The sequence below is a fragment of the Lycium barbarum genome, chromosome 10 (assembly GCF_019175385.1).
Source record: "Lycium barbarum isolate Lr01 chromosome 10, ASM1917538v2, whole genome shotgun sequence".
Classification (NCBI taxonomy): Eukaryota; Viridiplantae; Streptophyta; class Magnoliopsida; order Solanales; family Solanaceae; genus Lycium; species Lycium barbarum.
The window spans coordinates 121,760,513-121,891,925 of NC_083346.1; the positions used below are offsets into that span (position 1 = coordinate 121,760,513).

The 131,413-nt window shown below is 35.3% G+C and overlaps 2 protein-coding genes, 4 long non-coding RNA genes and 1 pseudogene across 11 annotated transcripts; 3 read left to right on the forward strand and 4 right to left on the reverse strand.

The window, feature by feature from the left end:
• Positions 1 to 37,618: 37,618 nt before the first annotated feature.
• Positions 37,619 to 42,714, reverse strand: LOC132614680 (uncharacterized). Its single transcript, XR_009572404.1, has 3 exons — positions 42,533 to 42,714; positions 41,588 to 41,638; positions 37,619 to 40,378 (listed from the first exon to the last, which is right to left on the reverse strand). It is a non-coding gene; the product is annotated as an uncharacterized LOC132614680 (long non-coding RNA).
• An 11,834-nt stretch (positions 42,715 to 54,548) lies between these two features.
• Positions 54,549 to 58,213, reverse strand: LOC132614004 (disease resistance protein RPP13-like). The gene is made up of 2 exons (XM_060328335.1): positions 55,443 to 58,213; positions 54,549 to 54,734 (listed from the first exon to the last, which is right to left on the reverse strand). The coding sequence occupies exon 1, from the start codon at positions 57,989 to 57,991 to the stop codon at positions 55,451 to 55,453; it is 2,541 nt and encodes an 846-aa protein (XP_060184318.1). The 5' UTR covers positions 57,992 to 58,213; the 3' UTR covers positions 54,549 to 54,734; positions 55,443 to 55,450.
• Positions 55,499 to 64,464, forward strand: LOC132614005 (uncharacterized). Of its 6 annotated transcripts, none has more exons than XR_009572149.1 (8): positions 55,500 to 55,637; positions 59,385 to 59,449; positions 59,577 to 59,641; positions 60,878 to 60,987; positions 61,116 to 61,214; positions 61,628 to 62,075; positions 62,189 to 62,406; positions 64,047 to 64,464. It is a non-coding gene; the product is annotated as an uncharacterized LOC132614005 (long non-coding RNA). The 6 variants fall into 6 exon arrangements; XR_009572150.1 differs by having other exon boundaries at positions 59,577 to 59,632; XR_009572148.1 differs by lacking the exons at positions 59,385 to 59,449; positions 59,577 to 59,641 and having other exon boundaries at positions 55,499 to 55,637.
• On the forward strand, positions 62,491 to 62,623 carry LOC132616268 (U2 spliceosomal RNA; annotated as a pseudogene).
• Positions 64,465 to 68,352: 3,888 nt separating the features above from the next.
• LOC132615954 (uncharacterized) lies at positions 68,353 to 69,986 on the reverse strand. Its single transcript, XR_009572910.1, has 2 exons — positions 69,291 to 69,986; positions 68,353 to 68,793 (listed from the first exon to the last, which is right to left on the reverse strand). It is a non-coding gene; the product is annotated as an uncharacterized LOC132615954 (long non-coding RNA).
• Positions 69,987 to 86,172: 16,186 nt separating this feature from the next.
• LOC132613914 (putative disease resistance RPP13-like protein 3) lies at positions 86,173 to 89,564 on the reverse strand. The gene is made up of 2 exons (XM_060328210.1): positions 86,959 to 89,564; positions 86,173 to 86,429 (listed from the first exon to the last, which is right to left on the reverse strand). The coding sequence occupies exon 1, from the start codon at positions 89,559 to 89,561 to the stop codon at positions 87,012 to 87,014; it is 2,550 nt and encodes an 849-aa protein (XP_060184193.1). The 5' UTR covers positions 89,562 to 89,564; the 3' UTR covers positions 86,173 to 86,429; positions 86,959 to 87,011.
• A 1,018-nt stretch (positions 89,565 to 90,582) lies between these two features.
• On the forward strand, positions 90,583 to 94,525 carry LOC132613915 (uncharacterized). Its single transcript, XR_009572130.1, has 3 exons — positions 90,583 to 91,525; positions 91,756 to 94,168; positions 94,317 to 94,525. It is a non-coding gene; the product is annotated as an uncharacterized LOC132613915 (long non-coding RNA).
• Positions 94,526 to 131,413: the final 36,888 nt, after the last annotated feature.

The window sequence follows — 131,413 nt, forward strand, 5'->3', positions numbered from 1 at the left end:
TAAAATTCGTTTCAGTTCAGGATTTACTCCCATTTATACGGACCGTATATTCATATATGGACCGTACTTCTGGCTGTATAATGAAATACGAACCGAAAATCTTGTTGGGAAAAATCTTAGTTTCTGTAATTTGCCAATTGAAATACGGTTAGGTTATACGAACCGTACATTAAAGTACGGATCGTATTTGTGACCATATAATCAAGTACGGACCGTATTTGGTGCCCGTACAACGACCCACGCGGAAACAGTATAAATAAGCATTTTCAGTCTTTTGTTCCATTTTTCATCGTTTCAAGCCCTAGCACAAAGGTTCTTTCCTCCTACCATTCTAATACACCAAGGTAAGCCTTTTCCAACCATTCCAAGTGAATTCCAACATGTATCCATGATTTCTAAATAAAAATTCATTATTCTTAACCTAGGATTTTCAAGAAAACCCACCTAAAGGATTCAAGATTAAGGTTTTTGGGATTCTTCTCAAGTTCAGACCATTAGTTACAAGTTTTGGAGCATTAACAGGTATGTAGGGTTGCTATCTACATGTGGGAACATTATTGTTCTTCCCCACGCCACGTTCTTTCATGATTATACGAAAGTTCACCAAAACTAGTGTTCTAAGCATTTTGCTAATAACCCTAAGTACATGTACCATGATATATTATGTTTGCTTTAATAGTTCGTTATTGTGTTCTTAATATTCCCTTTTGGCTATTGAGAATCTATTTGTAACCCGTGAAAACCTATACTTTGCATTTCATGGGTTCTTAAGTGCAAGATATGAACTTTTATGTTTGTTTTCATGAACCTCTACATGCTTTCATATTTTCATACAAGTTATGATTTATATCTATCTTCATGATATAATACAAACATGAATCATGTTTACATTCATGTTTATATAATTCATGGTCTATTAAGCCAATTATATCCATGTTCATGTTTTGGGAGTTGCACAAACTACTGAGAAGGCTCAGACAACCTAAAACTATGTATGCCAGCGTAGGATAAGGATCCCTCCGCCCAGTTAGGACGATACCTTCGTGTTTACCCATTGCGAGTTATTGGATCCATTCATGTTCATGTTCATGTCTTGTACCTCGACAAAGTACAAGATGACTTAGTTGGTCGGGCAGAGATCAGACACCACGTACTTACGAGGTGGTTACATGTCGGTTATACTAAGGCTCTCCCACTTAATATATTTTACTCATGTTGCACATATATATTCATGTCAGTGATACTCATGTTCATGTTCAGCTAACAAATACAATTTCAGTTTCAATTTTATTATTTCATGTGTAATGCTTATTTTATTCAGTTGATTTACATACCAGTACAATTCGAATGTATTGACGTCCCCTTTTATTTGTCTGGGGGCATGCATTTCATATGCATTTTTACAGGACGACGGATCAGCTCGTTAGGACCTTGCATGTATCAGCTATTGGTGAGCCCCATCTCATTCGGGGTTTTATCTTTATTTATTTATTGTTAGTCATGCAATTAAGGTATGTTGGGGGCCTTGTCCCGGTAAACAGTTTAACAATCAGACTTATGTCAGAAGTTTCATAGACTAGAGTAGTCAGTTATGTTATGTCAGATGTTTAGAGTCATATAGCCAGTGTTAGCTCATTACTTATTATATATTCAGATTAATTATGCATTCATGATATATTGTTATTTTCTGACTTATGATTATTGGATGCGATGTTTACACCAGCCATACATGTTTATATGATATTCCGCATCAGCTCATGCCCCATGTTGATTCAGCAAGACATGTGGTTCACGCGGCCACATGCAGCAAAGCACCGAGTGCCGTGTTACGCCCAGGCCATGGTTTGGGGCGTGACAAGAAAATTGGGAAAAAGGCCAAAAATAGCCATAAATTATTAGAAATGGGTCAAATATACCCTTCGTTACATTTTTGCTTAAAAAATGTCTTCGTCGACTCGTTATGTTTTTGGTTCAAAATTGCCATCTAACTAACCAAATAGCTCAAAAATACATTTCATACGGTACTACAAAACAAGAAAAAATAGATCAATGTTTCCCTTGAATATATGAAATAGGGCAGTTTTGCCTTCTATCTAAATGTAGGGACAAGTGCTCTTAATTGTAAATACTTAAGTAAAAACTTATATTGGTGATTATGAGATTACTATGGCATATGTTGAAGCTGTCGTTGAAGTCATTGTTATTGTTGTTGTCTCGAGAATCCATTGTGTTGGAGAAAGAAAGAGATGATGTAGTTGACTCTAGGAGAGTTTAGCTAGTGTTTGACCATATATTTTGGATCAAGTTTGAAGATTTATCTTCAAATATTTATTTGGCCATAGATTTTGGATCACATTTTGAAAATTTGTCTTTAAAAAAAAAATTCAAGTTCCAAAAACCCAAATCAGTTTTTGAGTTTTTGGGACTTCCACTTAGAAAATTCAAATTTTTGTCCAAGTAAAATACATGTCCAAACACAACTTCAAGTTTCAAAAATTACAACTTCAAAAATTCAAGTTGTAAGCGGGAGCTTGGAAATTTTTAAGAGCTTACCAAAGAATGGACGAGAAAACGACAAAAATGATCCTTTGTGTTTCAATTAGGTGTAAAATAGTCTTCTTAATTCTTAAGTAATACTTTTAAGTGATTTGGGTCCTTTCAAAATAAAATAAAAAGTAAGTAATTTTAATCTCCGTTAAATACTTAACGTTGATGGTTAGATTTGATGTGAACTGCAAAAGAAAAAAGATTCAACAGAATTCACATTTAGAGATTAGGGATGTAGCTTTTAGGGGTCGTTTGGTTGGAAACATGTTATCCAGGGATTAGTTATTCCACCCTCCCACAGGGATAAAACAACACTACAATCCCGGGATTAGTTATACCACCATTTTATCTCAAATAAACGTGGGATAAATTCATCTCAAATATAATCCCGGGATTATTTATCCTTATCCCTTGTACCAAAGGAGCCCTTATAATTTTTGTTAATATTTGATCTATTTCTGATGTCTAGTGCAGATTTCTAGGTGTAATTTATGTTGTTTTTAGTTTTTGTCTGGTGAATGGTGCAATTTTTGATATTGTAATTTCAAAGATTTGATGGACTTCTCTATAAATTTTGGGTAAACTGATTTTGGGACGACTTTTCTATTTTTCCCTTCGTGGCTCGGAATCCTAATTTTAGGGCTTAATTTGGGTTTGGATTAAAGAATGTCATTATGGGTATCAATGGATTCGTATGACTTTCTAGAATACTAATTAGACCATTGAAACTGTTTTCCAATAAAATTATGAAATTGACCTTTGGGGTTTGGAACGGGATCTATGGGTTGACTTTTTGGACTCAAATCTTCGATAAGGTAATATGGGCGTCGTTTGTCTCGTATTCTTACGCTTAATCTGTATTTGAGCAGATTAGATCGTTCAGAAGGGCAAGGCTCTGCTGTGATTTGGCTGGACCTCTTACCAGGCATGTTGAGACTGTCACTCTAACTTAAGCGTTATGGTTGATAAATTGGACTAAATAAGAGGGTGTAATAGAGATAATAAGGGGGTCCCGATACTCATGAGGTGAAGAGCGCTTATATCGGGTACCGGTGAAATGTTATGGAACTTGTGCAATTTAAAATGTATAGTTGGTCTAAATGCCATGTTTTGGGCACTAGCTGGTAGATAGTATGATCCTATGGATCAGTGAGTGGGGTATGAAGCCCGTATTTTCTATCTCTTTGATTGTGTGTCTGTCTTGTTTGTTATGTGTGATACTCATCACTCTTAAATGCTCGTCGAAAAGTGGAAAAAAAGCTAAGATAATGGCTTCATTGCATAATCAGCTAAAGATAGGCCTTTAAAGCTTATAATGAATAAAGATGAAATCTTTTACTATATTTATTGGCTTCTTGTTATTGTGCATCTTATAATCATGCTTCATTTGGTATCTCATGCTTTGTATATATTTGAGTATACATATGGGGGTCTGAGGGGAAATGTTTCCGGACGAAGTGATGATGTTATCTTAAGACAAAACTTTATTATGTATAAGAAGCTAAAGGTGAAACTTTTGTGATTGTGAGAACTTGAAAAAGGGAATCTTGTGTGTATTCCTGCTTCTTATTGTGATGCATGTCATATTCATGCTTATCATATACCTCTTGCATACTTATCATAACCAAAGGTAAGGTCCTTTACTGTATGCACTGATTTCTTGTTGCTGAGCATGTCACATTCATATTTATCATCGTATCTCATATGCATTGATGGGACTAATGAAAGATCCGAATGGAAATGTTTTCGAATGAAGTGATTGTGATTATGAGCCAATGGGCTAGTTGACAAGCATATGAGCCAAAGGGGCTGAGACGTGAATTATATGAGCCCAAAGGGCTGAGATATGATATGTGGAGACCATGATCTGAGGATTTTTCGGAGCGGTGGTATATGGACCTCGCTAGTCCCCCATGGGTCACTATTCATTGACATTCGAACGTGTGTATATCGGGTGATGGAAAGGCCTTGCATTGCATTGCATTGCATGGCATTACACGCATTTGCACTTTATATCATATCATTCATCCTATCCCCTTTGTTATATAGTGGTTTGAACAAGTTGATTATATATTATGCCTTGATTGTGGTTTAGATTGCCTTTTTTGGCTTTGGATGATTGACGGATTAAGAACTTGGGTGCTTATTTGATTCTTGATAAACCAAGGACTTAGTTGCTTATTCGATACCTGATGTACTTATGGATTAGAAGCTTGACATAGGATTGAACTAAGATTATCACAGCTTGATATATTATTATTAATGTGAACTAATGATGGTTAAGTGTGAAGTAGTAATCATAGGCCAGCCCTCGTCTCCGTTTTTGTTAGGGTCAATCGACGATGCTGCTGAATATAAGTTATTCCCCATACTCACACTACACTTGATGCACTCTTTTCGTGTGCAGATTCTATTCTTGGTAAAAGTGGAGTTCGAGATGCTGTCGATCATTGTGATGATCATCTGGACGATTCGGGGTGAGCCATCAGTTGATTCATGGCACCGGATTTTCTTCAGTTATCTTTATTATTGTCTTTTATTTCGGACAACTTATATACTTTCCGGATGTATGCCTAGATTTATACTTCATTTAGTCATTCTTGTACTAGTGACACTAGATTCGGGAATGGTTGTACTTCTATTTTTCGTGTTTTGTGACGATAAGGATTACTAATACTTGAATGATTTATTTTATGCTTTAATTCCTTTACTAAATTGTTCTGGTGGATTGTGGATAGCTTACTAACCTGGTGGGAGTTAGTACCTTCATGACTTATGAAATTGGGTCGAGACACAAAATCTGCTACATTCTTTTTCATATCATTCCACCAATAATTTCCTTAAGGTCGTGATACATCTTCGTGGAACCTAGATGAATGGAATACCTAAAATTGTGAGCTTCAAACATAATTCGCTTTCTAATCTCGTCAACATGTGGAATATATAATCTGCCTTAGGACCTAAAAGTACCATCATCTGCCCATTGTTCGAAAGTCGTCGTCTTATGCTTGTGAATCCCCTCTTTTAGCTGCAATAAATAGGGATCACTAAACTGTTTCTCCTTCACTTCGGCCGCTAAGGAGGAATAAGCTTTGTTCTGAACAACAACTTCACCATCTTCGAAGTTCGAGAGTCGAACTCCCAGGTTAGCTAAGCGATGAACTTCCTTGGTCATAATTCTCTTATCTTCTTCAAGGTGAGTTAAACTTCCCATGGAACGCCGACTAAGAGCATCGGCTACAACATTCGCCTTCCCTGGATGATAGAGAATATCTACATCATAATCCTTAAGAAATTCAAGCCATCTTCTCTATTTAAGATTCAACTCTTTCTGCTTGAAAATATACTGCAGACTTTTGTGATCGATGAAAATATCAACATGCACTCCATACAAATAATGACGCCATATTTAAAGTGCAAAAACCACGACTGCCAATTCTAACTCATAAGTCAGATAATTCTTTTCATGAGCTTTAAGCTGTCGAGATGCATAAGCTACAACCTTGCCATGCTGCATTAAGACACATCCGAGACCAATTCCCTAAGCATCACAGTAAACTACAAACCCTTTGGTTCTCTCTAGTAGCGTCAAAACTAGAGCAGAAGTCAACCTCTTCTTCAACTCTTCAAAACTTTGCTCACATGCATCTGACCATTGAAATTTGACTTCTTTTGAGTTAACTTAGTCAATGGAGCTGAGATAGAGGAAAAACCCTCTAGAAAACGCCTATAATAGCCTGCCAGACCCAAGAAACTTCTTATATCGGATACAGAGGTGGGTTTGGGCTAATTTCTTGTGACATCTATTTTCTGAGAATCAACTTTCACACCTTCCCCTGAAATCACGTGGCCGAGAAACGCCACTGACTTAAGCCAAAATTCACACTTTGAAAATTTACATAAAGCTCGCTATCCTGAAGTGTCTGCAATACTATTTTGAGATGTTCTGCATGTTCAGTCTCACTACGGGAATACACCAAAATATTATCAACAAACACAATGATGAATAAACAAGATAAGGCTTGAATACCTTGTCATAAGGTCCATGAAAGCAGCTGATGCATTTGTCAACCCAAATGACATGACGAGAAATCTGAAATGACCTTAACGGGTTCTGAAAGTGGTATTCAGAATATCAACTTCCTTAGCCTTTAACTGATGGTATCCTGATTTGAGGTCAATCTTGGAATAACACTGGGCACCCTGAAGTTGGTCAAATAAATCATCTATTCTGGGAAGAGGATATTTGTTCTTAATGGTGACTTTGTTCAACTGAAGGTAATCAATGCACATGCGTGAAGAAACATCTTTCTTCCGGACAAACAAAACTGGCGCGCTCCAATGTGAGACTCTTGGCCTAATAAATCCCTTGTCAAGACGAATTTTCAACTGGGCTTTTAACTCTTTTAACTCTGCTTGATCCATTCTGTATGGCGGAATAGATATCTCCTCAATGCCGGGAAGTAGATCAATTCCAAAGTCTATCTCTCCGTCGGGAGGAACTCCGGGAAGATCTTTTAGAAAGACTTCTAGAAACTCATTAATGACTGGTATGGACTAGAGAGTTAGGATCTGGGTATCTGTATCCCTAAATCGAACTAAGTGATAGATATACCCCTTGGAAATCATCTTTCTGGCTTTAAGATAGGAAATAAATCTACCCCTGGGTACGACTGAATTACCTTCCATTCTGTGACTGGTTCGTTAGGAAATACAAATCTTACTATCTTGGTTCTACAACCCATTGTGGCATAACATGAAGCTAATCAATCCATACCCATGATTACATCAAAGTCTACTATTTCTAATTCTGCTAAATAGGCTATGGTTCTGCGATGATAGACTAAAACTGGGCAATAGACTAAAACTGAGCAACCCCTATAAATACGTCTAGCTATGACTGACTCTCCAACTGGAGTGGACACTTCAAAGGGTTCATGCAACTTTTCTGGTTCTATTGCAAATTTCTGAGCAATGAATGGGATTACATACGATATGGTGGATCCTGGGTCAATAAGGGCATAAGTGTCAAAGGTGAAAACTGTTAATGTATATGTGACAACATTTGCACGTGCCTCTGTATCTTGATGACCTGCTAAAGCATATAAGTGCTTTTGTCCTCCGCCTGCATTACCAGACTTAGCTGTATCATGCCCTAACTGGGCTTGAGAATTATGATGAACAACTGAATTTATGGACTGAGCCATCTTACCTACGGTAATCTGTCTCGCTGATGGACAGTCCCTCTAAAAATGGCCCTGCTGGCCACATCCATAGCATATATCGATACTTATACGACACTCCCTTGGGTGCCTCTTACCACACTTATTGCAAATCAGATTATCATAAGTCTGCTGACCCACACTAGCCTGAGAATAAGAGTATGTTGGCCTAAATTTCTGTCTCTTCTGATTATTTCTAAACTTTGGGGCTGGGGCACTGGCTGCAGATGGAACGAGTCCTGATGACCTGTTCTTGAAGAATTTTCTGCCTCCACCTCCCTCATGACTGAAGTTACCTGCAGATTTAGATCTTTTATTAAACTCTCTGTCTTTCTCTTTCTGAAAAGCTTCTTCCTCCTTCATTCTGTCCTCAATACCCTGAACAAAAGCAACCATCTTGGTAATGGTCTTCGTCCCATTCTGAGCAGCATATCCACATCACCATGTAAGTCATGTGTAAGGCCCAACATAAATCTCCTAACTAATTAAGGCCCTCATATGCAGAACCATATACTAAGCATACTTAGCCAAGGAAACAAGCTTCAGATAATACTCATTCATACTCATCCCATTTTGTCTGAGTCTCTCAAATTCGTAGGCCTTCGCTTCTCTGATCTCAATCGGCTGGAAGTGGGCAATGAAAGCATATACAAACTCATCCCAAGTTGTTGGACATGCATCTTCCCTGCGAGACTGTTCCTACATCTCATATCAAATATGAGCAACATCCTGTTACTGATAAGCTCGCAACTCTGCTGCCTCTATCTTAGTAGCATGTATAACTCAAAAGACTTTTGAAAGCCCATCGATGAAGTTTTGCGGGTCCTCCGCCTTAAGAGACCCTGTGAACACTGGAGGCTTCATATTTAGGAATTCCTTGGTCCTAGAACTGTTCGGCCCTCCATTAGAACCTGTGCTAGGAGCCGTCTCCTAACGTTGAGCTTGGTTAGCAATAATTTGGGTGAGAAGCTATCCAGCTTCCCTAACATCCATGTCAGTAACACTGGAATGCGGAGTAACTGTAGGATGGACCTCTGCAAGCCTTTCTGTATCTGGGGTTTCAGTCGGGGCATTGCATCCGATGCAAGCCCCTAAACTTCGGCGTGAACTTCCTGAGTCTGAGAGTTCTCAGCAATAGCCCTTTGGCTAGTGGTCGATGTCCTCTTGGTTTACTTTATTTTCGGAGGCATTGTCTGAAATATGTAATACGCACGAGTTAGAAGAGTTGTTGAAAGCATAGTTCTAACTGCACGATCTAGAATATGAAAGAAGTGAGATAATCCTATATGTATTGGTGGTCAACTGTTTTTATGTGTGGCACACACACATATATAAAAGTAATCCCACTGGACACGGTTTCATAGACTCCCTAAGACACTTGAACCTAGGCTCTGATACCAAGCTTTGTCATGCTCTAAACCATGGCCTGGGCGTAACATGGCACTCTGTGTCTTGCTGCATGTGACCGAGCGAACTACATGGCTTGCTGAATCGACATGGGGCCTGAGTTGATGCGGAATATAATATAAATAAGCATGGCTTGTGTAAACATAGCACCCAATAATCATAAGTCTGAAAATATTAACATATCATGAATGCGAAATTAGTTTGAAAATATAATAAGTAATGAGCCAACACTGCCTATACGACTCTGAACATCTGACATAGCATAATTGACTAGACTAGTCTATAAAACTTCTGACATGAGTCTGACTGCTAAAATGTTTACCAGGACAAGGCCTCAGGTATACCTTAACTGCATAACTGACATGAAATAAATAACGATAACACCCCGAATAGAATGGGGCTCACCAATAGCTAATACGAGCAAGTCCTAACTAGCTGATCCGTCATCTAGTAAATCTACATCGTGAGACGTAGGCCCCCAGAAAATAAAAGGGGACTTCAGTACATTCGATTGTACTGGTATGTAGAGCAACTGAATGAAATAAGCATGACATATAAAATAATAGAACTAAAACTGAAATTGTATCTATAAGTTGAACATGAACATGAGTATCATCTGACATGAATATATATGTGCAACATGAGTAAAATATTTTAAGTGGGAGAACCTTGGTATAGCGGACATGTAACCACCACGTAAGTACGTGGCGTCTGGTTTTTGCCCGACCAGCTAAGCCATTTGTACCTTCCCGGGGTACAAGACATGAAGATGAACATGAATGGATCCAATAACCCGCAATGGGTAAACATGAAGGTATCGTCCTAACTGGGCGGAGCGATCCTCATCCTACGTTGGCATACGTAGTTTCAAGCTATCCGAGCCTTCTCAATAATCTGTGCAACTCCTAAAACATGAACATGGATATAATTAGCTTAATAGCCCATGAATTAAATAAACATGATTGTAAACGTGATTGGTGTTTGTATTATAACATGAAGATAGATATAAAGTATAACTGGTATGAAAACATGAAAGCATGTAGAAGTTCATGAAAATAAACATAGAAGTTCATATCTTGCATTTAAGAACCAATGGAATGCAAAGTATGAGTTTTCATGGATTTTAGACAGATTCTCAATAACTGAAATGGACTATCAAGAACACAATAACGAATTAATAATATAACATGGTATATCATGGTACATGTACTTAGGGTTATCATGAACACTAAACATGGCTAGAAACTTTAGTTTTGGTGAAATTTCATATAATTATGAAAGAACGTGGCGTGGGGAAGAACAATGATGTTCCCACACGTAGATAAAACCTTACATACCTGTAACACTTCAAAACTTGTAACAATTATTTGAACTTGGAGAAGAAATCCAAAAGCCTTAATCTTGATATCTCTAGGTGGGTTTTCCTGAAAACCTTAGGTTAGGAACAATGAATTCTTATTTAGAAATCATGAATATATGTTAGAATTCACTTGGAAGGGTTGGAATAGGCTTACCTTGGTGTATGATATGGATGGGAGGAGAAAACCTTCGTGCTAGGGCTTGAAAAGATGGAAAAATAGAATTAAAACTGAACCCGTATATTTATACTAGTGCTGCGTCAGGAAAATATACGGACCAAAAATACGGTCCATATTTATGGATACGATCCGTCTTTACGAACCGTATTCCTCTTGGCACAAAACAAAAACCCAATATTTTTCAAGACTTGTTACAGACCAAAAGTACGGTCCGTACTTTATTATACGGTTCGTATCTCCTTCTGTAATTCCTAAATTGTGAGTTGGATTTTCTTGGGGAAATGTACGGGCAATTGTACGGCCGTAAAACCTTATACGGTCCGTATAATCCTGGTCTTAAAAATGATGATCCACTTAACTGAAATGAATTTAATTATAACACTCCCTGTCTGGTTTCCTAAGTCCTGAATCATGAATATAGCTTAGTTAGGAGATACAAGATATTACAAAAAATTTGGCTTTGATAGAGTAATTTCTGTCCTTAAGGAATTTAAGCCTCCCACTTCGTTGTTGCAGGGATGGTGACAGAATTCTTCTAGGATTTACAAGCCAATAAACATTCGAAAATCAACAATTAATATGAAATTCCCACAAGAACAATTTTTGTTGTAGAAAGCAATAGAGAGAAAAAGAGAGAGTCGTAATTGTAACTACTTTATTTTAAAGCAGTACCAGGTATTTATAATACCTTAGGAGCCTGTTCATAGCAGACATATCTTTTTAGAAATGCCCCTTTTTTTTTTTTACAAGAGTGACTTTATTTTTTCCCCTCAAAAAAGTAACTTTCTTATCTCAGAGCTAACCTATCAACACTAACTAATATAACATTAACTTCATCTTGCCATGCCTAGAGAGAAGGGTCCAATGTTTTAAGAGGCGATGGCGTGAAGCGTGAGGCGAGACATTTTACGTAGCACGAGGCGAAGCGTCAGCCCCGAGGCACGGGGCATAAGTCCCATGGATCTACGGGGCGTATATCTCATGTATCTTCAATTTTACAATTTTATTACTAAAAAATAAGCAAATTCATTAAAATTCTCCAAATAAATTCAAATAAATCACCAATATTATAAAATAAATTATTATAAATATTATTTGAGAAAGGTAACAACACAAAAAATGATAATAGCCTAATCTTTTAAATGACATATTCATTCACTTCATCATCAATCTCCAGATCTATTAGTCCTTTTTCAGCCTCAACTAGTATTTGCACTGATTTTATTTATATACTCAAAGAAGGAGAAGGGAAAAAAGTGTAAGAGCAATGACAAAAAATAGATAAAATTGATTCAGGAACATAGTGCTATGAAATTTCTATCACATCAATTCCAAGCATAATCATCTTAAAAAAACTATTTATGGCAGTGTTATTTTCTATGAGAGTTGCTTTCTTTATTTATATATTGTAGGAAAAATCACTACAACATGAAAACATGATAACATAAAATATAAATATCATTATACCAATAATAAAAATCCTAATTTATAAGAAAAAAAAAAATACTTTTACAACAATAAAAATCAAATTTAGCGCCTAGGGTGTACACTTTTACGCCCCAAATTTGAAGGCGTACGCCTATGGATCTACGCCTTTCATTTGCGTTCCGGAGCGTTGTTGGTACGCCTTGCCCCTGGATTCACCCCTAAAACGCCTCTGAAAACACTAGGGGGGTCTTCCATATTGCACCAGAGAAGTAACATTGGAAGAAGAGATGGTGCATTAGTTCATTTACTTGATTACACAATGCATATAGAGGATTGGTATCCACTCCCCACCTTGTAAGTCTGTCTTTAGTAGCTAATATCTCAAGTGTTGCCAGCCTTAGTATAAATGTCCATTTAGGACAACCGTTCGGGTGGAAAATCTGTCAAGCAATTGCACCTCTTGTTCGCTATAACCTGCAACAACCATGAAATATTTGGTTTTGTACATTTTCACCCCTGAAGCATTCCTTGACTTGGTCTCCCAAACATTGTTTGCCTTTATATAGAAACGACACAAAGTTACTTGAAAATAAGTAAAACTTTATGTAAAAAGGCATCAAATGTGTCGTATTTCTGTTATAAACCTGTATTCAATAATGAAGATAAACAGAAATAGAATCTGGAATATTTTTTAGAAATTAGTATCTATAAACTGTGTAAGAATTAAATCGAGCTCACAGAATTCAAAGTATGTCCTTGAGCAAATTATTCCCCTCAATGTAACCGAGGTGTTGGAATATATCTTCCCAGGATAGAACGATTTACTTACCGTTGTTGCGGTACAGCAAACTCTAGTGATAGTGAACTCACTTAACTGCTGTAAATCACACGAAAATTTTATGAGGTGCAAGAAGAAGAGAAGAGAAGTTCAGAAAATTCGTCAGGAATCTGAAGATCAACAGGTTATATATAGCCATGGAAGCGTTGGTTCTGAAAGGTTTATACCCTTTCAGAAAAGTTGTGTTTTAACGGATGGCGGGAACATTTAATTTGATCCCAAAAAAAGGGGTCAGAAACGGATTTGGGTCAAAATCTGGATTCTAATTAATCCGAAAACCTAGGTCATGATTTGGATAATTAATTAATAATTAAAATTAATTAAATTTGGTCCAAAAAGATTATCAATCAATCAAATAAAAAAAAATCAATCAGATCATTTGACCAAAACCAAAGCCGAAGGCAAGCCGAGCGACGATGACAGTGCGAGGGGAGGTCCTCTTCTCAACTATTTATGAGCAGAAGAACTTTCCTTTCCACAACTAATGTGGGAGAAATGCTTCATCCAAAAAAAAAAGGAACAATTCAAAAAATTTATTTTCTCTCCATTTCTCATTCATCTAACACTTAAAACCCAACAATTTCTACGGCATATCAGAAGCTTCACCAAAATATCTGTTTTGAACCTTGCTAGCAAAAACATTTTCAAGGACAAATCCTGTGAGTTTAAGTAAAATTAATTATACTGCTCAAACATGACAATGCATTGATAAGAAATACTTATTGGAGAAGTAGAAGCTATTACTAGTACAGAACCCCAAATTTTATGCCAAATGCTTGAAATGCCATGGTCTAGTTGTCATAAGCAAGAGAACCAGCAGATTAACATGAGTATTAAGTTAATTTTTAAAGAGTTAAAGGTCAAAAACACACCGAAACTATCATTTCTTTGCAAGTTGCACATCACAACTATCAGTTGTTCCTTTTTCCTACTTGAACTATTACCATGTGTATATATATATATATATATATTTTTTTTTTGACTAATAAACAGAAGTCTTTGGGTTCACTACCCCTCTGTTTGGATGGTTGTTTCCCGTGGTTCATTAATGTACAGTATAGTGTTGTATTATGTTGTACTGTATTAATGAACACAATGTTTGGATAGACTGTATCGGTTGTCGTGATTTAATAACATTTGTATTGTGTGGTTTGACTGTATGGTATTATATAATAACTTGTAAGTTTACTAAAATACCCTTAACTCTTAATTAGAAATTAATTTATATATATTAATAAAACTCAGGTAAAAAATAAAATAGGAACTTTAAAAAATAAGTAGGTAGCGGGTGGGGGTGGTGGAGGGGTGAGTGGTGTGACATGGGCGGTTGTGGGTTGAGAGTGGGGGTAGTTGGTGGTAGGGGTGGGGTTGGGTGGTGGTGAGGGGTAGTGGAGGGGTGGGGTGGTATGAGGTGGGGGTGAGTTGTTATGGGGGTGGGGTTAGGCGGTGGTGAGGGGTAGTGGGTGGTGGTTGGGGTGGGTGGCAGAGGAGTGGGGTAGTTAGGGGTAAAAGTGGGTGGTAGGGTGGGGGTGAGTGGTGGGGGTGAGGGTGAGTGGTAGGGTGGGGCAGGGTTGGGGGTGGGGGTGAGTGGTATAGTAGGGATGGGGTGGGGAGGATGGTGGAGGGTGGGATATAATGGAGAAATGAAATACATAACCACGGAAAAACCACCAAATCGATGGTTTAAAAAATTAGGATTTTTCATGGTTATATAACCATGGAATGAATCACGGGTTTACAATACCATACCACATAATTTTATGAACAATGGAAACAAACACAGTTTCATAGAAAACCATACATTAATGAACCACGGGAAACCATCATCCAAACAGGGAGTACAAGTTGCAAAATCTTGCTTTTGGACTTTCAAGATCTTATCCTTATTTATTATACTAGATGATGAAAGCCCGTGCTAGTACGGGCCCAACACAAAAAATAGGATCATATTTTTTTTTTAGTATGTCTAAAAAAGAATGATATATATTTATGTTTAGAAATCATTTAACTTGAAACTTTCCCTTTTACCTTTAATGAAATGATTTAAATCCACACAAATATTTATTACTTATTTTAGACCACAAGTTTAAAAAAAAAATCCTTTCTTTTTTAAACTTCGTGCCTAGTCAAACTATGTCACATAAATTATGACAGAGAGAGTACCTTTTAGTAATATAATTATAGATTTTTTATTATAGAAAGTACTATAATTAAATTAATTGAAAATATCAATAAATTATTTTACTTAGTCCGCTTCTCCCATATATGACTTTCCTGGTTTGGTTCTTCAATTGAAAGATTTGAAATACACCTTCTCCTATCGAGTTTCATGCCATCATCTCTTTCTACTCAACAACAATGAAAAGCGCTTTCATGTATTAGCATCTGTTGTAGTCTTAAATTTTTAAGTATATGTGTATACGTTTCTTGACAGTTTATATTTCGTCTTCTTGATGTTATTCCTCATTATTTGTGTGAGACATATGTGTCTAAAATTAGTGAATTTTTATCCTACCCAAAGGTATAAGTTTTAAATCTTTTGGTTTTATGACTTCTTTAGCGGTTTTTGTGTTCAATTTAAATCATCGTTATTTCTTTTTTCCTGAATTTCTCTTCTTTAAATTTTTTCTAAGTGTACCTTTACCATTTCCTGAACTTATTATCATTATTTAAATGTCCCTTTTTTTTTGCAATTGTCTCCTACTTCTTCACGTGGACCCAACCTTATTTTTTAATTTTTTTTTTTGCAGTTGTCTCCTACTTATTCACATGGACCCCACCTTTTTTTTTTTTAAACTATTAACTATTATAGAAAAGTGGGTTGACGACCAAACTTAGTCTTCTATAATAGTAATAATAGTAGAAATACTCCATAACTCCTTTTTTTTTCAACTACTCTATAACTGTTCTTACTAAGGACCTGTTTGACCATGAGAATTTGTCACTTTATTTCGAAATCAACATTTGGCTTTGAAAAATACCTAAAACCTTATTTTTACTTTTTTTTTTCCAGTTTCAATACACTCAAAACAATAGTCTTTGCAAGAACTATAACCAAACACAATTTCATCTGCAACTTCAAAATTCCAAATAAAGTGAAAATATTTGGATTTCATGTCAAACGCCTACTAATAAAGAAGACTTTTGGAAGTTAAAACTCAAAAGGGTTTTGAATGCCAAAATTGAATGCATGATTTTTTTTTCCCATTCGACGTTCGATATTTATTTTAGGTTTCGACTAGAATGTATTTACATCGTGTTAGGTCCATTAAAGCGAGAAATGCTTTTTACCATAATTTTTTTCATTTGTTCTAGAATTCGAATTGGTGACCTCTTTAAGGGCAAGGATCATATCCATCTCATCGCTGCCCTCAATGATAATGCATGAATCTTGATGCTCTTCTGACACTTAAAACTATGCAATTGATTGAGTGAGCTATACTAAGCATGTGTTTGGACATGATTTGGTAGAGATTTGAAAGCAAATAGTAATTGAGTTAAATTGAAAAAAGATATTTGAAAGTTGAAACTATATAAGTTTAGATATGGAAATAGAGTTAAGTTTTGTGAGCTAACATTTTTTTTAAAAAAAACTTGTGAACTGGGTTTTTCAAGCTTCAAATTCTATATTTCAAGTTTGAAGTTAAAATAATGAACCGATTTGACAAACCAAACACTTGTTATTTGGAATAATCTCCTAATATTATTTCAAACAACTGACATCTTATTCCTTGTCAAACAACTGCTAATCATTTTATATTGCTAATTTGAGGAATCAGAAAGGTTTTTTTTCGAGTAAAATATTCTTTTAAACTAATACATGTTGTTATGAATTATTTTATTTTTATGTAATTCCAAATGTGTAATTTTATTTCTTGAAGAGTATATGTTCTAGTTCACACACACATACAAAAAAAAAAAAAAAAAAAAAAAAAACTTAAATAGTTTAACCTGCTACTCCAAATTCCGCCACGTAAAATGGAAGGACGAGAATGGTAAATACTTTGACTTCTTCTATAACAAGTACTCTAACAACTAACCTGTAATTAATATCATAGTATTACAATGCTCCAGCAACTAAGAATATCTCTTGTGCTATTTACTCCTTACCCGAAAGTCCCGAAAGTCAATTTGGGCAGTAGTTGCTCCAAGTACTGCTCACCGACGTTTTGCATGGATATGGGACCGGCTTGTCCAATCTACCAAATAATGTTGATAGAAGTGAATATATAATTTTAAATTTATGAGTTTTAAGTTTTAGCAAAAAATAATTTATTAATATTATAAATAATTTATTTTTATACATTAAGTGAATTTCTTAATATAAATATAAAATTTTGATCAAAATTATTAAACTCTACTGAATTTGTAACTAGAACTCTAACTCCACCTAATGTTAATTTGGATAGCTACAAAACGACGTTTGCAAGGAGATGTGGATGACGTGCGCATTTGCTTATCAATTGTTATTTGTTGGTACTAATTTGGATTTGGTGTCAAGTTGTATGATTTGATACTTCACACTGATTAATTAAAAGCGACTTCTGCTCACCCGCTTCCAAATTGGCAAAATATTGTAACCACACCTATAAATTACTAATATTTATACGTTTCATATATTTTAAACAAAGAAAACTGGGCGATTAACTAAATATCTTCATTGTCACCCTATATTATAATGTAAAAGGTAATAAAACAAACAAATTTTGCGATAATATTGTAGCTCAAACGCATCTTCATCTTAATAACTTTTAACAAAAGATGGGCATGAAAAGCTAGCGACTTTAATTGTTTGATTAGTTTTAACTTTAAGCTAATGGGTAATGACAAGTGACATTTCTTTTATAATTGCAAGCTTTAGAGTACTTGATTATCTTTACTTATAATAATAATAAGAAACTCACTGTCTTGTATTACTGACCGCTGAGTTTGTGGTGTGAATGTTATAGTGGCGTATTCATGTTGGGTTTGCTAATTATTTTTTGTTTGTTTGTATGTATTATATACGTATCGATCTATTTTAACTTTAATCGTGACAGTTGGTGTACAAGTTTGCCAATATCTTCCTTTTTTATTTTTTTTTATATATGCTTTTTAACTTTTATAGACAAAATATTTATTTGCCAAAATTAATCTTGAATTGTAACGATCCGTTAGGCCATTTTGGTAATTTTATCTATTTTGCCCCGAAAGACTCTTCACTTAGCCTTCATTTGGTATTTTTGATGTGTGGGGATGAGTGGCACGGTTATCGAGGCAATCGGTTTAGAATTGGAGTGAGAAACCTAAGTTTTATTTTTGGGTAGAAGTTTGACCGATAGTTGACTTTTGAGTAAACTTGTCCAGAATCAAATTCTGATAGTTCCATTAGGTCCGGAACATGATTTTTGAATTGGTAGGATAGTTGGTTCGAGTCCCGAGGCGTTTGGGTGTGATTTGGGTCATTGGTTGGAAAGTTAGGATTTTGATGTTTTGGAGTTGACCATATTCATCCCCGAGTCAAGTGCGCGAGCGAGTTCGTAACGTGTTTTATGATTAAAAGACAAATTTGGTTTGTGTCCATGGGATTCCGAACGAGGTTTGAGTGTTGGATCGGGACTTAGTGAAAACCAGATTTTTCTGGTGTCCTTACTCGCGATCTCGCCAAGTGGCTCGTGATCGCGAGGGAACGCGTGCGGGGTAGGGACGAGTTGCGGTTCATCACAATCGCGAGTCATGGTCTCGCAGTGGGGATTAGCTAGGGAATGTCTCGCGATCACGATGATGGGCCTCGTGATCGCAAATGCCAATTCGTAGCTGGGAAGATTTAAACCCCAAATTCGAGTTTCATTTTTCATACACCATTTTAGAAGCTATAGACCTCGGTTTAAGGTCAAATCAAGTGTTATTTGCAGGTTTTCATTGGGGTAAGTCCCTGAACTTTATCTAAGTGATTAATTTCTCCCATTTATTTATGATTCTAATCATGATTCCTAAGTAGAAAATTGAGGGTTTTACCCGAGATTGGAATTGGAGATTTTGATAAATCGGAGGGCAATCCATGATGAGTTTACATAATTTTCTAGGTTTAGCTTGTTTAGTCTATGGGTAAGCCGAATTTAAGTTCAATTTCCATTTTTTCCCTTAGGACTGGGGTTTGGTTATTTTGGGTTCCAGACTAAAGCGTAGCAATATTTGTGTTGTCAGACTCGTGTGACCTCGTAGAATACTGATTTGACGGTGTTGAACTCGGATTCTTGATAAATTACCATTTTGATCCTCGGGGTTTGGGGATGGGATTTTGAGTTGACTTTTCGACCTGAATTTTTTATATGACAATATGGGTATCCTTAGAATCGTGTTTTAATTTAAAATTCGTATCTTGATAGATTTTGCTCGTTCGGAGGCGCTCCAAAAAGTGAAGACTCAAGTATAGAGTGTTGGTGGCACCCGCTCGGCCTTGAAGCAGGTTACATGGTACTCTTTTACACTTCGATTGGAAGGCGTACATAGCCTTTAAATGTTGATGGGGTATTGGGCGTGTGAAGGGGGTCCCACCTCAATAGTTGTGATGAACATTTAGGTGGATACCTGTGTATCTGTTTGGGAAATTGTTGCATGATTAGGATGTTGTGTCGGGGAATGCATGTTAGGCCTTGGGGCATTGGTTGTGATGATAAATCCACTTGGGTTGGTAAGGTTGTTGTTTATTTGGGCTATGATAGCCATGTTTGACTGATTCGTGGGAGATTGTCGACTTGTTTTGCATTCTTCACACCATATCTTGTTTGTAGTATGAAAGTGACTTCAATCTTGATCTCAAGGTGATATTATGTGATCTGTGATGTGTACATATTCATCCCCTACTTCATGCATTTGTTGACACTTGTTATTGTGCATTTCGTACTTATCCATGCATGCATACATTTATACACTTATTGTGATGAGGCATTTTATATTACTACTCTATATAAGGGAGAATACCAATTTTTTATAGTCCTTTCATGAATTTTTTTGTCTCTTTTTAGCCCTAATTAAAGTTTTTATTACTTTGTGAAATCTTACAAATTTTGGTAAATTTTGAGAACCTTAAGGGCTTTTTTTATGTCACTAAATATGATGATGTCATGGAAAAGATTAGTGGTCCCCACAAAACATATTTGAGTCTTTTATGAGAAATGTTAAATTTGTTTAAAATTATATTTGTCCTTAAGAATTTATTATAGACACTTAAAGAATATAATTATCATGACAATCAAATTCTATAATACAGGCTTAATTATTGAATTAAAATATTATTTTTATAATACTATTTATTATTTGTTGATTTTAATTACCAATTATCATTTGCTATTGAAAAAATCTATTCGTCCTTTTATAAATAAGTAATTAACAAAGATTTCACTTAGGGTAAGATTAGATTTTAAATCAAAAGAATAATTACAAATAGACTATCATGGTTTTAAATCAAAAGAATAATTACAAATAGACTAGCACTGTTAAATATACATAAAAATGAATCAAAATTGTAAATTATAGTCTGAAGTACGTTAGTTAATTAATCAAATTTACGTGCACATGCTTTCAAATGTACTTTGTCAACTGCTTTTTGTGAATAACTGATGTGTGCCATTGTCATTCAGTTTTGTTACTCTAGTGGTATTTGGTGTTGCTTATGTCATTGATGCAATCTTGTTCTTAATAACTAGCATGAAATGAATGTGACGCTACATTTAAGTAGACGAAAGAGGGATCGAAGAGGGCGCCATCTGATAAGCTTAAAGCAGGCCCTATATCGAATTTGTTATCAGTCAATACTATGGCAAGATAAGTATATGTTCAAATAGCTATTTAGTAGTCAAGAGGACCTTTTCTGCTTGTTATGATCTCATCACTCTTTATAATTTACTAAACGAGGTATGGTCATTTTTGCTTTTGCACTACAAGTAAATCAGTTAATGTTAAGCCAAGTTGCGAGTGATACTGGGTTCATAGTAGTTATTGCTAATAGTTAGAAGAAATTCTCATTCTTCTTAACAAATTATAGTTGAACATATCTCTTTATAAGCCTATTAATGAGTCAACAAACCTACTTGACATAGATTGTAGGAATACGATGAGGTTTTAAATTTTTGTGATTAGGGATTAGTTGGATCATATAAAAATAAATATAAGAAATTGAAGAAAAAGAACAAAGTAATAGCTAGGGGCTTCTAGAAACTGCTACATATTTTAGCTGGAGTAAACTTTTAGGACAAAGTTACTTGATGGAAATGGATTATTAGCTCATAACTATGTTTTCTGATAAAATGAGATGATGATGGCAGAAAACAATCATTGCTCGCTGAAATGATAACTGTATTGTCACGACCCAAACCCGTAGGCCGCGACTAGTGTCCGTGCTGGACACCCAAACGTACCCGATACCTCAAACCAGCATATTATCAAAATATATTAATATTAAAGTTAGTTGGCGCTACTAAATATCACAGATGAACAGATTTTGCACGTGGAGGCCGATAAGGCCATCACCGATCATAACAACCCAAAACGTATACAGAACCCACACAAGTATGTGTTGACACCTAATTTTGGCTCGACGTGCTTAAAATTATCGTTTGGGGGGGGGGGGGGGGGCCCTGATTCGTTAAAAAGCACGAAATACATTTTTTTACACATTTTTACATTTTTTCAACAATTTATTGATGATTATCCTTATTTTAGGAATTTTCTCAATTTATTGTCATTTTTTCAAGAATCATTATTTTGCATATGTACAACGTGATACTACAATTTTTTTGTGTAATTAATAATTGTTTCTTAATTTTATAGCAATACATTTTCATATCATAGACATTAATGTTTATATTTTATACTTGCGTTATTATTTATACATGTATTAATTAACTATATTTTAGTACAGTCTGGCAGTGCAGAGAAAATCGGAGTAATTAATTTTTAAACGCAGAGTAAAATCCGATCAAGTCAAGGTTTCATCACTTTTTTTTTAAAGGGATTAAAATAAGCATTGAGGGGACAAAGGGGTGCATTCTTTTATTTTTTGGACAAAAGAGGGTGTTCATTGATATTATAAGAAAGGGTGGGGTTAAATTTTATTTTTTCATCCTTTGTCTTCATTCTATACACAAACACACACTTACACAGACAACACATCTCATTTTCCAGATTTTATTCCTTTCCCTTTTTCTCTGCAGGCCCCACATGTTTTCTACTTTTTGAATTTTCTTCCATTTCTTTCCCCCTAAAAACTCTCTCCCTTCACTTTTTCTATTCCCTTCCTCCCTCACACACGCTATCACACACAGACACTAATTTTTCAGATTTTGCTTCTCTCTCTCTTCTAAAAAACACACCAAACATTTTCTTTCTCCCCCACTTTTCTCTTAGCTGCCGCCGCCAGCCCTCCACGCCGGAGCTCCGAGCTCCGGCGAACACGAACCAACGACTGCTCCATCTCCCCAACACCAACGAACAACCAATCCACACCCTTCGTCCCTTTCGCTGCTCCGGCGAGGAGCATATAGCTCCGGTGACCCGGAGCAGCCCACGGCTTCCCCTTCACCACCACGAAACCAGCCCACACACCACCATACCGCTGCTATCTTCCTCCCCCTACTAACGATTTTTTTTTTGTTTTGTGCGTGTATGTTTTTTGTTTTTTTTTTAGATCTGGTCGGAGTCTTCGAGCTCCGGCGAATGGGTTTTCTCCGACGACCATGGCTGCCTTGTTTATTTTTTTTCTTACTACGTTTGCCATCACAACTGTTGTTACATTCAACCATTGCTATGTTTATTATTGTCTTTAATAATTTTGTGTTGCCTTAACTGTTTTGGAAAATTAGCTGCTATCTTACTGTCTAAAGTTAGCTGCTGTCCAATGTTTGTCATATCCTATTGCTAACTTAAGCTACTATTTCATTTAGAGTTATTAGCATGTTTTGGTTCACTGGTGCTATTTTTCTACCGCACCTTTGGCCAATTTTGTTGCCATATCTTGATGTGTTTTATGCTGTGCTTGATAAGAAAATACTCCCTCAAAGTTTTGCATTCTTGAAGCTGGCAGATTCCTATATTTTTAGGGAAAAGTACTGCTAACCACTTCACTTGCTACTGTTTACACATTTTTTTACTCTTTGCACTACTTTACATGATCTTTTATATTAAATAATGTTGGTTTTTGTGTCCCACTCCCGCTGCTATCCGCATTGTGCTTAAACCTTTCTCAACTATGATATATTGCCTAAAATTGTTGTGGACACTTTCTCCCTTTTATTGTTTAACTAAACTGCTTTGGGAAAATACTATTCCAAGTGGCCGATGAAGAAATTTCCGTCGATTTTCAAGGCCTTCCATGTACAAAGACGGGTTTTTATTTTAAGTTTATTCATTATTTCTTTAATTCATCCGATAGTTATTTATTCTCTTACTAACATTTTTATTAAGTCTCATGCAGGTATTCGGAGTTACTTTTTGAAGATGACACTCAAAAGAAGTTCAAATAGCTTCTTAAATTCTCTGTTTATATATATATTTTTTTTACAGTCTTAAATTATACAAGCATAAAATATAGTGAAACTTTACTTTTTAGGGTGCAGGTTGGTGGTATTTATTTATGATCTGCTTAGGTGATTTAAATTTTATGTGTTTTAGACAAATTAATATTAGGCAGTTATCATTTTTGTAGCTAATATTCTTATAGTTATCATGTTTCGCTCGAGTTTTAATTCAATAGCTTAGCACACTTAAGTGAACAAATAGGGTGATTTGCCTCAATATTAGGTTTTAGAATGTACTCTCTTAATTAATTGATTAGGCGTACATACTTAGCTAGTTAAATTAGTTAACTCACCTTGAGTAATTTCATGTCCATTCTTTATACCCTTTTCACATACCCAAGCTTCTAAGTTGCACATAACTTTTTTTTAATAATTATTATATCACATATGTATAAAATACGTATTGCATGATTATTTATGTGAATAGTCATGTTAGTTATTCTTTAGTCTAAATTCTATTAATTTTTGTAAATAATAATTAAGCCTTTTTACACATCCCTCGTATAGTTAAATTGGTCCAGCCGGGAACCACATTTGTGGATTCTGAAGGATGCCTAACACCTTCCCTTCGGAATAATTTGAACCCTTACCTAGAATCTCACTTATTTTCGTAGATCATGTTAAGCTGCATATATTAATAATTTATAGGTACCCTAGTATACCTTAAATGCTAGGTGGCGACTCTGTACATAATTAATTATTTCAGAGCTCCATAAGTTGTGCTTTGTTTAGCCTTTGGTAAAAATAGGGTGCAACAACATGGCGACTCTGCTGGGGAGCACTTAGGTTCTAACCATATGGACTCAATTTGTTATTCGAGGTATGTTATCTTTATTTGAATTTTTCCTTTATTTTACTTGCATGTATTTATTCGTCATGTATATACTTTCCCTTGTTCCCTTATTTGTTTACGTACATATCTGCGTTTAATTTCATACACTGTATTATTGCCTTTTTTTACTAGCAAGTTTTATTTACAATACTCATTTTTTAATTTATTGTAAAATATGCATATTGCTTTTACTGTTTCTCTTTAATTGCTATCTTTTTGTGGTTTTATATTAATATTCATATGTGTTATCGGTTTATATAAAATGACATGCCGTTCATATTTCCTCCACTTCTGGAAAACTCACACTATCACACGTACACGCGAGGTGTGTTTTGCGCACCCGCGAATTGTTTTTCGTAGAATCCAAATTTTAGAAGAGTTGACGTATGCGCGGGGTGCCCGAGTAACGGGGACCGCGTAGCCTTCTCACTCGAGTAGTACGCTCGGGAGCCTTGTGTCATAGGAAAACAAACTCTTAGAATTCCTAGATTACTGTACATTCCATTTTGCAGTTGTTTTTAGCTAGGTTGAATTTTATCCTTTATTTCGAACATTCTTTTCATTTTTCACATACTCTTTATTTGTTACATGTTTTGTTTCTAAATAAATATTGTGTTATTTGCTTTGCACTGCCTTAGCACTTTATCTAATTATTTTTAGCTGACTCGTGTTGAACCCTGCATTTTGTAAAAAAAAAAAAAAAAAAAAAAAAAAAAATCAATCATGCATTTTATACCCTATCAGCAAGAACTACGCACACCTGATTCTCTTCTTTGATGAGATACGTAGGCAGCCCTTTTGGGTTCGGTATTCATTATTCATAAAAAAAAATCCTTTATTTTGAAAAAAAAAAATCACAAAAATATTTTATTTCTTTCTATCCTATTTGCAAGAACTACGCACACCTGATTCTCTTCTTTGATGAGATACGTAGGCAGCCCTTTTGGGTTCGGTATTCATTATTCAAAATTCACAAAAAAAAATCCTTTATTTTGAAAAATCACAAAAATATTTTATTTCTTTCTATCTTATCTGCAACGAACTACGCGCACCTGATTCTCATCAAAGATGAGATACGTAGGCAACCCTTTTCGGGTTCGGTACCCCTATTCAAAAATACAAAAATGTTTTTTTTTAAATTCATATCTTTGACTTGGTTGGTACCAACACAGTTAGGAATGTGCATAGGAAAGAAACAAGTAACAATCAATATAATGGGGAGGACTGACTTCGTGGTAAACTATAGATTCTTTTGGTACCTCTCATTCACACTTTAAGTGACACTTGAAAAATTCTCTTGCATGCTTGTAAGACAAGAACAAAACCAATCTCATTGTTTCATGTGCATTGTGTGGTGAGCTTTAGACAACGTTCAATTGCATTGCATTGTAATCTAGAACTTGGCCTGAATGTCTGTTGAGGCGAAATTATGAGTAACACTCAGCATAGAAAAGGATCGTAGGCCTTCTTTGACCCGTTTGAGCCTTTCTAGCCTACCAAATGACGTTATCCCTAGCATTCCCCCTTTGAGCCTAAAGCCTTTTCTTTGACAACCACATCATAAGCCTATACCATTTCTGAGTGCTTACATGCACTATCTCTCTCTTGGCCCAACCTCCCTGAGCGCACTAAAAACGTGCAACCGCGGATAGAGATCTGAGCTGAAGCTTCCAAAAAAAAGGGATTCGACCGTCCCAGAAAAACAAAGGCTAAGAACGACCTCCAAAGCAAGAAGGAGCCCACACAAAAAAAAACACAAAAAAAAAAAAAAAAAACCTCAGTCATTCGAGATCTCGGACATACAACCCGTTATTCCTTTTTATTTTTCACACTCAGGCATACAACTCGGAATTAGTATCAAGACCTCGGGCATACAACCCAGGTCAATTCTCTTAATCCCCACAGAGTCTCGGACATGCAACCCTAAACTCAAAAAAAAAAAAAAAAAAAAAGGGCTTTAAACTTGCAAAAGAGGTCGCACAAGTACAAAAGAAAGGGACAATAAAACAAAGTAGATCAGCGTCAGAGCACACAAATACTAAGCACAGACATAGTGCAACGCTTAGGGAAGGATTAGTCACTCCTTACCCAAATAATATCCTACCCTTTTCCCAAGCCTACATTACAACACCATAACAAGCCCTACATGATCCTATGCTAAGGTTTCTCTCATTAGTGGATACTTACATGACGGCCAAGCTTATGGTATCACAATTGCAAGCATTGAACATCTTTCTCAGTTTGAGTGTACTTCTCTAGACGTCCCAAAGTTCAAAAATACTGAATACGTGTGAAAAAGGACTTTCTTTCTGGTGAGGGCACTTGAAACATGAAAATAGGTATAGTGCAGAGTCTTTGTTTGAAACAAAATGAACCGATCTTATCGATCCTTAGGTATGTCTGAGGTACCACTTGAAGCTGTAGGAATTATCAATAAGTCGATCTTGGTTTGTTGGACGATAAACAATGGTGAATTCTTATGCACAATACTAATTGTTGGTACCAACTGAAGTCGGGGCATGTTATATCAATTATTGTTATTATTAAAAAAAAAAAAACAATTTTGCTGGATTTTGCTTTCGTGATTTTGTTATTTTTTTTTCTTAATTTTGTTTTTTATCGTTGCACAGTAAATATAGTTCAATGTTGTTGTGTTGTTACTAACTCTACGAGGTATCGACATCTGGTCTTACCATGAAAGATCCTCGTATTTCTCCGCTGAAGCATGAAATTGGGAGAACATTTTTTAGTAGCTTAAAAAATAAAATAATAATAATAAAAAAAAACAAGTGCACATCACTTTCCGCTGGAAGTATGCGAATTTTTGTTTGTTTAAACTGGGACAGAATTTTTGAGGGGGCCCTCAAAAATTCCACCAATGGCACATTTTGAGAGAAAAGGCACGGGCTCATCCGGCCCCACAGTAGGACACTGCATTGGCTCGTCCAGCCCCACAACAGGACATCGAGGGCGTCATAGTCTAAAGGCAACATTCTCATCGCCTAAAGGCACCCTTTCATGGCCCAAGGACCTTACCTTCTGCACTTCATTCGCACCGAAGCATAGGCGTCACCCTCCACACCAGCATTGCTTTATTATTTTCAAATGCCTCTGCGTATGCTCGCAGCCGCATTGCATTGCTCACCGCTTTTTATTACTGCCTGGGCCATGCACCGCATTTCACATGATGCATGGGCTGCGCACCGCCCTTTGCATTGCTTTCATATATTACATGGGCCATGCACCGCCCTTTGTAATTTCTGCATAAGGCTGAGCACCGCCTTTCATATATTACATGGGCCATGCACCGCCCTTTGTAATTTCTGCATAAGGCTGAGCATCGCCTTTCATGTTGTATGGGCTGGGCACCGCCCATTTAAATTTCTGCATAAGGTTGCTCACCGCCTTTCATATGTTACATGGGCCATGCACCGCCCTTTGTAATTTCTGCATAAGGCTGAGCACCGCCTTTCATATGATGCATGGGATGCGTACCGCCCTTTGCATTGCTTTCATATATTACATGGGCCATGCACCGCCCTTTGTAATTTCTACATAAGGCTGAGCACCGCCTTTCATATATTACATGGGCCATGCACCGCCCTTTGTAATTTCTACATAAGGCTGAGCATCGCCTTTCATGTTGTATGGGCTGCGCACCGCCCATTTAAATTTCTGCATAAGGTTGCTCACCGCCTTTCATATGTTACATGGGCCATGCATCGCCCTTTGTAATTTCTGCATAAGGCTGAGCACCGCCCTTTGCATCGCTTTCATATATTACATGGGCCATGCACCGCCCTTTGTAATTTCTGCATAAGGCTGAGCACCGCCTTTCATGTTGTATGGGCTGCGCACCGCCCATTTAAATTTCTGCATAAGGTTGCTCATCGCCTTTCATATGTTACATGGGCCATGCACCGCCCTTTGTAATTTCTGCATAAGGCTGAGCACCGCCTTTCATACGATGCACGGGCTGCGCACCGCCCTTCGCATCGCTTTCATATGTTACATGGGTCATGCACCGCCCTTTGTAATTTCTGCATAAGGCTGAGCACCGCCTTTCATACGATGCACGGGCTGCGCACCGCCCTTCGCATCGCTTTCATATGTTACATTGGCCATGCACCGCCCTTTGTAATTTCTGCATAAGGCTGAGCACCGCCTTTCATATGATGCACGGGCTGCGCACCGCCCTTCGCATCGCTTTCATATGTTACATGGGCCATGCACCGCCCTTTGTAATTTCTGCATAAGGCTGAGCACCGCCTTTCATATGATGCACGGGCTGCGCACCGCCCTTCGCATCGCTTTCATATGTTACATAGGACATGCACCGCCCTTTGTAATTTGCACCGCCTTTCATATGATGCACGGGCTGCGCACCGCCCTTCGCATCGCTTTCATATGTTACATGGGCCATGCACCGCCCTTTGTAATTTTTGCATGGGCTGTGCACCGCCCTTTGTTTTATTGTTTTCAAATGCCCCTGCGTATGCTCGCAGACGCATTACACCGTACCTGCATTTGTTTGTTTAAATGCCCTGCGTATGCTCGCAGACGCACTGCACATACATTGCATCATTGCTTTGTGAATGCTCGCAAACACTGCACATGCATTGCATTATCACTTTCAGATACCCTTCAAACGCATTGCATCATGCCGACTTAAAAAAAAAAAAAAAAAAAAAAAAAGGGCGTTACATAACACGACCGTTCTTCATCCTACACTTGCTAGGACCATTCTAACAACACTGGGGCAAAATTTTGATTGGACGATCAAAATTTGCCACAACATCCATTAGTTATCACCTTTCGAACTACATTGACCTGATTCTCGTGATTGACGAGATATGAAGGAAGCTCTATGCAGAGTTCGGTCACATCGGGACGAGAATCATTCTTTCCCCAGCAAGTATACAATCCTTCCCTTTTTATCATTTTCTTTTTATCGCAACCTTGCCGACGGACTAAGAGTATTGTCAAAGCTCTACCAACGTCTGGCCTCTTTCTCCGTACATATCCTTTTAGCAATTCTTTGTCGAGCCAAAATAGGCTAAATGTCAACGTCTTCGTCCGAAAACTCTTTCATCGTCTCCGGTCAAAGAGGGACAAGTTGTTGACACCTAATTTTGGCTCGACGTGCTTAAAATTATCGTTTGGGGGGGGGGGGGCCCTGATTCGTTAAAAAGCACGAAATACATTTTTTTTACACATTTTTACATTTTTTCAACAATTTATTGATGATTATCCTTATTTTAGGAATTTTCTCAATTTATTGTCATTTTTTCAAGAATCATTATTTTGCATATGTACAACGTGATACTACAATTTTTTTGTGTAATTAATAATTGTTTCTTAATTTTATAGCAATACATTTTCATATCATAGACATTAATGTTTATATTTTATACTTGCGTTATTATTTATACATGTATTAATTAACTATATTTTAGTACAGTCTGGCAGTGCAGAGAAAATCGGAGTAATTAATTTTTAAACGCAGAGTAAAATCCGATCAAGTCAAGGTTTCATCACTTTTTTTTTAAAGGGATTAAAATAAGCATTGAGGGGACAAAGGGGTGCATTCTTTTATTTTTTGGACAAAAGAGGGTGTTCATTGATATTATAAGAAAGGGTGGGGTTAAATTTTATTTTTTCATCCTTTGTCTTCATTCTATACACAAACACACACTTACACAGACAACACATCTCATTTTCCAGATTTTATTCCTTTCCCCTTTTCTCTGCAGGCCCCACATGTTTTCTACTTTTTGAATTTTCTTCCATTTCTTTCCCCCTAAAAACTCTCTCCCTTCACTTTTTCTATTCCCTTCCTCCCTCACACACGCTATCACACACAGACACTAATTTTTCAGATTTTGCTTCTCTCTCTCTTCTAAAAAACACACCAAACATTTTCTTTCTCCCCCACTTTTCTCTTAGCTGCCGCCGCCAGCCCTCCACGCCGGAGCTCCGAGCTCCGGCGAACACGAACCAACGACTGCTCCATCTCCCCAACACCAACGAACAACCAATCCACACCCTTCGTCCCTTTCGCTGCTCCGGCGAGGAGCATATAGCTCCGGTGACCCGGAGCAGCCCACGGCTTCCCCTTCACCACCACGAAACCAGCCCACACACCACCATACCGCTGCTATCTTCCTCCCCCTACTAACGATTTTTTTTTTTGTTTTGTGCGTGTATGTTTTTTGTTTTTTTTTTAGATCTGGTCGGAGTCTTCGAGCTCCGGCGAATGGGTTTTCTCCGACGACCATGGCTGCCTTGTTTATTTTTTTTCTTACTACGTTTGCCATCACAACTGTTGTTACATTCAACCATTGCTATGTTTATTATTGTCTTTAATAATTTTGTGTTGCCTTAACTGTTTTGGAAAATTAGCTGCTATCTTACTGTCTAAAGTTAGCTGCTGTCCAATGTTTGTCATATCCTATTGCTAACTTAAGCTACTATTTCATTTAGAGTTATTAGCATGTTTTGGTTCACTGGTGCTATTTTTCTACCGCACCTTTGGCCAATTTTGTTGCCATATCTTGATGTGTTTTATGCTGTGCTTGATAAGAAAATACTCCCTCAAAGTTTTGCATTCTTGAAGCTGGCAGATTCCTATATTTTTAGGGAAAAGTACTGCTAACCACTTCACTTGCTACTGTTTACACATTTTTTTACTCTTTGCACTACTTTACATGATCTTTTATATTAAATAATGTTGGTTTTTGTGTCCCACTCCCGCTGCTATCCGCATTGTGCTTAAACCTTTCTCAACTATGATATATTGCCTAAAATTGTTGTGGACACTTTCTCCCTTTTATTGTTTAACTAAACTGCTTTGGGAAAATACTATTCCAAGTGGCCGATGAAGAAATTTCCGTCGATTTTCAAGGCCTTCCATGTACAAAGACGGGTTTTTATTTTAAGTTTATTCATTATTTCTTTAATTCATCCGATAGTTATTTATTCTCTTACTAACATTTTTATTAAGTCTCATGCAGGTATTCGGAGTTACTTTTTGAAGATGACACTCAAAAGAAGTTCAAATAGCTTCTTAAATTCTCTGTTTATATATATATTTTTTTTACAGTCTTAAATTATACAAGCATAAAATATAGTGAAACTTTACTTTTTAGGGTGCAGGTTGGTGGTATTTATTTATGATCTGCTTAGGTGATTTAAATTTTATGTGTTTTAGACAAATTAATATTAGGCAGTTATCATTTTTGTAGCTAATATTCTTATAGTTATCATGTTTCGCTCGAGTTTTAATTCAATAGCTTAGCACACTTAAGTGAACAAATAGGGTGATTTGCCTCAATATTAGGTTTTAGAATGTACTCTCTTAATTAATTGATTAGGCGTACATACTTAGCTAGTTAAATTAGTTAACTCACCTTGAGTAATTTCATGTCCATTCTTTATACCCTTTTCACATACCCAAGCTTCTAAGTTGCACATAACTTTTTTTTAATAATTATTATATCACATATGTATAAAATACGTATTGCATGATTATTTATGTGAATAGTCATGTTAGTTATTCTTTAGTCTAAATTCTATTAATTTTTGTAAATAATAATTAAGCCTTTTTACACATCCCTCGTATAGTTAAATTGGTCCAGCCGGGAACCACATTTGTGGATTCTGAAGGATGCCTAACACCTTCCCTTCGGAATAATTTGAACCCTTACCTAGAATCTCACTTATTTTCGTAGATCATGTTAAGCTGCATATATTAATAATTTATAGGTACCCTAGTATACCTTAAATGCTAGGTGGCGACTCTGTACATAATTAATTATTTCAGAGCTCCATAAGTTGTGCTTTGTTTAGCCTTTGGTAAAAATAGGGTGCAACAACATGGCGACTCTGCTGGGGAGCACTTAGGTTCTAACCATATGGACTCAATTTGTTATTCGAGGTATGTTATCTTTATTTGAATTTTTCCTTTATTTTACTTGCATGTATTTATTCGTCATGTATATACTTTCCCTTGTTCCCTTATTTGTTTACGTACATATCTGCGTTTAATTTCATACACTGTATTATTGCCTTTTTTTACTAGCAAGTTTTATTTACAATACTCATTTTTTAATTTATTGTAAAATATGCATATTGCTTTTACTGTTTCTCTTTAATTGCTATCTTTTTGTGGTTTTATATTAATATTCATATGTGTTATCGGTTTATATAAAATGACATGCCGTTCATATTTCCTCCACTTCTGGAAAACTCACACTATCACACGTACACGCGAGGTGTGTTTTGCGCACCCGCGAATTGTTTTTCGTAGAATCCAAATTTTAGAAGAGTTGACGTATGCGCGGGGTGCCCGAGTAACGGGGACCGCGTAGCCTTCTCACTCGAGTAGTACGCTCGGGAGCCTTGTGTCATAGGAAAACAAACTCTTAGAATTCCTAGATTACTGTACATTCCATTTTGCAGTTGTTTTTAGCTAGGTTGAATTTTATCCTTTATTTCGAACATTCTTTTCATTTTTCACATACTCTTTATTTGTTACATGTTTTGTTTCTAAATAAATATTGTGTTATTTGCTTTGCACTGCCTTAGCACTTTATCTAATTATTTTTAGCTGACTCGTGTTGAACCCTGCATTTTGTAAAAAAAAAAAAAAAAAAAAAAAAAAAATCAATCATGCATTTTATACCCTATCAGCAAGAACTACGCACACCTGATTCTCTTCTTTGATGAGATACGTAGGCAGCCCTTTTGGGTTCGGTATTCATTATTCATAAAAAAAAATCCTTTATTTTGAAAAAAAAAATCACAAAAATATTTTATTTCTTTCTATCCTATTTGCAAGAACTACGCACACCGGATTCTCTTCTTTGATGAGATACGTAGGCAGCCCTTTTGGGTTCGGTATTCATTATTCAAAATTCACAAAAAAAAATCCTTTATTTTGAAAAATCACAAAAATATTTTATTTCTTTCTATCTTATCTGCAACGAACTACGCGCACCTGATTCTCATCAAAGATGAGATACGTAGGCAACCCTTTTCGGGTTCGGTACCCCTATTCAAAAATACAAAAATGTTTTTTTTTAAATTCATATCTTTGACTTGGTTGGTACCAACACAGTTAGGAATGTGCATAGGAAAGAAACAAGTAACAATCAATATAATGGGGAGGACTGACTTCGTGGTAAACTATAGATTCTTTTGGTACCTCTCATTCACACTTTAAGTGACACTTGAAAAATTCTCTTGCATGCTTGTAAGACAAGAACAAAACCAATCTCATTGTTTCATGTGCATTGTGTGGTGAGCTTTAGACAACGTTCAATTGCATTGCATTGTAATCTAGAACTTGGCCTGAATGTCTGTTGAGGCGAAATTATGAGTAACACTCAGCATAGAAAAGGATCGTAGGCCTTCTTTGACCCGTTTGAGCCTTTCTAGCCTACCAAATGACGTTATCCCTAGCATTCCCCCTTTGAGCCTAAAGCCTTTTCTTTGACAACCACATCATAAGCCTATACCATTTCTGAGTGCTTACATGCACTATCTCTCTCTTGGCCCAACCTCCCTGAGCGCACTAAAAACGTGCAACCGCGGATAGAGATCTGAGCTGAAGCTTCCAAAAAAAAGGGATTCGACCGTCCCAGAAAAACAAAGGCTAAGAACGACCTCCAAAGCAAGAAGGAGCCCACACAAAAAAAACACAAAAAAAAAAAAAAACCTCAGTCATTCGAGATCTCGGACATACAACCCGTTATTCCTTTTTATTTTTCACACTCAGGCATACAACTCGGAATTAGTATCAAGACCTCGGGCATACAACCCAGGTCAATTCTCTTAATCCCCACAGAGTCTCGGACATGCAACCCTAAACTCAAAAAAAAAAAAAAGAAAAAAAAAAGGGCTTTAAACTTGCAAAAGAGGTCGCACAAGTACAAAAGAAAGGGACAATAAAACAAAGTAGATCAGCGTCAGAGCACACAAATACTAAGCACAGACATAGTGCAACGCTTAGGGAAGGATTAGTCACTCCTTACCCAAATAATATCCTACCCTTTTCCCAAGCCTACATTACAACACCATAACAAGCCCTACATGATCCTATGCTAAGGTTTCTCTCATTAGTGGATACTTACATGACGGCCAAGCTTATGGTATCACAATTGCAAGCATTGAACATCTTTCTCAGTTTGAGTGTACTTCTCTAGACGTCCCAAAGTTCAAAAATACTGAATACGTGTGAAAAAGGACTTTCTTTCTGGTAAGGGCACTTGAAACATGAAAATAGGTATAGTGCAGAGTCTTTGTTTGAAACAAAATGAACCGATCTTATCGATCCTTAGGTATGTCTGAGGTACCACTTGAAGCTGTAGGAATTATCAATAAGTCGATCTTGGTTTGTTGGACGATAAACAATGGTGAATTCTTATGCACAATACTAATTGTTGGTACCAACTGAAGTCGGGGCATGTTATATCAATTATTGTTATTATTAAAAAAAAAAAAACAATTTTGCTGGATTTTGCTTTCGTGATTTTGTTATTTTTTTTTCTTAATTTTGTTTTTTATCGTTGCACAGTAAATATAGTTCAATGTTGTTGTGTTGTTACTAACTCTACGAGGTATCGACATCTGGTCTTACCATGAAAGATCCTCGTATTTCTCCGCTGAAGCATGAAATTGGGAGAACATTTTTTAGTAGCTTAAAAAATAAAATAATAATAATAAAAAAAAACAAGTGCACATCACTTTCCGCTGGAAGTATGCGAATTTTTGTTTGTTTAAACTGGGACAGAATTTTTGAGGGGGCCCTCAAAAATTCCACCAATGGCACATTTTGAGAGAAAAGGCACGGGCTCATCCGGCCCCACAGTAGGACACTGCATTGGCTCGTCCAGCCCCACAACAGGACATCGAGGGCGTCATAGTCTAAAGGCAACATTCTCATCGCCTAAAGGCACCATTTCATGGCCCAAGGACCTTACCTTCTGCACTTCATTCGCACCGAAGCATAGGCGTCACCCTCCACACCAGCATTGCTTTATTATTTTCAAATGCCTCTGCGTATGCTCGCAGCCGCATTGCATTGCTCACCGCTTTTTATTACTGCCTGGGCCATGCACCGCATTTCACATGATGCATGGGCTGCGCACCGCCCTTTGCATTGCTTTCATATATTACATGGGCCATGCACCGCCCTTTGTAATTTCTGCATAAGGCTGAGCACCGCCTTTCATATATTACATGGGCCATGCACCGCCCTTTGTAATTTCTGCATAAGGCTGAGCATCGCCTTTCATGTTGTATGGGCTGGGCACCGCCCATTTAAATTTCTGCATAAGGTTGCTCACCGCCTTTCATATGTTACATGGGCCATGCACCGCCCTTTGTAATTTCTGCATAAGGCTGAGCACCGCCTTTCATATGATGCATGGGATGCGTACCGCCCTTTGCATTGCTTTCATATATTACATGGGCCATGCACCGCCCTTTGTAATTTCTACATAAGGCTGAGCACCGCCTTTCATATATTACATGGGCCATGCACCGCCCTTTGTAATTTCTACATAAGGCTGAGCATCGCCTTTCATGTTGTATGGGCTGCGCACCGCCCATTTAAATTTCTGCATAAGGTTGCTCACCGCCTTTCATATGTTACATGGGCCATGCATCGCCCTTTGTAATTTCTGCATAAGGCTGAGCACCGCCCTTTGCATCGCTTTCATATATTACATGGGCCATGCACCGCCCTTTGTAATTTCTGCATAAGGCTGAGCACCGCCTTTCATGTTGTATGGGCTGCGCACCGCCCATTTAAATTTCTGCATAAGGTTGCTCATCGCCTTTCATATGTTACATGGGCCATGCACCGCCCTTTGTAATTTCTGCATAAGGCTGAGCACCGCCTTTCATACGATGCACGGGCTGCGCACCGCCCTTCGCATCGCTTTCATATGTTACATGGGCCATGCACCGCCCTTTGTAATTTCTGCATAAGGCTGAGCACCGCCTTTCATACGATGCACGGGCTGCGCACCGCCCTTCGCATCGCTTTCATATGTTACATTGGCCATGCACCGCCCTTTGTAATTTCTGCATAAGGCTGAGCACCGCCTTTCATATGATGCACGGGCTGCGCACCGCCCTTCGCATCGCTTTCATATGTTACATGGGCCATGCACCGCCCTTTGTAATTTCTGCATAAGGCTGAGCACCGCCTTTCATATGATGCACGGGCTGCGCACCGCCCTTCGCATCGCTTTCATATGTTACATAGGACATGCACCGCCCTTTGTAATTTGCACCGCCTTTCATATGATGCACGGGCTGCGCACCGCCCTTCGCATCGCTTTCATATGTTACATGGGCCATGCACCGCCCTTTGTAATTTTTGCATGGGCTGCGCACCGCCCTTTGTTTTATTGTTTTCAAATGCCCCTGCGTATGCTCGCAGACGCATTACACCGTACCTGCATTTGTTTGTTTAAATGCCCTGCGTATGCTCGCAGACGCACTGCACATACATTGCATCATTGCTTTGTGAATGCTCGCAAACACTGCACATGCATTGCATTATCACTTTCAGATACCCTTCAAACGCATTGCATCATGCCGACTTAAAAAAAAAAAAAAAAAAAAAAAGGGCGTTACATAACACGACCGTTCTTCATCCTACACTTGCTAGGACCATTCTAACAACACTGGGGCAAAATTTTGATTGGACGATCAAAATTTGCCACAACATCCATTAGTTATCACCTTTCGAACTACATTGACCTGATTCTCGTGATTGACGAGATATGAAGGAAGCTCTATGCAGAGTTCGGTCACATCGGGACGAGAATCATTCTTTCCCCAGCAAGTATACAATCCTTCCCTTTTTATCATTTTCTTTTTATCGCAACCTTGCCGACGGACTAAGAGTATTGTCAAAGCTCTACCAACGTCTGGCCTCTTTCTCCGTACATATCCTTTTAGCAATTCTTTGTCGAGCCAAAATAGGCTAAATGTCAACGTCTTCGTCCGAAAACTCTTTCATCGTCTCCGGTCAAAGAGGGACAAGTTGTTGACACCTAATTTTGGCTCGACGTGCTTAAAATTATCGTTTGGGGGGGGGGGGGGGGGGCCTGATTCGTTAAAAAGCACGAAATACATTTTTTTACACATTTTTACATTTTTTCAACAATTTATTGATGATTATCCTTATTTTAGGAATTTTCTCAATTTATTGTCATTTTTTCAAGAATCATTATTTTGCATATGTACAACGTGATACTACAATTTTTTTGTGTAATTAATAATTGTTTCTTAATTTTATAGCAATACATTTTCATATCATAGACATTAATGTTTATATTTTATACTTGCGTTATTATTTATACATGTATTAATTAACTATATTTTAGTACAGTCTGGCAGTGCAGAGAAAATCGGAGTAATTAATTTTTAAACGCAGAGTAAAATCCGATCAAGTCAAGGTTTCATCACTTTTTTTTTAAAGGGATTAAAATAAGCATTGAGGGGACAAAGGGGTGCATTCTTTTATTTTTTGGACAAAAGAGGGTGTTCATTGATATTATAAGAAAGGGTGGGGTTAAATTTTATTTTTTCATCCTTTGTCTTCATTCTATACACAAACACACACTTACACAGACAACACATCTCATTTTCCAGATTTTATTCCTTTCCCCTTTTCTCTGCAGGCCCCACATGTTTTCTACTTTTTGAATTTTCTTCCATTTCTTTCCCCCTAAAAACTCTCTCCCTTCACTTTTTCTATTCCCTTCCTCCCTCACACACGCTATCACACACAGACACTAATTTTTCAGATTTTGCTTCTCTCTCTCTTCTAAAAAACACACCAAACATTTTCTTTCTCCCCCACTTTTCTCTTAGCTGCCGCCGCCAGCCCTCCACGCCGGAGCTCCGAGCTCCGGCGAACACGAACCAACGACTGCTCCATCTCCCCAACACCAACGAACAACCAATCCACACCCTTCGTCCCTTTCGCTGCTCCGGCGAGGAGCATATAGCTCCGGTGACCCGGAGCAGCCCACGGCTTCCCCTTCACCACCACGAAACCAGCCCACACACCACCATACCGCTGCTATCTTCCTCCCCCTACTAACGATTTTTTTTTTGTTTTGTGCGTGTATGTTTTTTGTTTTTTTTTTAGATCTGGTCGGAGTCTTCGAGCTCCGGCGAATGGGTTTTCTCCGACGACCATGGCTGCCTTGTTTATTTTTTTTCTTACTACGTTTGCCATCACAACTGTTGTTACATTCAACCATTGCTATGTTTATTATTGTCTTTAATAATTTTGTGTTGCCTTAACTGTTTTGGAAAATTAGCTGCTATCTTACTGTCTAAAGTTAGCTGCTGTCCAATGTTTGTCATATCCTATTGCTAACTTAAGCTACTATTTCATTTAGAGTTATTAGCATGTTTTGGTTCACTGGTGCTATTTTTCTACCGCACCTTTGGCCAATTTTGTTGCCATATCTTGATGTGTTTTATGCTGTGCTTGATAAGAAAATACTCCCTCAAAGTTTTGCATTCTTGAAGCTGGCAGATTCCTATATTTTTAGGGAAAAGTACTGCTAACCACTTCACTTGCTACTGTTTACACATTTTTTTACTCTTTGCACTACTTTACATGATCTTTTATATTAAATAATGTTGGTTTTTGTGTCCCACTCCCGCTGCTATCCGCATTGTGCTTAAACCTTTCTCAACTATGATATATTGCCTAAAATTGTTGTGGACACTTTCTCCCTTTTATTGTTTAACTAAACTGCTTTGGGAAAATACTATTCCAAGTGGCCGATGAAGAAATTTCCGTCGATTTTCAAGGCCTTCCATGTACAAAGACGGGTTTTTATTTTAAGTTTATTCATTATTTCTTTAATTCATCCGATAGTTATTTATTCTCTTACTAACATTTTTATTAAGTCTCATGCAGGTATTCGGAGTTACTTTTTGAAGATGACACTCAAAAGAAGTTCAAATAGCTTCTTAAATTCTCTGTTTATATATATATTTTTTTTACAGTCTTAAATTATACAAGCATAAAATATAGTGAAACTTTACTTTTTAGGGTGCAGGTTGGTGGTATTTATTTATGATCTGCTTAGGTGATTTAAATTTTATGTGTTTTAGACAAATTAATATTAGGCAGTTATCATTTTTGTAGCTAATATTCTTATAGTTATCATGTTTCGCTCGAGTTTTAATTCAATAGCTTAGCACACTTAAGTGAACAAATAGGGTGATTTGCCTCAATATTAGGTTTTAGAATGTACTCTCTTAATTAATTGATTAGGCGTACATACTTAGCTAGTTAAATTAGTTAACTCACCTTGAGTAATTTCATGTCCATTCTTTATACCCTTTTCACATACCCAAGCTTCTAAGTTGCACATAACTTTTTTTTAATAATTATTATATCACATATGTATAAAATACGTATTGCATGATTATTTATGTGAATAGTCATGTTAGTTATTCTTTAGTCTAAATTCTATTAATTTTTGTAAATAATAATTAAGCCTTTTTACACATCCCTCGTATAGTTAAATTGGTCCAGCCGGGAACCACATTTGTGGATTCTGAAGGATGCCTAACACCTTCCCTTCGGAATAATTTGAACCCTTACCTAGAATCTCACTTATTTTCGTAGATCATGTTAAGCTGCATATATTAATAATTTATAGGTACCCTAGTATACCTTAAATGCTAGGTGGCGACTCTGTACATAATTAATTATTTCAGAGCTCCATAAGTTGTGCTTTGTTTAGCCTTTGGTAAAAATAGGGTGCAACAGTATGTCTACAGACCTCTACAGAATATAACAGAATCATAAGACGGGACAGGGCCCCGTCATACCCCTGAATAACATACATATATACAATAGCAGCAGACTGTACCAACATATAGGCTCTGGACGAAAGAGCGCTCCAAAATAGCAGAATAGATGTCCTAGGCAGGCGGGTCAGCAAATCTGTCGTCAGTTCCTGCGCGGCATGAAAACGTAGCCCCCGAAGAAAGGGGGTCAGTACGAAATATGTACTGAGTAGGTAAAGCACGGAACGTAGTAAACAAAGTCATAATCGAAGTAGAAGTTACAGAAAATGAATGGAATATCCAGATTAGCAAAATGCTGATCATAAAGCATAAATAGTACTTGCAGAAAACGTATGTCATACCTGGTCCCATTACGGGACAAAATCATAACCGGAACAGAACGTACAGGAAAGTGAGTGTGATATCCAGAGTATCAAATGCATACTTTCAAAACATAAAGAATGTGTACAGAAACATATGCCATATCATATCCGGCTCCTGCCAAGGGACTCGGCAGACAGAACGTGGTCACCCCCCCGACACTGGTGCCACAACACATAAGGATCGGAAAAGGGGAATAACCCCGTAACATAACATATCATATCAGATGGCCATATCAGATCATATCATATCATATCAGAATAGTGTACATGGCACAGCATACTCCACAACCCATGTACATGTATACCTGCCCCCTCACATCGAGGCACGGCGAACAATGCAGTGGAAGACGCTTGAGAACATATCCTGGCCCGGGCTCAGTGTGGGAAACATTGAGGCATCCACGAATGGAGTAGTGAGAAACTAAATGCAATAAAAATACCATATATATTTCCAGAGACTCAATGAGGTATATCGAATGACAAATCGAAATGATGAAACCGGACATAATCATAGTAAGTGAATTTCGAATGTCATAATGGCTTACGGAAGCATAATCTTTCTGAGATCGTTTCCAAGTTCCAAAACAATTCATAAGGCTTAATGAAATATTTAAAACAATTTTTATTTAGTAGCAAAAGGGTAGTTAGAATGTTTCTTTAAAAAAAATGCTCGAAGACAAGTCATAAACATGTAAAGGGTAAAATCGAAAATAGTGAGCCCACCTCGGGACAAGCAAAGCGGTGGGCGCAAATTATGCATATTAAACTTATGGGGTCACCTACAAAGGTCCTAGGGACATTCCATAACTTTCTAAGCAGTTTGGGGAAGTTTCCATAATTTTTCAACAAAGCATACCTAAAGGGTTCAATCCTATTGAATGAAAAAGTGACAATCTCAAACGCGAATTCCGATGAGCAGAATATTTTCCGAGGTTCGAATCCGATCCTAGTACACCTAGGACATGCCAAAAGAAGAATCGGGTTAGCTTTACATACCTTATATGCTCTTTACGCCTTTCCAAATTCAATTCCCGTTTCGCCCAAAATCTACAAATGGTTACATTTACCAAATATTAGCCATAAGACTTTAGGACCTAAATCTTAAATCAACACTTTTCTATAAAAATTTGGGCAGCATCTCCCCTATACATATAGCATCCCCAAGAATTCAACTCGTCCAAAACAATCAACAACAACCCAACAACAACAATCACTACATAACACAATATAACACAACTAGTCCTCTTTCCGACATAATGCAATAACCTTCGTTTCAACCTCAAATTTCCAAACCAATCTCAATGGTTTCACACTCATCATTAATCAAGATCATCACACTATAATTTGGAAGCATTTCATATCATTTCTACAAGATATTCACAAGATATACAAAATATACAAACTTTCCACCAAAGTCATAATTCACCCAAAACTTCCAACCTTTAGCATACTTGTTCATAACATGTTTCCATCTTCCAAGTTCATCAACAATCGTCATAATTTGCACCTTAACAACTTCATTTCCATAATGTCATAAAATCATACTAAAATGACATAAGCTTCTACATTCCATTTCAATGCAAACTTACATCATTTTACCTTCATTTACATTACAAGGATCACAACAACACAACTAACACATTAAACAAAATTGATTCATTCCCATTATAATTTCCATATACCACCCGGCCAATACCCATATTTCCAACTTCAACCAAATTCATTGAACTTTCATTCTCAATATGAATTCCATCATACCCACAACTAGAATATAACATAAATTCAACTCACCATATATATACAACACATATACACACACGGCCACATACTATATTTTGTACCCACTTTGCAAACTTCCATTTTTCCATACTTTCAACTCATTTCTACATACCACAACACAAACAAACCTTCATAACATAATAAAAAGGGATGAATTCTTACCTTTTTATCCAATCTTCCACTTGCCAACACAAGCACTTTCTTGCCTTAAAAATTATACCATGTTGAAGAGCATCCTTGAGTTAGTAATATTGCTAGAAAATTATGATTTTTGAATCAATATTCATGGACTTGGAAATTCTTTTTTTCTCTTGGAGGGGGCCGAACCCCTCTCCCTTGTTCTTGCTCTATTTCTTTTTGTCTTGTTTTCACTTTCTTGAAGTTTCTAATGGATGACCACTTGTATAATTACTCTCTCCTTTTAATCACATGGAATTAATTCATACTTGGGCTTGGGCCAAGGCCTCTTGGCCGGCCACCCCTTCCTCTTGGGCCTCAATTTTCCTTACATTATTTTGAGCCCAATAATTTATGGATCTTATTTGTAATTTCCGAAACTAACTTTTAAAATTCCAATTTTGCCCTTGACCTTTCTCCGTATTTCCGTATCAATATTTTTCATGAATATCACGCATGTGAAATAAAATAAATCCATAGCCCTCATTTCCTATAAAGCAAGACTATTCCAAATTTTCCAAATGCACAAAAACGCGGGATATAACATGTATATCCAGAATAGGATTTTAGATGGATGTTAGAAATGTATGATCCTCTTATTTTAAGAGCTGAATGTCTATAATTGATGTAAAACTGAGTTGGATAGCTAAAGATGGTTCGTGTTTTCTTAATATTTTTACCATATTAGCAATATATATACCAGAGACCTGCACATTTTCTGAAAGTTCCCTATTTCAGTTATCTATTTATGTGTCAAAAGAAAGGTCATTGCATCTTGTATTTACAAATATTTGTAGGAATAGATACTTGGATGCATTCATTGGAATTGGTAATCAGACAATATCGGATAAGAGGTATTGTACTTGAAATAACCAAACAGATGAAAAGAGGCGAAATATTATTTGTGATGCTCATTTAGTATCTCTGATTTTTATATGGAGAGTGTATGTTGCTTACAAAATATGGATTGAATGAGATTGCATGTGTTCTGGTGGCAGCTTGCTTGCAGCTACTTTTGAGGTAACTTCCAAATTTAATGAATTATTCCAATATATTAAAGCTCTTCTTCCATTCGGATGGTAAGTATAGATTAGCTTCTACAGGGCATGCTTCATTTTTTATTGTATTGTTTTCATACGCAAACATTTATGGAGGAGTACATGAAATCAAACATAGTTGTAACTCTGTTGGGAAGGTTAGGTGTGTGTAGTGAAGTCGCAGAAACAACATTGCTTTCCATCCGTGGGATTATGTGAGGCTCGAAAGAAAAGAGTAAGAGTGTGGCAGAAACTAAACTTTTAGATGTTGCATAGCTTTTATCTTTGAATCTTTGAATTAAAGGCTTTTAGAAAGAACTTTTTGTTCTTCTTCATTAATGCAACATAAATTATGTAGTATTTTTTAGATCTTGTTGAGTGTTGAAAGTATTATAAATTAGGTCGGTGCAAACCGACTCTAAACCAATATAAAAAGGGGGTTTACCCCTTATTTTCATCCAACTACCCCTCAAAAACATCCCAAACTCTCTGGAATCTTTTCCCAATTTCCACCCATAAAATTTTAGCCCAAACCAAGTGAAATCTCAGGATTTAGGATCGGATAGCGTACAATTGTGATTATAGTATCGCATTGCGGTGAATCTTAGCTTGAAATCAAGATGAATACTGAAGATGTTGCGGTTATAGTGGGAACAAGGTATGAAACTCTCCTTATTGATATTTATTTAGGTTTATTTACGGAGGATAGAGCTATTAAATGATCGTATAATGAATTTGTTGGTTGAGAAATCGGATAGATATCGTGTGAGATGTTTTATAGAATATTTTGGTATTGATGATGATGTTGTTGATGTTAGTGTTGTTGTTGTTGTTGTTGTTGTCGGTTGTTGGTATTGTGATTTCGGGCTAGAGATATAAACAGGGGAGATGCTGCCCAAATTTCGGCAGATTTTAAAAAGGGTTTAATTTGAAGGCTTAAGATAAGCATATGACGATAAGCCTAACTATAGTATGAATTCTCTTGAATGTAGATTTACGAGCTTGGGAGGATAAGCGTTAAGTAGTTAAGGAGACCCATAATGTATGTTAAGGTTGTTCCCTTTCTTTCTAAAGGCATGATTCTTTTCTTATGAACCCATACATGTTTCCATAACATCCTTATTCCCAAAAAGCTAAAAGTTCATGATTCTCAGAGTTCTTATGATGCTAAAGATAGATTTTATGATGATAACGATGATGATGATTCCATTATGGAGATTCTAAAACTTATGAATTTGATGCTATTATGAGATTATTGAGCTTATTTCATGATTTTCTTGATTTCATTCATGTTGTTGATCTCACCTTATGATAATTGTCCCTTCAAGGTGAGCTATAGCGATGATGTTTGTTCCATAATATAAATCGGAGGCTACCGACCTTACGTTACTCTGATAGAGTAGAAATGTTTCATTGGGCTCTCATGCATGCTATATGTTTTTATATATGTAATTTTTATAACACCGTGCCTACATGGCCGGGCAGTATAACACCGCGCCACCTTATAAGCGGGCAGACACACCGTTGCAGTGGGCAGCTTATGATATCACCCCGGACGCGGGCTAATGATGATAATACCGTGCCTATATGGACGGGCAGCATAACACCGTACCTATATGGTCGGGCAGTTTTGTTACACCTCGAAAAATTTTCCGTTCATGCACAGTGAATTGACTGAAGAAGGGCATGATGCATATGATGTTTTGATAAGTAAGAAATAATATTTAATGATTCTAAATGAGATTTCAAAGACATTAGAGGTAGGAGACGAAAGTTGTTAAGGAAAGCAAGGTATATGTTGTGTATCGGGAAAGAATTTCGAGTATCGAATTAATGATGGCTTAATGACATTTTGGAGAAGAGTTATAATGTCCCTTATATTGGTAATGAAGTGCTAAGTAAGTGTCAAGAAGGACCCATAAGCCAAATATGGGCATAAGCCATCCAAAAGGGCGAGTTAAGGAAAACATTTTCGGATGATCTGGTTTGGAGGGGCCAAAACGCTATTATAAAGTTGAAATTTGGGAAAAACACCACAGGATGAAAGTTGTAGATAATTGAAAGAGCTTTCTAACCATAGGTCGTGGGACCTCACAGCATATCGGGATAAAAAGTTATGGGCATTCTACGACAGACTGTCTGAGCAGAGAAGTTCTACGGACCATTTGACGGTCCGTAGAAATTTTTGACGAACCGTAAAACATTTTTACGGTCCGTAAAATGGACCCAGACCAGCGTAAAACGGTCACAGAAACTCATATTTTGCTGGGCAATTTTACGGTCCATTTTGACGGTCCGTAAAAATGGGCGTAGAGTTGCCCGAAGGATCAGATTTCAAGCCATTAAAAAGAGGACCCAAGTTCATAAATTCATTTCATTTTCCACACTTCTCTCTAAGAACCCTATAGAAACCACTCCAATATTCATCCACAAGAAAAAGCAAAGGGAAATCAAGATCAACAACACAATTCATGGAACAAGGTGTATAAAACTTGATTGAAAGTTCATCTCTGTCAAGAAATCCCAAGAAAGGTGAAGAAGGGTTTTGGTGCAAAAGGAGGAATTCTACTCCAAGCTTGTTCCACTATCATTTGAGGTAAATTTCATGACTTTCCCATATTATTTAAGGTATTGGAAAGCTAGTATACTTGAATTGTAGAAAAGCATGGGAAGTGGGTCTTGAATGGATGAGATTACATGAAAATCCAGAAAATGGATATGTTGAGATTACAAACACGTTATAAATGATATTTAGACCACGAAATAAGTATTAGATATGCGAAAACGCGATAATGAGCCATAATCATAAATATGAAGAAATTGGAGAAAATGTTAGATTTTGCCAAATGTAGATGGATGAATATTATTGATACGATATTGTGAGTGTCATTATGAATGTGGGGAGTTGATATGGAACGTGGCGGAAAGTAGTATAAACGAAGGAAATGCTGCCCAATTTTCCCTAAAAATAGCAGTCCGTTCTTATAATTGCTTAGCTAACGACGACATGAATTCTCTTGAAGGTATACATGAGTGCATCATAGGGGAAGCAAGCAAGCGATAAGAATAGTAAACGTAAAAGGTATGTGAGGCTAGTCCCTTATTTCTAATGGCATAAATCTCATAGCATAATTTTCCTTCCTCCTCATGAGATCCTATATTCCAGAAAGCTAAGAGCCTATGTCTATGAATAGCTATATAAGATAGAAGATATGACATGATGATTCTATAACGTTAAAGATGTTATTTATTGCTGACACTCACCTTATATGCTAATCCCTTCAAGGTGAGGCAGAATGTCAATGATTACTCCATAATGAAATCGGGGGATTACGACCTTACGTCACCCCGGTCGAGTAAAGTTGTCCATAAGCCTCATGCATGTATTACGATGAGTATATAATGATGAGCATATTATGATGATGATATTACACCGCTCCTATATGGACGGGCAGACATACACACCACTATAGTGGGCAGCTTATACCCCGGACGCGGGAGGCCTGGACGCAGGCTATGATTATCACACCGCTCCTACATGGACGGGAAGCTTATACATTATCACACCGTACCTATATGGACGGGCAGCCTATACATTATTGCATACATGAGATGATGATGATTATGAGTAAGTCAGCATGTGTTATTTCTTCTATAAGTTACAGTCATATACAATTGCGTCCTTATTGATGCTTCATTCATCTCATTGACGTATTTTCATTGTTATGCCTCTCATACTCAGTACAATGTTCGTACTGACGTCCGTTTCTTTGGACGTTGTGTTCATGCCCACAGGTAGACAGGAAGGTGAGCTTGATCCAGACTCATAGAAGCTAGCAGCTGATTTGAGAGCACTCCATTGTTCGGAGGTGCTTATGATTATCTTTTGTATATATGTATTTTGGGCATGACGGGGTCTTGTCCCGTCCTTATGTTTAGCACTCCAGTAGAGGCTCGTAGATACGCAGTGTGGGTTAGATGGTCTCACGAGATGCTATTTAGTATGAATGTTATTTTGATGGCCAAGAGGCATATATATAAGTATTTATGTTTTATATGGAATGTGATTTTCCTACGATTTGAGTATAAAAGTGATAAAAGAGCATTAAATGAGTATAATGAGACATAGAACGATTGGTGCTCGGTAGTTAGCCCCGGGTACCCGTCGCGGCCCCTAGTTGGGTCGTGACAAGTTTACTCATATATATATATATATATATATTTATGATGTTGTTTTAAAAATAAAAGTTAGCATGCATGGTATCTGCCTTAAGAGGCAATCCGATATATAGGTTATCTCTTTATCTCATGTTTCCTTATCTCTTGATTATGTTGTTAGTCATGCCTTACATACTCAGTACATTGTTCGTACTGACGTCCTTTCTTGTGGACGCTGCGTTCATGCCCCAGGTAGACAGGTAGACGGATCTGATCCTTAGGAGCTTCATCAGCGGAGTTTCAGAACGCTCCAGTTGCTTCGGAGCTGCAGTTTATTGGAACTACTCTTTTGTATATATACTTGGGCATGGCGGAGTCCTGCCTCGTCTTTATGGATTCCTGTATTCTATATAGAGGGTCGTAGACAAATGTGTGTAGCCAGAAGTCCCGTATCGTTATCAGTTTATATTGTTGTATAATATTTTGGCAGCCTTGTTGACTTATGTTTATGGGCATAGTTGTTGATGATTATATAGAGATGTGTCATTATCTTGTGATATATTCTCTTACAGAGTATGATACCCATGAGCTATCTTTGTGGTCCACCTAAAAATGATTATGAGATGTATAATCAGAGGTGCTCGGTAGGTTAGCACCGGGTGCCCGTCATGGCCCTTCGGTTGGGTCGTGGCAGAAAGTTTTGCGGCGTCTGGCGTAACTTGTGGGATGTTATGATGCATATGCCGAGGGAAATGTAAACTTTGCCGAAAGAACTCTAAACTTATGCCTTTTTTCAGATTATGTTGAGTTTTGAAAGTTTGGTCATGTCTGACATAACTTGTGGAATGTTATGATACATATTTCAAGCTAAAGGTAAACTTTGTCGAGCGACATCTAAAATATACCCCGCCAAAAGTCCTGAAAGGCAAAAATTAAAGAGAAAGGAAAAAATTAGAGACCACCCCGAAATATAGGCATTTGCGCGAATGACCCGCTTTTAAAAGTAAACGTTTATAATTACATGCTGTTATAAACTTTTAAATATACATAATTTTACAAAGATCCACTAGCCCAATAAATCAACAATAGTAGTAACTAGCTATTCTTTAATATAATTCTCCCACATGATACGAACAATCTTTCACATCGAGCATGGGTCGTTTCTTACAAAATTTAAAATGATGGGTCTTTGTTTGCAAAATATAAACCTATGAGTCAAAATATATATTATAAAAAATTCAAATTACAACTTGAAACTTACTAAATATATAAGTAGCGTTTTTTTGAAACAGACAAAAATAATAATCAAGACAAGTAAACTATAAAAAGAATGAGTAGTAGTTTCAATTCTTCTACCCAAATTTCATATTTATTCAAAATACTTTGGGATTGAAGGAGCAGAGAACATTGAACTGGTAGAATTTTTTGAGCCTCCATTACTCTACTAGTTTGTATAGGAGTTGTAAGAATAGAAGGTCACATGTTCCCATACTCCGTGGATTTCACCTATTTGAGGTAAGAATCGAACTCTAACTGTGAATTTAGTTTTTAATCTTATGTGTATCATTATTATGAAGTACAATTAAGTTAAGAGATTGAATTGTGATATAACAACTTGGAAATTGTGGGGTTTCAGGCATATGTAATTGTATTTTGGTGTCTAATTTATCATGGTGACATTAATCTAGTCACTATGAAAAACATAGTTGAGGTAACCTGCATTGTGATTAATTTTCTGGCACTTCAATTGATTAAATTATGAAGTGGATATGGGTAACTCTAAACTATGCGTTGCTTTAGGGATTCATTTGACAAATTGAGTAATTTGACCGGGAATTGAGTTAGTTGGCATCTGTACTTGAATTGTGACTATTTTTTTCTTCATAAAAAAACACGATTTGGAAGTTTTATTGTGAACTGTGAGCATCTACGTTGGATGGATTTTGATATTGGAGAAATTGCACGTTTTGTCCTTCAAATGGGCTGGTCTTTAATTTTGCCTTTAGCAATTGACCTTATGCCTAGCGGGGCATAAGTTCTTTAAGGGTGCGGGACATAACTTATGAGATATTATGATGTGAAAATATAAATTTATGGACCGCGAAAAAGTTGTTTGCCTTGAGGGGCAAAAATTAAAGACCAGCATAGGACAGGGACAAAAGTGTAAATGACCCATTTTAATTTCTTTTCTCATCCCAAAGAAACCAAAACAAGACATAAGAAAAAGAGAGCAAAACAATAGAAAACACTTCAACCAGCTCATGCTAACATTGAACAACAATGTGATCCTGAATCTCTATTAGCACCAGCATGTACTTTGTCAACTGTTTTTTTGTGAAAAACGGATGTGTGTTATTGTCTTTTGGTTTTGTTACTCTGTAGTGGTATTTGGCGTTGCTTCTGTCATTGATGCAATCTTGATCTTAATAACTAGCATGAAATGAATGTGACTACCATTTAAGTAGACAGAAGAGGGATCGAAGAGGGTGCCATCTGGTAAGCTTAAAGCAGGTCCTCTATCGAATTTTTTTAAACAGTTATGCTCTTTAGTGTGTTCATCGGAAGTGGGAGTTGTCCATGATATTTTCAACGCAAAATGACTTCCGTCATATCAAAGACACATCATTTCTTAATGACACTCAAATTTAGGTCCTTTTAAGGATAGATCGCGTCCATATCAAGCAAATTAAATGTCTTAAGTTAATCAAATTAGTTCTCTGGGGAGATAATCAGATTAATCAGTACTAACATAGTATTACATAAAGCATTGTCTTAAATGTGGATAAGCAAGATAACATACAGTAGAACAATTAATTAAAACATCACAAAATCATTTTTGCATAGAATCCCAAAAATAACTTCATTGATGAATTGAGTGACTTTTTGTAGAAGACCCTATGCTGTATTTATACACAAGGAAAGGATCCTTGTACGATGGTGAAGATGAAATCATATAATTAATTCCCTAACAAATTACTATTAAAAATAAATGTAAACTAATTTATTTACAGTTTTGCCCTTATTGTTGCTATAGATGTACAATTTATTGTTGCTGCATATGCTGGTGGGCACGTGTTTAGCACTTGGGTCCACATGAATCTTCTTCTTCTTCTTTGCTTTGTGAAACCTAAAATCAGAGGGCTCTGTACTTAACATCTATTAAATCAAATCTCTTCAACCTCTCCACGTCTTTCATTCTCTGAGGAATCAAGAAGAGAATTGACCGTTTCTTACTGTATTTTTGTCTCTGTGCATCAAGAAGAGAAAGAAATTTAATGTAATCCCCTAGAATAAAATTGACCATTTCTTACTGTCATCCAAGTGATTAGTGATTTCACTTGTGTGCAATTTTTTCTTTAGCGCGTTTGAGATACATTTTCCTAAGAAGTAGAATAATCGCAGCCTCATAATATTCTATTTTAGATAAATTTCAAGTGACACTTCTTTCTATAATTGAACAAATAAGAAGTCTAGACCACTTTGCTACCCCTATAGAATTTTGACACTTTGTCCATTGACAATTTAGAATTTTAGAATGACTAAAAAAGGGCATATTAGAAAAGAAAAAAAAAAGTAAAAGTCTATCAAAGTACAACACCTCTTGCAGCTATTTGATGGTTAAAAATGAATGAAAGGACATCTCTTTTATTTTAGGATACAACTTCTAGTTTAAAACTTTAATTACTAATTAATATTTTAATATCTACAAAACATAAATCCAGTTGTGAAATTTGTTGTTATAAAACAAAGTTTGTTATTATCCATATATTGAGAAAGTTAAAATGATGGGAGAGTTTAAGCTTGTGAATAACCTTTATTAAAAAAAAAAATATGTACATTAATTGAAAACTCAACGTAGAGAATAAATTTCTTACCATCAAATAATGCAGTAAAAAACAGGGTATCTTAAGGTAATATGTCAAATTCCCAAAAAATAATTACAGAAATTCAAGAACACAATTGATATTAGAGGCTATAATACCTTGATAAATTTACTTTCGGTTTAAGAAAATCCATTCCTATTAGAGATCAAAATAAAAAGTTCCACTTCCAGTCCCAGGTTCTAAAATAGAATGAAACAAAACAGAAGAGAATAAGATCAATTGATAATCATAATTACATGTTGATGAATCAACAAAAATCAAAATAAAGTAAATAAAATAATTACACCTCCCAAATAAGATCAGATATAGAAAAAAACAAACTGCGTCTAAAGATAATTATTATCAGAAAAAATATCATATATTTGAATTACCCCAAAAAGGATATTAGAGCAAATAAGATTACGTCAAAGTAATGATATTCCAAACCAAAAAGTTACAAAAAGATAAAAGGATAATATTCCAAACCTGGGATAAGAAATACTATTTTGTCTCTAAATAACTTTTCACCTTACTATCAGGGGCGGATCCACCCTATAGGTTGGGGGTGGCATGACACCCCCTCGATAAATAATTTTTTATATACTTATGTTGTAATCTGCTTAAATTAGGTTAAAGTCTTGATCCTGCCACCCCTAGTCATAAATTAGACAAAGGTGTCACGACTGGTAGACAAGTTTGAATCTATCTTGAACATTTTTTTACTCTCATTTTTCTTTGCGCTTTTTACTTCCTTTGTACCATTTTCGGCCCTCCCAATTTTCTAGTTATCTCTTTATTATTTATATTTCCTTTCCTCTTTTCTATTATTTTATCTGTGATCTCTAGAGAGAACACACAAATAGAAACTTCAAAATCCCTTAAATTAAGCATTTCTCTTAATCTCAAATCTGTGAGTATTTAAATCGAAAAACTTGGGTCTCAATGAGAATTTTAGATTGAGATCAAAATTCAAATTTTTATTTATTTATAATTTCTTTTGTTTATTACTCTCTCCGTCCATGTTTACTAGTCTATATTTGACTTGGGACACTCTTAATAAGCAATAAATAAAATGAGAAATGAATTGTTTAAAATAGGTATAAAATGATAAATTATGTCTTGATTTTTCAAACTATATAGCTTACAAGTAAAAGTGGACATATATTTTTAGTATAATGGACAAATAAAAATGGACGGAGGGAGTGTATTATAAAAATTTATGCTATTCTATAATTGTTAAATTCAATCTAAATCACTTTACTACTTAAATTGTGATGGAAATTTCGTAAGTACTGCTTAGAAAAAAACATGAAATTTATGATTTATTTTTGAGAACTTGTAGTTTATCTAATTCTACATTTACTTATTGGGAGTATTTACCTATTGAAGAGTTTTTCTATTATTTTTCTTATTTTGATTGATGTAATTCCCTTATTGAAGATGTTGTTTTTACTTGTGCAAATTCATTTTTTAATATACATAAGAGAGGCAAGTCCCTTGGTGAAAATGTTGATTTTACTTCCGTTGTTAATGGGTGTTAATGAGTGTGATTCCTTGTTTAAGACGCTAAATATGTTCGTTTTTTAATTTTTGAGGTGTAATTTTCATATTTGTAAATAAATAAAAAGCCTATTAAGTTGACCCGAATAAACTAAAAAGAGATGAACCCGACCTGGATACACGTTCCTAACAAGATGTCTGTTGAAGAAAATTGTGGCACCCGCTACTTTCAAATCCTAGATCCGCCTCTGCTTACTATCATAGTACTATGAAAATGAGTTAGCAACAAAAAGATTTCTACCAAAAAAAAAAAATGACTGGCGATTTCTAAAGCTTTACCTGTTATAAGGTCCTTCATCGGATGTATTTGCAGTTTTGCTCATTACTGCCAGATTGATCATATGTTGTGCCTTCAAATTGTGAGGAATGGATTGGTAATATATTGCCTTTGTAGTGATTAAATATAATATGTATAATAATGATAGGTACTAAATAGGGTAGTAAATATTGATCACTAACTGCTAAATATGGGTTACGTGCATGTATTGAGGAATTGTAAGAGTCAATATTGGACAAGGCATATTAAACATAATTAAGAGAGTTTAATGAATGATTTATTAAGTTTTTTTACATGACACATAAATGGAAAAAAATAAGTAAAAAGCTAAAAAAAAGAGAAAAAAGATAAATAACAATGGAGACCATAGAGAGTTGTCACATCACTTTGTCTATGCCTAGCTTTATAGTATATATAGGGATAGATTTTCAACAATGAAATTTATTTTACATAGAAAATCTAAGTCTAGGCTAAAAGTTACGAGCTCATTTGAACCCATAGCTATTACTCCATCCGTTTCAATGTATGTGAACCTTTTCGGATTACGAGGGTCAAACTTTATAACTTTGACCGTAAATTTTGACATAGATTTTTTGAGTTTGTAAAAATAATATTTATATATTTAGAAACTACATAAAAAGTATTATAAGTTATGATAATTTATAGTTCAAATAATTTAGAAAAAATATAAGAAAAACATGGTCAAAAACCACCTCGTAGACGCCCCAAATAAATTGAAACGAAGGCAGACAGTGGCAGTGACCATCATCCAACTATCCAGAGATAGAGCGAACCCATAGAATACATCATAATTAACTTCATTAGCCAATCGATAACTAAATAACAACGGAAATTTAATAAATCTCAACATAGTAGTCACATGGATAACAATATCTGAATCATCTTCCCATATTGAGTCATAATCCTCAACAAATACATAACCCGTAATGGAAACTTCTAAGAATCTCTACCAAACAGACCCCGCATGATAAGTAAAGTCTAAGAAGTAAAAAGCATAAGCTAGATGAAGGATCTACATTTAAGCGATAAAAGAGAGTAAAGGAAACCATTTTTGCAGAACAAATAATTAAAACATCACAAAATCATTCTTACATAGAATCCCATAAACAATTCTATTCAAACCAATTCCACACACTCAATAAAACCCAAAACAAAAGAAAATTAAACACTCAAAAACCAAAGCAAAATATTCAAGTTTGAGATAAGCTCTCATTGACAGCCCTGAAATGTGATTAATGCTTCTACAATGTGAATGTCTTCAAGTGGTTCTCCTGTTTCACCCAAATTATAAGACATAAAAAATAATTAGTATTCAATAAAAGACAACAAATTTATCAATTGCCTAAATTAAAGAGTAATTATAATGTTTACTTAATCGTGAGAGTCATTTTTTATAGAATTATATTCAGTGGCGGATCCAAGATTTTGAGTTCGGAGGTGCTTGATAATAATAGAGAAGTGAAATTATCACTTCATGGGTGCTCTATTAACTATTTATATCTGTTTCTTTATATTTTCTATACAGCTTATACACTCCGTGACTGAGTTCAATGGATGCTGGAGCACCCAAAATTTGCTAGTGGGTCCACCCCTGATTATATTTAACTTTATATTAGTTGCTCCAACCAATTCTGAAACAGTTTTAATAATCAAATTTTCATCAAGAAACTCTCCAATGTGCTATTAGTATTATTATTAATTTGTAATTGAAGGATATATATTTTGGAAGTTATTTTCATTGACCGAATAAACACCAACAAACAATTTTTAGGAAAGTATACGCATGAAAATCAAAATAATTACTTTTGTCACACGAGACAAAATCTCAGCCATGATAAATTTACGTATAGCCAATTATTTGTAATTGACTTTTATTAGTAAGTTTGTGATGTACCAAAAAAAAAAAACTAATACTAACAGATCAGCGGCAGAATGAGTAAAAGCAAAAGAAATGGTGATTAGGGATTGGGATTTGTTACCTCTGCTATTACCCAAGTAGCTTCAACCTCTCCACGTCTTTCATTCTCTCGGGAATCTCGTTTAGCTTTGGACATTCATGGATACCAAGACCTTTAATCAGAGGCATTGCACTTGTGGCTAAATTCCATCTTTTTAGGTTATCAAGAAATTCAAGATGAAGGAACTCCAGTTGACTGAAGCTGTTATCACTGCAGGTAATTTCTTTTCCTGAATAAGCTCCTCTTCTTAATTGGAGATCCCTTAGGTTTGGCAACATTCCCAGAATAGGCATCGGATCTTCCATGAGTTTTGACAACTCAAGGATCATCATTGTGATTGAATTTGGAAATGGGGGTAGTTTCTCTATTCTCCCTCTTAACCACAATTTCTGGAGCTTTTGACAACAACTAAGAAATTCTAGGGCTGGGAATGATTGAGTAGGACACCACAATCGGAGAGTGCTAAGGCTTTTAAAGCTGCTAATGTTGTTTAGGGAGTAAGATTCCTTAATCATACCCATGGTTAATTCTCGAACATTGACTAAATCAACAGGGTTAACATCTCGCCACTGATCACAACTAACGCCTCTAAGAACTTGAAGACTTGTGAGTTTGTTTATATGTACCAGAGGTTCTGAATATTCAACGAATAAGTGTCTTAGATTTACTAGATTGGCTGTCTCAGGAGGTAGTTGGCATGGGTTTGCGTAGTTTTGGACATCAAGTGTCTGTAAATTCTTGAGGTTGCCAATGGAGGAGGGAAGATCAGGGGTATCTCCCAATCTTAATAACTTAAGGTGGTACAAACTTCCTATGGCATCAGGTACTGCAGAACTATCCTCCAAGTACAATACATGTATATGTTGGAAACCACTACGGAAGTTTATAACATCCAACTTCTCAAAGAACATAACTGACCTTAACTTCAAGTTAGAAAGATCAAGTGAGAGGTACCTTTGTGCTTGACCATGAACGACATGTCTGAGACATAAGGGGGATATGGAGTGCTTTCTTGGATCATAAATGTCAAAGAAGTTTACCTCCAATGCCTTTTTTACGGCAAGATCCCGAAGTAGATCATGAATCCTGCATCTCGTAACTTTTTCCCAATATGTACCTGCCACTTGAACCAAACTTCGTCTTATCAGCCCATTCAAGAATCCTTCAACGACATCCTCCATTCTTTCTTCTCCATTTGGTATGAAACCTTCGGCGGTCCACAGCCGCGTTATGTTGTCAGCATCGATCACACTATCTTCTGGAAAAATACCGAAGTAAAGAAAACACTGTTTGAGCACAGTTGGCAAATCATTGTAGCTCAATGATAGTATGTAGGAGATTTCAACAGAGTCATCTTTAATATTCTGCCAAAGGTGGTCCTTCACCTTTTGCCATTGTTCTGTCCCCCTTTTATGCGAAAGTAGTCCACTTAATACAACAATCGCAAGAGGTAAGCCTCCACACTTGTCCACCATATCCTTAGCTAGCCTTTCCACTGTTGGGACCATTACCTGAACATCGAGTAGTTTCTTGCAAAAGAGGTCCCAACTCTCTTCTTGGTTAAGGTAACAGAGTTTATGGACAAAACCTTTGTTATCTGCTCTTTCGGCAACATCCTCCTTCCGCGTGGTAATGATAACTCTGCTGCCATTCTTGCTATCCGGGAATGCTCTTTTCAGACTTTCCCAAGCTTCTCTATGCCATACATCATCGACCACCACAAGGTATTTTTTCTCTTTCAGTAGATTCCGAAGGTGTCTTTCTAGATCTGTCACGTCCGTCATCTTTTCCAACAGATCTAGAGTTTCCCTGTCACATCCTTCGATGGATTTGATGATACTCTTTAGGAGATCCATGGTGTTATACTCTTGAGAAACACAAATCCAAATGCGTGTTGGGAATCTAGAGACTATATTAGGACTATTGTAGAGGTTTCTCGCAAGAGTGGTCTTGCCTAGTCCGCCCATACCATAAATGGAGATGGCGCTTCGATGAGGCTCTGCTTTGAGAAGTTCGGCTAGAAATCTTTCTACAACATCCTGAAAGCCAACAAAAATCTGATCTTGATCGTCCACATAGGAGGTAGTTCTCCTCAGTGTTGTAAATATGGCAGACCGATTGTTTGGCCGATTACTTGGCCCTTCTCCTGCAATATTATCGATATTTCTAATACCATAAGTATCTCGTTTGCGAGAGATATCCATGACTCGCTGCTTGAGGGATTGGATCTCCTTGCTGACATCATAGAATTTGGCCTCCTTACTACAGATGCAAGTGCAAGCCTTGAGACGACTAGCAAATCCATCGTCATCGCGTTTACCAGCCTCAAAGCTGTAAGTCTCTAGTATAGCGACAGCATCATTAGCAACAGAGTTGATATCAAACACCCATTGTTGAACTCTATGATCTCCAACTTGCTTTTCTTCTGCATCTTTGAGGAAAGACTGCATGAAGAGAAGCTCATTTCGAAGCCACTGCACTTCCTCTCTCAGACTTAAACGCAGGTTAACTTCCTGTATGAGGAAATTCCCCAGGCTTTCAACTGCAAATGACACAAAAGCATCAACCATTTTCAAGAGTCTTGATATTTAGTATACTCAGAGCTGGAAAAAAAGGGGTTGTATGGAAAATATTGGAAGAAAGCTGGAGAAAGAGAAACAGTAGAGATAAAACTAAGATCAAGTTGAAGAAACTGAAGTCGTTGATTTTGAGTTTGATAAGAGATGAATACTGTTTTTGTGTTAATGAATTGAGTGTTTAAGATGGTCCATTAATAAATTGATTAAAGCATAAAAAATCCGACAGATGAAGTTATGTGGGGCTTGTGGAAAAATATGTGGGGAAAAGTTAAAAGTAAGAATAATATGTGCTGTACAGTGGTCCGCCACCTAATAATTCTGTTTGGACAATAATGGGCAAAATGATACAAAGTATATTTTAAATCAAGTCGGCTGCAACTGCTGCCGGAAAGAAGTTGATACAAAGTTAGTATATTTTAATAGGGAAAAGGACCTGATTTATCCCTCTACTTAAAAAAAAAAAGTTTATATTTACCCCTCGTTATACTATCAGGTCATTTATACCCCTACCGTTACAATAGTTGAAATATTTGCCCCTATTTTTAACAGAGGGGTAAATATGAACCTTTTCCAAAGTAGAGGGGTAAATCAGGCCCTAAAAAATAAAACACCCTAAAGTTTCCAAACAAAACTTACTTCGGGTACCTTTTCAACCCCTAAAATGACTATCCGAACGTCTACATATCCTTGATGTATTGAGCCTACATTATTGTACGTAGAAAAAATATCAGGTTCTATATAAAATATTGACGTTTCGGAGTCTTGACCCACCACTAATCATTGGTCAAAGTATGAAAAAAAAAAACTAAATTTTTTCAACCAAAACTTACTTCGGGTACCTTTTCAACCCCTAAAATGACGATCCGAACGTCTACGAATCCTTGATGTATTGAGCCTACATTATTGTACGTAGAAAAAAATATCAGGTTCTATATAAAATATTGACGTTTCGAAATCTTGACACACGACTAATCATTGGTCAAAGTATGAAAAATAACACTAAGTGTGGCAAAAAATAAAGTTGGCCAATTTTTGTTTACTGTTTATATAACGCAGTAAAATTCTGTGTTATAGGAGCACCAAATGTTTTTTTCTATAACGCAGTAAAATACTGCGTTATAGCACTTAACGGGTCCGTCTCCGTTAGTGCTATAGCGCAGTAAAATACTGCGCTATAGGTACTTTAGTAACTTTTTTTTTTGTTGGGGTATTTTGGTTCAAACTGTTTTTTTAGGCATTTTGGTTCCGGACTCTCACCAGTTTCGTTTGAAAAAACTTAGTGTTATTTTTCATACTTTGACCAAGGATTAGTCGTGTTTCAAGATTCTGAAACGTCAATATTTTATATAGAACCTGATATTTTTTTCTGCGTACAATAATGTAGGCTCAATACATCAAGGATTCGTAGACGTTCGGATCGTCATTTTAGCGGTTGAAAAGGTGCCCGAAGTAAGTTTTGTTTGAATAAATTTAGTTTTTTATTCATACTTTGACCAATGATTAGTGGTGTGTCAAGACTCCGAAACGTCAATATTTTATATAGAACCTGATATTTTTTCTACGTACAATAATGTAGGCTCAATACATCAAGGATATCTAGACGTTCGGATAGTCATTTTAGGGGTTGAAAAGGTACCCGAAGTAAGTTTTGTTTGGAAACTTTATGGTGTTTTATTTTTTAGGGCCTGATTTACCCCTCTACTTTGGAAAAGGTTCATATTTACCCCTCTGTTAAAAATAGAGGCAAATATTTCAACTATTGTAACAGTAGGGGTATAAATGACCTGATAGTATAACGAGGGGTAATATGAATTTTTTTTTAAAGTAGAGGGGTAAATCAGACCCTTCTCCCTATTTTAATATGTTGTTAGAAGTATATTTTAATATGTTGCTAGTTGTCATTTAACTACTCTTATATTTGAATTGTTTCAAGTTTGACCAGCCACTTCAATCCACGCTCAATAATTGATGTTTGTTGGATACGAATGTTACTTTTGATCGTAATCATTCTACATAAAACAATAATTTCCAATTTGGATTAATATTAGCTGGATTTGTATTCATTGTTTGTACGCATCCCCCAGAAATTAATTTAACTCCATGTTATTGTCCATCACTATATATTGAGTATTAAATAGTAATAGTAGTATAATTGGTTTGTTTGGAGTGGGAGACCTGAAAAGCCTCTTTCTAGACAATCATTTGATTTTATAGGAGAAATTCAAATCAAGGTTGGCATAAGTTTGATGCATAGTTTGTTATGAATGGGCCTGAACCAGTATTTATAAATGGGCCAGTGGAATGGGATCCAGGGTGATAAATAGTGCCTAGCAATTGGGATTATGAGGACTTCTTATCTCCTTTCTTCGAGTCTGAGCTTGTCATCCCCATTCTTTGTTTACTGTTTCATTTCTTAGTTTTCCGATTGTAATTTCCTATTTCAGTATGTTAAATACAATCATCTACGCTCTTGTTGAGTATTTGTAGTAGTGTTTACTACGGAGTTAAGTATATTTTAGTTTAGTTTCTTCTTTTTTGATTAAGTAAAACAATAACATCAAATGGCGATTGACATTAGCAACTACAGTATTATTCATTGTTCGTACATATTCCCCAGAAAATTTAAAATTAATTTGGACGGCCAAGGAACTCCCCATGTTATGGCCCCGTCGAGTATTAAATAGGAGTAGTAAAATTGATGTTTAGTTGGTATAAGTCTCCTGTTAAGCTGCAAGTTTATTTTCTAAATGAAAGGTTTTCAGCCTCATTGCTCTGTTTTATGGATGATAGATACTACTGCTTTGCTGTGCATGTAATTTCCTCTTTTGTTTTCCCATGTCTAATCTTTGTGAATTTTTCCTGGCCTCTATCATTCAGGCAAAACTAATCCATATGTTATTCTAAAACTTGGAGATAAGGTAATACAGAGCAAAAGAAACAGTCAAACTACTGTTATTGGACCTCCTGGAGAGCCTATATGGAATCAGGTGATTTAAATATAAATCTGTTGACCTAATATGCTGATAGGATTTATTTGGTGGTGGCTTGCTTTATCTTCTGCTGTAAGCCTGTAACTTATACATCTTTTTCCCATGTTTCTTTTCCTTTTTTATAGGATTTTCACATGTTTGTCATAAACCCCACGAGACAATAGCTATACATAGATGCAAAGGATTCCCTTGGATTTATAGACTTGAGTATCGGCTCAAGAGAGGTACATGAAAATATTATCTATTGTATTTGTTTCTGAAAGGCAATCCATCTAAGTTTGTTGGTTTTGTAATGTGCCTTACACAAAATGGAAAATGGAAATGAATAAAGGGCTTATACAGTGCGCAAAGTACTCCCAACTAGTGCAGGGGTGGAGGAGACTGGTTATACTGTACGTATCCTGTCACTTTCTTTTCTGCAAAGAGGTTGTCTCCATGCCTCAAGCCAGCGATCTAGTGTCACAAAGAGCAACTCTACCGTAGTGACAAGGCTAGGCCTCTAATAATGCAAATGATTACACTTGGAAAAGGATACTTTTGGCGTTTTATTTTTTTTCTATGAGGCACATTATTATTAATGATGATCAGGGTAGATATTTGTATAAAAAGGTATCCTGCTAATGAATATTGCTTCTAGGTCGATCTTGGATCTCTCGAAGATACTGTACCAACCGACGTAATTGTGGTCCTCAAAGGCTGGGGACTACTGGGACCAAGGCCTGTAGGAGAGATTATACTGCTACTGACATATAAAGCTTATGTCGAAGATGAGGAGGATGAAAAGATTGAAGCAAGATCCATGGATTTGGATGCTTCAGATGATGAATTGTCCAACTTCGATGAACGAGATACTGCTGTCTATGAGCAGCTTGGGAAGAGTATGTCAAGTGGAACAGATAAAGAATCATTTATGGATTTATTAGCAGCATTAATTGTCAGCGAGGAATTCCAAGGGATTGTGGCATCTGAAACAGGCAATGGTAAATCTGTAGATGAGTTTAAAACTGGAGTGTCAACATCAAGACAACATACTCCTGCTAGATCTGTAGAGCAAAAGTCTGATACTTTTCCTGAAAATTTTGGAGGTAAAGTACATTGAATTGTTCTAGATAGTTCAAATCCCAGTTTCTTTGTTTTGCAGGAAATGCGTAGAGTTCTTCTCATTTCTTGCATCTCTAAATAACATTCTTATTTGCAGAATCAGCCCTGTTTTGGCTAGCGATTATTACAAGTGTATCAGTTCTAATTGCTCTCAATGTCAGTGGTTCTAGCATTTTCAATCCATGAATAACGAAACAAAATAAAACTGATAGCCCCTGTAACGAATACAATATAGAGCTTCTGCGGGAATGATTCTGCCTAACCACACAGTTGTCACCACTCTGGGATTGCCCGAACAGAAACCTTATATTCAAGGTGTGTTTTTCTTCTGATCCTATACCTTAACTCACTTTTCCTCATGCATTTGTCATTTAAACTTATTTCTCTAACTCTTGTTGGATACCTTTGTCGGCCTTTTGGCTAAGATCAACTGTAGTATCTGTTCTTATCAGTTCCCCCGCCTCTTGCTGTTGTTTGCTTTTCATTCCTTAAGGGCATGGCTGTACATTCTTCAAATATGCAAACAACTTTTTTGTTTTTTGGGCTTTTCCTCTCCTCAAGCAATTTTTTTTGACGATTCAATTGTGTTCTGCAATGCTGATTTTTTTACCTACTGACAGATAAAACAATTGAGTGATCCATATCAAGGAGAAGAGAAATAAACGTTTTAACCTAAAAACGGAAACAATAACACATAAGCAGCCCTCTATTCCCAAATTAGATATGAGGCAGAAGGGAGCCCGTCCATATTTTATTCTGATAAACTCTTCTGCAATGCTGATTTTTTTACCTACTGACAGATAAAACAATTGAGTGATCCATATCAAGGAGAAGAGAAATAAACGTTTTAACCTAAAAACGGAAACAATAACACATAAGCAGCCCTCTATTCCCAAATTAGATATGAGGCAGAAGGGAGCCCATCCATATTTTATTCTAATCAACTTTACCCAGTATGGAAAAAATAGCCTCTGTAGCTGGCATGATGCTATGCACGCCGAGTAAAGAAACCAACAATAAAAAATCAGTTCATCTTGAACAACAACAAAAAGTAAAAAAGAACTTTTTTCTTTTGGGGTTTCCTGCTGTACCATTTTCTTAAATACATTCCATATTTTATTATGCTTTTAGTGGAAAACAACAGTAGTTCTTAATAGGAGCATCTGTAATTTACAAAAAGTTTGGAGTAAGTGATTTATATGCAACTAAATTTAGCAACCAATGACAAAGCTTCCATATAGCTTGCATATAGGAAATTGGGATGGTTTTATGTAGTGTAACTTATATGCAACTAATTATAGCAACCAGTGACAAAGCTAGCAGAAGGTGATGTGAAATTATAGCGGGTGGTTTATGTTTGTGAACTTACTAAAGTTAAGATAAGACTTGTCTTTACTAAAGTTCTTTTCTCATGAAAGTGATGCTCAATTATGTAAGTTTGGAGTTTTCTTTATGCTTCTTGTGAAATGTGGAAGAATTTGATTTCTTTTTATGGTTTAAGGTGAAGAATGTCATGATGTGCTTGAAGTTAATTCCAAGGTTAATTTAATGGTAACCATACAAAGGGTTGCTAATAATTTCATAATGAGGCATAACATATTAGGTGGCCGTATAAAGGGCTCCGAGTAACCGTACAAAGGGTTAACATTTTTTTTTTAATAATGAGGTGCAACATGAATGGTAACCGCATAAAGGGTTACGAGCATCCATATAAAGGGTTGCTAATATTTTCATAATGATGTAAATGATTTGATAGCCATATAAAGGACTACGAGTAACCGTATAAAGAGTTACTAAGTGTCGTTCGGTCGACTAGAAAACTTTAAAGAAAGTGAAAGAAGGACCTAATGAATCAAGTTATAAGTCTCAAGTGATTATGTTTCTGCTTCAGTGTTGTATGATTCTTTATGATAAATTATGACTTATTTCCTCTCTTACGTCTTCATTATCTACAGATTTTGATCCTAGATTTTATTCGGACTTTAGTGAGGAGAATCTTGAGACTCACTGAGTACGGTGGATTGTACTAACGTTCTCTTTTGGGAACCTATGTTGGTCTGCGGTACAACGTAGGTGCAAGTTTTGCAGACAAATAGGCTTCAAGCTAGAGATCATCGCTCTCCGTGCTTTTGGTAGCTCCACTTCTTGCTTTCCGTGGGGACTCGTATATGTTTATTCATTTATTCCTTTACTTGGCATTTGTTTTGGGATTAGCCAGAAACCCTATGTCCTGTGCATTTCCTTTAGTACTTCAGTAGAGGCTTCATAGACGTGTTTTAGTGGATAACAGTACTTGGCATCATTTTTAGTACGTTTCAGTATTTATGGATTTCGAGATTCATTTGGATTATTTTAAGGATTGTTTGCATTAGAGTTTTTAGAGTTAAGTTATTTATTTAAATGCACGTGGGTTATGTGTTGTGAAAAAGTACAGGTTAGAATAGTGAAGCTGGTTCGCTCGGTCAAGGCACTGATTGCCAGTCATGGCTTGTTTAGAAAACGGGTCGTGACAAATTAGTATTCAATAAAAGATAACAAATTTATCAATTACCTAAATTAATGATTATTATTATCGGGGCAATATCAGGTGGAAACCAAATAATAGTCTTTCAATAGTAATAGTCTTCCAATAAAACTCAATTTGTTTTTGGTATGAAGAACGTCATTTTCGAGGAAAAGCTTTGACACTAGGAAGTCATCTTCCATCAAAATAGGGAAAATGACTTCCTCACTTAAGGGTGAGTCATTGTCCATAGAACTATATTTAACTTCATATTAGTTGCTCCAATCAACACAGACATTTTTACTAATCATTTTTGTCCTGTGTTTTGATTATTCTATGTTATCTGTGTAGTTTGCGTTACTTCATTTCCATATTGATTTGAATCTCTTAGCCTTATCTGACCTCTTTTTTATGTCTTTATTGAGCCGAGGGTCTTTCGGAAACAACCGTCCTACCTTGGTAGGAGTAAAGTCTGCGTACACTCTACCCTTTCCAGACCCCACGTTGTGGGATTTCACTGGATTGTTGTTGTTGTTGTTATTAGTATTAAAAATTTCATCAAGAAACTCTCTGATGTGCTAATATTATTATTAATTTGTAATATGTATTTTTCATTCACCGACTAAACACGGATTAACAGTTTTTAGGAAAATATTTCTCGTGAAAATCAAAATCAATCACATCTGTCATACAAGACAAAATCTCAGACATAATTTATTTACTTATAGACAATTACTCCCTCCGTCTCGAAATATTTATCACGGTTACTAAAAATAGTTATCTCAAATTATTTGTCGTTTTAGAAGTTCAATGCACAATTAATTATTTTTCTCTATTTTACCCGTAGTAGAATTTTGTCATTAATGGAGATAACACATAAATAGAGTAAACATTTTAATGGAGAGAGATTATAACTTAGACATAAATAAGGGTGAATTTAGAAAATACCCCTCCTGCCTCCTAATTAATATTTCTTAAGGGGCGTCTAAAAAAAGGTCAAATAATTTGACGTGGTGGGAGTATTTATAGTTGACTTATTTTAGTAAGTTGATAATATATTATCTTGATGGTATAAAAATTAAACTAATACTAACAATCTGCGGCAGAGTAAGTAAAAGCAATTAAAGAATCATTAGGGGATTGAGATTTGTAACCTCTACGATTGTGAAATAGGACTCACCCAATTTTGACCCACCACATTTTGAATTAATTAGTCGAGCTTCTTGAATTTCAAACAAAATAAAATAGGTATTCAGAAAAGTCAAAAATATATATTTTTTTAAACTAGTTTTGGTGTTATTTTGCCATTTCACTTGGCAAAATATCCTAATATATGTTATGTATATTTTACGTAAATTTTAAGTATTAATTATGTTCAAAATAAATGTTTAACTTAGTACTTATTTAAAATTGTCAAAATCAAAGTCACTTACGATTTAATTGCGATAATTAGTCCGTATTTGTGTAAAATAAGTACTTTACTTTGTTCAAATCAAAAAGCTTAATTAACTAATTGAGTGATTATTTCGTCTCATTTTGTCTCAAATTGGCCTAATCTCTTACAATTGAAATACAAAAGGTCACCTTTTAAAGTAATTTTTAGCCACTTTTTAATTCTCAAAGCAGCCTCTCCTTCAGCCCAATTAACAATTCCCCAACCCAAAATTTACGCAGACTCAACCCATTACCTTTATTTTTTGGGCAAAAAACATATATATACATCATAAGAGGGTATATTTACAGAACATGACGATACTTTTTAATTTACAAAACATAACATTAGAATAGTTACAAAATCTATGCAAATCCAGTAAAAAAATGAAAATATGGTTAAAAAAAAAATAAAAAAAAATCACGCAAGTAACGGCTTCTACTGATCTTCTTCCAAAAATTTCTCACTTATGATATTCTCTCACTTCTTCCTAATCTCTCCATGATTTTGTACTGAATAAATACGCTGGCGAATCAAAGTCGATACACAAGCAATTTCTACATACTCTGATTCTCAAACAAGCAGATTTCAAATTCAAAAGAGATACACAATTATTCATTGTGGGGTAAAAAATGAGCATAGTAGGCTATTTAATCCCCCCTTTTGGACTTTTTTGTCGAGGAACTGAATGTGATTGAAGAATCGCAGATTCAAAATCGATGCACAATAGAAGCTTCAATTTTACGTCATTGACATCATTCAATTTTGTCTTCAAAATAGAACGGATTAAAGCTTTCATCGTTCAACAATGGCAGATACCATATTTCAGTCAATTTTGATTCAACACTATGGAAGATGAGACTAATTAACAGGTAAATATATGTGAATTCAGATTTTATACACAATCTTGTACGCCATTGAAATCATTCAATTTCAACTTCAAAATCATCCACTGTATGAAATTTCAAAATTTATACATATCTACTTCAAAATAGTACGGATTGAAGCTTTCATCAAGTAACAATGGTGGATAGCATTTTCCATTCAATTTTTATATATACAACAACGGGGGAGATGGGACTTAACATGTAAATATATGTGAATTGTGAATATATTATGTATACAATCTGTTAAAAACACATGATTTGGTTCAAGAAAAAATCTGTATATATATTGTATAAAAGTTGTATGCTTTTTATTACATGAATAATTTGTGTTTATTTGATTCTAGAAAAATGTGTATAAAACATGTATGATTTATGTATAACATATGTGTATATAGTTGTAGGAAAAGGTTTATGTGTATTTGGTTCAGAAAATAGGTTTCTGTAAACACATATATGAATTATGTATAAAATATGTATATAAATTATACATATTGTAAATTGTATAAAAACTGTATAATATATGTATATTTGTTGTATGTTATGTGTATAATTTCTGAATTACTGATCAAATGTGTTGTTGATTGCAGTTAATAACTTCCTCTGAATTCATATATATATATAGTGACTGATGGTGTTAAGAGGTTCATATTGTGCCTTCGAACTAGAAAGAGTACTTCATTCTTTGGTTACTATCGAGTGCCAACACCAACATGTAGAGGACTACTACCTTGCCTACTATATCAATTAAAAAAAAAAAAATCGATACGTATGCAATACCGGTTGAACCTCTTTCATGTGTAAGTACATGGTATATATCATTGCATATGTTTGGAAAATTGTGTTGCCCCAGATTTTGAAAGACTGCAGAAAGGCAAAAAAGTAAGAGAATGAAATAATTTCATGATGTGAAATTGAAGAGGTCAAAGGTGACATGCATCCGATATGGTATAGTGAGGCACAACAGGATGACTTGTAGCAATGTTCCACAGAAAAAATAAAATTTCGTGATGCTAGCTTTTTTGAGATTTTTTTTTCTTTAGTGAGAGTGAAAACATGTTACTTGAGTACAATTTTAATACAAATAAAGTTACAATTTGATATTCTTGATATCAGTATGAATTTGGTTATCAACGATATGTGTTTGGTTTCGGCTAGATATAATAAAATCTGCTTTTTGTATGGATTTTGTATGTTTAATGTATGAATATTGTATCCATATGTAACAGACCCATGCATATTTTAAGTATTAACATGCATATTTCATACATATGCTATACATACTATACACCACTACTGCATTGCTTTTATACACATTTAAAATTAAAAAAATCTGTTAAACATGCTTGAAATAAATACATGTGGAATATCTAAATAAATCTATGATACCAAATTGTATGTAAAATGTATCAGTAGTGAAGTAATAAAGTAGAATCTGAAAATGGTAAGAACATAATATTATATTTAGATATATTCATAGCAAAATGAATTACAATATTTGCATAACAAAACAAGCAAAAAACTAAGATGGGTCCAAAGAAAACATAAGAAGTCACCAACAAACCATCTTTTTACATCAAACACAAACCAGCTAGTTACTCTAATAACTATTTTTGCACTTTTCGGTTGGGTCGCGACATCCTCAATCTAAGATTTATCTTGAAAGACCCTAACCAATTGCTTTTTTGGTACTTTGGCTTGATCAAAAAAGTGGAAATTCATCGATGTCATGCCTCGGAGTTTGCGACGAAATCGTTGTCTATGCCGCCTTTCAAACTGTGTCACAATGACAAATTCTCTAATACCAAAATAAAGCTTTTTCCCATTCAACTTAACAATGAAAATATCGTCCCATTCAAGTTGCGAATGAGCTATGTCTGAACCTTCAATCAAGAAATAATCAAACAGTGAAATCCATGAACTTAAGACGCGCCTTAATTTCATCGATAACATCCACGTTAGTCTAATAACACTAGCTGAGCCTATTTATTTCTTTCCTGAATAAATAGTAAGTAACAGATTGTACATATTTCATTCAAACATAAACAAAACACATTTTTATTCTGATGCACACCAGTTTATATACAAAATATATATATATTTCATACAATCAGTAACCATACACATCTCAAAAGGTGGTACAACCCATTTTTATTCAAAAAATAGTAATCAAAATAGATTGCTCATATTAAGGTATACAGAAATTATACACATTTCATACACACAAATAAAAACACCTTAAAAAACTACAACACTTTATATACACTATCCACACAACCAACTCTGAAAATATTCTAGAACTAAAATATATAAATTATATACACAATACATACAATCGAACTGTAAAAATAAATAAAATAAATCTCAATTTTTTTTATACCTTTCGGCTTGACTTTCTTCTTCATCGTCTTCTTTAATGTTTCGTGTTTGGTTCTGGCCATATCTTAGGACTCGTTGAATTCACAATTCTAGGATTTTTACGGGGAGGAACATCATTGAAACTTTTTACTCATTATTTCGCAAAAACAAATGAACACGAAATACACATAAACTCTAACAGTATAGGATCAATAACACTGTTAATACACAAAAATAACGATGAACAGTAAGAATGGTGAAAGAGTGGTTGAAGAAGGCAAAATCGTGATTTGAAGTGGAGGAAACTGTAGTTTGAAATTGAGAGAAAATCACACTAGGAATATTTCTGTAGAAAGAGAAATATTTTGAAATGATGGAATTAAATGGGTAACTGCCCAGAGTTCAACCCAAAATCGGATCCCTAAATTTTAGCACAAAATCGTGGATCTGTGCATAACCCAAATCTTGTATGTTTTGTAAACTTGTTATGTTTCATAAATAAGAAAAAGTATTCTTATGTTTTGTAATATAGATTTTAACTAGTATTATTAGGTCATTTTTTCTTATTTGGTCTCTCAACCCCAATCAGTTCCTCATTTCTCCACTAGCATAAAAAACCAAACGAAACCATAACTCAGCCCAATAGAAAAAACCCGATCCAGCCCACTCCTCTTTAATTTCCCAAAATACCAAATTCTACCCCTGAATTTTTTTCCTCACACAGCAACCAAACGAAACCCTAGCAGCCTCAAACACAGCCTATTTGTTCAAACCCTATAAATTGGGGTTCATTTCCTCATTTTCCAGGGACAGTTGTGTTTTGGATTTACTTTGAAGACAAATCACTTCCCCTTTCATTTTTGTGTTCTGTTTTCATTTGGATATGAGCCGAGAGTCTTTCGGAAACAACCGCCCTACCTTTCAAGGTGGGGATTAGGTCTGCGTACACTCTATCCTTCTCAGACCCCACATGGTGGGATTATACTGGGCTTGTTGTTGTTGTTGTTGTTTTCATTTGGATATGTTGTTATGTTTGCCAGAGTTATTTTTAGTTTCAGTTTTTTCCTTCCAGGTTCTTGTTTCCTGCCAATGAGTGTGTGTTTAAATGTTGTTCTCTTTAGTTAAAATGTTTTCCCTAGCTAAAAATGAGTTATTTTCAAGTGCTTTTGCTGCTCTTATTTATAACCATGTATTAATCAAAGGAACAAGTTTTGGACAGGGAAAGAATGTTACTGTTTAAATTTCAATCCATCCCAAAGTAATCTGTTGATCCTCTCCTTGCGATTCTAGAGTGATCCAAGATTCCTACTCCTTTACCGGACCTAGAAAAATCATTGTTACAAGGTTCTGAATAGCTTTCTGTAGCTATCCGGAGTTTAAATTTTAGTATTTTCACTAAGTTATTCCCTTTAATACATTTGAAGAAGTTGAGATAGTCCATTCCTTGTTTGAGGTATTTTTGACTGATAGTTTAAATTAGAACTTGAGCCCTCGTTTTATAGTATAGCTTAAAGCTCATGAATACAACGTCAGTTTACTGGTGTTTATCTAGTATAGTGTGGCAAAGTAGTTGTTGCTCTTTTCAGTTGGTGCATGGCTGAAAATTAACTCTCTAAATCTTGTTTGAATTCAAAAGTTGATCCTGGGACGATGCCTTGCCTTACCTTTTTCACTTAAGCAAATTGATGAATGATTGTAACAACTTATTCACCCCTCTGGTGAACTTGAATTCCCACGTTTAGAATTAGTATTCTTATTTGCTGAAGTTCTTTAAGACTATTCGTATTTCATGTTTTGTTTGAACCTTGTTAAGAGAAATCCCGAAAACGTGTTAGAGGCTGCTATTTGTCTTGCCTATATTCTCCAGTAAAGTATCTCATTTAATCTTGTTTGATTCCCTATTTAAGAGTGTATCAATGAATGTGCTTATAAGTTATTTTGAGGCTGTCTTACTAGATCATTAATCTTGTACTTTCATTTTTTCTATGCATAAACCTCGACGAGTCAATGGACTCCTCCGTCATTGTGTGTATTTTCATCGAGTCAACCCCGTAGCATAATATATTTTCATCGAGTCAACATAATATGTTTCTTTTCCTAAACCTCAGATGACTCCCAGGCAGAACGTGATTCTTAGTTGCTAAATTGAGTACTTTTCTCATGATAAATTTTGTCAAATGGTTTTTTTTTCTTTTTCCGAAAATGGATTAAAGATCAAATGAGATTAAGTGTTAAGCACTAAAATGGAGTACGTTCTTTTGAACTGTTTACTCATAATATTATTTCAAAATGTTGGCTTGAGTTCGAGAGATTTTTTTTTCAAAGTTAATAATGGCAGATTCTGTCCTTTTGAGCTGCGTGCGAATTTAAGAGAAATGAAGTCTTAAATTTAATGTCCACACATATCTTCCCAAAAACAAAAAATATAAATTGGAAGGTAAGGCTAAAGTATCAACAAGACTAAATCCAAGTAACCATTTTTTTCAAAATTGAAATGTTGCACGAGCTGGACTTTGTCAAAGCCCAAACTTATTAAACTCGAGAACTTGTTGAAATAACTTAAAGATCTCTCGTATTTTTGAGTAATAAACAAGTGAATTCATTAACGGATTAAGAAGTTGGATTATATATATAATTCAAAATCTCAATAAGTCGTGCACATTTGAAGGAATTAAACCCTTCATAATTAGCTAAATTATGAGTTAATTCACTCGTTGAGTTAATGACATAATTGAAACACTAAAAAAATGATTTTCAAAATTAAAACACCTCATAAAGCTCATTTTTTAAATAAAATATACTTCTTCTTCTTCTTCTTCTTCTTCTTAGCCATGAATATGCCACTTTTAAACCATATACATATGAGTCTTAAACACATTTTACAAACTGAGTTATACAAATTTTAGCCATAAAATGCTAGATCCGTAGGTAAACCGCATTGGGCGGATTGTTAATACCGAGGTGCTTAAAACCTTCCTTGGGCAATCACCAGAATCCTTACCCGTTCTCTAAATTTTATTTAAAGGTTTTCAATAATTAATCTTCAAATTTGGTTTCCTAATTCCCATTCAATAAATTAGGTGGTGACTCTGTTTGATTCACGACAAAGAGCCAAAGTTATGCGAACCTTTTATGCGTGAGCGTAAAAGCGGACCGTAACAAGGACATCAAATATGCTTGAAAATGGGAGAAAAATGTATAACTCAGAAGCAGTAGACATAAAATTGAGAACAAACAGCGTGTTGAAAGGGTCCAGTTATGCAATTAAAGTTTAGAAAATCGAAGCGTGAACATGTGGTTTGTGGAAAAGAAGAAAATGAAAGGTCACATTTTCAAAATGGACAAAGGTGCAAGCTAAGCGAAAGGTACATTTTTTAAAATATCCATATTTCCAATTATGTGATTAGAGTTTAGAAAATCAAAACATGAACATGTGGTTTGTGGAAAAAAAGAAAATGAAAGGTCACATTTTCAAATGGGACAAAGATACAAGCTAAGAGAAAGGCGCATTTTTGAAAATATCCAAATTTCTAGTGGCCCTTGGCTAGGCCTTCAAAAAGAGTGGCTGAATATGCCCTTTTTTTAACTTTTCTTTTGATATAGTGGAAAAAACAAACTAAATAAGTAGGCGTTTGGCCATGAAAACCAAATTTTTTTCACTTTATTTGGAATTTTGAAGCTGGAGTTGCGTTTGGTTATAGTTTTTTGCAAAGAATATTTGGTCATTTGAATTTACTGAAAGTGAAAAAAGTAAAAACTTCAAGTTATATTTGGAATTTTCATGTCCAAATGCTCAGTTTCAAATAAAGTGAAAAAAAAATCCGAAAAAAAGTGAAAATTTCTCATCAAGCGGGTCCTTAAAGATCTTAAAATCTTAAACATACTCGAATGTTCCGAGTTACTCTTGTGAAACAACCCCAGCAGATCCCTTGTTTCTTCTAAACTTGAATGATTTCTTTTTAAAACGGGTTCTACGCCGTGCAAATCTGGATTAATCGAACAGAACTATTTGCTTGTTGTCAATTTTTTTTGGTTAACTGTTTAGGACCTTGCCCTCCTTTTATTTTCTTAGCATCTCATGAACCTTTTAAACCACAGTCTAAAAATTCCTTTTGAGAAAACATTAGATCACAATCTAGTGTTTTAGGCTCAACAACTTATGAGCAAATATCAGACTCAAGTCTAATGCCTTGAATGGCAATTTTTCAAGGGCTATATTTACATAACTTTTCAAAAGAGTGACAATTTAAGTGATGACTCAACAAGTGCTTAAAAAAAAGGCACCCCGGTGCACTAAGCTCCCGCTATTTGCGGGGTCCTAAATGGTAATTTTTTCAAGGGTTAGATTGTACGCAATCTTACCTTGCATTTCTCTAAGAGGTTGTTCCCATGGCTTGAACCTATGATCTCCTGCACCATGGCAACAATTTTACCTGTTACGTCAAGGGCTATTTCCACTCAGACCTCAAGAAGGGCTATTTGCATAAACCAACCTTAATGTTTAAGTGGATATCCACCTGATATCAGATGATTATACTAAAAAAAAAACTAAAAGAATGACACCATTTATGTAACGATTCAGCCTGGAATCCTCCGTAGTCTTGGTTAAGATCAAGTTGAGGAAACTGCAGCAGCTGATTGTGAATTTGGTTGCATAATTACAGAGAGTCCCATTCATTATGTGATTAAAACTTAACTAGAAAATCTGACACATGAACATGGGGCTTGTGGAAAAATATACACTATGTGGGATCAAGAGATATGTTGTACAATGGTCCACAACCAAAATTTGTTTGGACGTCTTGATATTTTCGTCCACATTTTTATATTGAATTTAAAATTATACGAACCAATAATGAAAGTAAATATTTATCCGACTAGAAGTAAATCATACTAACTTGGCTCTTAAAAAAAAAGGAAAAAAAATACTATCTTGGCTCTTTCGTTCTTCTTTTTATTTTTTCCTTTTAATAAAAGTATTTTCTTGTTCTAATCAATCAATGTTTTATAAGTTTCTACACCAATTGATATTGTTATAGACATTTCTCTCTCCGCGGACAATTGAAATTAATAAATGTCTATGTTTTTTTTTTGGTTCATTATCATAGGCAATGACAAAGATTAAAGCTAAGGGAAAGGTACATTAGACCTGCTCGATAGAAGGGGAGGTGGCCTGGTGCGGAGGGATTATATAAAGATGACGTTGATGATGGAGTTGAGGCTCAACGTGAAGACCATCAGGAAATCATCGATATGTTGGCGTTGATCTAGTGATTTGTTGAGGATATAACTAAGTAAATAAAAATGTATTTTCCTTGATGGTTTAAGGTTTTAGATTAGCGAGTCACGTACTTTTTATGATATTCCCTCGGTCCAAATTTATGTGGCAATTTTCGCTTTTCGAAATTTAATTTGACTAAATTTTGAAGCTAAATTGGATTAGATTAACTCAATATTTTAACATTAAAATTTATATATTTGAAAACTACATGAAAAGTAATATAGTTGCAACTTTTCTCGTATCAATTTGATGAAAATATACATCTTAAAATGTTGGTCAAATTTCATGCGGTTTGAATCTCAAGAAGCGAAAAGTGCCACATAAATTGGAACAGAGGGAGTATTAGAGTAGGCAAAAGTCGTGAATTCGAGCCTCATCACCACATATGAAATTCACGTGCTTCACCCATGAAAAAAAAAACATGCCCATGCATGAGAAAGCGTGTTGAGAGTATAATTAAGTAAATAAAAGTGTGTTATCTGCAACAACGTAAACTTTTAAATGAGACTGTTACAATTCTACATTGTCTTGGTAGCCCTAGTTCATGTACGTTGAGTCCCGTTTCATCAGTCTCCTACCTCCGGCACTTATATGTTATGATTTAACTCGGAACTTTTACTGGCCTTAATACTTACTTATAACAAATAACATAACAAACAACTAGAGGTGGAAAAATAGCTTCATCTATTTTTCTAATTAAGTTAGTTGTTCTGCTTTCTTGTTTCAATATGTTACTCCCTCTATTCTAAATTTATGTGATATTTTTCGCTTATCGAGATTGAAAGTTCTTGATTATGACCTGGAATTTGGACATAGAATCTTTAAGTTGTTTTAAAATAAAATTACATATTTGAAAACTACGTAGAAAGTACTATAAGTCACAATAATTAACAATTTAAAACATTTAAAATGAATATGAATGGTGGTGAAAGAAGATTTTGTTTGACTCTCAAAAACCAAACACCGCCACATAAGTTGGGACGGAGAGAGTATGTTTTTTTAAAGTGAAACAAAACTCTCCAAATCCAAAGTAGCAACTTATGGGCAGAAATTATTTTTGCAAACTTATCTTAACTTTTAACTTTATGTTAGTTGCTCCAATCAACGGTTAGACATTTTCATTAATCATTATCACTTAAATTTTTTTCTTCAAGAAACACACTTTGATTTGATAACATTATTAATTTTGATATATATTTTTCAAAAAATTATTTTCAATTAATTATCCAAAAGCCTGTCCTGATGAAAACAAATTTGATGGAATTGAGGGATCGTCTCTAGCAATGGACATAAAATTGAGAACAAATAGCGTGTTGAAAGGGTCCAGTTATGCTATTAAAGTTTAGAAAATCGAAACACGAACATGTGGTTTGTGGACAAAAAGAGAATGAAAGGTCACATTTTCAAAATGGACAAAGATATATCCAAATTTCCAATTATGTGATTAAAGTTTAGAAAATCGAAAGACGAACATGTGGTTTGTGGAAAGAAAAGAAAATGAAAGGTCACATTTTCAAAGGGACAAATATGCAAGCTAAGAGAAAGGTACATTTTAAAAATATCCAAATTTTCAGTGGTCCTTGGCTAGGCCTTCGAAAAGAGTGGCTGAATATGCCTTTTTTTTAACTTTTCTTTTGATATAGTGGAAAAAACAAACTAAATAAGTAGGCGTTTGGCCATGAAAACCAAATAGTTTTCACTTTATTTGAAATTTTGAAGCTGGAGTTGTGTTTGGTTATAGTTTTTGCAAAGAATATTTGGTCATTTGAATTTATTGAAAGTGAAAAAAGTAAAAACTTCAAGTTATAATTGGAATTTTCATGTCCAAATGCTGAGTTTAAAATAAAATGAAAAAAAATCCGGAAAAAAGTGAAAATTTCTCATCAAATGGGTCCTTAAAGATCTTAAAATCTTAAACATACTCGTATGTTCCGAGTTACTCTTGTGAAACAACCCCAGCAGATTCTTTGTTTCTTCTAAACTTGAATGATTTCTTTTTAAAACAGGTTCTACGCAGTGCAAATCTGGATTAATCGAACAGAACTATTTGGTTGTTGTCACTTTTTTTTGGTTAACTGTTTAGGACCTTGCCCTTCTTTTATTTTCTTAGCATCTCATGAACCTTTTAAACCACAGTCTAAAAATTCCTTTTGAGAAAACGTTAGATCACAATCTAATGTTTTAGGTTCAACAACTTATGAGCAAATATCAGACTCAAGTCTAATGCCTTGAATGACAATTTTTCGAGGGCTATATTTACATAACTTTTCAAAAGAGTGACAATTTAAGTGATGACTAAACAAGGGCTTAAAAAAAAGGCACCCCGGTACACTAAGCTCCCGCTATTTGAGGGGTCCTGAATGGTATTTTTTTCAAGGGTCAGATTGTACGCAATCTTACCTTGCATTTCTCTAAGAGGTTGTTCCCATGGCTTGAACCTATGATCTCCTGCACCATGGCAACAATTTTACCTATTACGTCAAGGGCTATTTCCACTCAGACCTCAAAAAGGGCTATTTGCATAAACCAACCTTAATGTTTAAGTGGATATCCACCTGATATCAGATGATTATACTAAAAAAAAAAACTAAAAGAATGACACCATTTATGTAACGATTCAGCCTGGAATCCTCCGTAGTCTTGGTTTTCACTTCAATCAAAGCTGGAAAAAATCTAGGAAAAGAGAGAAAGAGATAATATTAAGATCAAGTTGAGGAAACTGCAGCAGCTGATTGTGAATTTGGTTGCATAATTACAGAGAGTCCCATTCATTATGTGATTAAAACTTAACTAGAAAATCTGACACATGAACATGGGGCTTGTGGAACTTTTACCGGCCTTAATACTTACTTATAGCAAATAACATAACAAACAACTAGAGGTGGGCAAATAGCTTCATCTATTTTTCTAATTAAGTTAATTGTTCTGCTTTCTTGTTTCAATATGTTACTCCCTATATTCTAAATTTATGTGATATTTTTCGCTTATCGAGATTGAAAGTTCTTGATTATGACTTGGAATTTGGACATAGAATCTTTAAGTTGTTTTAAAATAAAATTACATATTTGAAAACTACGTAGAAAGTACTATAAGTCACAATAATTAACAATTTAAAACATTTAAAATGAATATGAATGGTGGTGAAAGAAGATTTAGTTTGACTCTCAAAAACCAAACACCTCCACTTAAGTTGGGACGGAGAGAGTATGTTTTTTTAAAATGAAAACAAAACTCTCAAAATACAAAATAGCAACTTATGGGCAGAAATTATTTTTGCAAACTTATCTTAACTTTTAACTTCATGTTAGTTGCTCCAATCAACGGCTAGACATTTTCATTAATCATTATCACTTAAATTTTTTTCGTCAAGAAACACACTTTGATTTGATAATATTATTAATTTTGATATATATTTTTTCAAAAAATTATTTTCACTTAATTATCCAAAAGTCTAGCCTGATGAAAACATATTTGATGGAATTGAGGGATCGTCTCTAGCAATGGAAGGTCTTAACTTATATATTCATTCAATGATTAGACAACAACAACAACAACATATCCAGTGAATCACACAATGTGGGGGTCTGTCATTCAATGATTAGAGAATTCAATATTATTAAAAATATTATTATAATTTAACTTTTATACTGGCTAAATATCCTTGCATTTATCATGGTACACATGTGAAGCTCAAGAGGAAACAATTTTTGTTTAAATAAAGAAAAAAGAGAAGACCATAAAAGTTGACTATCATGTGGTCTACTTCACTCATCGGCACCATCTTTATCTATTTTTTTGTTGAAAAAATTTAACTGAAAGAAAAAACACAAGATATTATCAACAAAAGTAGAATCTACCGCCAATTGTTGGTCTTTAGCTATGTACTTACACAATTAAAGTGATTAATATAGACAACTCATCATACACTTAAGTCATAGAATTTCGAAAGTTATTGTTCTGTAAATAATTGGACAAACTTTAAACTTACATAAAGGAAAAGCAACAACCTAAAAATTATACCTGATACTAACAAATCTGCGGTAGAGTAAGTAAAAGCAATTAAAGAATCATTAGGGGATTGAGATTTGTAACCTCTACGATTGTGAAGTAGGACATCATATATGCTTGAAAACAGGAGAAAGATGTATAACTCAGGAGCAGTAGACATAAAATTGAAACAAATAGCGTGTTGAAAGGTCCAGTTATGCTATTAAAGTTTAGAAAATTGAAACACGAACATGTGATTTGTGGAAAAAAAGAGAATGAAAGGTCACATTTTCAAAATGGACAAAGATATATCCAAATTTCCAGTTTTGTGATTAAAGTTTAGAAAATCGATAAATTTAGAAAATCGAAACATGAACATGTGGTTTGTGGAAAAAAAAGAAAATGAAAGGTCACATTTTCAAAGGGACAAATATGCAAGCTAAGCGAAAGGTACATTTTTGAAAATATTCAAATTTCCAGTGGTCCTTGGCTAGGCCTTCAAAAAGAGTTGCTGAATATGCTCTTTTTTTAAACTTTTCTTTTGATATAGTGGAAAAAACAAACTAAATAAATAGGCGTTTGGCCATGAAAACCAATTATTTTTCATTTTATTTGGGATTTTGAAGTTGCAGTCGTGTTTGGTTATAGTTTTGTAAAGAATATTTGGTCTTTTGAATATACTGAAAGTGAAAAAAGTAAAAACTTCAAGTTCTATTTGGAATTTTCATGGCCAAATGCTGATTTTCAAATAAAGTGAAAAACAAAATACGAAAAAAAGTGAAAATCTCTCATGGCCAAACAGGTCCTTAAGGATCTTAAAATATTAACCATACTCAAATATTCCGAGTTACTCTTTCGAAACAACCCTAGCAGATTCCTTGTTTCTTCTAAACTTGAATAATTTCTTTTTAACAAGAGTATTTGTTTATGAAATCTGCACAAACTTTTCACTTCAATTTCATATCATGATTGAAATTCTAAATTTTCCAAAAAGTAGGATTTCAAATTTTTTTAAATGTTAAACTTGACCCATAAGTTTATAATTTGCCAACAAAAACCCATAATTTTAAATTTTGCAAAAATATACAGCCCAACATAGTTGAGGTAACATACATTGTGATTACTTTTCTATTACTTGAATTGATTAAATTAATTATGAAGTTGTAGGGGTAACTCTAAACTATGTGTTGCTTTATGGATTCATTTGACGAATTTGAGTAACTTGACCTGGAATTGAGTTAGTTGGCATCTGGAGCTGAACTGTGATTTTTTTTTTTTTTTGTATACTGTTGTATTATATTGTTATTGGGCTACGTCACGTAATAATTTGTGTTGGGCTGTATATTTTTGAAAATTTCCCTTTTTCTTTTCTTCATAAGAAACTTGAGTTGGAAGTTTTATTATTTAACGAAGCATCTACGTTGTAATATCTGTTGTATTTAATTTCTACCAATGTTTCAAATTTTAGGTAACACATGGAACTTCCCCTCTACTTGCTTAGGATATCTACTAAGTTGCTCGGACTAGGGTGCGGGTTTTCGATACAGGTACGGATTCGAGGGTCGAATTCGGCAAAATCTAAATATTAGGATTCGGGGTGCGGATTCAGGTATGGATGTGGGTGTTGAGATTCAGTTAAGAAAATTCAAAATTATGAAAATATAGCACAACCCCTTGAATTCTTTGTTTATCTCTGTTTTACCTGAAACATGAAACAACGAATATGAGATAAAAGTACTATAATATTGAATGTATGCCATTTACCATATCTTAAATCTATTTTTGCTTTTATTTTGAGAAATCAAAATCTCAATTTTCCTCCCAAATTTGTCGATGGACACCGATCAAAGTATCCAAAGTTGGTTGACCGAATCCAAAATATATCCCGCATCCGTCAAGTCTCTTTGAGAAGACAGGTTCGGAATAAAAAATGAAGAGTCCGTGCAACTTAAGATATCTATATATGTATATATCCTGAATGTCTATTCGCAGCAGCATGTAATTTGTCAACTGCCGTTTGTGAAAAACCGATGCGTGCCATTGTCTCTCATTTTTATTTTCTCTGTAGTGGTATTTGGTGTTGTTTCTGTCATTGATACAATTTTGATCTTAATTACTAGCATGAGATGAATGTGAATCAACATTTAAGTAGACAGAAGAGGGATCAAAGAGGGTGCCATCTGATAAGCTTAAAGCAAGACCTATATCAAAAACATGTAGACAGTTATGCTCTTTAGTGTGTTCATCGGAAGTGGGAGTTGTCCATGATGTTTGGCAAAATGACTTCTGTCAAGTCAAACACTCCATTATTTGATGTCACTCAAAGTTCGGTCCTTTTAAGGTTAGATCACATCAGGCAAAGAAGGCATGTAATTAAATTTGAGTCAGTAAATTAGACTTCTAATGATTGATTATTTTGGCATGCATTGCATCTTTGCTTTTGCAGTAAAAATGTTGTCCTTTATAGTTAGTAGAGTCTGTCTAAAACAAGAAACAATGAGGCATCGGATATTTGAGCTTGTGTGTACAGAATCAGGAAACTCAAAAAATAAGGGTCTATAATAAATCCACAAGGGATTTGGAAATTTGTGAATCGCATTGCAAAAAATATACTAAAGCTAGTTAGATAAATGAACTCTTCTGCTATGCAAGTATGAGCGAAAAGCATTAAAATGTAGACAACAGAATCATATACCCTTTTTTTAAAAAAAATTTATAAAGAGTACCGTGTACCATTTTTAATAGCATAATTTAACAAACGCATGACATATCTAATAAATTCTAAACTCTCATTGTAATGTCTTGATACCAAACAAAAATATAATAACTTATTTAGGAGTAACTATTTTCACTTAAAACACCTTGATCAAATTATATAGTTAACCAAAACTCTCATTCTTGCAGGTAAATTTTTCTTTCCGTCTCAAGTACTTATTAAATTGACTCCTTAGGTTTGGCAACATTTTTAGAGTAGGAGTTGGATCTTGAGTGCTGAATACTTGCGGGCTAGCAGTTTGATGATATTTAGAGAGTAAGATTTCTTAATACCTTCCACAACTACTTCTTTAAGATTCATTATAATAAGCATTTTTCCTCTAATTATAACGAATGTATTTAAGTGTTTGTGGACTGGTTCATATGCTGACAGGGTATCATAAAAGATTGGTTCATTCATTCAAAACTTAGAGTCCTCTATGATACACACATGGTATATACCAGATACTCTCAGGGTATCATAAAAGATTAACTCATACCTTCAAGAAAAACACTCAGTTCTCTATGATACCAACCTGGTATACTATATACTGACAGGGCATCATAGAGGACTGACAGTAATTCCTTCAAGAAAAACACATAATCCTCTATGACAGTCACCTGGTATATATCATATACTGACCAGGTATCATATATGCCATATTCATTCCTTAAAAAATAATATTACTCAATCTCTGTGATACCTACATAATATAAATTATATACTGACAGAGTATCATAGAGATTGGTTCAATCCTTTAAAAAAAACTACTCTGTCCTTTATGATACTCACATGGTATATATCATATACTGACAGGTTATCATAGAGGATGTTCATTCGTTCCAAAAAATAGTCCAGTCCTCCATGATACCAACATGGGATATATTATATACTCATAGGGTATCACAGAGGGTTGTTCCATTCCTTCAAGAAAAAACTTGGTCCTTTAAATACCAACTTGGTATATGTCATATACTAATATAATATCTTCAAGGATAAGTTTGTTTTGATATTTTAACTTTTATATTATTTTTAGTAACTTTTACTTGTGGAAAAAGCAGAAAAGTTGAGTCTTATTTTATATAAGTTTTATTTGCATTTTTAAAATAAAGAAATCAGAAAAATATGTTTCAATTAGCTTTGGTTTTAATAAATAATCTAGTTAATTTAGTCTAATTATTTTTCATTACATCTTGTTGAGATCTAATTATTAGTTTTTTTATATTCTTATTAATCTATAAATAATTAGATTTGCACTGGGTATGTTGTTATTTTTTTGTTGTATAAATAATTAGCTAATACTTTTGTTATTGTATTTTTCTTTAAACCTTGAAATTTTTTATGGGTACAGTACTCAAGTTTTAATTACTAAACCCATCATCTTATTTGAGTTATGAGTTCATAGTTCATTATTTACAACAATGAAATCTATTGACATAGAAAATCTAGGTCTAGGCAAAAAGTCACGGGTTCAAAAGTTATGGGTTCATTTATTTTAGAGGCTTGATGGACTCGAGGTTTATAGATTTCCCCCTAGGCTTATAACCTGAGATATTGAAATTCCTTGTGACTATTGTTACTGCAAAACTTTCATATGTGCTAGAGTTGTGACTGTGTCTGATTACTTATCTGCTTACTTATTAGTTGCTTCTTGTTTATATGCGTGAACTAACCATTATCGGCCTATGATACCTACGAGCCTTGTGTTGTGCTCATACTACTCTTGCTACACTCATTGTGGAGTGTAGAGTCATTTTCAGGTGATGTTCGGAGTCTCACAACCGTTTCGAGGCATCAGTCAAAGGCGTTTGGGTGAGCTATTTGAGATATTGCAACCCAGAGTCTCTCCTTAGATTTCTGTTGTTCTCTATCCTTAAACAGAAGTCGTATCCAATTTGAGTCTGTTATCTACTTCAAATTGTAAACTTCTTAGAAGTTCTTGTATTAGTCTAGACCAGGTTTTGAAAATTTCTTATAATAAAAGTATTTATTCCGCATGTTGTATCAAATTAAGGTAGTTACCTGAAGAGTTCGCCCACCAGGGAGGGTTAGTGTGGGTGCCCGCATGATCTATTATTTGGGTCGTGACAAGTTGGTATCAGAGCTTAGGTTACCCGGTCTATAAGTACAATAATAATTATACAGAAGTGTGGGTTTTAAGTAGAGATGGACACGTCTGTCTTTTTATCATTTACTAGTTTAGCGTACGTGGTTGCACGTGTGTATCGTGTAGTAAAAATTGTGTTATTCCGTTTGTCGTATTGTAATCAACTATCATACATCATATTAATGGATAATATTCTCTATTTAAGGATTGATTAAATCAACTAAGATTAAAAAAAAATATTCAAGAAAAATATCAAAATTTTCTCAATTTCAAACTTTTTGGGTTTAGACTGTGATTCTTATATATTCATTCAATGATTAGACAACAACAACAACATACCCAGTAAATCCCACAATGTGAGGTCTGTCAATGATTACGGAATTCAATACTATTAAAAATATTATGATAATTTAACTTTTATACAGGCTAAATATCCTTGAATTTATCATGGTACACATGTGAAGCTCACGATGACACAATTTTTGTTTAAATAAAGAAAAAGAGAAGCACATAAAAATTGACTATCATGTGGTCTACTTCACTCATAGAGGAATTGTTCATTCGGTCCAAAAAATAGTCCAGTCCTCTATGATACCAACATGCGATATATTATATATACATAGGGTATCACAGAGGATTGGTTCATTCCTTCAAGAAAAAACTTGGTCCTTTAGATACCAACCTGGTATAAGTCATATAATAATAGAGTATTATCGAGGATAAGTTTGTTTTGATATTTTAAGTTTTATATTATTTTTAGTAACTTTTATTTGTGGAAAAAGCAGAAAAGTAGTCTTATTCTATGTAAGTTTTATGTGCATTTTTAAAATAAAGAAATCATAAAAATATGTTTCAATTAGCTTTGGTTTTAATAAACAAGCTAGCTATTTTAGTCTACTTATTTTTTAATATCTTCTTTTTGAACTCTATTTTTTATATTCTTATTAATCTATAAATAATTAGTTTTGCACTGGGTATGTTGTATAAATAATTAGCTAATACTTTTGTTATTGTATTGTTTTTTTAAACCTTGAAAATTTTTATGGGTTCAGTACTCAAGTTTTAATTACTAAACTCATCATCTTATTTGAGTTATGGGTTCATAGTTCAATATTTACAACAATGAAATCTATTTTACATAGAAAATCTAGGTCTAGGCAAAAAGTTACGGGTTTATTTGAACCCATAACTATTACTCCCTATGTGAAATACCATTAACCTATTGAAAAAAGGCTCATAAATACCCTCCTTCCACCTTTTGGTCTAAAAATATCCTTCCATCCACCTTTTAGTTCTAAAAATAACCTTAATGTTTGTTTTTTACTCAAATATACTCTTTAAACTAACAGAATATGTTTTTTTATTTTTTTTATCGGAAAAGGTCCAAAAATACCCTTAACCTATTGAAAAAAGTTCATAAATACCCTCCTTCCACCTTTTAGTCTAAAAAATATGAACGAAACTGTTTTTTTTTTTTTTTGCATTTCGTGAATTAATCAACGAAATATGTTTTTTTTTTGTTGCATTTCATGAATAAAAAAATGAAATAGAAAATTATAATTTTTTTTTGCATTTCGTGTATTAAAAAAAATAGGAAATTATATTTTTTTTTTCATTTCGTGTATTAAAAAACGAAATAGAATAAAAAAAAATAATTTCGTTCATATAAAACGAACTTGGAAAATATATTTTCCAATTTCGTTTTTATATGAACGAAATTAATTTTTTTTTATCCTATTTTGTTTTTTAATACACGAAATGCAAAAACAATATAATTTCCTATTTCATTTTTTTATTCATGAAATGCAACAACAAAAAAACATATTTCGTTCATATTTTTTTAGACCAAAAGGTGGAAGGAGGTATTTATGAGCCTTTTTCAATATGTTAAGGGTATTTTTGAACCTTTTCCGATAAAAAAAACAAAAAAACATATTTTGTTAGTTTAAAGGGTATATTTGAACCAAAAAACAAACCTTAAGGTATTTTTAGACCTAAAAGGTGAATGGAAAGATATTTTTAGACCAAAAGGTGAAAGAAGGTATTTATGAGCCTTTTTCAATAGGTTAAGGGTATTTTTGAACCTTTTTCCGTTTGAGTTATGGATTCATAGTTCAATATTTACAACAATGAAATCTATTTTAGATAGAAAATATAGGTCTAGGCAAAAAGTTACGAGTTTATTTGAACCCATAACTATTACTCCCTATGTGAAATTTTCAGATTACGAGGGTCAAATTTTATAATTTTGACATAGATTTTTTAAGTTTGTAAAAAAAAATTATATATTTATATACATAAAAAGTACTTTAAATCCTGATAATTTATAATTCAAATAATTTATAAAAAATATAAGAAAAACGTGGTCAAAGAACCACCTCGTGACTTCCTAAGTAAATTGAAACGGAGGCAGACAGTGGCAGTGACCATCATCCAACTACCTCGAGATAGAGCGAACCCATAGGATACATCATAATTAACTTCATTAGACAATTGATAACTAAATAACAGAGAAGTTTAATAAATCTCAACATATTAGTCATGGATAACAATATCTGAATCATCTTCCCGTGCTGAGTCATAATCCTTAACAAATACATCACCCGTAATGAAAACATCTAAGAATCTCTACCAGACACCCCATGATAAGTAAAGTCTAAGAATTAAAAAGCATAAGCTAGATGAAGAATCTGCATTTAAGCAGTAAAAGAGAGTAAATGAAACCATTTTTACAGAACAATTAATTAAAACATCATAATTTGCAGAACAATTAATTAAAACACCACAAAATCGTTCTTGCATAGAATCCCAGAAACAATTCTATTCAAACCAATTCCACACACTCACTAAAACAAAAAATAAAAGGAAATTAAACACTCGAAAATCAAAGCAAAATATTCAAGTTTGAGATAAGCTCTCATTGACAACCCTGAAATCTGATTAATGGTGATATAATGTGAATGTCTTCAAGTGGTTCGCAACAATACCTGCATTCACCATTTTATTTTCCACAAACAGCTAGTTGCTTCTCCTGTTTCACCCAAATTGTAAGACATAAATAATAATTAGTATTCAATAAAAGACAACAAATTTATCAATTACCTAAACTAAAGAGTAATTATAATGTTCACTTAATGGTGACAGTCATTTTCTATAAAATTATATTTAACTTATATTAGTTGCTCCAACCAATACTGAAACAGTTTTAATAAGTTTTACTATTCAAATTTTCATCAAGACACTCTCAAATGTGCTATTAGTATTATTATTAATTTGTAATTGTAAGATACATGTTTTCGAAGTTATTTTCATTCATCGATTAAACACGAGCAAACATTTTTTAGGAAAGTATACCCATGAACATCAAAATAATTACTTTTGTCATGCAAGACAAAATGTCAGCCAAAATTAATTTACTTATAGCCAAGTATTTGTAATTGACTTTTATTAGTAAGTTTATGATTAAAAAATAAATAAATTAAACCTATTACTAACAGATAAGTGGCAGAATGAGTAAAAGCAATTAAAAGAAATGGTGATTAGGGATTGGGATTTGTTACCTCTGCTATTGTCAAAGAGGCTCAAGTAAGACATCATATATGCTTCAAAAGCTTCATAAAAAATCAGATCCCTTCAACATCTCTTTCATTCTCTCAGGAATCTCGTTTAGCTTTGGACATTTATGGATACCAAGACCTCTAATCAGAGGCATTGCACTCGCGGCTAAATGCCATCTTTCTAGGTTGAGAAGACCTTCAAGACGAAGGAACTCCAATTGACTGAAGTTGTTATCACTGCAGGTAATTTCTTTTCCTGAATAAGCTCCATTTCTTAATACGAGATCCCTTAGGTTTGGCAACATTCCCAAAATAGACATCGGATCTTCCATGAGATTTGAGGCAGAAAGGATCATCATTGTGATTGAATTTGGAAATGGGGGCAGTTTTTCTATTCTCCCAATTAAGAACAATTTCTGGAGCTTTTGACAAGAACTAAGAAATTCTAGGGCTGGGAATGATTCACGAGGTAGTTCACACCCCAATTGGAGAGTGCTAAGGCTTTTCAAGCTGCTAATGTTGTTTAGGGAGTAAGATTTCTTAATACCAATCATGTTTAATTCTCGAAGATTGACTAAATCAACAGGTTTAACATCTCGCCACTGATCACAACGAATTTCTCTAAGAACTTGAAGACTTGTGAGTTTGTTTATATGTTGCAGAGGTTCTGAATATGGAGCAAGTAAATGTCTTAGATTTACCAGGTTAGCTGTCTCAGGAGGTAGTTGGCATGGGTTTATTTGGTCGTTTTGCACATCAAGTATCTGTAAATTTTTGAGGTTGCCTATGGAGGAGGGAAGAACACGAATACCTCTCAATCTTAATAACTTAAGGTGGTACAAACTTCCTATGGCATCAGGTACTACCAAATGATTCTCCAAGCACAATACATGTATATGTTGGAAACCATTACGGAAGTTTATAATATTCGACTTATCGAAGAACATAACTGACCTTAACTTCAAGTTAGAAAGATCAAGTGCGAGGTACCTTTGTGCTTGACCATGAATGACATGTCTGAGACATAAGGGGGATATGGAGTGCTTTGTTGGATCATAAATGTCAAAGAAGTTTACCTCCAATGCCTTTTTTATGGCAAGATTCCGAAGTAGATCATGAATCCTGCAGTGAATAACTTTTTCCCATAATGTATGTGCCACTTGAACCAAACTTCGTCTTATCAGCTCATTCAAGAAGCTTTCAGCAACATCCTCCATTCTTTCTTCTCCATTTGGTATGAAACCTTCGGCCAGCCACAACCGCGTTATGTTGTCAGCATTTATCGTACTATCTTCTGGAAAAATACCAAAGTAAAGAAAACACTGCTTGAGCTTAGTTGGCAAATCATTATAGCTCAATGATAGTATGTAGGAGATTTCAACAGAGTCATCTTTAATATTCTGCCAAAGGTGGTCCTTCACCTTTTGCCATTGTTCTATCCCCCTTTTATGCGAAAGGAGTCCACTTAATACAACAACCGCAAGAGGTAAGCCTCCACACTTGTCCACCATATCCTTAGCTAGCCTTTCCATTGTTGGGACCATTACCTGAACATCAAGTAGTTTCTTGCAAAAGAGGTCCCAACTCTCTTCTTGCTTAAGGTAACGGAGTTTATGGACAAAACCTTTGTTATCTGCTCTTTCGGCAACATCCTCCTTCCGCGTGGTAATGATAACTCTGCTGCCATTCTTGCTATCCGGGAATGCTCTTTTCAGACTTTCCCAAGCTTCTTTATGCCATACATCATCGACCACCACAAGGTATTTTTTCTCTTTCAGTAGATTCCGGAGGTGTCTTTCTAGATCTGTCACGTCCGTCATCTTTTCCAACAGATCTAGAATTTCGGTGTCACATCCTTTGATGGATTTGATGATATTTTTTAGGAGATCCATTGTGTTATACTCTTGAGAAACACAAATCCAACCGCGTGTTGAGAACCTAGAGACTATATTAGGACTATTGTAGAGGTTTCTCGCAAGAGTGGTCTTGCCTAGTCCGCCCATACCATAAATGGAGATGGCGCTTCGGTGAGGCTCTGCTTTGAGAAGTTCGGCTAGCAATCTTTCTACAACATCCTGAAAGCCAACAAAAATCTGATCTTGATCATCCACGTAGGAGGTAGTTCTCCTCAGTGTTGTAACCATGGCAGACCGATTGTTTGGCCGATTACTTGGCCCTTCTCCTGCAATATGATCGATATTTCTAATACCATAAGTCTCTCGTCTGCGAGAGATATCCATGACTCGCTGCTTGAGGGATTGGATCTCCTCGCTGACATTGTAGAATTTGGCCTCCTTCTTACAGATGCAAGTGCAAGCTTTGAGACGACTAGCAAATCCATCGTCATCGCGTTTACCAGCCTCAAAGCTGTAAGTCTCTAGTATAGCGACAGCATCATTAGCAACAGAGTTGATATCAAACACCCATTGTTGAACTCTATGATCTCCAACTTGCTTTTCTTCTGCATCTTTGAGGAAAGACTGCATGAAGAGAAGCTCATTTCGAAGCCACTGCACTTCCTCTCTCAGACTTAAACGCAGTTTAGCTTTCTGTATGAGGAAATTCCCCAGGCTTTCAATTGCAGATGACACAACGGCATCAACCATTTTCAAGAGTCTTGATATTTAGTATACTCAAAGCTGGAAAAAAAGGGGCTGTATGGAAAATATTGGAAGAAAGCGGGAGAAAGAGAAACAGTAGAGATAAAACTAAGATCAAGTAGAGATGAATACTGTTTTTGTGTTAATGAATTGAGTATTTAAGATGGTCCATTAATAAAGTGATTAAAGCATAAAAAATCCGACGGATGAACATGGGGCTTGTGGAAAAATATGTGGAGAAAAGTTAAAAAGTAAGAATAATATGTGCTGTACAGTGGTCCACCATTTGGACAATAATGGGCAAAATGATACAAAGTAAGTATATTTTAAATCAAGTTGGTTGCTACTGCTGCCAGAAAGAAGTTGATATAAAGTAAGTATATTTTAATATGTTGCTAGTTATCATTTAACTACTGTTATATTTTAATTGTTTCAAGTTTGACCAGCCATTTCAATCCACGCTCAATAATTGATGTTTGTTGGATACGAATTGAGTGTGTAAGATGGTCCATTAATAAAGTGATTAAAGCATAAAAATTCCGACAGATGAACATGGGGCTTGTGGACGGGAAAAGTTAAAAGTAACAATAATATGTATTGTATAATGGTCCACCACCTAATAATGTTGTTTGGATTGGACTTTGGACAGTAAGGTGGTTTGATTTGCTGTTTTGAAAAGATGGTATTATGTTTTTGGATTTTGTCTTTATTTGGATGTTTTTCTTTTTCTTTTTTTCAATTTCGTATTTCATGGGGATTTCAATTTAGTTTTTGCGTAATATATTTATTCGTGAGTTAATCCAAAGCTGGATTTGAGATCAATTAAGCAATCTCAAGCATTATTATTGAAATGTAGGAGATTTGATTAACAGATTTGGGATGCATTGTGACATTTTAGCTTTTATCACAATTAGGACATTCATATTAATTCTAATTTCTTGCTTCAACCACGGATTATTTATGTAAATTAAGGACTATCAATCAAGTTTTTTCATATGTTTTTTCCAAACTTTGAAATCACATTCTGTATCTAACCAAATTAATATGCTAACCGGATTTGTCATAACCGTATCTTGATACAACATTCTATCTAAAGTTACTATTTCATTTTTATATATTTCTTCAGAAAGGGTGAGAAGTTCCAAGAATGTAACTGTTGTAGATTAACAGTTTCTTCCCTATTTGCGATAATGGTAGTTTTAGGGCAGACAAATTTGAGGCGGATACAACAACAAATAGTGAGTTATCGCAATTGCATAATGACGCAAATGGAGGAGTTACCATTGTTTCTCGAAATACTCTCAAATCCTTGAAGCTTCTGCTTAAGCGCATGTGACAAAACTTAATATTTTTTTTAGGCTCAAAGTTTGGCCCAAGAATTTTGGTAAGGAACTTTTAATACCTCTGTTTCTTTGGGCAGTTTATACATATCCGAATTGAATACATTGATTAAAACCCGTCTTGTTTCTGTACAAAGGAAGAAATCCCAGACACTCTCCTTTAGAGGAATTCTTTTCTTGTTGAGTTTTTCATCTAACAATGAGATTAATTAAGATGTGTGTTGTAGACACTATGGTTGGTTCATCTACGCTTGAGGTATTAGATTCTTTGGCTTTTTATCTTAGTATTTTCTAGGAAATATTTTTGAATAAGACACCTCCTCAGTGATGGTCTTGATAGATTGCTGAGAGACGCATCTTTGCATATACAGTATAGTACACGGTTGTCGGGAATCATTTGATTCTTTACTTATTTGAGGCAGAATAGAATCTACATTAAAAAGCATTCTAGCAGGTTGTCCAGGATTAGATTGCCCAGATAGTGGAGATAACACGACAAAACATATATTTGGTGAAGTAGTACTAATATGCGGAAGCAATGGGTGATGATCTCCAAAGGCTATAACTTGATGGCAACAGATTGCAGGGCAGATACATATGGAGTTATAACAACAAATATGGACAGTGATGGTTAGCGTTCTCTTCTGGTCTTTTACTGTACATGAAATCGTAATCTGCTGGACATATTCTTTCTATTTTCATAACTGGGATTGTGGTTTCTGTCTTCGCAAAAATTTTGCCTTTTTGAAAGTAAATCCTAAAATTGACAAGAAAGTTATGCTCATTTCCTTTTGAAAATTTTAGCACGACTGTCCTTTTAAAATAGTATTATAATTAACTCTTTTCTAATGACATTTTAGCCCAAGCAAATGGCTGAATTTGATGCATCTGTTGAATTGGATAATGGTGAAGTAGCCCGGATAAATAAGTAGCCAAGGAAACTGAGCAGAAGAAAGTCAAATATGACTAGGTGTAGAATAAAGAAGATAAGGCGATCACGGCAGCTTTAATTGAAAACAAGGCAAGTGGAAAAGTTTGAAGACCTACCTGTATGCACTATACTTTTGTTTTCTCTTCTCTGAATTTAATATTATTGATTGAAAAATCTTTTTTCTATTGGGGACATCAACTATTCATGTGTTCTATAACGAGGCCTTTTGAAAGTGCTAACGGATGAAGAGTCTCTAGCATTCTCTGTCGTGCTTCTAGGCCAATAATTTCAGTGAGTGAATGCTTTCTTTTCTTATTTTCTGTAAATGTCAGAAATTATCTATTTGTATTTTTATAATGAAAAATTGTCCAGTTCTTCTCTACTCCAAGTATGGAAAAAGACATTAAGTTCATTCGCTTTTTTCATCAGCTATTGCTTCGGTGTTTATGTTTACATTTTCAGGTAGTTTTCTATTTCGGGTATCTTATTCCTCCCGAGGATTTTTATGATTTGCTAATAGAATTTTTTTTTATGGTTTTCTAATAAAATATTCATACTGCTGCATGATATTGAACCGATATTCCAGCGTAGGTGTTCATTATCTCTCTCACATTGCACCTTGAATTTGTACTGATGCATTCTCTCTGGATTGTTCATAAATCTAAAAAAATACTTTTTTTTTTTTTTTTGTCTTTCTGTGCCCACCATCTTACGATTTCAGCTTGAAAGATTTGGTTTCTTTGCATAATCTATAGTGCATTTTTCCTAGCTGCTGGTATTTAGTATGCAAGTATTTAATCAATATTGACATGATTTTTGGATCTACTTCGACCGTGCTCTCTAAGCCAAATTTTCAATTTGCTTAACCTAAGATGAATATAGCTGGCTGCTCAGGCCTGAGAGCTCCAGAGGTATAACTTTTAAAATTTCAAACGAATCTTTTGGAAAAGGTGCTTTTATATTCTCTCAAAATGACTCTGTACTATGATTGTTTTAACAATTTCATATTGAACTGCCTTTATGGTTAAACCTCTTGGAACTTGTGAGCAGTTGAAGTGAGGTGCAAAATTGAGTTGATTTTTTCGTTGTCAATCGAAAAGAATTTGAAGGTTCGTTCCCGTTATTACTTCTCTACTTCAACATTTTACATGAATCAATGTTTTATTGAAAAATCATTTAAAATGGTAAATATTTTGATGTTTTATAGTTTATTATAAGGAAATAATTGTCAAAAGTTACTTTGATGGCTGACTTCTTTTTCAGATTTGTTTAAATAAATTTCAGTTCATGATTTTCATTTTCTTCAGAATGCATGTCGGAGTGCTTTTCCCAAATGATTATGTACCTAAATCCTGTCCTCAGTGGAAATGATGGAGTCCGGAGCCTAAAGGGTATAAAAATATACGGTTTTTACCAAAACGGAATGTCCAAAAATTATTATACCAAAAGGGGTATATCGTGGATCAGCCCACGATATACCCCAAAATATTTTTTCTGTGTCAGACCACCAATTCAACGGAAAAAAAAATTACTTGTATAACGTGGAGGGATCCACGTTATACAATATAAATTGTATAACGTGGATCAGTCCACGTTATACAAGTTATAATTGTATAACGTGGATCCCTCCACGTTATACAAGTTATATTTTTTTCCTTTGAAATGAAGAAGGTGATACAGAACCTTTGTTTAATTTCATTTTACTGGGTATGTTTATAGGAAAGAGACGAATTGTTTAACCATTTCAAGATGATCTGATACTCAAAATGGCATTACCTGATCTAATGAGGCAATTCTGGGACGCGTACCAGCTGTTTCATTAATTGCAAGGACAAAGTTTTCTGATCCAAACAGGATAGACAGTCTATAATAGACTATAGAATTGGAGTCTTCATGTATGGCAAAACTTTCAAGGATAAAATGAATATTACATATGTAAAGTTGGGAGTACCGGCTATAAAGGATTTTTGGTACCAGAAGAAGCTATAACAGGTTGCCCTAATGGTAAAGATAGAAGAGAGAATGGAGCCTGAAATAAATTATTTGAAACTTTTGCTTCAAACAATAATGAATTTGTTACCGAGTATGTGCAAAAATATAACTTGTATAACGTGGATCCCTCCACTTTATACAAGTAATTTTTTTTTGTTTTTCGTTGAATTGGTGGTTTGACACAAAAAATATTTTGGGGTATATCGTGGGCTGATCCACGATATACCCCTTTTGGTATAATAATTTTTGGACATTCCGTTTTGATAAAAATCGTGTATTTTTATACCCTTTAGGCTTCGGATTCGGAAATGATGCACCACATTCAGGAGAGTGCTGTCCAAAGACAGGAGGTTGCAGTTGTCCAAACTTTTTGTTTATATCTAGAATGTTATATTCTTCTAATGTCTTCTCTTTGCTCCTGTTTCCACTGCTGAAACCTGAGTGTTTGATGTTGTATTATCTTATTCATTATGTCCTTTATTACTTTATGCAATCAAGGTAAATTCAAGCCCCTTTGAAGAGCATCAGGATGATTGAATTCAAGCACCATCAAAATTAGAATCTTTCATGGGTTCCAAAGAGTAAACAAAATTTTGTAAAGAATAGGATAGTCATTAACACCTGAAGGTGTTTCTTGATTCAACTTGGACTAACCGGTGTGCTTAAAGGTTTATATTGTTACAGAAATTTTCAGTCAATTAATAAAGTTCTGCTTGCATCGAAATATAGTTGTAGCTATCTTAGACTTACTCCACTCACGCAGCTTTCTTCAAATTATGAGTTCATGAAGCAAAATCAAATACCAATAACTTTCATTAAGCCACTTCCCTAAAACAAAAACAATTTAAATCTTTGTAAATAGATTCTACATTAGGGGTGGCTATAAAAACTGAACAATCGGTCCGGTTTTAAATTTTAACTTTTTGAAAGTTTGATCTTCTATTTAGTATTCGGGTTTAGAGTCTTGGTATTTCGACTCTTCGATAAAACTGAAATACCAAATTGAGTCTACATCTGGTAATGCCTTTATTGTGGGGATCAATACATACGGTAAATGTTAATTGTCTAAAAAGTCTGAACATTAATGGTCCTCTCCATAAATGCACAAGATTTTGCATCAAATTGAACATCCGCGTGAACTCATATTTTAAAACTCTAATACTAATAATTAGATAAACGTTACGGCTTTAACATATTGGCATTTATCCTCGAAGGTGATGAGAAGATGGCAAGCAGCAGTAACATGCACATTTATTTAACGGCAATGGCTCAAATATGTCTCTAACCTTTGCAAAATTGTACACATTTGCCCTGTTGTTAAAAGGTTGGTGCAAAGATGCCCCTAACGTTTTTTTTTTGTCATGCATGCCCTTGGGTTAACAGAAAATATTGGAGGACATATTTGTTCAGTTTCACAAACGTTAGGGGCATATTTGAGCCTTTGAAATTCCTGAATATTATGGCATAAAATATCATTGCATTTCAAAACATAAAAAACATTTGTAATTATAATCAATCCACCATTGCATTACATCGAAATTATACAACTGAAAGAGCATATGCAATTACAATCAACTTTTGAAGACTGTTTTCACAAACAAGAGCACCATTTTCCCATTTCAAAAGATTTTTTTACTAATGACAATACCATTTTTATTTTTCAATTTGTTGATATCTGGATAGTTCTTTATGAATATTTTTTGTCTTCTGAGTCCCAATATCTACACAATAATGGTTGCAACAATTACCGCAATAAAACATAAACATACAAAAGGAGATAACTTACATTAGACTTATGACACGTGAAAAAATGTCTCCCGCGGTGCTCAAAATTTTGATAATAACAATAGAAAAAGTGTCACATTTTAAGCATTTATACGGTTTCTTACATAACATTTAATGTGGTTTGGCCCTTTCATGAATTTTACGCATAATCGAAATTTAGTAGAATAATTTGAAGTCTATAAATGAGATGGAGTGCAGTAACTCCACGTCCACAAACCCTTCCGCAACTCCACATCCACAAACCCTTCCATAGTTATTTGAAGAACTCGAAACTTCCGACATTTCATAAACAAGTGAAAGAATAAGAGAGAAAAGTGAGGGGTTGTACGATAAGCGTGGAGTTTCAAAATGCAGTTGCGATAAATCATTGGCTAGCATAAAGTGCACTACAAAAAAAATCTATGAACTATTTGTTCCATAATATTCAAGAATTTCAAAGGCTCAAATATGCCTCTGATGTTTGCGAAACTGAACAAATATGCCCTTCAATATTTTCCATTAACTCAAGGGCATGTATGGCATAAAAAAAAAAATAGGGGCATCTTTGCACCAACCTTTTAACGACGGGCAAATGTGTACAATTTCGCAAAGGTTAGGGGCATATTTGGACTTTAACCGTTTATTTAAACTTGAATTGAATCCTCTTAATAGCGTAACAAAAAAGTAGTCAGTAATAAAGCAGTAGCAGCTACATATATCATGGAAAATGTTAGTTTATTATAAGACTGATCCAAAAAATTTAGATGGTTCATATACATTTGTTTTCATTATTTCTCTCCACCTTTTTTTTTCTTTGAAACGTTTCGCATATCGCGTGGGTACGTATACTAGTAATTAACTAAAAAAAAAGAGAAAATATTTCAAAAGGTCACGAATTATGTAGTAAAGCCACTTAACTTAGTTTTGTAGCAATAAAATTACTAAAATTGTGATTTTCCACTAACAAAATCACATTTGTCATAAGTAAAAACTTGACATGACAAAATAAATTGATTTCTTATGTAACGTAGACAACTTAAGTGGCTTAGGATAACAATTAACTTGATTTTTTATGCCGTTGTTATCCTAAACCGTAATTTTTTTTCTTTTATATATATATATATATATAATATTTCAGATAGGAAAAGAAAATAATTGATCGTTGAGATGTTTTAATATATAGATGATGAGCATTTCAAATAAATAAAGGAACAATTGATAGTTGGCGAGTTAAACTCGAAAAAAAGCGATATACCATATGCTTTATTTTACCATTATCTCATTTTTAAAACATGATTTACTCAGAGATTAAATTTTAATGATTATTCAGTGTTGATCGTACCTACCAACACAACACATAAAGAACTTGCAATTCAACTCAAGTGCTAATTTTTAGACAGTAAATAGAACAACAACCGAGAATTAGTATTCTTTTCCACGACTGTTGTAATTATTTGTTTTTGTAATGGCAATTTAATATGTAATTAAAGACACTTTTTTTAATCGATCAAGTTGCATGAACAGAATAGGAGATATAGTGGCAAAATTTTTTTTATAGAAAAGATAAATAGAATTCTAGGCTACAGAGGCATATTACGGCACCGGCCTATGTTTTTTTGTAAATGCAAATAATTACGTAATTAAAGACTCTATTTTCAATCAAGCTGAACGAATGAAATAGGGGAGAATATGATAAAAATATTGACACAAAAATAAATATAATTTTAGGCCATAAAGGCACACCACATCATCAGGCGTACGTCATTCCTTTATATCAATATATATAGATTGTGTCACCAATATTCCACGCAACTCACAAGGAGATAAATATGAAATAAAATACTCTCTAAGGGCTTTTTCATTAATACCACAAGTACCAACAAAGCATCTCTAAACTAGAGACTTTAATTCCAAAGAAAGCTATACTTAAAATTAAAAAAGATCATTTCCTAAGAATTTAGTTTCTCTGCTGAAGAAAAAACTAAAATCGATGTAGTACTGAAATTACTTCAATCAATGCTCCTTCGAACTTTGCTCTACTTTACTATAATTTCTTAAAGATGAATGAAAATTATATATATAAATAAATATTCTCCAAGAGAATATTTTCACCCAGCAACACAACAACAAACATTACGTTTATTTTGGAAACCAGGTTTAGGTACACACAATGCCACAAAAAAGTCCAAACGCTTGCATGGTTTGCTACAATCTCGATTAATTATACATGGAATGTCCAAGATTTTGCCACATACCTCTGGTGAACCCTTTACATGATTTTCTACATTCAAAAGTAAAAAGAGTTAGAAGAAAAAATAGATACAGAACCAACAAGTAAATAAGATTAAAAAGAACAATTTCCCCGTTTGGAAAAGCCTAATGAAAACCACAAAATGAAGATGAAAATATTCCCCCGACCACCCTGCTTAAACGATAACTTCTAATTTTTTCTTTAAATTTAGAAATCAATTCTTATTGTTTTTTTACACAATTTAAAAACTACTATATAATACTATTACTATAGATTAGGAACTTCTTATAATTAAGAGTAAATAAGAAAACAGAAAAAATCTTATAATTAAGACATATATAAGAAAACAGAAAAAGTTGCGGTGTATTAAAAACATGTTGTTAATATCATGTTAAGTGCAAAAGAAACAATATAATATTCTAAAAATGATATATCCTAACCTTCGAATTGAGAAAGAAGAAGGGAAAATAGAACAAAAAGAGCAATTTTGTATGAAGTCATCCTCTCTTTTTGTTTAATGCTATTCAATATAGTCTTTGGAGTCAAATGTCTATGAAAAGATGTGTTTCATTGATGTAGTTGTAAGGAATTTATAGGGAGTTTAGTGCATAAATTTTAGAAGGTAAAGTTAATATCTTTCTATGCAGTGTATGAAACATATAATGAGTTAAGTCAAAACGAAAGTCAAAGTCAAATTCAAATGATCAGATTTAGATGCATTGAACAAGTTCACTTTTCACCATCAAGTGTGGTTATAGCAATTTTATATATTTTTTTTCTTTTTTTGCACTAGCATGTTATTATCACAGTTGTAATTTATACCAAATTTAATATTTAAACTTGTTGATTTCAAACTTTTAAGTTTTACGATTGAAATTAATGTATCGTATTTATTCAAAGTCTACTAAATTGATCAAATAAAAGTTTAGAACCAGAGTTTGAAAGATTAAGTCAGAATCATGTAACATGAAATTTCTTAATTCAAGAGAGATAGAATGAGAACGGGTATTTCTTTATGTTAAAGTGTGTTTTAAAAGGGCGGGAGGAGGGGACCATGGGGCCGGACGTTTTACTTATCATGGAACGAGGCGTAAGTCTCGACCCATAGGGCTTAAGCTCCATGAATTATTAAATTTATAATTTATAATGTAGTAAAATTGTCTAAACTTCACTTGTAGAATTATACTGATACTTTGTTAATATAGTAAAATAATATAATAATACAAAAATTATATGAAATACATTAATAATTTTAAATAATTAAAAACATGATTAAAGAAATTAAAAAATATAAAAAGCACTAAGGGTCTTAGAAATATTTATCAAACCTTTTACCCTTCATTAAAAAACTCTTGCAATAGATAAAATAGTCATTCACTATTTTTTTCCATTTATTATTTAATTATGTCCAGAGTACCCATAATAGTTTGAGGAGTTTTTTCTTCAAAAGTCTGTTTTCGTTACAAAAGGAAAAGACGTTCAATCCTATTAAATCGGTTGCTGCATATTTATCAGTCATTAATGCTTAATAATTTGGAATAAACAAAAAAGGTAAATTATTGACGAATTCTGGAACTCCTACTAATACTTATTAATTTAGAATTAACAAAAAAAAAATCACACTAGATAAAGTTGTTATTTAATTATTTTTCTAATAATCGAACTTTAAATTTAATTATTTTCTTAATATTTTGGAAATACGAAAATCAAATAAAAGTTAAGTATATAAATCCTTTCATTGTTGTATTTGAACTACAACTCCTCCTTTAACTATTTTCCCTAATTATATTGTGTACTTCTTTCCTTTTGTGCATGAACTATGTATCAAGTGGCCTCTTGTATTCTTTAATTTCCTTTTACGACAAAACTCAAGAATCCTTACCTTATTTAATGAGTCCTTTTTTGTGTGTGTGTGTTTGGGAGGGGGGGTCTTTTCACCCTACAAAAATATATAATCACCGTCAAGAATGATGGTAAAACCTCTAGAATTGTATGCGAAAAATATGTGACAAGAGAAGGAACATTAAAACGAGGCACTTTGTTAGTGTAAGTATCATGTTAAATTTTTTGGATTCAATTATATGAATTAAAAACTTTAATAATTAGAAAATGTGGCATAAGTTATACTTTCTAAATTAAATTTACTATTTTTATTAAAGAAAATTATTTTTTCTTATATTTTTAAATGTGTCATTAATTTAACGTAATGATATTTTAATTATATCTTGTTGATAAGTGTCACACCCATTTTTCACCCGGAGGTTAAAGTAGAAGTACGACATATTGGAGATTCCTGTTTTTTTTTTTTTGGTATTAAGGAGTCGCCACCTAATTATTTATGGTGAATTAGGACACCTAAAGTTTATTAAAGTTATGTTTAAAGTTAACTCTGTTTAAGGTCTGCGAAACTTAAGGTTCTAGGTAAGGGTTCAATTAGTCTAAAGGGAAGGTATTAGGCATCCTTTAAGACCCATTAACAATGGTTAACCGACCAGACTTAAAATTAATCAGGCTAAATGTAAATATAGTATTATAGAAAAAGGAAAGTAATTTTGTAAGTATGGCTAAAGCTATAGATAAATATGTAAGAATGCTATTAAAAATAGAACTTGTAAAATAATAATAATTTGTATAAAAGAGTACTTTTGATGCTATTTTGAAATACAACTTATAAATGTTGTTAAAATTTAAAACGAAAAGTATAATAGTGTTGTTTAAAACAATACTTGTAGAAAACACAATAATTTGTGTAAAGAGTTTAGTTAAAAATAACTAAAAGAAAACGGAATACGTGATGTTTATATATATTTGGAGAAAAGTGAGCTATGCCGACTCACAAATTAAAAGAGTTATCGTAAGATTAATGTCAAATAATTTTTTAAGGTTTCATATAAAGACTAATAGTTTAAATGTATACGTTACACTAAGGTTGTTTCAACAAAATATGTGTTTCAAGTGTAGGAAAAGAATTGAAGTAAAAGCCATCCGTTAAAACTAATTGGCTTTTATTTCATAGAATGAATTAACATTAGTGTAAGATTTGTTATATTTTAAATTTTTAAAATGATAAGCATAAATTATTATTCCCTTAGCCGAAAGATGTAGTCATGCTATTTTGAAAATCAATTACTCAAATAAATGTTATAGATATCATTAATAGTTTAGAACATAACTAGAAGTGAATATAAATTTTTGGAATTAACTACCCATTATTAAACTACAACCCTTAATATACTAGAATTTATCTAAGTTAATAAAGTAAGGTGCTAGTCATATAAAGTAAAGAAAAATATACAACCATAGAAAATAAGGAAGAGAGTAGAAGAGTAAATGAGCTTGGCCCATTTATTATGGCTTCAACTGTTGAGTTCTTCACGCTTATTGGGCCTAGGCCCATATATTTTTTATTTCCTTGTTTGGCTGCTACTATATATGGCTGACTCGAGAGGAGTTATGTTGGGCTTTAGCCCAACTCCAAGTGCGGAAGGAGGCGAGTCTCTTTGGACTCGTATGCGATGTTCATGCAGAGACAAAAATGAAGGAAAAGGATTAGTATATGATCCGCAAATAAAGGTAAACGTGTATAAGCAATAAGCCAAACTAATAAATTTGGAACTTTAAATAAAGTAGCAATATGGCTAAGGATTGTCCCAGCAATGCAGTTGGTTTTTAATTTAAAACATGCATCTCAGTTTGGACAGAATATAACAATTAACTTAATGATGGGAATTAATTCGAAACTACTCAATATCCAAACAAACATTCGGACTAATCACCCATACAGAGAAGAGGTGTAATTTATATGTATCGTGGAAACTATATGTTTAATCTGTGGTACAGCGCAAGAAACTCAAGCGACATTCTTTCACATAACCAATATTGCATAAAACATACTTGACATTTTAAAACTTTTAAGACACATTCGCTTTGTAATGGCTTCAGTCTACACGGAAAGCAGGCTGGGCTAATAACTCAACACCGATTCACAACAAAACAGCAACATTCAACAGGGGTGTCCATGTTTTTAAATGGATGTATTCGACAAACGTAAGGATAGGCTAACAGAGTCAAACACAGAGACTGGTTCGCCACATTGTATATGCTCCAAATTCTAAACATTCACAATGCACTGATGATTTGATCGAAACAGAGAGGTCACTGGGCAGCATTTGGAGGAATGAATAAGGCTAGTATAATTGTGAATGACTCAGTTACAGCTCATCAGAAGGGTCAGGTGGGATTTCTGCTATCTGATCAGATGAATGAATGATAGGTCATAGTAAGATTTAGGGAGGCAACACCAAAAGAAATAACCTATGATACTATGATGGCTCTGCAGCAAAATGGATCTTAAGTATATCAACAAATGAGTGCAAAATTTTAGTTCTTTTGAAGATGTTTGCAAATGACGAGCATACATAGAATGGACCAACAATCAATTGTCAACGGGGCTGAGCCAAACAGCACAACAGGATTACCATGTACTACTACTCATTGGGGAAATTTAAAGACTCCCTGTCATGCCATTTAAACCTTAGAGGATCACTACCTATTCTCATCCCTATGCAAGACTTAACAAATTTTTTGCCAAATTAAGGAACCACCACAAAAAGGCAAACAGAATAACAGGCTTCGAATGTGATTGACATGAGGCAAGTAGCTATGTATGGAACCCGTTTTTAACTTTTGAGTTTAATCCTAAAGGGAAAAGGAAAGATGTGAAAATGCTTTAGCCATATTTGCTTAGGGAGGAGATAAAATTCACACACCAACAGGGGAATGTTCATATTCCAATCACATAGCAAAATTTCAAGTGTTCACTAATTAATCTCGACAAAGTATAGAATAAACTTAAAAGGGGCAGAATTAACTTTGAATACTTTTACCCATTTAAAGGAACATATTCTGAGATGTTTAGACATTAAAACCAACATCTAATTAACAACATCATCCACATAGTTTAAACAACACTCTTAAAGAACATGCAAACAGTCTGGATCAAATATCATTCTCAACTCAGAGGTCTAAATTTTATACAATCATAGCTTCAGATAGACCAAACTGAAACTTAAACACAGAGATACTATCATGCATCAAGCTGAAAATTAAACCAAATTAAGATAGGCACATATAGATATCATTAACTGCCCAATCAAGATTAAATTAACTGGAAGAAAACAGTAGCATGCATAATATTACTAAGGTACTGAACTGAACCTAACCAACTAGAAATGGAACAAGGTTTAATACACAACTTGTTAAGGGAACTAAACACAGAATTCGGATTTAGAACCAAATAGAATTCAGCAGCCAATGCCAACATATTGTATAATCCATTTTATCGTATTTAAATCTAAATGGATTACGTTCATGACAGGTATAGTGTTTAAACAATATAGAGTAAAAAAGAGACAATGCTGGCCTGTTCTAATCATATAAATAATATACCTAAGATATACACAAGGGTGTGTGTATATCAGGTGTATATCGAATGTATATTCTCTTTCTTACCTGGGTATCCCACTGTATACCCTATGCATATTCGATTTTAAATAAGTTCTAAGTCCTGGAATTTCAGTCTGAGCATCCGAATTACAGTATAACTTTCAAATTCATTTAGCAGTTAATATCTATCCTAACAACACCCAAACATCGAAGAAATAATACAACGACCCAGAAAACTACATAATTACTAAATAGCAGAATCAGCTAAAATTTGACTAAAAAAAGCAGAAATTAAAGACTAGAAGTGATAAATGTATCGAGGTTCACCTGTTTTGTGCGCAATGAACTGAGGCGTCGAAGTCGTCGAATCTACACTCTCGTTATGAATAGACTCGAACACGAGCGAACCTCAACTCGTCTATGCTTGGAATCGAAATTTAGTAGCAGGGGGAGAAAAAGAGCAAAAAATATGGTTTGCTATTTTGAATCGCTACCCCAAAGTGTTAAGGCTTAAGAATATTAATGTTTTCAGAGGAACCTAAGTGGCTAAAAAAAACAGAATTCCCAGCCCAGAAATTCTTAAAATCGTGTTCAATTTTTTTTTTATTTTGATTTCCGGGTTCTTCTCGATTTGTTTTGTTTCCTTTTCCTCTGAAAATCTGAATCCCAATCCCCCAAAGACAACTGAATCCCCCCCCCCCCCCCCCCTAAAAATAAATTATCTCCCCTTCTTTATAGGGTTGTGGTCAAGGTTTTCAGAAAGGAAGAGAAATAGGAGTGTGGGAGAAATAGGCGTGGGGGGACAAGATGGACAGAGGCGTGAGAGGCGCGACGTCGGGCGAAGTGGGGAGAACGTGAGGAGTAGTGATGGTGGAGATGGCAGAACGAAGTGTGGGGGGACAGGGGTAAGTGGAGCAGGTGTGGTGGAAGTGGCAGGACGAAGTGGGGGACAGGGGTAAGTGGAGCAGCGATGGATGGCAGAGAACACGTGAGGGTGGAGGCGAGAAGATGAAAGGAGAAAGAGACGAGAGAGGGGCGAGAAATGAGGGAGGCGGCAGCTGAGGAAATTAGGGCGAAGAGGAAGAGGAAAAGAAGAGAAAGGGATGGGTTAGGTTTAAAAGTATTGGGTCGGGTCGGGTCAAGCGGGCATGGGCTGGTCCGTTTGGGCTGGCCCATTAATTTAAATGTGGGTAAAAATGCGGGTTGGGTATAAAAATGCGGGTTACTCGTTTGGGTAGGAAATAATAGTGTATTGGTATCTTGGCCATTAATCGACTGAAAATTGTTGATCCTGCCTCCGCTATTTAATTATTTTGGGCTTCCAAATTAATAACTGCTATAATATATGTTATATAAAGACGATAAATAAAAAACGTAAATATTGCGCAAAGTGTTGTCTTGTAATAAATTTAACGAGTCCGAACCCGAAACGAAGACAATGACTAGCTGTTTAAAATTTTGTGATAAAGTAATGCTCATAAAAGTAGTGATATTAATGGTAGTAGCAATAAAATATTGTGAAAAATAAAGTATTTAGCTCGTCGATAAATTTAGAAACCTGAGTAAGTCGAATAAGAGAGGGACAAAATTGGGTGTCAACAATAAGTATTCATAATTTTAAAGTTTTTAGGTCACATAATTAGATAATTTTTAAAGAAATTGTTCATGAGAAAGCAAGTTCAACAGAAAATTAGCAAACATAAAAATGACCTAAGCAATAAAATGATTTAGTACGTAAATTACAAATTGGTGAATATCATAAATTGAAAATCATTTTGGCATTTTAATGATTTTTATGAGCATATAGTGTCTTAGTTACTAAAAGAAATATCTTTCTTTTAGATACTGAATTTTCACTCATAGTTTCATAGGGCAATGGTTTATGTTAGTTAAATACGGTAATCTATGCTTAGCACTAATGAAATTCAAGAAAAATCTAAACTCATTAAAATAAACTTCATATGTCAATTTAGTTCTTCACATATACTTTATGCTTAAATTTTTTTATTTTCAGTTGACCAAACAATTTTTACAGATAATTCAATCTTTGATTTATAACATATCTTCATTTTCGACACTATATAGCATTATCTTCAAATGATTTCTACTTTCAATATTTGTAATATATCATTAATTTTTTCAACGGTGATGGATGAAATTATCCGCAACGATGGAACTCTATTCAATTTAGAAAAAGATGAGTTACAAAAATCATAATATCATCGGATTTTTTTGAATTTGACTCTGTTTATTCGATGTCCACCTAAATATTTTTGTCCTAATTACCTCCTAAATTTCACATTTTGATATCATTTATCCCCTCAAATGCTGAGGTGGAAAATGTCATATATATATATATATATGAATTATTACCAACTAAGCTAAGCCAAATACGTTTTCAATATTTGATTTTTGATTTAATAACTAACAAAGATAAAACTAACTAGAAAGCGGCTAAAATGATCAATGGTTACAAGTATGAATACAAAGGAAATTACGCTCAAGTAACGATCTAATGTATTTCACGAGTTTACAAATAAGAGCGAGTTTATGCTAATTAGATAATGATCTCTAAATCTCATCAAAAGTCTCTTGACCAAATCAATGAATTTCACTCTAAGCTTTCTCAAGCCTTAGAGTGTGATATTAAGCACAATCAATAAAATCTCAAGTAACTTTCCTATCTCTAGCTCAAATCGAAATAAATGGGCGGGTCTTAGAGTTAGCTAATCCTTAAGAAACATTAAAGGAGCAAGATTAATTCAAACAACAAAGACCCACTTCAATAGACATAAAAATCATTCAATGTGTCACACCCCATTTTAACCCGGGAGTTAAAGTAGAAGTATGACGTATTGGAGATTCCTGTTTTGTTTGTTTGTTAAGGAGTCGCCACCTAATTATTTACGGTGAATTAGGACACCTAAAGTTTATTAAAGGTATGTTTAAAGTTAATTCTGTTTAAGGTCTACGAAACTTAAGATTCTAGGTAAGGGTTCAATTAGTCTAAAGGGAAGGTATTAGGCACCCTTTAAGACCCATTAACAATGGTTAACCGACCGGACTTATGATTAATTAGGCTAAGTGTAAATATAGTATTGTAGGAAAGAAAATAACTTTGTAAATATAGCTAAAGTTACAGATAGATATATAGAAACGTTGTTTAAAAAATAGGATTTGTAGAAGGTAATGATTTGTATAAAAGAACACTTATAACGTTATTTAAAAATATGACTTATAAATGTTGTTAAGTTTTTAAACGAAAGTATAATAGTATTGTTTAAAATAATACTTATAGAAAACATAATAATTTGTGTAACAAAAGATTCTAAATGTTAAATGAGGCATGAAAATATTGCTAAAGCCTAAATTGAAAATATAGTAATATTATTCAAAAAAAGAGATTCGTAAAAAAATAGGGCAATTTGCTTATGATTAATAGTCTTTTAAAAGATGATTTGTCAAATGTGATCTTTAACTAAAAATGATGTTATATGAATATGGTGGTGTAGAAATGCCTAGACTTATGTTCTTAAATATGATGAAAAGTTCATAAGTTTCTTTCTATTATTTATCACTTTTTATTTAACCAATTTCAGCTAAAAATATGTATAATTGGATAAATCTTGATAATTGGATTCTTATTTAATGACGCCTTGAAATTCGTAAGATAGTAAGAATGAAAAATGATTCCTTTAACTCAAAAATATGTAGTCATATTATTTGAAAATGAATTACTCGAATAAATGTTATAGATATTATAAATAGTTTAGAAAATAGAAGTAAATGTAATTTGTAGAGTTAACTACCCATTACTAAACTAAAACCCTTAATGTCACTAAGGTTTATCTAAATTAACAAACAAGAAAAAATGTTAGTCATACAACACACATTAAATGCACACAAAAAAAAAAAGAGGAATAGGTATGATGTAAATGGGCTCAGCCCATTAAGGAATATTGTTGGGCTTCGGCCCAGCGAATTTTATTCATATATTGCTGCGGGCTGTCTCTGTCTGTTGGGCTTTGGCCCAATGTTATTTTTTTCAGCTGCGGACAGGGGTTGACACAGGAGGGGTTACGTTGGGCTTTGGCCCAGTAATAATTTTTTTATATGTTGTTGCGGCTGGACTGATGGAGAGAGAATTTCATGTTGAGCTTTTAGCCCAATGCCAAATGTGGAAGGAGATGAGTCCGAGGGACTCGTATGCCATAGTCATGCATAAAAATGAAAAGACAAGGGTTAGTATATTATCGATGAATAAAGTTAAGCATAGAGAATGTAAACCCAGAGAAAATAAATAAATCAGTAGCTTATGTATATTGTGTGTATCCTATATATATCACATAGCGATAGCATAATATCAAAGAGGAAAAAGGAGAGTAGATGGGTTTCCCCTTAGTTCAATATCAGTATACACTTACATAATGGCATACTTTACATAATACTCTACACAAGCATTTGTCGACGATGGAAAACTCATGACCAGCATAAGAATATATGGGATGAACCCTTTGCCTTCTTTCAGCCATGAAGATGTTTAAGCATGGATAGATTATAATCTAAACTATCCCAGAGGGAAATGACTCTCCAGTCCCTTAAACTTTGTCGGGTGCAGTGAACGGAGGTCGTCGGGGTCTCGAATCTATGCCCGAACTCGAAGCGAACCGAAACCCAATTAAAGTAACTAGGGCTTTAAACAGAAAGGAAAAGAAAATAGAGTAATTGTTGGTGTTGACACCCAATTTTGTCCCGCCTCTCCCCCGAAATACCTATTTATACTTCTGGTATTTTGAGAAATTAAAATATGCATTTAAATTTTACTATAATTATTAGTCTTTTATTAACACCCACGTTTATTATCCTACTGCAATTATTATTATTATTCTTATTTTTATCATTATTATTATCACTATTATTAATTATTGTTACTATTCTTAAATTATTATTATTACTAATTTGTCATTAATTATTATTATTCGGGTTATTCCCAATTACCATCATTATCATTATTATTATTAATTAGTATTATCAGTGTTATGTTGTTATCAATTATTAATCATCATTATCATCGTTGTTTCATTATGATCGTTGTTTTCATCGACAATTGTTATTTATTATTATTATTATTTTATTAGCATTATTATCATTATCATATCGTTTTATTACTGTCATTATTATTATTATTATTAATTATCACTTTTGTTATCATCAATAACTGTTATTCTTTTATTATTATTATTATTATCATTAATTTATTACCATTTACTGTTATTTTTATTATCAATAATTGTTGTTTATTATTATTATCATTATTTATTTATTTATTATTATTAATTACCATCTTTAGTATTATTATTAATTATTATCATCATTATTATTGCTACTTTGTTATTAATCATCAATATTTGTTATCCATTATTGTTGTTGTTATTATTATTATTATTATTATTATCATTACTATTAGTATTATTATTATTATTATTATTATTATTATTATTATTATTATTATTATTATTATTATTATTATTATTATTATTATTATTATTATTACCACCACAATCATTATTAGGGGGCATCAGTATTATCATCATCATTTATCGTTATCATTGTTATTGATTATTGATACTATTATTATTATTACTATTATTATTATCATTATTTGCAGCGTTATCACCGCTAGTTATTCGTTACGGTGTTTAGTATCATTGAAACTGGCATTTCTCGGCATTTTATCAACTCCCGCATGCACATCGCATTTATTTTCGCGCATTTAAAATGATAGCTTTATTTATCGTTAACATTTTTATCACACGGTCATTGCAACAGCATAAATTTTATTATCCGGGTCTTTTCTCAATCACACATTTTTTCTTTTCGTACCAGGTAATATTCTGGCACCCTTAGTACATCGTTGATCAAAATCGGTCTCTTATTCAAATTTAGGAGTCAAACTATTTCTTGCACTCGGTCCGCATTTTGACTTACCGGACTCCAAATTAAAGCCCGATTGACTCTTGATAATTTTGGACTAGTCCATATCCCTTATCTCAATTTTTAGAATAATCCATGTTTAATTTACTAGTCCGTTCTTTTAATACCCAGTCTAAAATTTGACCCGGTCAACAAATGGACCGGGTCCAATTCATTTTTTAGCCAAATAAGGAAACCCTTTTAGGGTTTTCCCTATCATTTTCCTCTATACCACCGCCGCACCCTCCATCGTCTCCCTCCCCTTTTCCCCGTCGTCATCCTCATCACTCACCACCTCCACCTCCCACACCATCGCACCCTCACCGCCACCCACCTCCGCCGTCTCCACCCATCTCTCCGTCATCACCCCTCTCGCTGTCACCTACCGCCTCCACCAACCACCATCGTCGCGTGAATTCCACCGCTTCATCCGACATCTCTGACACTCCACCCCACGCCTCTGACACATCTATTTTCTCGTGTTCCCCCATCGCCTCTCTCCTCTCCCACGTTACACCCACGTCTCCACTGCTCTGACACCACCACGTTGCCACTGCTACACCCACGTGACCGCTGCCACCTCCATCATCCCCCATTCCTCTGTCCCCCACGCGTATCACCTTTTATTTCGACAACGCAAAGCAAAGGGGGGATAAATAGGAGTGGCGAATCATCTTGGGAGGGGGGGAAAAAAAAAAACCCCAAAAAGAAATCGACAAAACTCTCATCTTTATCACCAGAACCCCTGAGAAAGCATTAAGATCGCAGCCGTCACAACGTTCTACATCGATTGAAGACACGAAATCGATCTTCTATTTCTTCCCTTTTTTTTGTGTATTGCACCGAATCTGGGAACACACAAGTTTGATTCGGGTCTGTTTCAACGAAGACTCAAGTGTTTAGAGGTGAATCGAAGACCCCCGCACCCACTTCGCTGCACCCGAAGAAGGTCAGTAAACTCCATCCCTTGCAGTTATTTTTCAGTTCTTGCACATAATGTGATCATATGATTAGTCTGGTGTTTAGTTTTAATTATTATTAGGGTATGCTTAAAGTGCTGATATGATGTAGTTTGCTGTTTCATATGGTTGTGCGTTGTTAGTTTACTTTCGTTTTGTTTAAGTTCATCATGATTTATGTAATATTCTTGTTATGATTAATCGGTTAGTTACTGTATAGCAAGATTCAGATATTACTCTTTTGTTTGGGATGCAAGGCATATATTGATCTGGTTCCTACCCATTGTCAGCTTAAAACTTGGTTTTGCTGTTATCTGCTGTTTGTTCTGTTACCAGGATAGAAGTAGTGTCCAAAACAAAACAAAAAAATAACTTGAAGTGGTGTTGAAACTCTAGCATGACTGTCTGATATTGGTATTCATTTAAGTATGATATTGAAGCTGGTCTGAGTTGTCTTTTGATGAGTAATATGTCTTAATTCCTTAACAGACACTCCTTACTTAAGCTAATTTGAAGATACGCCTAGATAAAAGCTTAATCTTAAAACGATCCTAAACTTTCAAGAGTGTGCTGGTGAACTTATTTGAAATATGTGGTGGTCTGTAATGCATTGGTATTAGTCATGGCTGTTTAGTTCCCATATGTGTTTGTTTGAGCATTTTTTTGTATGCCCACTTGCACATCTTTCCTCTTTCCCTTAAGTCTTGAAAGCATATCTCCAGGTTCAGTCCCCTTTAAACTGATTACTGATCTTGAATTGCATGGAAGTTTGAGTATTTTTTTTTCAAAAAAAGGGAATGTAATTTCAATAGTCTGACTCAACTTGTGTGAGTAATCATGTTTTCTTTCAAGTCTGTCATTCTAAATTTATGTTAAATATGTGTTGTGACCATGCATGCATCCCCTAGCACTGGACTTAGGCTTATGTGTCAATTGGTGCCTGGAGGAATGTTTGACTGCCTAGGTTCTGCATTAAGGTCCATTCATGTTAGCTTTTTGGCACAGTTAGTCTTTTTTTTTCCCATGGAATTCTGTGGCGTTGCATTTTAGCTTAGACATACTTATTGATTGTGAGCATTCACTTTCTCCTTGTTTACCTTTACCTCATGGGCTTACACTGTTTTCTTTATTTGTTCCCCTGAATACCATGTTGAATCTGTCCATGCTAAGACTAAAATTATGATGATCCACATATCTTTGTTGATTGATTAAAGAATCAGGGAACCAATCTGTCTATAGCTGCTGTCTCCATGTTTATGACATCAAATGCTTGTGGTCTTTTTGTTTGCCTCTGTAAGCAATGAGTTGGGGATATTTGATTTAGATGTTATCGTAGGCCATAAAACTAGCAGTTATTTAGATACATTGGAGTTTGTTTGTATTGATTAAGGCTGCTCGAAAATGTCAAACTTGCTGGTTCTGTTATATGTGAACAAACTTTAGTGTCATCTTTGTTTTAACCTTGTGCAATTGGCTGTCAAAGGATTTAGAATCCTGCCTTGTGTTTCTGTTGTCGTGTACTCATGTATGGCATCATATGAATTGGGAATTATTCGACTCTTGTTTGCTGCCATTGCTATGGAGATTTTTGGGGCTTAGCGCATTTTGTAATCAGATAGTATTTTTTTGTTTTTTTTTGCGAAGCATACAACCACTGCCATATAGAGGCTGTTTGTCTTGGAACATTGAGTAGTTTTTCTTACAATGCCCATTGCCATTGCTGGGCTGATTGTGTATCTTAGTATGTTATAAGTACTTTAATATTTTCAAGGCAGTGAGATTGCCTACCTATATACTCTTGAAATATGATTAGAATATAAAGTATACCTGATCTGTTTGCTTTGCTTTTTCCTACTTTTTTTTCTTTCTTTGAGTTCGTGTTTCATATGTTCAACATTCTTCGTTGGTTATATACTAACCCTTCTTTTTCACTTTATGCATGACCATCACGTACGAGTCCGAGGGACTCGTTCTTCTTCCACATTCGGTGTTGGGCTGAAAGCCCAACGAAGTCCCTCTCGTGTCCAGCCCATATCCGCATCAAATGAAAATTCTGGGTCAAGGCCCATATAGCAAAAAACAGATTTGCAGCAGTGGCCCAAATGGGCCAGATCCATTGGCTTGCCTTTATTCTTTCTATTTTATTCTCGTTATGTATTTGATTTCCGTTTATGCATGACTAACATTTTTTTTTTAGTTCTAGATGAATCCATAATGAATTAGTTGGGTTAGATTTAGTGTAACGGGTAGTTAATTTAAAGGAAAACCCGAAATTAATTCCATAGGTTTCATTTTCTTCTTTCTTTTTATGTTAAAATTATTTATAATATTTATTTCTAGAATAATTAATTTTTCAATAGCGTAAATACGTATTTTTGAGTTAAAAGAATCAAGTTTTGTTCTTACTATCCTAGGAATTTTAAAACGCCGCTAATACGCAAGTATGAACTTAAGAATATTTTGTAAACAATTTTTTTCAGATGTATTCAAATTATGCATATTTTGACCAAATGTAGTTAACAAAACAGAATCTTATTTATACTTGTAAAATGTCGAGTCAATTAATACGTCATTGTTTAGTTTGTTTTTCAAACATTTACTGGAATACTATGCAAACTCGCATTTTGTTTTTACTTATATGCAAAATTATCATATTTTGAAAAAATCGTATTTGGAATAGCATTATCCTATTTCCATTTAAAGCTTTAGCGGCATTTATAACTTTATTTTTAAACAACACTTTAGAATCTCCTTTTATGCAAATTTGTTAGTCTCGTTTTGAGTAGCATTATTAATTGAAGCCCTTTTATAAGTCTTATTATAAACAGCATTTATCTTTTTCTTATGCAAAATATTATATTTTATGAGTCTTATTTTAAGATAACATCACTATTCTCATTCAAAGATTAACAATATTTATAAGTCTCATTTTAAAAAGCATTTCCTTTTATGCAAGTCATATATTTTCCTGCAAATCAGTTCAAATAGCATTACTATATTTTACAAGCTATTTTCTTAAAATTTAAACACTATATTTAACCTTAATTAATTAACCTAAGTTTGGTCGGATAACCGTAAGTTAACGGACTCTAGAGGATGCCTAACCCCTTCCCTTTAGGATAATACAGAACCCTTACTTAGAATCATACTGGTTAAGCAGACTATTAACGGAGGTTTAATTAGCTATACCTTAGTTAATAATTAGGTGTCCTAATTCACCGTAAAATTAATTAGGTGGCGACTCCTTAAAACAAAACAATTTAGGAATCTCCAATATGTTGTACTCCTACTTCAACCCGGTTAAAATGGGGTATAACAGCTTGGCGACTCCGCTGGGGAATACATACCCCTTAAAACTTATTTCCCGGATGAAGAAGTGTTGTTCATCGGGGAAGATATCGCAGAAGAGTACCCGGGGTGGAGACTGTTCTTCGATGGGGCGGTAAATTCTAAAGGAGTCGGCGTTGGAGCAGTCTTGATTTCAGAGTCAGGGCAGCATTACCCCATTTCAGCAAAGCTCAAGTTCCCGTGTACCAATAATATGTCAGAATATGAGGCTTGTATTCTTGGCCTCAGAATGGCCGTTGACACGCATATACAAGAGCTTTTGGTTATAGGCGATTCAGATTTGCTGGTTCATCAAGTGCGAGGCGAATGGACCACTAAGAACCGGAAGATACTCCCGTACTTGCACTGCGTGAAAGATTTGTGTAAAAGATTCATCAAGGTAGAATTCAAACACGTTCCAAGGACACAGAACGAGTTCGCTGATGCGTTGGCCACTTTGTCTTCTATGATTCAGCACCCAGACAAGAATCGCATAGATCCTATCAAGGTAAATGTGCACGATCAACATGCTTATTGTTTCTATGTGGATGAGGAACCTGATGGAGAACCTTGGTACCACGACATTAAGAAATATCTTAAGACAGGAGACTATCCGGAAGGCATAACCAGTGTTCAGAAGAAAACACTTCGGAGATTAGCAAACCACTTCTTCCTAAATGGAGAAATCCTGTATAGGAGGACTCCGGATTTAGGGCTATTAAGATGTGTTGATGCTAAAGAAGCAGCCCGTTTGATTGAAGAAGTGCACGGCGGTACGTGTGGGCCTCATATGAATGGCTTTACACTGGCCAAGAAAATCCTTCGCGCAGGCTATTTCTGGATGACTATGGAATCAGATTGTATCCGTTTTGTGCAGAAATGTCACCGATGTCAGATTCATGGTGATTTGATTCGAGTTCCGCCAAATGAATTGAATGTGACGAGCTCTCCGTGGCCTTTAGCAGCTTGGGGTATGGATGTCATTGGTCCCATCGAGCCAGCCGCCTCGAATGGACACAGGTTCATTTTGGTAGCCATTGATTATTTCACAAAGTGGGTGGAAGCATCTTCGCACAAGTCGGTAACAAAGAAAGTGGTAGCAGATTTTGTTCGGAGCAACATTATTTGCCGATTCGGAGTCCCAGAATCAATTATAACGGATAATGGAGCTAATCTTAACAGTAATCTGATGCGGGAGATTTGCGATACATTTAAGATTACCTGTTGACACCCAATTTTGTCCCGCCTCTCCTCCAAAATACCTACTTACACTTCTGGTATTTCGAGAAATTGATAAAAAACGCGTTTAAATCTTACTATAATTATTAAGTCTCTTATTAACACCCACGTTTATTATCCTACTGCAATTATTATAATAATAATAATAATTATTATTATTATTATTATTATTATGATTATTATTATTATTATCACTATTATTAATTATTGTTACTATTCTTAAATTATTATTATTACTAATTGTCATTAATTATTATCATTCTGGTTATTCCCAATTATTATTATTATTATTATTGTTATTATTAATTAGTATTATCAGTGTTATGTTGTTATTAATTATTAATCATCATTATCATCGTTGTTTTATTATGATCATTGTTTTATCGACAATTGTTATTTACTATTATTATTATTTTATTATCATTATCGTATTATTTTATCGCCATTATTATCATTATTAGTTATCACTTTTGTTATTATCAATAACTGTTATTCTTTTATTATTATTATTATTATTATTATCATTAATTTATTATCATTTACTGTTATTTTATTATCGATAATTGTTATTTATTATTATTATCATTATCTTTTATTATTAATTATCATCTTTAGTATTATTATTATTATTAATTTATTATCATTATTATTATTGCTGCTTTGTTATTAACCATCAATAGTTGTTGTTATTATTATTATTGTTATTATTATTATTATTATTATTATTATTATTATTATTATTATTATTATTATTATTATTATTATTATTACCACTACAATCATTATTATGGGCATCAGTATTATCACCATCATTTATCATTATCAGTGTTATTGATTATTAATACTATTATTATTATTATCATTATTTTGCAGTGTTATCACCGCCAGTTATTCGTTACGGTATTTGGTATCATTAAAACTGACACTTCTCGGCATTTTATCAACTACCGCATACACATCGCATTTATTTCGCGCATTTAAAATGATAGCTTTATTTACCGTTAACATTTTTTATCACACGGTCATTGCAACAGCATAAAGTTTATTATCCGGGTCTTTTCTCAATCACACATTTTTTTTTCTTTTCTTTTCGTACCAGGTGATATTCTGGCACCCTTAGTACATCGTTGATCAAAATCGGTCTCTTACTCAAATTTAGGAATCAAACTATTTCTTGCACTCGGTCCGCATTTTGACTTACCGGACTCCAAATTAAAGCCCAATTGACTCTTGGTAATTTTAGGACTAGTCCGTATCCCTTGTCTCAATTTTTAGAATAATCCATGTTTAATTTACTAGTCCGTTCTTTTAATACCCAGTCTAAAATTTGACCCGGTCCACAAATGGACCGGGTCCAATTCATTTTTCAGCTGAATAAGGAAACCCTTTTAGGGTTTCCCCATCACTTTCCTCCATACCACCGCCGCAACTCCCTCGTCTCCCTCCCCATTTTCATCGTCATCTCCACCATCGCACCTCCCTCCGCCTCTCATCTCCGCCGTCTCCATCTATCTCTCCGTCGCCACCCACCTCGTCATCACCCACCTCCATCGCCATCGCCCTAACTCCACCCACCTTCCACCATCTCCACCGCACCTGTACCCCCCACGTGATTTCCACTTCCTCTGACACACCCCATCGTCACCGCACTCGTTCTCTCTCCTCCATCGCCCTCACTTGCCATCTCCACCGCACCTGTACCCCCCCACGCTTCTGCCATTCTCCGACACCCCTGTTCCCCATGTTCTCTGACGCACCACGCACCTCTGCCGCCTCCACCATACCATGATCTTCACGCGTCTGACACCCCCACTTCCCCAACGCTCCCCTCTTTGTTTATTTTTATATACAAAACGAAAACAGAATTGGGGGATATAAATAAGAGTTTTCTGTTAATTGAAAGGAGGACTTTTTCATCGGAGGAAACCCCCCAAAGAAACCAAGGTCTTAGCCGCACAAACCCCCTTGAAAATTTGAGTCTTTAGCCTGAAAAGTTCCATAGAAACAAAGGCCTTCGTTTTTGTCGCCAAAATCCCCAAGCAAGAATTTCAATTTTTATCAACCTCTGTTACGCCTGTGAATTGAATTTTGAAGTGTTCGAGTGTGTATCGAAGGCTTCGCACCCACTTCGCTGCACCCGGAGAAGGTAATTCCCTTTTTCTACTTGTTTTCGCATCCTTCAGTTGCTATTCTATATGCTGCTTAGTTAAAGTTGATTGGCTCAGTTCAAATAGTTTGTTTGCGTGTCGATAGTAATTCGGATTTAATTGGTTTGGTATGATGGTTTGATTATCGAGCTTGGCTCTGTTTGTGTAATTACATGTATTAGGTGCGATAACTGGGTTTTAATTGATTCAAAAGTATGGGTTAATCATGTTAGTTTGGTTTTAAATTGCGTATTGTTATACAAATCTGATTGATTAGTCAGTAGGATATTCGAACTCGTTTAAGGGTTGTTGATCCAGGCATGATTAGTAGTCGAATCTGTGGCTGATTTCTGTTTTACTTCTGATTATATTAACGAAGAATACCTCTATAAGTTTTGTTCAATATTTGTTTAATAATGCCATGGTAATAAGGCAGGTAAGCATAATCCTCGGAGATTCATCGATACTTGTTTGTGCTCAGTTTTAATTAGTTTCAGTCACCTATGATTTGTTGAAATGAAATCAGTATGATCACCATGCTATTAGTGTAGTCCATAGATTTTGTTTGATATTGAAGTCGCCTGGGGATGCTGTTTGGTTTTGTTAACTGAATCAGGATTCTGTATTGAATTATTGACTCATATTTGTGAAAACATGGTTAGTTTAAACTTCAATAATGTAGGGGATTTTGCCTAGTCCAATCCAGTTTGCATATGTCACTCTAAACTGGTCTTTATGTCCAAATTCGTATGATGAATCACCTGCAATTTAGTGGTATATTTAATTAAGACCTTTGCCTAGTATTTGAGACTCTGGCTGTTTTGTTCTTGTCATGTTATACCTTCCCTTTCTTCTATGATATTTTCCTCTATTTCTAGATAGCTAGTTCATGCCCTGTTAAATGTGAGTCCAATCTGTAAATCTGTTTGTTTTGTCTGTTGTGTGTTATCTCTTTTGAGTGCTTGTTGCAGTGTCTCAAAATGATGTCTTAAGTACGCTAACAAGTTGAAAATTGCTGTTGTTTGAGTATTCTTTGTCATCATAGATAGAGCATTATCAAATATTTTCTTAAGTCCAAATATAGGTTCGGCTGGGATTAGTATATTTAGTTGTAATGGGGCTCTCTTCGCTTTGTTTGGCTAACTGATCTTGCTATCCCTGTTCTTTGTCAAAACTGCCTTAAGACTAAGCAGCTTTTAGAGGAACCATATTTCATTTGGCCACTGCTTGCTATAGACTGTGTTGAGTATGGATTTTGTGTTGCTTTAAAGTACTCAGATGTCACCTGTTAACCTAAACATGTCCAAAATAAGATCTCGCATGTTGAGAAACTGGCCTGATTCGTAAAGTGTTTCGTTTGGGTTTTGATTCTGTCCTAGTCAGTATTGCTTTCTCTACACAGTGCTAAGTTCGTGGTAGGCTTTAGTTGTATGTCGTCTGATTAGGAGAGGGGGCTGGTTGCATATGTGGTATAAATGAGAATAGATCGACCTTGTTTATATGCTTAAGTCCTAAATGGATTAGTCTAGTTATGCAGTCTATTACCCTGGAGTTGGAGTGTCTCTGATGTGATCTTTTTTTTATGAACACTGCCTGTTTGCTATCAACTGATTCGAATTTAGTATGGAATATGCCTTGACTTAATAAGGGATAATATATTAGCAGGAGTATCTACAAACCTGTGATATATGATATTTTCCTCTTCAAAGATATTGATAATGTTGTTGAGATGGTTTTTGTGATAGAAAAATGGTCCAGTATTAGCCTCCAAATCTGTAGTCATGTCCGCTGTCAAATGTACCCCTGTTTCATTCTAATGCTATTTTGTATGGAATTTGATAGTATCTCTGCTGGTTCTAGTGATCTTTACTGTGTATTAGTAGAAGAATATGGCTATTTTAGGTTCAAACTGGAACTTATATGTGCATGTAAGAGTTGAAATAAAGGCATTGTTTTTTCAGCTACAACGTATAAACATCATGTCCCTCCCCTTGACTGTTCAGCTTTATTTGAATGTGGTGTTTTGCATTTCCTGTTTGTCTCCTTGTTTTTGCTGTTATCTGGCAGTTTGTTTATGGATTTAATTCATGATGTTTCTTTTCAAAACTGAATACATTCTTTCTTGATATGACCCTGTTTGCTACTTAAATCGATGTTAAAAAATGAGTATATATGCTACATCTGATATATAGTTACTATTATAACTTTGCTGCCTTTTTAGAAAGAACAGATTACTATATTGTTTGGTGAAATGTCACTGATTCGAATAAATACTCCAGGCTCCGCAATTATTTTTGCTTCCTAATTTCATTTGTGTGCTCACACTTGCCTTCTTTGGCCCCTCTGGCCATGAGTTGCATCCCTATGACCATTTTATTACTTTTTCTATACGTTGCGTGACTCCACGTAAGTCTCCATTTAACTCCTAATAATGCATATGTGCGCACCATTGCTGTTTGCTTACGAATTATGCATATGTATACTCAAAGCATACTTAATGTATATATATATATATATATATATATATATATATATATATATATATATATATATATATATATATATATATATATATATATATATCATTTGTGTGGGATGCATAGTCTATATTTCAGTTTGGTTTGCTCAAATTTTGTGCGTTTGTTGCAAGTATATTTCAGTTTGAAGTTTGTATGTAAATGCATATTGAAGTTGTGTTCGTGAAATGCTCCTGGATATACATAACATATATAATCAATGGAGTTGTTTTGAATTTATATGTTTGTATGCTTAACCTTATTGATCATATACTAATCTCTCTTTCTTTCATTTCTTTGCATGAACCTCGCGTACGAGTCCGAGGGACTCATTTCTCTTCCGCATTCGATGTTGGGCTAAAAGCCCAACGAAATCTTTCTCGTGTCCAGCCTATACCCGCAACAATAATAAAAGGGATTTCCGGGCTAAGCTCAATAGCGACAGCAACAACAGATCGTAGCAGATCCGGAATGGGCCGAGCCCATTTAAATTATTTATTTCCTTTATTCTATTTTGTGCATATTAATTTGTGTTATGCAACTAACTCTTTATTTTTGTATTATTTTCTCAATTTAGATAAAGTCTTAGACGAACTAGTAGGATTAGTTTTCAGTAATGGGTAGTTAGTTAAGGAAGAATAACCATCAACTTCATAAATCTTATTATCTTCGTTTTACATTAAAACCATTTATAACGTTTAATATTTATATTTTATTCGAAATGATTAATTCGCAAAAAATAGTATTACTATATATCTTGTCGTTTCAAGATGCCCTCAATATGTCACTATAAACTCAAATATATTTTATAGGAAACTCATTCAAGTTGAACGCTCATGCACATTTTTAAGCATAATTAATACAATATATTTTGAATCCTATTTATAAGTCTAGACTTTTGATATTGCTATATTCATATAACATAATTTATTCAAAGTTTAAAATTGTTAAATTCTTTTTCTCGAAACCTATTATTTCTAGGCAAAAAATATTATAATTTCATACAAGTCTTATCTTGAATAGCATTTATTATATTTTCATATAAAGTCTTAATGATGATTAAGTTTTATTTTCAATAGCATTTAAAAATCCTCTTTTTGCGCGAGCTAGTATATTCTCTGCAAGTATTATTTTAAATAACATTATTTATTGCTTTCATTTAAAGCTCAAGCAATAGTTATAAATCTTATTTTTTAAGTAGCATCTAAAGTCTTCTTTTGGGCAAGTTATTATGTTTTCTGTAAATCTTATGTTAATATTATTTTCCTCTAAAAACTTTAGCCATATTAAGCCATTTTATAAATTTAAGCACTATATTTAATTTAATTAATTAACCTAAATTTGGCCGGATAACCGTAGTTAACGGATTCTAAAGGATGCCTAACCCCTTCCCTTTAGGATAATATAGAACCCTTACCTAGAATCACACTGATTAAGCAGACTATTGATGGAGGTTTAGTTAGCTTTACCTTAATCAATAATTAGGTGTCCTAATTCACCGTTAAATTAATTAGGTGGCGACTCCTAAAAATAAAACAATAAAGGAATCTCCAATATGTTGTACTCCGCTCTAACCCGGTTAAAATGGGGTATAACAGCTTGGCGACTCCGCTGGGGAAATTCTAGGTTCTAACCATAACAAACTTAGGTTAATAATTAAATTATTGGATATTTTGTTGTTTTCTTCATGCTTGCTTTTAATGTTGACTTGTTTGTCTCTTTTATGTTCTTTTAAGTATTTGCTTTATTATGTGAAATTTTTCTATGTAATAATATGTTACTGCTTTTTTAACTGGCATTCCGTTCATATTTCTTCCACTCCTGGAAAACTCACATATATTCACACACTTAAAGCGGCTTCGCAGTTTGCGCCCGTGCACTACTAAATTACCCCTTTAGTTGGATTGGTTTAGTGGATTTAGTCGATCAGCGGTGCAGTCGACGGCCACGGACTTTCCACTCCCAAGTTGTCCGCTTGGGGGAGCCTTGCGTCATAAGAAAACAACTCCTACTCAGCCTAAGATAGAGCTAAGCCAAAACCCTTTAAGGGCATGCACGAACCTAGGAGGCTTAATACCCAGGGTGTATTAAGTCCATTAGTCAACCTCTTCCAAATGTCCAGGTGGGTCTACGACCCCGAGCGACGGTTATCACGTTATGTGCATTGATTTGAAGGATGAATGTGCGTTATGTGGACCATGTGCTATTTAGGTAGAACTAACCATTTGTGAACGCAGGTGACCATGAGTCAACACAATACCTACCCGAGATTCAGCATGGTTTTGGGCGTCCCTTCCCAACTAACAGCATGGTGGGTTGATTTGGGGGATTACGGACAGCGGGTTGTACGTGGAGCATTGGGACACTTACCGTCTTTGATGGATATCCAGCCCTGCAGAGACATCATCGAGGCTGCAACCGTGTTTTGGGATGAAAAGAGGGTCGTGTTTAGATTTGGCAACATTGAGATGACTCCGTTGTTAGAGGAAATAGGAGGCTATATAGAAAATGTGGCATTATTACGTAAACCGAAAAAATGGCAGAATTGTGGCATGATTATTCCAAGGCAACCTTTACCAAAAGAATTTGCTGACAGCTTCGGGTTCAGAGAGGGTAAAGGTGTGGAATGTTTGCAGAAGTCTATGATACCACTCGAGTATTTGTATCACAGATTCGGTTATCAAAGGAGTTTCGTCGATCATCAGGATGAATTCTTCTCATATGACTCTTGGAAGCAGAAACGGTGCTTCGCTTTCGCAGTATGTTTTTTAGGGACTATAGTATTTCCTAAAGGAACCACAAAAGACATTCACACACATCTTGTTATTGTAACTAAGGCTCTTTTTGGTGGCATCGACGGGAAACACTACACTCTCGTCCCTATGGTCGTGGCAGATATCTACCGAGCATTAGGTCGTTGTAAACACGGGTATAAACATTTCGAAGGATGTAACTTGCTTCTGCAAATTTGGTTAATGGAACATCTTCGGAAAGTCAACGGGGGTCTAGAATTCCGGAAGCCGACGGGTGAGAATCACGTTCTGGGTCACGTTCCAGGTGCTATCTTAACAGCAAAATCATTTGAGAAACCAAAGTGTGTGAAGGAGTGGGTAGAATTTCTTAGCCATTTGAACGACGACTCGATGCAATGGATGTTCAGTTGGTTTCCGTCCGAGGTTTTGGTGTTTCGAACGAAGATCATACCATTTTTGGTCTTGATAGGACTTCGAGGTTTGCAGCCTTACGCCCCGCTGAGAGTTTTGAGACAATCAGGGAGGAAGCAAAACATACCTTTAGTGGCAGATATGAATCACTACTGTGCTGACTACAAAGAAGGGAAAATTCCTTTTGCAAAAGAGGTTATTCGCATGTGGAAATTGAAAGAGACTACAAAAGCAGATTCAGTGGAGCCAAATAGATACCAAGCCGGGTGCGAGGACAACTATATGGAATGGCTGGCCGCTGATTTGGAGGAATCAATCAAACCTGGCGTTAGTCTGAAAGATCGGATTAAGGATGGGGAAGCCGAAGCATTCATCTTACTCCGACAATTGCGTAAGAAAAATCTTGTTTCTGAAATTGAGCATCATGCGCAACTTAAGGAAAAGGAAAGGGAAGTAGAGAATTGGAAACAACAAGCACTTAGCTACGAGCAAAGCATGCAAGAGCTGGATACACTGCTGGCTGAGCAGGGCGATACTTGTATCAAAGAGGGCATCAAAACAAGGGGTGTTCTAGCTATGTCATACCTTGCCCAGAATCGCCGAAAGATTGATCAGTCCATTCGGGCAACCAAGAGACTCAAGAGCGACGGAGGGCCATCTTCATTTTAGTTAACTTGTTCAATAGGCATTGTAATAATTTCTTTTGCATTGGGATTTTAAGCACTGTATTCGTTTTTGGGCCTTCAATTAATAGCGCACTGGAATGACGCATGACTACATATTTTATCCTTCAAATCCACGCTAAGCCTACCTTTGGCACAAAAAGGGTCCCTCGCATAATAGGACGCATTGATATGTTTTGCTGTTCAATATATGTTTGTTTGCTATATGCGTTTCGTTTGCTACACAATATACGTTGGTTCGACATGCAATATGCGTTTCTTTCAACGTTATTTACTAAATTTTCACATTAATTTCAAAGCAAGCATTTGCCCTGTACTAACGCAGTTTTCTTCATTTTTGAAGGTTTATTTTCTTTTGTTTATCCCCCAGAGGTTGATTCGTGTTGACTGCGAACTGGCAGACCATCCATACTTCACGAGATCAAAAGCACGAACATCCGGCAATATGAATGATTCAGGGGCATCCGAACAGACTGGCTTGGGACTCGTCACTCTTCCAAGAGAGGAACCTGAGGCTTCAGGAGGGGGAAATGATGAACTCATTGCCCAATTGTTGCAACAAATGGCCAATATGCAGACCGAAATTGAGCGACTGCGAAATCTCACCAACCTATCCATCACACTGAACGCCCCTCATCCGGAACGCAGAACGAACACCACAATCCCACCATCCTTTTCGCCTGTCGATTCACCCGCACCTCAGCCCTCTCCTACCAACCCTGCGCTTTACACGACTCATCCAAGTACTTCCAACCCCCAACAAGCTAACCAACAGCAATCCACTTCACATCAATCGAATCCACAACAAGCCGTTCCACCCCAAATCCACTCACAACCAACCATGCCACAACCAACTGTCCAACAACAAACCATCCCGCAACAAACCAACATACAACAAACTACCTCGCAACCAAATGACCAGCAACAAGCCAACCTCCATCAAGTTAACTTCCAACAAACCAACGCACAACCTTTCACCACTCCTTACATTCCCCAACCTACAGTTACTCAAATTAACCCGCACACCCAAAACTACCCAGCAGCTCAACACACCCCACTGGCGCATATTGCTAGCCATAATACGCAATATGCGGCAGAAGCTCATCCTTTCACTACCCAGGTACAGGCCTTGCAGCATCCAGAAGTTGACCCTTATGAAGAGTTGGAAAGAGAAGCCAGGACGAGGGCAGATGAAGAGGTGGCGAAGGAGCTTCGCAGTCTGAGGGAAGCAGTCAGGAATATCCAGACCAACAGGGGATGTGAAGGACTTGAATACGAAGATCTGTGCATTCATCCGGACATTGAGTTACCTGCTGGATATAAGGTGCCAAAGTTTGACATGTTCGACGGAAAAGGAAACCCTCGGGCTCATTTGAGATCGTATTGCGACAAGCTGGTCGGAGTAGGCAAAGACCAAGCCATCAGAATGAAACTGTTTATAAGAAGTTTAACGGGAGAGGCACTGGATTGGTACACATATCAAGACCCGCAGAGGTGGCACAGTTGGGGAGATATGGCCCAGGAATTCATGGACAGGTTCAGATTCAACACCGAGACTGTCCCAGATCGGTTCTATTTGATGAAGCTGGAGAGAAAATCAACAGAAACTTTTCGGGAATACGCTATGCGCTGGAGATCAGAAGCCGCAAAGGTCCAGCCCCCGATGGCAGAGAATGAAATGGCAATGCTCTTTGTACAATCCTTAAAGGATCCCACATACTACGAGAGAATGTTAAGTGTCATTGGGCAAAAGTTTGCTGAAGTCATCAGAATGGGGGACTTCATTGAAGAAGGGATTAAGACGGGGAGAGTTACGAATCTTGCGGCCTTGCAGGCCACAGGTAAGGCTATTCAGGCAGACACTGCTAAGAAGAAAAGAGACGGAGTATCCCAAGTCATGGCCATCCAAGATCAAAGACCAACCCAAAAATTAACCCGCCAATATTCCTCGCCCCAGCCCTCACCCTACAGCCAGTATACCCAAACACCTCAGTCTTATTACCAACCCCCGCCTACCCCCTTTCCTGTTTACCATACTCAACCAGCATACTATGCACCTCGAACCCCTTCCTACCAAAACCCATCACAACATCGTCCAACATACACAACGCAACCCCAGTACCATCCGCCAAACCGCCCACAAAACACCCCTAGACCACGCCCAAATGTCGAAAGAAGACCAACCAAAACTTACACACCATTAGCCGAACCTTTAGCCCAACTGTACGAGAGGCTGAAAATGGCAGGGATACTCCAACCGATTCAAGGAAGAACTCCTGATCCCATCCCGGGATGGTATGACGGGACTAAACATTGTGCATATCATTCGGGAATTGCAGGGCATGATACCGGAAGCTGCTTTGCTCTCAAGGATAGAGTTGAGACATTAATCAAGGAAGGAGTCATACAGCTTAAGGAAGCTCCCCCGAACATAAACAACAATCCACTGCCGAATCACGGCGATGCAAATGTGCACATGATCACCCTTGATGAAGACTGCAATCTGGAGGGGACTATCGTGCCAGTTAAAGAAAGGGAGGAGGTTGAATCGTCAGCTTGTGTTGCTCCAATAATCACAGTTCAAAAGAGGGCTCCATTCGAAGTTCTCACCCCGGGGCCCAGGATCACAGCTTTCGTTGCCCCAACACCTTCTCACAACACCAAAGCGGTCCCTTGGGATTATCAATCCGGTGAGAGAGATAAAGGGAAAGGGAGAGTGGTCGTGGAAACCATTGCCACCGGAATGACTAGGTCTGGACGGTGCTATGCCCCTGAAGAGATAGCACGAGGGGCGTCAAACAAGGAGAATGGTCCGAAAAAAACTGTTACAGAAGCTGAAGTCGAAGAATTCTGGAGGAAAATGCCGACGAAAGAATATTCTGTTATAGAACAATTGAAGAAAACACCAGCTCAGATTTCCTTGTTTGCGTTGTTGATGAACTCTGAAGCGCACAGGAGTGCCCTAGTGAAAATACTAAGTGAAGCCTATGTTCCCGCTGAGACTTCCAGTGAGAAACTGTCGGCTATGGTGGGGGAAATCCTTGAGGCCCATCGAGTATCTTTTCATAATGACGAGTTGCCACCTGAAGGTTTGGGGCATAATAAAGCATTGAACATCACCATCAGATGCAGGGATAAGTTCATCTCCAAAGTATTGATCGACGGAGGCTCAGCTGTCAATATATGTCCTGTCGCTACTGTACGAGCCTTAGGGATCGATGTCGGGAAACTCCGCGGCAGTCAGGTCAGTGTCAAAGGTTTTGACGGAGCCCAAAGAGATGTTGTTGGAGAGATTGATCTGTTTCTGGAGATTGGGCCTGTGGAGTTCACAGTGAAGTTCCAAGTGATGGACATATCTACTAGCTACAACTTGCTGATCGGGAGACCATGGATCCACATGGCTGGCGCGGTTCCTTCCACTTTGCACCAGAGTTTAAAGTTCGTGTGGGATCATCAAGAAGTAGTAATCCATGGAGAAGGCAATAATTCTCTATACCCGGAATGTTCAATTCCTCCTATTCAAAGTGTGGAAAGGCTAGACGGATCTGTTTTCCATATCAAGGAGAACGTGTGCACCGCTCAAGTGAGGAAGATGGAATTGCCACAGGTACTTATGATGGTGGCGTGGGAGATGCTGAGAAATGGCTTCCGACCCGGTCAAGGCCTCGGCCCGAACTCAGATGGAATTGTGGAACCAATTCAACTGCCTGGGCACAAGTATACTTTCGGGCTCGGATATGAGCCCACCCCCGAGGAGATTGCTTCAGCTAGTCTCAGAAGAAAGAGCGACGTTCCCTTGCCAAAGCCTGTTCCTCGCCTGAATCAGTCATTTTCTAAAGCTTCCGATGCTCAAGCACCACAGGAGATATTTGAGAATACCCTCCTGGAAAGCTTTAAGAACTTGTTCATCACTGAAGAAGAAACCGAATGCAACATGGTTTCGGACGGTTGTTCTGAAGATTCGACTATTCGGGATGCAGAGCCGGGATGCCGCTTGAACAATTGGACTTGTACCCCGCCCCCATTTCTTCGGGAGTCTTGGTAGACGAGTTGTATTCAGTATTTAATGGAACCGACACGATTCGAAATTGAGGCCGAATCGTGTCCATGCTTTTGTCATCTTTGCCTCCAAACTTTCAAAGTTTAAATGCAATTTTCAAGTCGTGCTTTTATTTATATTCTTCCTGTTTTTGTTTAATTATTTTTCTTTTACTTTTCAGCAATCAAATAAATAAATCTGCCGATACTGCGAATGTGACACATAATGAAACAAGCAAGCCCGTAGGAAATGCCGAGCAAGATTCTGAAGAATATGAAGAAGATATGCAACCTGAAGGATTAACTAAAAATTTCGAACATTTTGAGAATAAGCCAAAATCGAATCTGGATGAAACGGAAGTTATAAATTTGAGTAATTCAAAAATTATGATGGAAGTGAGAATCAGTGTCCATTTGACCCCGTCGCAGAGGGAAAAATTGATCAAACTGTTGAAAGAATATATAGATGTGTTTGCTTGGTCTTACGATGATATGCCCGGACTAAGCACTGACATCGTCTCGCATAAGTTGTCTCTTGATCCATCCTGTCCTCCGATAAAGCAAAAGAAGAGAAACATTAAATCGGATTTGAGCTTGAAAATCAAAGAAGAAATCTCCAAACAGTTTGATGCGAAGGTCATTCGGACTACAATGTACCCCACTTGGCTAGCCAATATCGTTCCCATACCAAAGAAGGATGGCAAAGTTAGAGTATGCGTGGATTACCGGGATCTCAACAAGGCTAGTCCAAAAGATGATTTTCCTCTCCCGAATATACACATGCTCATTGATAATTGTGCGAAGCATGAGATGCAGTCTTTCGTGGATTGTTACGCAGGATATCACCAGATTCTAATGGACGAAGAAGATGCAGAGAAAACAGCATTCATCACACCTTGGGGAGTGTACTATTATCGGGTAATGCCTTTTGGGCTCAAGAACGCAGGAGCTACCTACATGAGAGCCATGACCACCATTTTCCATGATATGATCCATAAAGAGATTGAAGTCTATGTGGATGATATCATCATCAAATCACGAAAGAGCTTAGACCATCTAACAGATTTGAGAAAGTTCTTCGACAGGTTGAGGCGATACAATCTGAAGTTGAACCCCGCAAAGTGTGCATTCGGTGTTCCTGCAGGGAAATTGTTGGGTTTTATTGTGAGCAGAAGAGGCATAGAGTTGGACCCCTCGAAGATAAAAGCCATTCAGGAATTGCCTGCTCCAAAGAGTCGGAAAGATGTGATGAGTTTCCTCGGGCGTCTCAACTACATCAGCCGGTTTATAGCACAATCGACGGTGATATGCGAACCAATAATCAAGTTATTGAGGAAGGATGCTCCTACCAAATGGACTGAAGATTGCCAAAGAGCCTTTGACAAAATCAAAGAGTATTTGTCTAGCCCGCCTGTTTTGGTACCTCCAGAAGCTGGAAGACCTTTGTTATTGTATTTGTCCGTATCAGAAAACGCTTTCGGATGCGTATTAGGACAACATGACGAAACAAGAAGGAAAGAGCGAGCAATATATTACTTGAGCAAAAAGTTCACACCTTACGAGGCACGGTATACGTTATTGGAACGCACCTGTTGTGCTTTGACTTGGGTTGCACAGAAGTTGAGACATTATTTGTCTGCATATACTACTTACCTCATCTCGAGGATGGACCCACTCAAGTACATCTTCCAGAAGCCTATGCCTACGGGGAAGCTAGCTAAGTGGCAAATGTTGTTGAGCGAGTTTGATATTGTGTATGTTACTCAAAAGGCTGTCAAAGGGCAGGCGATAGCTGATCATCTTGCAGAAAATCCTGTGGGCGAGGAATACATACCCCTTAAAACCTATTTCCCGGATGAAGAAGTGTTGTTCATCGGGGAAGATATCGCAGAAGAGTACCCAGGGTGGAGACTGTTTTTCGATGGGGCGACAAATGCTAAAGGGGTCGGCATTGGAGCAGTTTTGATTTCAGAGTCAGGCCAGCACTATCCCATTTCAGCCAAAATCAAGTTCCCGTGTACCAATAATATGGCAGAATATGAGGCTTGTATTCTGGGCCTCAGAATGGCCGCTGATATGCATATACAGGAACTTTTGGTTATAGGCGATTCAGACTTACTGGTTCATCAAGTGCGAGGCGAATGGACCACTAAGAACGGGAAAATACGGCCATACTTGCATTGCGTGAAAGATCTATGTAAGAGATTCATCAGGGTGGAATTCAAACACGTTCCAAGGACACAGAACGAGTTCGCTGATGCTTTGGCCACTCTGTCCTCTATGATTCAGCACCCAGACAAGAATCGCATAGATCCTATCAAGGTAAATGTGCACGATCAACATGCTTATTGTTTCTATGTGGATGAGGAACCTGATGGAGAACCTTGGTACCACGACATTAAGAAATATCTTAAGACAGGAAACTATCCGGAAGGCATAACCAGTGTTCAGAAGAAAACACTTCGGAGATTAGCAAACCATTTCTTCCTAAATGGAGAAATCCTGTATAGGAGGACTCCGGATTTAGGGCTATTAAGATGTGTTGATGCTAAAGAAGCAGCCCGTTTGATTGAAGAAATGCACGGCGGTACGTGTGGGCCTCATATGAATGGCTTTACACTGGCCAAGAAAATCCTTCGCGCAGGCTATTTCTGGATGACTATGGAATCAGATTGTATCCGTTTTGTGCAGAAATGTCACCGATGTCAGATTCATGGTGATTTGATTCGAGTTCCGCCAAATGAATTGAATGTGACGAGCTCTCCGTGGCCTTTCGCAGCTTGGGGTATGGATGTCATTGGTCCCAACGAGCCAGCCGCCTCGAATGGACACAGGTTCATTTTGGTAGCCATTGATTATTTCACAAAGTGGGTGGAAGCATCTTCGCACAAGTCGGTAACAAAGAAAGTGGTAGCAGATTTTGTTCGGAGCAACATTATTTGCCGATTCGGAGTCCCAGAATCAATTATAACGGATAATGGAGCTAATCTTAACAGTAATCTGATGCGGGAGATTTGCGATACATTTAAGATTACCCATCGCAATTCCACTCCTTATCGCCCTCAGATGAATGGGGCAGTTGAAGCAGCCAATAAAACATCAAGAGAATACTAAGAAAGATGATCGATAATTACAAGCATTGGCACGAAAAACTGCCGTTAGCTCTTCTCGGATATCGTACTACTGTGAGGACTTCAACGGGGGCAACACCTTATCTTTTGGTCTATGGGACAGAGGCGGTGTTACCTGCTGAGGTAGAAATCCCATCTCTGAGAATCATCCAAGAAGCTGAGTTAAGTGACGCTAAATGGGTACAGAATCGATATGAACAATTGATGCTCATTGACGAAAAGAGATTGAATGCAGTTTGTCACGGGCAGCTCTATCAGAACAGAATGGCCAAAGCTTTCAACAAGAAAGTAAGACCGAGACAATTCAAAACGGGGCAATTGGTACTGAAACGCATATTTCCATGTCAAGATGAAGCTAAAGGAAAATTTGCACCTAACTGGCAAGGACCTTATATGGTCCATCGAGTATTGACTGGAGGAGTGTTAGTCTTAGCAGAAATGGATGGTGAAATTTGGCCGAAAGCTATCAACACAGACGCCGTCAAGAGATATTATGTTTAGGAGTTTTCTATTTATTTGTATGTAATATTCCGCAATACTTTCCATGTAATGGCACTACTCTCCCGTGGCGGGATGCGTAACAAACCTACACCGGGTTGGATTTTAAGATAAGATTTCCATCTTTTTGCTTGTAATATGAACTACGCTTGGCCTGATTCCCATGGGGGATACGTAGGCGGCCTGCATAGGCCTCGGTCATATTATTAGAAAATCCCATTTCATTCCTGTTTGTAATATGAACTACGCTTGGCCTGATTCCCATGGGGGATACGTAGGCGGCCTGCATAGGCCTCGGTCATATTATTAGAAAATCCCATTTCATTCCTGTTTGTAATATGAACTACGCTTGGCCTGATTCCCATGGGGGATACGTAGGCGGCCTGCATAGGCCTCGGTCATATTATTAGAAAATCCCATTTCAGTCCTGTTTGTAATATGAACTACGTTTGACCTGATT

What these genes read in the sequence shown, in the direction of transcription:
- LOC132614004 (XM_060328335.1), bottom strand. Translation starts at nt 57,991, where the DNA reads ATGGTTGATGCTTTTGTGTCATTTGCAGTTGAAAGCCTGGGGAATTTC.
- LOC132613914 (XM_060328210.1), bottom strand. Translation starts at nt 89,561, where the DNA reads ATGGTTGATGCCGTTGTGTCATCTGCAATTGAAAGCCTGGGGAATTTC.